Genomic DNA, 115,782 nt, shown 5'->3' with positions numbered 1-115,782 from the left:
TACGTGAGAGGTATAAGCTATGAACGTAAGAAGGAGTATCAAATTTCAAATAAAATTAAGTGAACCATTCTTCTTATCTATAATCTACTTCTTTCCATTTTGAAATATTATAATGCGTTAAAATAATTTAATTAACTTGGATAGAACTTAGGGGGAGCTTACAAACCTCACCTTAAAGACTATCTGACTCAGGGGGGTTAGAGCTTACAAACCTCAGAACCCCAAAGTCAACTTGTTAATTAGATTAACAACAATTGATCAAGTTTTAAATACTATTGTTTGTCATCATCAAAAAGGGGGAGATTGTTGGAACAAAATGTGTTTAACAATGAACCTTAAAGAGTTTTGATGATAACAAGGTATTAAAAATTGACAATTGGACTAGCTAATATTTGTTCAAGTGTACAGGACCATAGTTAAAAATTTACATCACTTGAAGGTTCTGAAGGACAAATGAGAGCTAAGGAATCAAGGAAAGGAAGCTTTAAAGCATCTGAAAAGAAGTGCTCTTGACGACCAAAAGTGCTCCTGAAGAATGATGACATCATCAGAAGCTGAAAGTCATTAGAAGCTGAAGTTCATCAGAAGCAAGTAGTTCAGAAGCAACTTCATCAGAAGCTGAAGCTCATCAGAAGCTGATAATCACCACAAACTGAAGATTCAAGAATTAACACTTCAAAAGCTGTCTATTGGATTCAAAAGAAATGCAGAAGACTAGCGGAACGTTGCAACAGTCATTTTGGTGAAGATTTGAAGGCATTGGAAGCTTATCTTCAAAGAGCGTTGACATTGTACTTTGTACGAACTGTACAATCACCTTCTCCACTACTCTATTTTGTGTCCACGCTACAAGACAAGAAAACAGCTCCAGAATAACAGCTATGACTGCAAAGATGTTCCTTCACAATGGGAATGGATTTCAAATTGGTTCTTCATAGGACAACAACCAAATCAGGCAAAAGATCATTGGTGATTGATCAAACTTCAACAACGACTCTCTTGATGTGCTGGCAATTTCACAACGTCTCTTTCACACCTCTATATAAAGGAGTGAAGACTTAGAGATTTTGCAATGCTGAACAAAAGACTCTCAACATTTTTACTAGTGTCAAACCTCTGCTGAAATTGTTCCGCATTCACTTAGAATTTCTGTTTCTCAAAGTCCTATTCTAGAAATTCTTAAGTCTTAGAGTCTTATCTGATTTGTATTGTGAGCACCTCTGATTGTATATCAAGTGTTCAACTTCAAACATTTTTCTCTGTAATCTTGTTTGTTTAGAAGTCTCTTTCAGTTGTGCTTGAGCATAGAAGTCTCTTGATTGTGTTCTTGAGCATAGGAAGACTCTTGCAAAGTGTGCTTGAGCAAAGGAAGTCTCTTGTTGTGTGCTTGAGCATTTGTAATCAGATATTACATTCTAGTGAACTCTCCTTGGAAGTGCAAGGGGGACAGGACTACTTCCGGTTTGTGGAAGGAACCTATATAATTGCTTTGTGTCTTTCTTCTCTCTCTCTCTCTGTTTTTATCCGCTGCATTCAGATTCTGATTATCACTTCAGAAGCTGTCTCACTTAGCTTCTGATCAGTGTGTTCAGTTTAGGAGAAACGAAGAATTTTTCAAAACACAATTCAACCCCCCTTCTTGTGTTTTTCTCACCTTCACCTACGTCTGGACTCTTCTATCCTCCCTCCCAAACCTTGCCTTATTCACCTTCAACCTACAGCCACCCATCCATACTTCCTCCAAACTTTTCTCCAACTCCTCCAAGTTCTCAACCTTTTTGAACTTGACGAAGCCAAAACGGCGACCCCTCCGATCAACCTTCAACGACACGTACACCTAAACCACTGAACCGAAAGCACCGAACACCCTATACATTTCCGACACAAAAACCTCCTCCGGGAAGTTCGTGAAGAAGAATGGTATAGTTGTTTTGTGAGTTTCCGCAGGTAAGCGCTACGCAGCTTCACACCCTCTGACCTCGCATTTTTGTCCCAGATCCCTTCCCCCCTCCCCTGTTTCTCTCTCTAGGTTCTCTCTCATCTCACTTTTTCTTTTCGCATGTATTTTAACTAAATATAAAAGAATGGTATAAACCAGCGAAAGTTGGATCTAGTCGAAGAGATTAAACTTACATGATATGATGAATCAAAGTTTCGTTCCATTACAATTGAGAGATATTCACAATCAATGTGTAAATACCACAAATAAGATTATGTTCATTGGTGAAAACGTACAGAAAAACCATAAAAGTGTATACAACATATCATTAGATGTATATGTAAAATAATTTTACACTGACGGAATATACTTATTATATTCTTTATAATATTATTATTAATAAAAAAAATTAGTTAAATTTTATTAAAATAAGAACTACTCAAAACAATATGAACAATATTCCCCTAAAATATCCTTCAAAAAAATATTCCCCTAAAATAAACAATAGTAACAATGTTAAACACTATAAAAAAAAAGCCTATTTTAATTTATGGTTTCTAAAAGATACCCTCCACAAGAAGAAGTCGCCATGTTAGATATGCACCATTAGTATTACATTTTATGCAATTCAATAATTGGGGCTGCCAAATGACTTCTTTGATTACACGTCCTTTTTGAGTGTTAATGTTGATGTTGAATTTTTTTCAAGATAATCAATCCTCTTACAGATGAGAAGGAGACTTTGGAAGTATATATATTGTCACCATAAAGGGCCACTGCAGAGATAATGGAGCTTATTGACGATTTCCCATTTTAACGCTTTGAATGGAACTATTTTTTACTGTCGGGTTTCATACCCCGATCTTACATATATTATGTATTGTTCCTACTAACTGAGTTAAACTCACGAGGACGAATGAAACTACTTTAGTATAGAACCATATTTAATTTAATAATAAGGGTTAATTAAGTTTTTACTCCCTATAAATATTCACAGTTTTGTTTTTAGTTTCTATAAAATAAAATCACACGTGTGTCAAAAAAAAAAATAACACTTTTTAGTCCCTATAAAATTTTCCATCAGCATTTATAGTCTCTATAAAATTTTCCATCAACATTTTTAGTCCCTGTCAAAAATTTTCATCAACATTTTTGGTCCCTAAAATGCTTAAGGAAAATGTCACAGAGACTAAAAAATATGATTTTATTTTGTAAGGACTAAAAACAAAACTGTGAATATTTATTGGGACTAAAAACTTAATTAACCTTAATAATAACTAGTTTAGAGACCCGGCGTTGCCCGGGTTTGATATTAAATAGTAAGTTTTATAAGTTTGTGTGCACGAATACACATGTAAATATATTAGATTGAATTTATTTAAAGTTACAATTATAATAATATCTTAAAAATATATATAAATGATGAGATGAATGTTCAATGCAAGAATAAAAAGTGTAACAAAATCAATAATGAATTAGTCCAAGTGGTAAGAGTTTTGGGTCCCTTTAAACATGTGGTCATGGGTTTGTTTCGTGGCCCATGCGTATGAGAGAAAAAAATTGATTGAAAGGGAATAAAATTGGTGTTTGGCAAACCTGAAAAAGGAAAAATGTTAGATGAAAAGAAGGTTTGGGGTTTCTGCTTGTGCTCAAAACATGTAAATATGTGATTAACAAAAATTTATTTATTTATAATTAACATTTGCATTACAATATGTTACTAAAAGATAATATAATAACTAATCGAACCTTTTTTTTATCAAAAATAAAAACTAATCGAACCCTTTTTTTCCTCAAACATAAAAACTAATTGAATGATACAGAGCTAAAAGATCAGTAATAACTAATTGAAGTTTCTTCCTAAAAACAAATTGAAGTTCTTTAATCATAAAATAAGATCATACATGTAAACTTTGTTGAAAGTATTATGTGTAGTTTGTTGATATATTTCTGCTACATAAAATATTAGAAATTCAAAAAAATTTAAAGAAAATATTGAGTTGATAAGATCAAAATGTTGTTGAGATATTTATGTTAAATAAAATATTGATTTTTAAAAATAGAAAAAATAATAGAAATATTGAGAATGAATGTGGAAGTGGCACGTGGCATAAAAAACCTTACTTTATATATATACTTTTTTTTGAAGGATTTATATATATACTATTGATTGATAATAATAATACATCCATATTTAATATAGGACCCTTTTTTAAAAATGGTTTTTAAAAAAAAATGCACTTCGGCAAGATTTTTTCGCTCTTTTTTTTAATTTTCAACTATATAAATTATTCTTCGTCAAAAAAAAAAACTCTTATAAAGAGCTTGTCATCCATTTGGGTCCCACAATACTAGAGGGATTAATCGCCGCAGTTGAACGTGGAGGTTACTTGGTTTAAAAAAAAAATAGAGTCTTAGATATAAAGAGAGGTAGTATTTGACCAAAATAAATAAAGAGAACTAGTATTATATTTGGATTTTTCTACAAACTTAAATAGAAAATTGGGTGAATAGTGTTTTTCACCCCTGTAATATAGGTCATTTCCGGTTTTCACCCTTATGATATTTTCGGTATGATTTACACCCTTGTAAAAAAAAAAAAATTCCGGAAAACACCCCTCCCCATCTAACTCACCAAAATCGCCTATGTGGCGCTGACTTGGTTTTTTTTTTTATTTTTTGCTTGCCACATCAGATATTATTATTAAAAAATTTCAAAAATAATAAAAATTAATTTAAAAATAAGAAAATAATTTAAAAAATTTGAAAATTAATTTTTGAAAATAAAAAAATTGTAATTTTTATTTATATTTTTGAAAAAAATTGTTAAATTTTTTTTATTATCAAAATTTTTACGATTTTTTCATTCTGGAATTTTTATTTTCAAAGTTTTAAAAATTAGAAAAAAATAGAAAATATAATCACATTTTTTCGAAATTAAAAATATTTTAAAAAAAATCTGGAATTTAAATTTCAAAATATAAAAAAGGTAAATTCTCAAAATTTTAAAAAAAAATTTCATTGAATTTTTTTTAAAAAAATTTCTTTTACAAAAAGATTTTAACGATTTTTTTATTACCAAAATTTTTATTTTTTGTATTAAAAAAACAAAATTTTTAATTTCGAAAGAAAAATCTGAACTTTTTCGAATCATTAGCCCCAAAATGGATTTTTGTTAGAATCTTTAGCCAAAATCGTAAAATCTTCATAATTTCGCAAAAAAAAAAAATTCTATTTCTGATTCGAAAAATTCCAGATTTTTAAAAAAGTTTTTCGAAAAGTTTTGGCTTTTCGAAAAAAAGTTCCAGATTCGAAAATTTTTTTTTAAAAAAAATTTCGTAAAATCATTTGCCTTTTTTGTATATTGAAATTTAAATTCCAGATTTTATTAAATATTTTAATTTCGAAAAAATGTGATTATATTTTCTGTTTTTATCTAATTTTTAAAATTTTGAAAATAAAAATTCCAGAATAAAAAAATCGTAAAAGTTTTGATAATAAAAAAAAATTTAAGAATTTTTTTCAAAAATATAAAAAAAAAATTAATTTTCAAAAATTACAATTTTTTATTTTCAAAAATTAATTTTCATATTTTTTAAATTATTTTTTTTATTTTTAAATTAATTTTTATTATTTTTTAAATTTTTTAATAATAATATCTGATGTGGCAAGAAAAAAATAAAAATAAAATAAAATAAAAGCCAACTCAGCGCCACATAGGCGATTTTGGTGAGCTGGATGGGGGAGGGGTGTTTTTCGGACTTTTTTTTTTTTTTACAAGGGTGCAAATCAGACCGAAAATTTCATAAGGGTGAAAACCGAAAATGATCTATATTACAGGGTGAAAAACACTATTCACCCTAGAAAATTTTAAGGTCAAAACGTGAAACATTCCAACTACACAATAATGACCAAGTCACTATCAATGTAGATGATAGTAGTTGGTAAGGATAACATTTTGGGAAACCCTTTTTTTTTGAGAGGATGGCATTTTGGGAAACTTATCTATAAGTATTTCTGATTTTTAGTATCTGGTAAGTGGTAAGGATAACATTTTGGGGAACTTATCTATAAGTATTTCTGATTTTTTTCCAAATATGCACACAATCTCTATCACAACCAAAGCAATTCAAAACTCCTTTCATTACCCCAAAAATTGATCATGCTTTCTTTTTTCTTTTTTTGCTTTCTTTCATATTTTGCAATCAAGATGATTCAGTTTTCTAAATCATGGTTAGGAGTTCAAAGACCAAAAAAGGAGATGGTAATAAGCATGGAGAATTTGCCACAAGAATCGGTATCCAACATCCTCTCAAGGTTGCCTGCAAAAGAGTTACTGAAATGCAAGTGTGTTTGCAAATCATGGTTCCATCTCATAGCTGATCCTCATTTTACAACCAATTACTATTCTTTCCACAACCAACTTTATAGCCAAGAGGAGCATCTCTTAGCCATTCAAAGACCCTTTTTTCCTAGCCTCAAAACTAATATTTCTCTTCTTTCTTTGACTTTCAATGATCCCAAAAACCATGTTAACTCTACTCTTTTGAACCCTCCAGAAGAATACAATTCTGACCACAAATATTGGTCTGAAATTATGGGGCCATGCAATGGCATATACTTCCTTCAAGGAAATCCAAATGTCTTGATGAACCCTTCTCTAAGACAGTTCAAGTCTTTACCTGAATCCCATTTGACAGATTCAAATGGTATTTATTCTCTCACTGATTATGCTAGTTTTGGTTTTGATCCAAAAACTAATGACTATAAAGTTGTTATGCTTAAAGATATTTGGTTAAAGCAAACAGATGAAAGACAAAAAGGGTTTTGGGCAGCTGAGTTATACAGTCTTAACTCCAACTCTTGGAGAAAACTTGATGCTAAAACTCTTCCTCTTCCCATTGAAATTTGTGGTTCATCTTTATCTAGGGTTTATACTTATGTGAACAATTGTTGTCACTGGTGGAGCTTTGTTAACAATGAATCAGCAGGTATAAAAGAAGATTTTATTTTGTCATTTGACATTGTCAATGAAGTTTTTAGAAAAATTAAAGTACCAAAAATATGTGACTCTTCAAAAGAAACTTTTGCAACATTAGCACCCTTTGAGGAATCTAGTACAATTGGTGTCATTGTTTACCCTATAAGAGGAAATGTGAAACACTTTGATGTTTGGGTGATGAGAGATTATTGGGATGAAGGGTCTTGGATTAAGCAATACAGTGTTTGGCCTATGGAATATGTGGTTGATAGGCTTATGGTGTTTAATGGGAGTAATCGTTTTCTTTGGAAATGCAATAATGATGAGTTGGTGTTGAATGAACATCAATCGTTTGTTTGTGATGACTTACAAAAAAGAAGGGATGTAAAAGTCAAATATTATGACAAGTTTGATGATTCATTTAGAGCTGTTGTATACAAGGAAAGCCTTGTTTCACTTCAAAGGGGGCATAACCATTTTTGAAATGGCCCACTCAAGGTGCAGGCACGGATCCACCCCATGTAAATTGGGGGCAGCTGACCCCATAAGCTTAATTACTTTTTAACCAATAATTGAATATTTTGATGTTTTGCCCCTACTTCAAAAATTGTATTGACCCCACACAACTCACAACTTGTGAAAACTTACTTCGACTTTGCCTCGGTAACCAAGACGTTTTCAACATTTTAAGATAAGCCATTATATTTTGTTAAAACAGAGATGCTTCAAAAGAGAAACCATAGGTTTCAGCTAATGAAATAAATAAATAATAACTACTTCTCCACATACTACTACCACACCCAAATTACAAAGAAAAGTGCAAGCTTTTTACTCATATATATTTTTTATCTCATGAACTTAAATGATAGGGCTAATTAATACAAGTAAAAAGGAGTTTCATAGCAATAAATCTTTCGAAATATCAACTTCTCATAGTTTATCTGGAGATAGATTTTTGAATGATCGTCTATAGTAGTAATTTATTTGATAGTGTTGAAAAAAAAACTATCTTAAATTTTTGTTTTGATATATAATGCTATAATTTTTGTTATATCCATTGTTTGTTTTAACGAGAATGATATCATTATTTTATCGCTTAAACATTTATATGATTTGTATGAGAACCGCTATGACCGCTCTCTAAATCGTTTTTTTTTTTTATTTTATAAAATTCATATGAGTTCACACTTTGGAAATGGATTACATATAAAGTGAAACTCATAAAAGAGTGAATATTTGAGAGAGTGTTCCCAACATTTCTCTTTTTGTATAAATATTCAAAATAAATAAGTTATCATGCCCCTACATATTAAATTTTCTGGATCCGTCACTGTCAAGGTGTATTTCATTTTTCAATTGTAATATATACATTTCAAAATTTCTACTCTATACAATTTGATAGTACCGGTATTTATTCTTTGAATTGATAGTTACATAGGTTTTTTATTCGAAAAAGAACTACACCATTCGGTTACTATTATAAGCAAAACTTTGTATTTTATATTCATTCATTAAATGATGTATGTGGTCGATAATAAATACCATACACATCATTAATTGAATTAATATAAAATGTAAAGTTTTGCTTATAATAGTGATCAAAGAATGTATTTTTGTATCATACTAATAAAAGTGACAATTAGTTTGGTTAATTTTTTAAGATAAAATTAAATATTTAATTAATTGATAAAAATATAAAATGACCTAAGAAGTATTTTTAATTAATACTTGAATTCTTGTAAAAAAATAATATTTAAATAATTTCACTTAAAATATCGAGTGTAAAGTGACACCTTATAAACTTAAACACTACTTGAAACAACATCTTTAAAAATGTTATAACTAGTTAAAAAATATCTAAACTCTAGAAGACTTTTATTGATTAACTATATTTTAATCCTAGGAACTTATATGATATTCGCAATATGACACAAGTCTCTTTTTTTTTTTTTTACATAAAAAAATAATATATGAACACTGACAAAGTAGTCTCCTTAGCATAAGACATATAAAAAAACACTAAAATTTATAAACAGCCGGTCAAAAGTTTCAAAATAAATTAGCATGTCCAAACATGCAAACAGACTCAACCACCAATGCTGAAATCCATAAACAAAATTGGCATTCTCTACTTTCAGCCACCAAAAGAAATAAAACTTAACTTTATCCAGCAACTATGGCATGGAACAATATAAATTCTAAAATAATTTATTATTACGTTCATTCCACATCACCCACACACGAAGGAGTCATATAAGCTGCAAGAACGAGCGCCGAACTTTCAAACTACCTATTGAATAAATAAATTGATTGAAGTTGAAAGAACCTGAGTATCCGCACCCAAGAAACCAATCCATGACCGCACTAACTGCCAAAGAGAACCAAAGGTGTTGCAAGTGAGAAACAAGTGCTAAGCAGAAATGATATCGCGAATCACCAAATTTGATTTTGTTCATAATGTGTCACAAAGCAATCTCCACGCAAAAATTAAGACTTTCAAAGACACCTAATTAATTATGTTAAACTAAATCTGTCACGGGTTCCACCTGTGGAGACTCTTGATAAGTTAAGAGTAAATTACACTCCCCTACCCTTAAAGATGCTTGAATTACCCTCCACTTCCCTCATATGTTAAAATATACACTCCCCTCCCCTCTTATTCAAAACATATTAGAATACTTTTCACTCTCATCCCTTCAGAGAAGCTTGAATTACATTCATCTCCCCTCTTATGTTAAAATCTACACTTTACTCCTTCAATATTTTTTTTCATTTCTAATAATCTAGCAAAAAAATAATAATTTAACGCACTTCGAAAAAAAATAGTATTTCGGGTCTATTATAATATAATAAAAAATTGAATACGTATTTTTCGCTATTTTTTATTCACAATTTCATTAACATGTAGTTTTAAAACTTATTATAAAATATGAAACAATCCAAAATAAAATTAAAATATGTGAAAAATTACTAAAGACAATAAAACATGGTTATTTAAAAGTTAATTTTATACTCTAAAATATAAAATCATTAGGAAAATATTTAAATTTAATTATCATTAAATTATAAAGAAATGAATTAATTTTTCATAAATGGTGGTTCAAAATTAATATATATCATAAAAATATTTATTTATGTTAAAATAGATTAAAGTGTAGTGCATATTTAATTATTAATGGAAGGGGGTTGTAATTCAAGCATCTTATATGGCAGATCCCTTCTCCGCTCATTGATTTTCCAAATGTGGCTGAAGCTATTTCGAATATTACTTTACCGGTTTCTCCGTTGCCCGATAAACTAATTTGGAAACACGCTTCCGATGGCGTCCTAACTTCCAAATTAGCGCATTTGTTCTTGCACCCTCCTCTAGCAAGACTTGATTGGCCGGCTGTTATATGGAGATCTTGTATTCCTCCTTCGCACTCATTTGTTTTTTGGCGTTTGATGCTGTCCAAGCTTCCGACAGATGAGAATCTTCGTTTCCGTGGCTGCACCTTAGTGTCGGTATGTGTTTTATGTTTCAGCCATGAAGAAACTTCATCCCATCTGTTTCTCCATTGTGAATTTGCAACAATTATTTGGAAATGGCTGAGTCTTCAACTTCGATGCAATATTTCCTTGGTTTCTTGTTCCTCAATTCTTGAGTGCATACCGAGGTCGTGCAGCTCCCAATTGCTGGATGTGTTTGCGGCTGCACTGGTTCACACGGTTCACACAATCTGGTTGGCTAGGAATGCGATTCGTTTCAGCTCCGCAAACGTCTCCATTCATGCTTCGATGGCTAAAATCTCGTCACTAGTTGCTTTGTCGGGTACCAACTCCAAAGGTAATTGTATTCTTGCGGATGGGGCTGTTCTAAATAATTTTTTAATCCCTCCTTCTTACAGGCGTGTTAAAGAGATTATAGCGGTAATTTGGAAACCTCCAACCATTTCTTGGGTTAAGTCGAACACTGATGGTTCGGTTCTTAATTTTAATTCTTCTTGTGGGGGAATTTTCAGAGACTTTCGTGGTACTTATTTGGGTAGTTTTGCTTGTAATCTTGGTCATGGAAATGTTTTAGAGGCTGAACTTGCAGGTATGATGTATGCTATGGAATTTGCTGCTTCTCACAATTGGTCTAGGTTGTGGCTTGAGAGTGATTCGTCTACTGCGGTTCAGGCTTTTCATAATCACTCTATTATTCCGTTGAAGTTAAGGAATCGTTGGCATAATTGCATGCAACTTGGATTAATGGTGATTTGTTCTCACATTTATAGAGAAGGTAATTGTTGTGCAGATGCTTTGGCTGTGTTGGGTCAAAATGTGACTTCTGATACTTGGTTCCAGTCTATGCCGGCTACTCTTTCGGTAGATTTTGCTAGAGACAGAAATGGCCTACCTAACTATAGATTTCCGTAGGCTTTTTTGTCTGTTCTTTTTTTTGCTCTTTTTTTCTTGAGGGTTTTGGCCTAGTCCCCCCTCTTTTGTACATATTTTTCCCCTTTTTTTAATAATATTATTTATTAGGTTGGCGGTAGAGGATGGGTGTCCTGTGGGGTGCCAACCTAGTTGGGATGCTTCAGCGACACCTTGATGCCTAACCTTCCTATTGGCCTTATCAAAAAAAAACATAAGAGAGGAGAAGAGTTTAATTCAAGCATCTTTGAGGGGAATGAAGTGTAATTTACTCGTAAGTAAATAATTGGTTCCGAAGGAGAGTCTATCTATATATGTTAAACTTAATTTAAGATAATGAAATGATCATTAGTATGGGTGTCTAAATTGATTGTGTCGCGTCATTTTTCGGAGATCAAAGGCTATGTGATTAGCTTATTGACTCACTAATTATTTCACGACTTTGAAAAAAATTTATTTAAATTGGGGGTCCGGGGGTTGGTTACATAAAGGGAAGGTGTTAGCACCCTTTATGTCCGTAGTACTCTACGGGAACCTTTTAGTTTTATTTAAATAATGTGCTATAACTTGCTTATTTTTGAAAAAAGATGAAATTTTGAATGATTAAAAGAAAGACCTAGTTATCTACATTTTATTGATTTGGAAGGACAGGGTCCTCTGCCTACGTACCCGTGAAGGATCAAAATCACGTAGTTCGTGGTAAAAAAAACTGACGTTTGATTGGTTGTGTGTTTTTTATTAGTTTGAAAAAAAGTTTTAAAATAAAAGAAAGCCAAAGTGGCAAATGATATTTGTTTGTATTTTTTAATATTGAAAGAAAATGGACTCGAAAATAAATTAGATTGATTGATATTTGATTAAGAAAAGAAAAACAAAAAGACGTCACTCGATTTAAGATCGAGGTTTATTTAAGAAAATATTTTTGTGATTTTTGGACTATTTGCATGTTTTTGTAGTTTTCAAATAATTAGAATAAAAGTTAACTAACGGAGCATAAAGAAATAAGAGCGTAGGGACCTCATGGTGGCGTTGGACCACCACAAAGGCCTTTTACCTAAACTAACAAGCATAAAAATAAACATACACCCACTCACGCACACATGCACCTAAGCTATTACAAAAAATACCTATTAATACATTCTATGGTCTGCAATAAAATAAATAAATTACATTAAACCTATATTTACATTCTAAAGGCTGCGGAAAAATAAATATGCATGATTAATTTACATTAAGCCTAAATATACATTCTAAATCCCATGCGATGTCAATAAATATGGACAAATAAATGAATGATGAATATGCAGCCTAATCTAAAAAACATAAGATAATAAAGATGCAAAGGAAATACAAATGTTTTACATCGACCTAATGTACATGCTAAATCCATGCGATAAAATATAAATGACATGAAATAAATATGGACAGATCAATGAATGATAAATATGCAAGAGAGCAGCCACGACAAACACAACAGAAGCACATCGAAGCACCACAACGGGGCAAGTTAATAAGAACGAAAGGGGCAGCAGGCAATTGGTAATTGGAATTGGAATTGAAACAGAGTGACTCAGCAACAAGTAATGTACTGGAATCAAAATATATATGTCATAGACGTAGCAATACGATGGGAACCCAATTATATATGTAGCGATGGAGAATAACTACAACTGAGAATCAAAGCAAGTAAACTCTATAGTCAATATATGGGTTGCTGGCAGCTCAAACATGATAAGTTAGATCTGCAAAGTGGTACCCCAAAAAATTCATTTTATGCACATATAATAAGGCCATTGATAACACTAATCTATTATAGAGCCTTTTTCTAAAATACCAACACAAAGCTAAAGGCTGGTCTTTAGTTTTCACCAATAATCTTATAAAGAAATGACAAAATTAAATTCTTGTTGTAAAGATGAGGTTACTGCATCATTGATAAAAGTCAAAGATGACATGAATTTGATTCATGATTAAGGCAGCAACATGAACTAGACAACAAATAAAAAGGAAAAGGAAAAGAAAAGAAAAACAAGGTAAACAAAAGGGTAAGGACCAATTGGATTTTGAATTGAAAAAAAAAAAATAGGAAAAGCAAACAAATTAAAAAAAGGAATGGATCATAAGGAAGTAATAAAAAAAAAATCATGTATATGAAGTATGAATGTAAGAAAAGAAAAAAGAGAGTGGAATATGTGCATGTTGAAATTCATAGCGTGAATAATAATGATAGGAAGTATTAAAAAAGCATGTATATGGAAGTAATAAAAAAGCATGTATATGGAATATGGATGAGTGAAATATGTTTGTGATGTGTTGGTTTCAACCTGTTGTTTGAAGGAAAAAACGAAAATGAATGTGCCAAAGAAAAGCTGCTCCCCCCCTTCCCGATGAATTATGTGATTCCTTTTATAGTACCAGTGTTAGTGAATTAGGGTTTGTTAAAGATGTAGAAAAGTCTGCCCTTTAGGATTGGAATGAAAGCTGGCTCCTGAATTTGGATGGAAGAGAACGTGTAATTGTTCCTGGAAATCTGCAGCGAGGCTTGTGACAGCTTGTAGCTTCGAACTTGGACTGTTTTTGGACTTTTATTGGACAAACATGAATAATAAAAATGGAATAAAAAAGATAAAGACTAACAATAATAATATGATTAAAAGAAAAATAGATAATAAAAATAAAGATTTTTTAAGAAGCCAAAATTAAAGTCAGTTTAAAAACAAAAATTAAAATAGAAGATGGAAATTAAAATTTAAATTAAAAAAAAATAAAATAATGAGAGAAAAGGGTCCAACTCGAAACCAAACATGAGGTATTTTAAAATACCTCTCTGTCGAATTTTTACTGAAAAGTCGAAGACTTATCAGGGTCAGGTGACACGTGTCGGTGTATGAATGCAGGATCCTTAGGTCAAAAATTGGGGTATGACAGATGCCCCTATTTAAGTTTCTTCGTCCGGAGATTTGAAGATGGAATCTTTGATTCGATCGGACCGAAGAGACTTAAATACAAAGTACACCAATTTTGGACCTAAGATGCTATGAATGCTCGTGAAATGCTAGTATGAATGCAGGACGACAAATATGACTTGACTGAGACGAGAAACAAAAACGGGATACCCAAATTCGTTGAAGAATGGGATCCGACTCCGCTAGCGGGAATGTAGTTTCACTGGGGAAAATAATTGTCTACTATCGTGTTGATGATATGAAGACAAATGAAAGGAAACAAAATCTTGAACAGACACTGGGAATTTTAAAATGTATTTGTAAACTGATGGTTTGTAGAAACTGACACTTGAAGTTAAATTTGATTGGTGACATCTCTGAACCAGACACACTAAGGATGATACTTTTGTCATTCCGTCATCCGACAAAACAGGGAACGACACTTGAGAGAACAGAAATTGAGTGGCGTCTCGTCATCCGACATACCAGGAGATGACATTGTTGACATTCCGTCATCCGATAAAACGGGGAATGATGACTTTGACCTTCCGTAATCCGACAAACCGGGGAATGAAACACTTGATATTCCGTGATCCGAAAAAACGGGGAATGATGATTTGATATTCCGTAATCCGTTAAACCGGGGAATGAAACACTTGATATTCCGTAATCCGACAAAACGGGGAATGATGATTTGATATTCCGTAATCCGTTAAACCGGGGAATGAAACCGACAAAACGGGGAATGATGATTTGATATTCCGTAATCCGTTAAACCGGGGAATGAAACACTTGATATTCCGTAATCCGACAAAACGGGGAATGATATTTGATATTCCGTAATCCGTTAAACCGGGGAATGAAACCGACAAAACGGGGAATGATGATTTGATATTCCGTAATCCGTTAAACTGGGGAATGAAACACTTGATATTCCGTAATCCGACAAAACGGGGAATGATATTTGATATTCCGTAATCCGACAAAACGGGGAATGGTGATTTGATATTCCGTAATCCGTTAAACCGGGGAATGAAACACTTGATATTCCGTAATCCGACAAAACGGGGAATGATATTTGATATTCCGTAATCCGACAAAACGGGGAATGGTGATTTGATATTCCGTAATCCGTTAAACCGGGGAATGGTTTTGATCTTCCGTAATCCGACAAACCGGGGAAAGACACATTTGATATTCCGTAATCCGACCATGCGGGGAATGAGATACTTGAGAAGATAAAGATTGAGTGACATCTCGTTTTCTGACAAAGCAGGGGACGTCACTTTTGTGAAAATAAAATGTGACCTCGAACTGTTCATTAGTTGGAACTGATCGCATGATGAAAGGTAAACTCAAGCGGTCCGTTGTTTGGAACTGGCAGCTTGAAACAAGACAAAAAGTAAACTCAAGCGGTCCGTTGTTTAGGACTGGCAGCTTGAAACAATTGAAGACTGAAACGAAAAGATATGACCAAACACTAGGTGACTGATGCAACCATGTATGAATTGATATTGTGTATATGTTGTGTATGAATATGTGAAAGTATTAATGTATGAATGTATAAATGTCTGAACGTAATTTGTATGACTGTACGAACTGTATATGACCGGTGAACTCGATGAGACATGACACGACAGGTAAGACGGGAGGCGGATTGACATCGCAGTACAAACACTCGACAAACTTCCTTGGAGATGATATTATTGTGAACCAATCGAGCCGTTGACGGTGTGAAACCTGGCACAAGGTAGCAACTGGTGAATAGCAACCGATGAATCTTGGGGAGAAAGCCCATTGTTTAACCAAAAGTCTGGAAGAAGTCACCATTCGTAAATCAGCGCGGAGTGTCTTTCCTCTGGCATGCTTCAACAGTCATGTTTTTTTTTTGTATATTTTTTTGTTTTGAAAATCCCTAACTTTTGCCTGGACCGCCCTTTCGGGTTTTCAGTCCACCGGGAATATATTCCTTTTTTTTGTGCCCCTAATTTTTGCCTGGGCTGCCCTTTCAGGTTTTCAGTCCACCGGGACGCTCTCTATTGCCTAAGCCGCCTTTTCAGGTTTTCAACTTAGCGAGCATTTATTTTTGTATTTCTTTTTGTTTTGTTTTTTTTTTTTTTTTTGACTGTGAAAGCATCTTGCTTGAAGCAGAGGTCCCCTCCATTGTGTTTAGACATGTTTCTCTTCCGGAATGTAACCGTTCTCGAGGCGGATGCTGATGTACGCTTCGACTACTCACAAGTTCAAAGAGAGTGCGTTTGTTGTTCACACTTTTCAAAAGATGTAAAAAAAGGTTTTTGTATTTTGAAAAAAATTTTGCTTCAAGTATTGCCATCAAAAATAGAAGAAATTTGCAAATAGAATAAATGAGAGTTCCAAATAAATGGGCACAGGCTCGAATTTGATGAATTGAGTGGTGGCCTACCAATGGCATGGCTCCACGGATCTTTGAAAAAAATTGGAAAATATTAAATATATGGGAAAGGTACATTGAACACAATAACCGTTATACTCCCTGACAACTTTGAATGCCCCAGTTCCGAGTCTTTGATCTGCAGATGCTTCGAATCAGAGGTCTTTTGACAGCTGGATGCCCCCAAGTGGATGGTGCTTGACTGGATGCAGTTACTTTGTCATGATCCTTAACTTTTGCATAGATCGCCCTTTTCGGGTTTCAATCTATCAGGATAATCATTTTTGTTCATGTCTCTAATTTTTGCCTGGACCGCCCTTTCGGGTTTTCAGTCCACCGAGACGCTCATTTTTGCCTAAGCCGCCTTTTCAGGTTTGCGACTTATCGAGCTTTCTATTTTTGACAGAGTATTTCTTGACTGCACCGGCATTCATATGACGTGTGTGTTTGTCATCATCCATAGTTGTAAAAGTTTTTGCACATGAACCTTCATAATTAGGCGTCCACTTGCCCCTGGAGTCTGGTTGGAAAGTATTACCTTTTTAGGCATGAAGTCTCCTTCTTGAAATTCATGGGGACGAACCTTTTTGTTAGAAGTTTGTTTCAAACCTCTTTTGATATGTTTGCACAAGGTCGTCATGTGTTTAAATTCGATCAAGCTTGGACTTTAGCAGAACTCCTATTGACGGGACTTCGACCTTCACGGAAAGCACGACCTCCATGTTGCATATTGGGGAAGGAGGGGGGTTGCCCCTGTTGAAATGTGTACTGAAGTACGATATCTGAGCAAAGCGAATGGTAACACCCCGAGCCAGTCTTTATCAGTCAATGCCAGTGAATGCCATCATCTGGACAATCTTCTTGATATTTTGTTTGCAGCTTCAATGGCTAAGATGCCCCAATATGTGAGAGATCTCGTCGAGAATCTCTTCATTTTCCTTCTTCAGCTTCGGACACAGGGAACTCAAAGTTGGAAGAGAGTACATGGTTAACGTGTTTAACGGGTTTATTAATGCATGATTTGATTATTGGTTTTGACAAGTGTAAGTTATGATTATGCAGATATTTGAGAATGATTATATTTTTTTGTATTACCATTTTTCCAGAACAAAGCACAAAATAAAAACAAAGTCGGGATCAAAACGACCTTTTTATTAATGATGAAAATACTTAAAGCAAAAGCCCTACACAAGTTCACAGTCGTCTCGGGCAGAACGAAAGGATATTTTTTGAAAAGCAGCAAACAACAAACCAACGCATTATTTGAACAGATAAGTAGTAGAAAGAACATCAAAAACGACCCAAATGTAGCTTGCAAGCCCGAATTCAATCTTCGAAGAGCAATATATTGGCTTCAATCAGCTTCTGGACTTCAATCTTCAAAGAGAGACAGTGCTCAATGTCATGGCCGGGTGCTCCTTGATGAAAGGTACAGGAGAGGTCAGATTGATACCCAACCGGCAACTCGTTGGGCACTCGAGGAGGCTTTCTAGTTTGGACAAGGTTCTTCATTAGCAAGATGGGAAGCAGCTCCGCATACGTCATTGGGATTGGGTCAAACTGCATCTTCGGAGCCTGTTGTCGAGGCTGTTGTTGATGTTGGCGATCGGGCCCTTGTTGGAACTACGGCTGATTTTGCGAAGCTACCAGTGAAACCACCAGCGTGCTCAGTCTCTCTGAATCGGCCTGGAGTGTTGTGATCTCTTGTTCAGACTGATATGTTCACTTTTTTTGTTTGCACGAGTGCTGTAGGTGCGAGTTGGTTTCAGACGAGGACGCCATGACACTTTTGAAGTGGGTTGACCTTTTATGGAGAAGGAAAACTTGTGAGACTCGGAATTGAGACTATGAAATGCATGATGTTATGCAAAAGTAGACACATTTTTATTTATCGAAGGACTTGTCAAGGTAATTGTAAACATCATAAGGAACGTTGTTTCATTTGATAATTTGAGATATTAAAAACGGTTCCCTTAAGAACAAAAGCAAAGCCAAAGACAAAGTCCCCAACAAAGCTAAGGTCTAGTTTAAGACTTTTGAAACTGTATTCCTTGGTATCCCTCTTATAAGGTCCACACCTCCGATGTTTACAAGAACTTATCTAAGTCTTTCGATGTTTTGATGAGAAAAAGTTTTTATGAATGAATGAATGCATGCATGTTTATGCTCAAAGTACATAGAATACATGGTGGTGAGGTCAAGTCCACATGTTGGAGTCAAGGGTAACAACGCCATTGGTAAGGACTATGGTTTTCAAATGTACCTGTATCACGGGTTCTACCAAGTTCCCAGAGTTATCAACCACTTCCGAACACTATCAGGTTACGGAAATACTTCCGTTCCAATAACATCTGTAAGGAAGTCTCGTCTGAGTGTAGTATCGCGTATCAACTAAACCAAGATTACTCATGATTAGCCACCGCACCACGTCCTAAAAGGCCAAGAGGGGTTAAAGGTAACTAAAGGTCCTCAACTTTCGACAGTCACTTGAAAATAACATGCCAAACACGAATACTCATGCCAACATAGTATACTTCCAAGATCCCTCAGTTGAGTGGGGTTATCACATGTGTCACAAACCAAAATTCACTCTTGGCAAGGCACTATGATTATACCACCGTCCTATCTTAAATTTCTCTCAAGTCCGGGTGTAGGACTTATCTCACCACTCACGTTAGAAGAAAGAAGAAGGAAGAACAAATATATACACGAATTTCCATCTTTTATTTTTTTTTATTTTTTTAAAAGCAAGTTATAGCACAATAGTTAAATAAAGCCAAGTTAGGCTCAACCCTCTTAAGGTGTCCCCAGCGGAGTCGCCATTTCTGTCGCGTCATTTTTCGGAGATCAAAGGCTATGTGATTAGCTTATTGACTCACTAATTATTTCACGACTTTGAAAAAAATTTATTTAAATTGGGGGTCCGGGGGTTGGTTACATAAAGGGAAGGTGTTAGCACCCTTTATGTCCGTAGTACTCTACGGGAACCTTTTAGTTTTATTTAAATAATGTGCTATAACTTGCTTATTTTTGAAAAAAGATGAAATTTTGAATGATTAAAAGAAAGACCTAGTTATCTACATTTTATTGATTTGGAAGGACAGGGTCCTCTGCCTACGTACCCGTGAAGGATCAAAATCACGTAGTTCGTGGTAAAAAAAACTGACGTTTGATTGGTTGTGTGTTTTTTATTAGTTTGAAAAAAAGTTTTAAAATAAAAGAAAGCCAAAGTGGCAAATGATATTTGTTTGTATTTTTTAATATTGAAAGAAAATGGACTCGAAAATAAATTAGATTGATTGATATTTGATTAAGAAAAGAAAAACAAAAAGACGTCACTCGATTTAAGATCGAGGTTTATTTAAGAAAATATTTTTGTGATTTTTGGACTATTTGCATGTTTTTGTAGTTTTCAAATAATTAGAATAAAAGTTAACTAACGGAGCATAAAGAAATAAGAGCGTAGGGACCTCATGGTGGCGTTGGACCACCACAAAGGCCTTTTACCTAAACTAACAAGCATAAAAATAAACATACACCCACTCACGCACACATGCACCTAAGCTATTACAAAAAATACCTATTAATACATTCTATGGTCTGCAATAAAATAAATAAATTACATTAAACCTATATTTACATTCTAAAGGCTGCGGAAAAATAAATATGCATGATTAATTTACATTAAGCCTAAATATACATTCTAAATCCCATGCGATGTCAATAAATATGGACAAATAAATGAATGATGAATATGCAGCCTAATCTAAAAAACATAAGATAATAAAGATGCAAAGGAAATACAAATGTTTTACATCGACCTAATGTACATGCTAAATCCATGCGATAAAATATAAATGACATGAAATAAATATGGACAGATCAATGAATGATAAATATGCAAGAGAGCAGCCACGACAAACACAACAGAAGCACATCGAAGCACCACAACGGGGCAAGTTAATAAGAACGAAAGGGGCAGCAGGCAATTGGTAATTGGAATTGGAATTGAAACAGAGTGACTCAGCAACAAGTAATGTACTGGAATCAAAATATATATGTCATAGACGTAGCAATACGATGGGAACCCAATTATATATGTAGCGATGGAGAATAACTACAACTGAGAATCAAAGCAAGTAAACTCTATAGTCAATATATGGGTTGCTGGCAGCTCAAACATGATAAGTTAGATCTGCAAAGTGGTACCCCAAAAAATTCATTTTATGCACATATAATAAGGCCATTGATAACACTAATCTATTATAGAGCCTTTTTCTAAAATACCAACACAAAGCTAAAGGCTGGTCTTTAGTTTTCACCAATAATCTTATAAAGAAATGACAAAATTAAATTCTTGTTGTAAAGATGAGGTTACTGCATCATTGATAAAAGTCAAAGATGACATGAATTTGATTCATGATTAAGGCAGCAACATGAACTAGACAACAAATAAAAAGGAAAAGGAAAAGAAAAGAAAAACAAGGTAAACAAAAGGGTAAGGACCAATTGGATTTTGAATTGAAAAAAAAAAAATAGGAAAAGCAAACAAATTAAAAAAAGGAATGGATCATAAGGAAGTAATAAAAAAAAAATCATGTATATGAAGTATGAATGTAAGAAAAGAAAAAAGAGAGTGGAATATGTGCATGTTGAAATTCATAGCGTGAATAATAATGATAGGAAGTATTAAAAAAGCATGTATATGGAAGTAATAAAAAAGCATGTATATGGAATATGGATGAGTGAAATATGTTTGTGATGTGTTGGTTTCAACCTGTTGTTTGAAGGAAAAAACGAAAATGAATGTGCCAAAGAAAAGCTGCTCCCCCCCTTCCCGATGAATTATGTGATTCCTTTTATAGTACCAGTGTTAGTGAATTAGGGTTTGTTAAAGATGTAGAAAAGTCTGCCCTTTAGGATTGGAATGAAAGCTGGCTCCTGAATTTGGATGGAAGAGAACGTGTAATTGTTCCTGGAAATCTGCAGCGAGGCTTGTGACAGCTTGTAGCTTCGAACTTGGACTGTTTTTGGACTTTTATTGGACAAACATGAATAATAAAAATGGAATAAAAAAGATAAAGACTAACAATAATAATATGATTAAAAGAAAAATAGATAATAAAAATAAAGATTTTTTAAGAAGCCAAAATTAAAGTCAGTTTAAAAACAAAAATTAAAATAGAAGATGGAAATTAAAATTTAAATTAAAAAAAAAATAAAATAATGAGAGAAAAGGGTCCAACTCGAAACCAAACATGAGGTATTTTAAAATACCTCTCTGTCGAATTTTTACTGAAAAGTCGAAGACTTATCAGGGTCAGGTGACACGTGTCGGTGTATGAATGCAGGATCCTTAGGTCAAAAATTGGGGTATGACAGATTGGATCCATGAGATTTTCTTGTTTGGTACGCTCTTAAAGATTGGGATTTCTAAACCACTAATCCATTTTGACTCAAACTGCATAGTAATTAGTAAGAGAGGAATGATATTTTGACATCCAATTTTCAACAACTTTTAGGGACAACCTTTTTCCTCTATTCTTATTGGACAATGACAATAGAGAGAGAAAAAGGAAGAGAGAGAATAAAAGTATAATGAGAGTATGAAAGAGAGTTGTTCCTAAAAGTTGTTGAAAATTGGATGTCAATATATCATTTCTCTTAGTAAGACACTTATATATAAGCAAGTCGTCCATGCAAAGACTTTTTGAAATAATTAATATAATTTTTATACTCTTATTTGTAGGAGAAAGAGGCTACCCCCAAGCTATGTCACTTTAAATTTAACTCACTTTTTATCCAAATCAATTAAGGCAAAATTAATTTTCGTCACCGCACAACCAATCACACACATTATCAAAGTTCAATGCAAAATTACTTATTAGTTTGTCAAAATACCCATAGTAAATGCCAAAAAAAACTACCCATGGTAATTTTTTTTTTCTTATACCCATAGTAATTTAAAGCATAGAGAAAATATATGATTTTTTTTTTAAAAAAACAAAAATGGAATTTATTAAAATCACAATGAATCTTAATCAGCTCAAGGAGTGCTAGGCTAGGAGTCTAAATAGCAACATACAAAGGATAGACGGGGAACCCCGAATGAAAAACACATACACCCGTAATTCAAAAAAAAAAAGACCAAAAAACCTATAGGAAACACTTCCTAACAAAGGGCTATCTCCGAAATCAATAAATAGAAACACCAAAAACAAAGCTAACACCACGATCAACGAATCAACATAAACAAAAGTTGTACCAAAATCCTCAAACAACGTCACAACTACCACAAAAACAACTTCCACCACCTACATTCTGCTTCTTGCACACAACCCCCCGAACAACAACGTAAAAACCTACACAACAACCAACAACCTTCGAAAAACAGCCGAGAATAGAACCCCAAACACCACCATTAGCTCTCCCAAGCACCTTCACCCAAAACACACCTCCCAAAGACCCGCAAAAGCCAACCAAAAACTATTGTACCATCATACATCAAGGATAAAACATAACCATCACTAACCACTGCCAAAAACCACCACTAGCCACCACAAGCACCACCACAAAAACCAACACCAGTACCACCACCGCCTTCAAAACTACCATTAACCACCATTAACCCTCACCAAAAAACAACACCAGCCACCATACGCAGCACCACCAAAAACCGCCACGAGCACCACCACCAAAAACCACCACGAGCCCCGCCACAAAAGACCCAAAAAATCAGCACCACCATGAAAACCACCATGAAGCACCACAAACCAACACAACCAAAGATCCATCGAAACCATAACAATTCATAAGCGCACCCAGATATGATCCATCACCACCATCGTGATCGATCCATCACCACCTATGTTGCAAGCAAACATAACCTCTATCCACAACCAAGAGAGAAAACGAATCAAATAGTCTGACACCCACGAAAACCAAACAACCACCGACAACCATCCAGCGACACACCACGAACACCACCAACGTCCCAACCAAACGAAACAACAAAACACCAAAACACAAACCAACTTTTACGACGATAGCAACGTGCTCCTTCACCACCGGTGCGGATGGAAAAGATTCTGAAAAAAGAGAGAAACTGATTCAAACACCAGATCTGCCTCAAATCAAACATAACCGCAAATCACCCTGCCAAAAACGAATCTCAGACAGCGAAAACCACCACATCCCTGTAAACGACGGCGATCCAAAGGAAAGTAAATGCGACGAGAGAGGGTTAAACGCCTAGAACTACTGCCATCGAAGGAGAGAGAGCAACCACACGTCGAAAAGGTACGGTGGTGCGAAGGACAGAGACCCTCCTCGCACCACCATCGATTTGATCTACATAATGGCGGCGGCCGATTTAGATTTTGGGTGAGGAAGAAAGGAGTACGGCGGTCCTAGTTTCGGGAAGAAAGTAGAGAAAATATATAATTAGATAATAAATGATTAATAGTATTTTAAAAGTGATAAATAATTATATCAATTAAATAAAAGTTCCTTTGGTATGTGTAAAGCCAAAAAAAAAAATACAAAATGTATTTTTTTTTTTTTGTCAAGTAGCCTTGTGGCTGGAGATTACACACTTTAAATGTGAAAAAGATGAGTGATTGGGGTTCGAACCCTGACTTCTACATATATTATGCAAAATCCCTAACAATGAGCTAAGCTCACGGAGACCTCATAAATTATGATATCGAAATTATGAAATCTAATTTCCCTTGGCCTGGTCTTTAAGCATAGTGGGCTGTTTTTGTGTTTGTGCTGTTTTTGGAACATTGAGGTGTTTGATTAGCAGTTGTACTGCCTTTTCCCTCTCGCCTCTGTGATTGCTTTCTGGTGTTGATTCTACAATTTTGTTCTGTTAGTGGAGGACTGTGATGTGGAAGTATTCATGTGTTGACCTTTTTGTTGCAGTGTTTTTGGTTAGGGATCTGTTGTATACCTTAGCATCATGCTTTAGCGTTGGCTAGTCTCTTTTTTATGGGGTTCCTTTGGTTTGTGTTTTTTATTTTTTTCCGGTGTTCCACCTATATACGGCACCTTGTGTTTGTTGCCTTGATGGCTTATTTACGAATGTCTTTTTTGCGCCTTGCACTCATTCGACGTGAATAATATTGGATGTTTCGAAGAAAAAAACATGCGCCACATGTGCAAGTTCACTTTCAACTAGCTATCAACTAATGGAAATAAAAGGATGAAAGCGTATAACGTCTGAAAAGATAATGACTAAAACCAATTTTGATAGATGGTTGAAGGACTTTCACATAAATAATGTAATTTTTGAACTTGATTCTAAAAAAGTAGTGGATAGCTACCATAGTAATCGTAGAGATGAATCTAATTTTGGAGCTATGATCATTAGAGAATGTCGTAGATCATTCTCGTCTTTTTTTACAAACTCCCAGGTTAAGTTTATGAGGAGACAAGCAAATGAGGTTGCACATATTTTAGCTAGGGCGGCCACATCTTTACCTAGCTTCCATCTGTTTATTGAGATGCCTGATTGTATCGAAAAGCTTATTGATAATGAAATGAGATAAAAAAATGAAGTTCTAAAATGAAACATACAAAACACGAAAACAAATAGAAAAATATATAAGAGCAATGAATAAATGAAGAAAAATATTTTAGCCCATTATAATATTACTCTTTCGACCTTTTTTATAAGGAAAAATTTATTTTTTTCAGACATATTATAAAATTAGTTGTATTAAATTTTATTAGGAACACGTTTTAATCCTACAAAAAGAGTTAATATTTTTTTATAGACAATTTATAAGAGATATAAGAACTAGTATTGCCAAAAAAAAACAAGAACTAATATTAAAAAAGAAAAGAATCTCTTAAAAAAAATCCTACAAAAAGAATTAAGGGTTAATTATGTTTTTGGTCCCTATAAATTAAAACAAATCACACTTTTTAGTCCCTACAAAATTTTCCGTTAGTGTTTTTAGTCCCTGTTAAATTAAAATTTGTTTAATTATGCTTAAAATTTTAAATTTTAATATTTTTTACATACTTGTTTAAAGCATTATAAAACGTTCCGCCGCAATAAGTTAGCTCAAAATTTTATTTTTGGGTCCAAATTTTCGTTAGTTTTATCTTGAATATTTGGCGTTTTAAAAAAATTATATTTAATTTTTTTTTTTTGATAAAGCTAGAAATGCAATATAAAATCAGGAGAGGCCTGAACCCAATACAAACAAAAGTCCCAAAATAAAAGAGACCAAAACAGAAAAACCTCCCAAAAACTAGGAGGGGGACAGAAATCAGACCATTACAATTCTAGTACAAGGTAATCCCTGCCTATCTCTAAGCAAAAGAGATGTGATAAAAGGAGGAGGAGCAGGCCACCACTGAGTGGAGTGTAATGAGAGCCCCTGGCCATTCTTAGCAAGAGTGTCTGCCACCATATTCCCCTCTCTATGAATATGAACACAAGAACTGGTAATACTTTTACAATATTACATGCAGTTATGCCATCTAGCTCGAAATTTCCATGGTATGCCAATATCTTTTGAAAAAGCAGCAACAACCTTTATGGAGTCAGTTTCCAAACAAATGCTCAGCAGGTGCATGCTTTTAGCTCTTTCTATGGCCACCATCACTGCACAGAATTCTGCTTCTAGAGGCGTGGCATGGCCAATGTTGCTGGAGATAGCACCAAGAATGGTAGAATTGGCATCTCTGATCACAACACCTATGGAACCACAAGGACTATTACCAAAGGAAGAACCATCACAGTTGAGCTTCACTGTGTCAGCATCAGGTGGCTTCCAAATAATCTCTTGAGAAGGAGTGGCTCTCTTAACTTTGAAAGGAATGGAGAAGAGTCTAGCAACTTTATAATCCTGCATAGAAGAGTTACCTGTAGCCAAACATAAACTATAGCTAACTTTGACCTCAACAAGAATGGTATTGAATAGCGTGGACATTGCTTGCTTCTTGTTGGAGTAGTATCTCGGGTTCCTCTCTATCCAAATAGCCCAAAGGGTATGGATAATAGCAGAGTTCATAAGTTTTTGGACCAGCTTGCTACCAGTACCTAATCTGCTTAACAAAAAAGTCAAACAACTAGAGCAGTCCAGAACCTGATCAGTGCCCTTCCCCAGCCAGTCCCACAACTTGAAAGTGACAGGGCAATGAAAAAATAGGTGTTGGGATGATTCAGCAGCCTGCATACAAAAGCAGCAGATGGAAACTATGAAGCAACCTCTTTTTCTTAAGTTGTCATCGGTTGGTAGCTTGTTGTGAATGAGTCTCCAATTGATGAATGATCTGGAGGGAGGTATATAGGAGTTCCATAAGAGCTTGGCCCAGAGCATCTTCTGACCAGAACCACACAAAGTGTTGAAAGCAAGCTTACTGGTGAGATCCCCATCCATAGAGGCAACCCACCAGAGCTTATCAGACACCTCATCTGAAGGCAGGGTGATTTTATAAATTTGATTGGCTAAAGCAGGGTCTCTATTAACTATGTACTCAGGAATGTACCATTTCCCTGCAACAATACAATCAGAGACAGTCATGCTGAGGGAAGAAGAGACCGTTTGAGGAATGTTCCAGTGTGTCACAATGGTTCTATCCAGCCACCTATCAGTCCAGAAGTGAATGGTTTTGCCATTGCCCACTGACCAGGAGGAGAGATCAAGGGTCATCTGAATATGGGGCTTCATACCAAGCCAGATGGAGGAAGCAATGTAGTGAATTTTGGTTGACCTTGCCTGAGAAATCTATTCCTGCAGATGTGGGCCCACTGCTCTTGCGAGGTCAATAACTTCCAAGTTAAAAAGAGTAATGCTGCTTGATTGATCTTAGCAGGGTCTCTGACTGACAACCCTCCTTCTTCCCTAGGCTTGCAGATGGTTGACCAAGCTACAGTAGATAGTTTCCTTTGATCAATAGTACCACTCCATAAAAAGTTCCTCATATTTCTAGCAATCTCATGAAGTAAGCTGTACTCTTCCCATGATAGTTAGGAGTCTCCCTTTCCAAGCACTAAGCTTGTGTTTAATTATATCAGCAATAGGTCTCAGATGTGAAGCCTTAGGCTTTCCTTTAAAAAGAGGAATGCCTAAGCAAGTGAATGGTAAGCTCCCATGGTTGAACTCTGTAATGGAGGCTATAGTGTGGATTCTAGATAAAGTAATACCACCAGTGTAGAACTTGCTTTTTTGAGCATTAACCAACTGACCTGAATATTCCCCATATTGCTCGAACAGATGCATAATGTTTCTAACATTGGTTAAAGAGCCTTTACAAAAGATAAGTATGTCATCAGCATACAGGCAATGGCTGGGAATGGAGAGGGTTCTGGAAGCATTGATTTGAGTTAACCTGCCTTCTAACACCACAGCTTCAATTCCCCTGCTTAAGACTTCCTCAGCTATGCAAAAAAGTAAAGGGGAGAGGGGGTCCTCCTGTCTGACTCCTCTGGAACAATTGAAGAAGCCAACTGCTTTCCCATTAATGTTGATGGAGATTTTTGCTGAGTTAAGAATGTTTAATATCCAATCACAGAAAAGCTGATTGAAACCAAAGCACTTGAGAACATGAATTAAAAACTTCCAGTTAATTGTATCAAAAGCCTTCTTTACATCAATCTTCAAGGCTATATTTCCCCCATATGATTTCTTGTGCAGTATGTTCACAGCCTCTGATGCAGTCATGATACAATCATATATGTGTCTTCCAGGGATGAATCCTCTCTGGTGGATAGAAATGTTTCTGGATGCTATGACTCCCAATCTATCATCCAGAAGTTTTGTGATGATTTTAAACTGAAAGTTGGCAAAGGCTATAGGCCTGAAGTTATCTGATTTGTTAGCACCAGCTATTTTGGGTATGAGAATGATCAGGTTAGAATTGAGATTAGGCATAATATAGTTGTGTGTAAAAAAATATTGAGTGGATTTAACCACATCATTGCCTATAATGTGCAAAAAATGATGATAGAAATGGCCTGGAAACCCATTTGGCCCTGGGGCAGAGTCACCACTTAAATCAAACACTGCAGTCTTGATTTCCTCTGCTAAGGGATTGGCAGTCAGCATGTCATTGTCTGCAGAGGTTACCTTAAGAGGTATGTACCTATCTGGTAGATCATTTTCCACATATTAAAAAATTCTAATTTTTTATAAAAGAGATTATTATAATGTTCTTAACTTGTCTGTTAAAAATCATTTAAAAATATAAAAGTTTAAGTAGAATTAAACAAATTTTAATTTAACAGGGACCAACACATACTTTTAGTGCTTGTAAAATTAAAATTTGCTTAATTGTGCTTAAACTTTTAAATTTTTAACATATTTTTTACATACTTATTTAGATCATTATACAAAGTTCTTCCGCAAAGAAGTAACTCAAAATTTTATTATTAGGTCCAAATTTTCATTAATATAATCTTGAAATTTTGGCTTTTAGAAAAATTCATATTTAATTCATTACATGTTAAAATACTAAAAGATTTTATAAAAGAGTGTCTTACGATATTATGAACATGTCTGTAAAAAAATCTTTCAAAAATTTAAAAATTTAAGCATAATTAAACAAATTTTAATTTAACAGGGACTAAAAACACAAACGAAAATTTTTGTAGGAACTAAAAAGTGTGATTTGTTTTTATAGGGACTAAAAACAAAATTGCAGATATTTATAAGGACTATAAACTTAATTAACCCAAGAATTAATAATAGATATTATTTTGATAAAGAATAAGAAATATTTTTGGACCAATAATATTAAAGGTATTATTAGCAAATGCTCTACGAACACAAGTTAAAAAACTAATAATAAAATTGTTATCTTAAAATTTGTGATGAAAATGACAATTTTCAAACTTTTAAAAAATAAATACACAACAACTTAAAATTTCTCTAGTTGATTTTCTATCTTTGCCCATAAGATACTTGATTTTCGTGACTTTGTTGAAGAGAAGCAATAAAATTGTTATCTTAACATTTTTTTTTGATGAGAAATGATATTTGTACAACCACTAGCAGCTCAACCAAACCCATCACTCAATCTTCCGCCATAACTCTCCCAAAAACCTTTAAGAAAACCAACTCTCATAAAATAGAAAATCTAATTGAATATTCTTATGTTCCTGAGGATGTTCAAGTAGCTGAAACTATACCTCCTCTTCTTAGCCCGTACAATATCTTTAAGAGACAAAAATCCTTAACCAGGACCATCAGAAATCTTATCTCTACAAACCGCCCAAACATGAAGGAATATATCCAATCTTCCAGGTTGGATCAATGCACTCTTAAAGCCACAAACCAGGAACAATATGTTGATTTGGAGATCCCTCAGGATCTGATAGATCACTGGAAAACAGAAGGATACACAACGCTCCACTTTGGGGCCGTAAGGTTGATTTTTTCCCTCCATGGAAGAAAAAACCAACCAATCTTCTGTAAGGTAGCCCTGCTTGATTCAAGCTACCTTCATTATGAAAATGCTGTCATAGGAACTGTTTTGACCTCGCTGCATGCTGGGAGCGTCGTCCTTACTATCTTTCCTAATTACAACGTGAGTCTCAAAGACACCACGTTATCCACCAGGCTAAAAGTACAGATCCAGATCACCGGATCTGACCAGGTACCAGAAGCCTTGACAGCCACCCTGCACCACCAGATAATCTACCGCCTTCAGAACCATTCCATAGATCTGCCTCTAACAGGATGCGGATCAGACTCCCTGTTAGTTCTTGCTAGCAGAGAAGATGAAATTTCCTCCATAGTCCAGATCTCGAGAAAAATCTCTAGAGAAGAATTGATCCAGCTAATTCCATTAGAATGGATCACAAATTATGAAAAGATGCAAGAAGACAGGAGACCGTTACAAACACAAGAAGCCAATTTCAGAAGATCATCTGTTGACAAGTCAGTCAAGACCATCTTCAAACCCATAGAAGAGAAACCAAGTTCATCATCTTCCATTTTTCAATCCATGATGATTGAACCAATTCTCAAAGAAGACTAGTGCCCTATCTATGCAGTAACAGCCAAGGGAGATCCCATCTATACAGACAAAATAGATGGACACTTCATTTGGGATGTCAATCCTGACATGTGCGATCCAGAATGTGACTGTTGGATGCACGATGATGATATGGACCAAAATATCATTACCCCAAAGAAAAGTAAAAAGAAAGGCAGGTGCAAACCACCAATCACTCCTCAAAGGAGATCTGACCCAGACAATGGTCCATGGGTAGGAATTCATAAAAAGGCTCCACCTCTTCCAATCTATGAAGAGGCTCTAAGAATCCTTAGAGAAGAAAAATTGATACCACCCGATGATCCTGATTTAGTTACTTGGTCTCCTCATGACCATTGTAAGCCTTACAAAACTACTGAAAACCTTGAACCTATCCCCTGTTTCATGTATACATCTTCGTCCTCTCAATATGAACAACAATTTCCTGCTTTAGAAAGGAAAATTGATCCTGTGACTAGGGGTGTTCGCGGTGCGGTTTGGTTCGGTTTTGAGCATAAAAGTCATCCAAACCGCGAGATAAAAAAGCATGCGGTTTGGTTTGGTTCGGTTGATTTTTAAAAAGTCATCCAAACCAAACCAAACCAAACCAATGCGGATTGGATTGGTTCGGTTTGTGCGGTTTATCATGAGATAAAAAAAAATATTACATTAACTATAATATTGCCAACTTTTTACAAAATAAACATAGGACATTTTATTTGTTGTTTACATGATAAAATATTAGGTAAAACTTATATTAAAATAGGTAAAATTAAGAAGAAACATAAGCATGAATCAAATTATTGGGAAGAAAAGGAATCAAATTCATCACTGGAAATGAATTGAATAAGATGGAAAGGAATTAGAATAAAATCTGATGGTGCAACAATGGAAAAATCGAATCAAAAGAGATTATTCTTGGGCTATGTAATTGAGATATTACATGTTTAAGTAATATTCATTATTCTTGCGGTTTGGTTTGGTTTGGTTCGGTTGCTGAGATGCAAACCGCAAACCAAACCGAACCGCGCGGTTCATTGCAAAAGTCATTCGAATTCATCCGAACCAAGTGCGGTTTTTTGCGGTTTCGGTTTGGATTGGTTTGGTTGGCGGTTTTTCTATTGGGTTGGTTCGGTTTTGAACACCCCTACCTGTGACAAACAGAGCTTCCAAACCTTTCATACAACCCAATAAAGTCCATCCCGATGGAAAGTTCAAGCCTTTGTCTCGGGCAGAGGAAGTTCTCAACTGGCAATCAGAAAATATAATTGCTCAGAATGAAAGTCTCCAAACCATGGGAGAGAAGTTAGAAAAAGTCACAGAAAAGATGGAGGAAACAGATCAAGATCTTAAAGTCCTATCTCATAAAATGCAAAGGCATTATAAGGAGCTCAAAGAAGAAGTAGCAAAGCTAGATCGTGATCTAAGGACCATGCTGGATGAAAGAATGTTTGGTAAAGCTTTTGACCAAAAGGAAAGAGAGATTAGGACGCTGCAAAAACAACTGAAGGAGATGGATGACTTCATACAAGCATCCAAAGAACACAAGGCAGAACCAGTAAGAAGTCGCTTTTCCAGCACTCCGGCATTCTCCACTGTCCCTGCTTTCTCTCCTAGTTTTACTCAGCCCAAAAGACCTTCTTAGTATTATGCCAACTTTGTTTTACCAGATTATAATCATCAAGAACCTGTTACTCATGAGACAAGAAAACCCAAGGTGACAACCTCAACCTCTAGAGGAAAAGAAACACTCATAACACTCTACAAACATGACTCCTCTTCAGATTCTCAAGAAATCACTGAACCACCTCCATCAAGACAAAGAAAAGCAGATCTACCAGACCCAGAATCACAGCCTCCTAGTCAGCCTTTTCAGTCCTTAGCCATAACAACTAGACAAAAGGAAGAAGCACCAGACACCCCTTCTGAAGACTCTGCCTCAGAAGCATCAGACACCCATTCTGAAGACTTTGCCTCAGAATCATCTCAACAAGAGTCCCTCCCCGGTACAGAACAACACATGAATGATTTTTCAGAAGCCTTTATGGTAAACTTCAAAAACGAAGAATACTTTTATGAAGAACCAATAGATGAAGAATCTACATCTGAAAAACCAAAGATTCATAGTGGACCATGGTTCAATCTAGATGGTCTATCCATGGAGCAAAGAAGGAAGAAACTTCTAGAGTTCGGAGCTTGGCTGGACACTCAACTCCTGAAGCCAGGATCAGACTTTTCGCGTCATTTTTCGGAGATCAAGGCTATTTGATTAGCTTTTGACTCACTAATTATTTCACGACTGAACATTTTATTTTTTAATGAAAAGGGGAAAAAAGTTCAAACACCCCATTTTGAAAAGATTTAGGGTTCGGGGGTTAGTTGCATAAAGGAAAGGTATTAGCACCCTTTATGTCCGTAGTACTCTACGGGAACCTCTTGGTTTCACTTAATTAATGTGCTATAACTTGCTTGTTTTTTGAAGAAAAAAAAAATAGAATTTGAAATGATAAAAGAAAGGAGACCTAGTTATCTACATTTTATTGATTTGGAAGAACAAAGTCCTCTGCCTACGTACCCGTGAGGGATCAAAGTCACGTAGTTCGTGGTTAAAAAACTGACGTTTGATTGGTTGTGTGTTTTTTTTATTAGTTTGAAAAAGGTTTTAAAATGGAAAAGCCAAATGGCAAAATGAATATGTTTGTATTTTTTATATTAAAGAAAAATGACTTGAAATATGATTAAATTGATTGAAGTTTGATTAAGGAAAGAAAATAAAAAAAGACGTCACTTGATTTAAGATCAAGGTTTATTTTAGGAAAAATATTTTTGTGTTTTAGTTATTTGCTATGTTTTTGTTGTTTTCAAATAATTGGAATAGGAATTAAACTAACGGAGCATAAAATAAAACGCGTAGGTACCTTATGGTGGCGTCGGACCACCACTAGAACCTTTAACCTAAGCTAGCAAGCATGAAAGATAGAGGCATACACACACGCACGCACACATGCACCTAAGCTATTACAAAAACCCTATTAATACATTCTATGGTCTGCAAAAAAAAAAAAGTTACATTAAAGCCTATTTTTACATTCTAAATTGTGTGCAAAAGATAAATATGCATGATAATAAACCTAAACTAATAATGCATGAACAATTTTACATTAGTCCTAAGAACATTCTAATGCTTCAATGATGCATATGGTATAAAATAAATAAATATGCTAAAAATAAAATAAAGGACAAAACGAAACAAAAAAAGGTCAAAATGCATGAGGTGATGTTACACCTAAATAAACTAGAAGAAAGAAATAGATACTAAGAAGTATTAAACACTAAATAAATTAAATAATAAATAAAAAAAATGTATAATCTTTCCATTTCCAGAACAAAACAAACGAGGCAAAAAAAATAATAAAAAAAAATTTAACATACGTGATTCAAACCAAGTGAAATAGCATATAAACAAAACAAATGAAATCTATCCTAATTCATCAGCAATACAAATTCATAAGACAAAAGAACAGATTAATGTTGTAGCTCTCAATTGTAATATGATATTTGTTCATGATTTGAATCAGAACAGCATACTGCAACAAAAGCAAAATATCACAGAGCCAAACAAACACGATAAGCAAAAAGAATAGCAATAAATTAGTAAAAAATAGAAATTGTTTGAAAGATCAGGATTTGGTAAAGGCTGTAGAAACATGGACAAACGTAACATCATCAAATCACGTTTCTTTTGTTTCAAACCAAACGAAAAATAAATAAAATTATGAAACAAAAAGATGGACCATAAACAAATATCGAAAGAAAAAATAAATAAATAAACATGAAGAAACAAAATGAAAAAAAAATCATCAGAGACCTAAATTAATAGGAATCATGGAATGATTCCATCATATTGTTTCAGTCTTTCTCATCACATGATTGATTCAATAATACAAACTTTCACCGAAGAAAAAAACAGTTAAGATTAAAAGAAAGAACAATTGCAAGAGATAAATTAACCATAACAAAAAAGTTTAGAAGTGAGAGGCTGAGAGATCTTTGAACCTTTGATTGAAAGGAAAAAAATGGAAATGAAAAGGGGAAAAGAAAGCTGCGCTGCTCCAAAAATTCCCTCCTCTCTGCAGGTTTATGTGTGTGGTTTTATAGTACCGGCGTTAGGGTTTTAAGGTTTGTTAAAAGAGGAGAAAAAATGGTGGTTTGGATTGGAATACAAGGATACGTGTGACAGATTGCATTGTTGGATATGGGGCTGTTTTTTTGGAATAAAAATAAATAAAAGGATAAATATACATATTTTTTTGGATTGGGACATTCTTTGGACTTATCATCTAAATATATAAAATAAAAATAAAAATAAATAAAAAGGATAAATGCTAAAATTAAAACAAAAGAGTAAAATAAAAATATAGGTAATGAATAATAATAATAAAAAAAATGAAAAATAAAAGATGGAAATGAATTAAAATTAAAAAAAAAAGACTAATGAAAATAATAAAAATGTGAGAAGAGGGCCCGACTCGGAACCAAATATGAGGTATTTTAAAATACCTCTCTGCCGAATTTTTCACTGAAAATCGGGGATTGATCAGGGTTAGGTGACATGTGTCGGTGTATGAATGTAGGGTCCTTAGGTCAAAAATTGGGGTATGACAAGACTCTTACAAAGTTATAGAAGAATTTTGTTGCCGAATGACAGGAACTCTGAAGGATTGGTACATGTATTTGAGTCCTCTCAGACAGGATGAGCTCCACAGGCTTGAAGATTCCAAGAAAGTTCTTGGAGTACTACATCAAGAGTTCATTGGAGATATAGATATTCTTGCTAGAAAAAGTAGACAAGAATATTATGAAATGAGATGCTATTCATTGAAGATCAAGGACTTGGAAAAACATTTTCAAAGAATGTCCCAAAGATTCTATCAGCTCAATGGTTTCAATGACCCTAGCCTCAAACATACATATGTTTCCTCTTTACCTCAAGAGCTTCAACCCAAAATTCACAGAATAACAGGAACAGCTGGCAGAGAAATTGATTCTATGACCTTTGGGCAAATTCATCAAACGACTCTAGAAGCCTTGGAAGAATTATGCAGCTTACATCAACACTTTTCAGAAATGTTGGAGCAAAAGTCCAAATTTGGGAAAGCTTGCAAGAAAAACTATCTAGAGATTGGATGCAAGAAAGAAAAATGCCATTGCCCACCAAAGCGAAAGAAAGACCATAAATCAAAGTCTTCAAACTTGTCCAAATCAAAAAAGAAGACAAAGTTTTTCAAGCCAAAGCAAGCCAGAGGAAAGAAGACGGGTCAGAGATGTTTCGCTTGTGGAAAGAAGGGACACTATTCAAAAAATTGTCCCAATAAACCAGAAAAAGCTGCAAAGATGATAGACTCTCTCAACCCTGAAGAAGCAGACCTTGAGTTCTTATACTCAGAACAGAGCTCTGCAGATGAAAAACCGCCTTTGCCCTCCAAGAAGACTCTGAAGAAGAAAGCAACTCTGACTCAGAAGAAAAGAATGAAGTACCAGTCTACTTCCTAAAACAAGTAGCCAGCTCTTTACCTACTCATCCACTTCCTTGTGTTGAGATTCAAGTACTTGCTTCCAAGTTTGCCCATCCAAAAAAGGCTATCGCCTATATTGGTACAGGTGCCCAAGTTACCATGATGAATCCCAGTGTGCTTCCTCCAGAAGCATGGACTACTCATGCGGCATTCTTCATGGCTGCTGATGGAAAGATCTTCAAAACAGACTTGATAACAAAAGAAAAGATAGGCATCAAGTTTTTCCAGGAATGTGTAGTCTGGACTAAAGTAATTGGAAGCAGGCTCCCTAACAAAGACATTGTTATCGGATTTGATGTCTACTCAGCAGCTGACAGACTTCAGATACTTCCCAGGGGAGTAAAATTCAAAAGGGAATTCAAGCCATACTCCACCACAGTGAAGATGTACTCTCTCTCCAAAACTCCTGTCGGATATGAAGAAATAAAAGCCAAGTTACTCAAATTGTGTGCAGACTCTCATGAAGAGTTTCATCATCCCAATCCTTTATGGAAAAACAAAGATTTCTTTGTAGAACTTCCATTCAAACTCAATGAAGATATAAATCCGACCAAAGCCACTCACCCAGGGATGATTCCTTCTGACTATACCCTTGCCCGAGAAGAATGTAATCAACTACTTCAACAAGGCCTTATAGAACCAACCAAGTCTGAATGGGCTTGCCAAGCTTTTTATGTGGACAAAAGATCTGAGAAAATCAGGGGAAAAAAGAGATTGGTCATAGATTACAAACCTCTTAACCATTTTCTCAAGGATGACAAATTCCCTATCCCAAAGATTGCCACCCTAAATTCCTTCATAAAAGATGCCTAGATCTTTTCCAAGTTTGATCTCAAGTCAGGCTTTTGGCAGCTAGGCATTGATCCAAAAGATCGCCACAAGACAGCATTCTGCATCCCCAATGCCCAATACCAATGGAAAGTTGTGCCTTTTGGACTCAAAGTAGCTCCATCCCTATTTTAAAAGGCCATGACTCGAATCTTTGAGCCCATCCTTGACAATGCACTCATCTATATTGATGATATCCTTCTATTCTCAAAAGATGAATAAGCCCACAAAGCCTTGTTGGCCCAATTCTATCAGATAGCCCAAACCTATGGCATCATGCTCTCAGAAAAGAAAAGCCAAATAGCCCAAACCGAAATAGACTTCCTAGGGATGCATTTTTCTCAAGGGAAGTACCAACCTCAGCCTCACATTGTTCAAGAACTCTTAAACTTTCCAGATGAAAACCTCACCATCAAACAAATCCAGCAGTTTCTGGGAATAATCAACTATATCAAAAACCTCATACCCAAACTTGCCAAATACACCAGCCAACTTTCCTTGTTGCTCAAGAAAAATCCCCCGTCCAGGGGAGTGAAACAAACCAAAGGAGTCAAAGCCCTAAAAAGAGTAGCACAAAACCCTCCTGCTTTAAAAATACCCGGCAATGGCAAGAGAATTCTTCAAACAGACGCCAGTGATCATTACTGGGGAGCTGTTTTGATAGAAGAAACTAACAACAGAAAGTATTACTGTGGTCATGCCAGTGGACAGTTCAAAGAAGCAGAAAAACACTACCATACCACCTACAAGGAAGCCTTGGCAGTAAAGCTTGGGATACAAAAGTTTGATTTCCATCTCAGAGGCCACCATTTTGAAGTTCATATGGATAACTCCTCTTTTCCTAAAATCCTAGAGTTCAAAAACAAGATGCCACCAGACCCTCAAACCCTTCGCCTCAAAGATTGGTTTTCCAGATATGACTTTACAGTAAAACACATCAAAGGAAAACAAAACATTGTCCCAGATCTTCTATCCAGACCCAACAAACCAATCCAACTCTTCACCCGTAACCATTCCTTCCCTCTGATTATGATGATCAGGTCTCTACCATCTGGAGCAACCACCTTCAAAGACTTTCCCCCAGGATTAAATCCATCCTGTCCACTTTCTGAGATTCAAGATTATGCCAGAAGGAACATTTTTAAAATCATGAGAACCATTAAAACCATACCAGACATCTCCCCTGTCAATCCTGATACCCCATTTTATTTACCTTTTTAATAAATCCTAAGGTCCAATTCACTAATGATCACTTGTGGTATTTATGGTGTACTACTTGTCTATATGTTATGCCAGTTCTCATTCCTACCGAAGCAATGTACCATTATCTGATGGAACCCAACAATCATGGATCATTAATCTGGACAGCCCTTCAATGGTATTCTCCTCTTGAAAAATGGAGAAAAGAACTTGAAAAAGCCTTGCACGAGTTATACAAATTCAAATTTAAAGGAGATTTGTTCAAGTTTAAAACAGTTTTCATTTTGCACAAACCATATGAAACAGATCCAAGAACAAATTTCTTGGTCAGCAAACCTCAATGTACATTATGGGAAACTGTTAATGATTGTCCGTTAGATCCAAAGATAAGTCAGGAATTAAGAAGTTTCATGGGACTTATGAATTTTCATAATCCTAAGAAAACCACCATTAGTACTACTTGCATTAGCCATGGTAATCTTCCTCCTCAACTCCAACCAGTGGAGTTAGGTGAAAGCTCTACTCAGACTAAGGATGATCAGATGGTGATTGACGAATATGAAGCCCAATGGATTAAAGATCATCCTCAAGCTAGTTCAAGCAAACCCACAGTAGGAGATCTAGAATATGAAGCACTATTCCCTTATCAGAAAGAAGATTCTCCAGACCAAAATATGTCACCAAGTCATGAGCCCATCATAAAGCACTACTAACGTGGCACGAAGATTAGAAAGCCTACAATTTCGTTCAAGATTCCATCCGGATTTTCGAGCTTTCTTTAAAGTTAATTATTTTATGTCGGCCATTTGTATAAATGTGTGGGCCACTCTTTTGTTTGTTTCTGTTTGTTTGTTTGTGTCGGCAGCCGTATATTAGCTGTCCTCTAGATAAGAAGGAATCTCTTCTTTTTTGACTCATGTCGATGGGGCCCAATGAGCACCCGATGATCAAATTATTGAGGTTCTCTTCCTTACCTGGTTCCTCTATATAAGGACCATTTGTATCTCTTAGGAAGGCATCGAAAAATAAATAAAACCTCCTATGTTTTCTACAATCATGTTCTTCTAATTTCCTCTTTCTTTCTGAAAATCTTATCTAATATATTCATATCATGATAACCTCCTATGTTTTATCTCTGATACCACTACTGGCCGGGAGCCTCATACCCTTAGACAAACTGCCAACCCCTGTGGACTTACAAGTCTCCAGGTACCGAGGACCGTAGCATGGATCATTGATCATAGAGTTCATTATGTATGACTCTACTGGAGGGTTATCATGATATGAATATATTAGATAAGATTTTCAGAAAGAAAGAGGAAATTAGAAGAACATGATTGTAGAAAACATATAGGAGGTTTTATTTATTTTTCGATGCCTTCCTAAGAGATACAAATGGTCCTTATATATAGGAACCAGGTAAGGAAGAGAACCTCAATAATTTGATCACCGGGTGCTCATTGGGCCCCATCGACATGAGTCAAAAAAGAAGAGATTCCTTCTTATCTAGAGGACAGCTAATATACGGCTGCCGACACAAACAAACACACAGAAACAAACAAAAGAGTGGCCCACACATTTATACAAATGGCCGACATAAAATAATTAACTTTAAAGAAAGCCCGAAAATCCGGATGGAATCTTGAACGAAATTGTAGGCTTTCTAATCTTCGTGCCACGTTAGTAGTGCTTTATGATGGGCTCATGACTTGGTGACATATTTTGGTCTGGAGAATCTTCTTTCTGATAAGGGAATAGTGCTTCATATTCTAGATCTCCTACCGTGGGTTTGCTTGAACTAGCTTGAGGATGATCTTTAATCCATTGGGCTTCATATTCGTCAATCACCATCTGATCATCCTTAGTCTGGGTAGAGCTTTCACCTAACTCCACTGGTTGGAGTTGAGGAGGAAGATTACCATGGCTAATGCAAGTAGTACTAATGGTAGTTTTCTTAGGATTATGAAAATTCATAAGTCCCATGAAACTTCTTAATTCCTAACTTATCTTTGGATCTAACGGACAATCATTAACAGTTTCCCATAGTGTACATTGAGGTTTGCTGACCAAGAAATTTGTTCTTGGATCTGTTTCATATGGTTTGTGCAAAATGAAAACTGTTTTAAACTTGAACAAATCTCCTTTAAATTTGAATTTGTATAACTCGTGCAAGGCTTTTTCAAGTTCTTTTCTCCATTTTTCAAGAGGAGAATACCATTGAAGGGCTGTCCAGATTAATGATCCATGATTGTTGGGTTCCATCAGATAATGGTACATTGCTTCGGTAGGAATGAGAACTGGCATAACATACAGACAAGTAGTACACCATAAATACCACAAGTGATCATTAGTGAATTGGACCTTAGGATTTATTAAAAAAGGTAAATAAAATGGGGTATCAGGATTGACAGGGGAGATGTCTGGTATGGTTTTAATGGTTATCATGATTTTAAAAATGTTCCTTCTGGCATAATCTTGAATCTCAGAAAGTGGACAGGATGGATTTAATCCTGGGGGAAAGTCTTTGAAGGTGGTTGCTCCAGATGGTAGAGACCTGATCATCATAATCAGAGGGAAGGAATGGTTACGGGTGAAGAGTTGGATTGGTTTGTTGGGTCTGGATAGAAGATCTGGGACAATGTTTTGTTTTCCTTTGATGTGTTTTACTGTAAAGTCATATCTGGAAAACCAATCTTTGAGGCGAAGGGTTTGAGGGTCTGGTGGCATCTTGTTTTTGAACTCTAGGATTTTAGGAAAAGAGGAGTTATCCATATGAACTTCAAAATGGTGGCCTCTGAGATGGAAATCAAACTTTTGTATCCCAAGCTTTACTGCCAAGGCTTCCTTGTAGGTGGTATGGTAGTGTTTTTCTGCTTCTTTGAACTGTCCACTGGCATGACCACAGTAATACTTTCTGTTGTTAGTTTCTTCTATCAAAACAGCTCCCCAGTAATGATCACTGGCGCCTGTTTGAAGAATTCTCTTGCCATTGCCGGGTATTTTTAAAGCAGGAGGGTTTTGTGCTACTCTTTTTAGGGCTTTGACTCCTTTGGTTTGTTTCACTCCCCAGGACGGGGGATTTTTCTTGAGCAACAAGGAAAGTTGGCTGGTGTATTTGGCAAGTTTGGGTATGAAGTTTTTGATATAGTTGATTATTCCCAGAAACTGCTGGATTTGTTTGATGGTGAGGTTTTCATCTGGAAAGTTTAAGAGTTCTTGAACAATGTGAGGCTGAGGTTGGTACTTCCCTTGAGAAAAATGCATCCCTAGGAAGTCTATTTCGGTTTGGGCTATTTGGCTTTTCTTTTCTGAGAGCATGATGCCATAGGTTTGGGCTATCTGATAGAATTGGGCCAACAAGGCTTTGTGGGCTTATTCATCTTTTGAGAATAGAAGGATATCATCAATATAGATGAGTGCATTGTCAAGGATGGGCTCAAAGATTCGAGTCATGGGATAGGGAATTTAGGGTGGCAATCTTTTATGAAGGAATTTAGGGTGGCAATCTTTGGGATAGGGAATTTGTCATCCTTGAGAAAATGGTTAAGAGGTTTGTAATCTATGACCAATCTCTTTTTTCCCCTGATTTTCTCAGATCTTTTGTCCACATAAAAAGCTTGGCAAGCCCATACAGACTTGGTTGGTTCTATAAGGCCTTGTTGAAGTTGTTGATTACATTCTTCTCGGGCAAGGGTATAGTCAGAAGGAATCATCCCTGGGTGAGTGGCTTTGGTCGGATTTATATCTTCATTGAGTTTGAATGGAAGTTCAACAAAGAAATCTTTGTTTTTCCATAAAGGATTGGGATGATGAAACTCTTCATGAGAGTCTGCACACAATCTGAGTAACTTGGCTTTTATTTCTTCATATCCGACAGGAGTTTTGGAGAGAGAGTACATCTTCACTGTGGTGGAGTATGGCTTGAATTCCCTTTTGAATTTTACTCCCCTGGGAAGTATCTGAAGTCTGTCAGCTGCTGAGTAGACATCAAATCCGATAACAATGTCTTTGTTAGGGAGCCTTCTTCCAATTACTTTACTCCAGACTACACATTCCTGGAAAAACTTGATGCCTATCTTTTCTTTTGTTATCAAGTCTGTTCTGAAGATCTTTCCATCAGCAGCCATGAAGAATGCCGCATGAGTAGTCCATGCTTCTGGAGGAAGCACACTGGGATTCATCATGGTAACTTGGGAACCTGTATCCATATAGGCGATAGCCTTTTTTGGATGGGCAAACTTGGAAGCAAGTACTTGAATCTCAACACAAGGAAGTGGAGGAGTAGGTAAAGAGCTGGCTACTTGTTTTAGGAAGTAGACTGGTACTTCATTCTTTTCTTCTGAGTCAGAGTTGCTTTCCTCTTCAGAGTCTTCTCGGAGGGCAAAGGCGGTTTTTTCATCTGCAGAGCTCTGTTCTGAGTATAAGGACTCAAGGTCTGCTTCTTCAGGGTTGAGAGAGTCTATCATCTTTGCAGCTTTTTCTGGTTTATTGGGACAATTTTTTGAATAGTGTCCCTTATTTCCACAAGCGAAACATCTCTGACCCGTCTTCTTTCCTCTGGCTTGCTTTGGCTTGAAAAACTTTGTCTTCTTTTTTGATTTGGACAAGTTTGAAGACTTTGATTTATGGTCTTTCTTTCGCTTTGGTGGGCAATGGCATTTTTCTTTCTTGCATCCAATCTCTAGATAGTTTTTCTTGCAAGCTTTCCCAAATTTGGACTTTTGCTCCAACATTTCTGAAAAGTGTTGATGTAAGCTGCATAATTCTTCCAAGGCTTCTAGAGTCGTTTGATGAATTTTCCCGAAGGTCATAGAATCAATTTCTCTGCCAGCTGTTCCTATTATTCTGTGAATTTTGGGTTGAAGCTCTTGAGGTAAAGAGGAAACATATGTATGTTTGATGCTAGGGTCATTGAAACCATTGAGCTGATAGAATCTTTGGGACATTCTTTGAAAATGTTTTTCCAAGTCCTTGATCTTCAATGAACAGCATCTCATTTCATTATATTCTTGTCTACTTTTTCTAGCAAGAATATCTATATCTCCAATGAACTCTTGATGTAGTACTCCAAGAACTTTCTTGGAATCTTCAAGCCTGTGGAGCTCATCCTGTCTGAGAGGACTCAAATACATGTACCAATCCTTCAGAGTTCCTGTCATTCGGCAACAAAATTCTTCTATAACTTTGTAAGAGTCTGATTCTGGCTTCAGGAGTTGAGTGTCCAGCCAAGCTCCGAACTCTAGAAGTTTCTTCCTTCTTTGCTCCATGGATAGACCATCTAGATTGAACCATGGTCCACTATGAATCTTTGGTTTTTCAGATGTAAATTCTTCATCTATTGGTTCTTCATAAAAGTATTCTTCATTTTTGAAGTTTACCATAAAGGCTTCTGAAAAATCATTCATGTGTTGTTCTGTACCGGGGAGGGACTCCTGTTGAGATGATTCTGAGGCAAAGTCTTCAGAATGGGTGTCTGATGCTTCTGAGGCAGAGTCTTCAGAAGGGGTGTTTGGTGCTTCTTCCTTTTGTCTAGTTGTTATGGCTAAGGACTGAAAAGGCTGACTAGGAGGCTGTGATTCTGGGTCTGGTAGATCTGCTTTTCTTTGTCTTGATGGAGGTGGTTCAGTGATTTCTTGAGAATCTGAAGAGGAGTCATGTTTGTAGAGTGTTTCTTTTCCTCTAGAGGTTGAGGTTGTCACCTTGGGTTTTCTTGTCTCATGAGTAACAGGTTCTTGACGATTATAATCTGGTAAAGCAAAGTTGGCATAATACTGAGAAGGTCTTTTGGGCTGAGTAAAACTAGGAGAGAAAGCAGGGATAGTGGAGAATGCCGGAGTGCTGGAAAAGCGACTTCTTACTGGTTCTGCCTTGTGTTCTTTGGATGCTTGTATGAAGTCATCCATCTCCTTCAGTTGTTTTTGCAGCGTCCTAATCTCTCTTTCCTTTTGGTCAAAAGCTTTACCAAACATTCTTTCATCCAGCATGGTCCTTAGATCACGATCTAACTTTGCTACTTCTTCTTTGAGCTCCTTATAATGCCTTTGCATTTTTTGAGATAGGACTTTAAGATCTTGATCTGTTTCCTCCATCTTTTCTGTGACTTTTTCTAACTTCTCTCCCATGGTTTGGAGACTTTCATTCTGAGCAATTATATTTTCTGATTGCCAGTTCAGAACTTCCTCTGCCTGAGACAAAGGCTTGAACTTTCCATCGGGATGGACTTCATTGGGTTGTATGAAGGTTTGGAAGCTCTGTTTGTCACAGGATCAATTTTCCTTTTTAAAGCAGGAAATTGTTGTTCATATTGAGAGGACGAAGATGTATACATGAAACAGGGGATAGGTTCAAGGTTTTCAGTAGTTTTGTAAGGCTTACAATGGTCATGAGGAGACCAAGTAACTAAATCAGCATCATCGGGTGGTATCAATTTTTCTTCTCTAAGGATTCTTAGAGCCTCTTCATAGATTGGAAGAGGTGGAGCCTTTTTTTGAATTCCTACCCATGGACCATTGTCTGGGTCAGATCTCCTTTGAGGAGTGATTGGTGGTTTGCACCTGCCTTTCTTTTTACTTTTCTTTGAGGTAATGATATTTTGGTCCATATCATCATCGTGCATCCAACAGTCACATTCTGGATCGCACATGTCAGGATTGACATCCCAAATGAAGTGTCCATCTATTTTGTCTGTATAGATGGGATCTCCCTTGGCTGTTACTGCATAGATAGGGCACCAGTCTTCTTTGAGAATTGGTTCAATCATCATGGATTGAAAAATGGAAGATGATGAACTTGGTTTCTCTTCTATGGGTTTGAAGATGGTCTTGACTGACTTGTCAACAGATGATAGAAAAAAAAGTTGTCACCAAAAGTTGTATGAAATGGTTGTTCAAATATCATCAGGGACTGACCCATGTTGCCACTAGTGTAGGCCTGGGCCCTCACTATATTTGTGTTTGTAGGCACCCTATACATGTAACTTCTTCACTAGCTAGCACAGTTCTATAACATTACGAGTGTAGTATTACATGCGGAAGAACTAGTATACCAGCACATGCGACGAGTTCATGAAAAATTAAAGGGTTAATTATGTTTCTAGTCCCTATAAAATAGCGACCTTGTAAGTTTAGTCCCTACTTAATTTTAATAGCATTTTTAGTCCCTAATTTTGTTTTTCTGCACTGGGTATTAGTCCCTACTCAATTCAAATTTGTTTAATTTATGCTTAAACTCTTAAATTTTTGAACAATTTTTTGCAGACATGTTTAGAACATTACTAAAAGTTCATCCGCAAAAAATTATTGCAAAATTTGATTTCTACATCCAGATTTTATTACTTTTTATCTTTAACTTTTGTCGTTTTAAAAAATTCATATTTAATTCATTTCATGTCAGAAAATTCTAAATTTTAGTAAACGAACCTTTCATAGTGTTCTAATCTTGTCTCAAAAAAATCGTTCAAAAATTTAAGAGTTTAAGGATAATTAATCAAACTTTGTTTTAGCAGGGACTTAAATTATAAGTAAATTTTTTTTTATAGGGACTAAAAATGCTATTAAAATTAAGTAGGGACTAAACTTACAAGGTCGCTATTTTATAGGGACTAGAAACATAATTAACCCAAAATTGAAAACATTCTAAATATATAATAATGTATGCCCAATCAAAAAACATATAATAATATATGTACGCCATTTTAAAGTAATTTCCCTTCTATTTCTTGTTTTTGTTTTGTTTTCCTTTAGGAGAAAGCATACCGTAAATAATAATATGTGTTTTAAAGATTGTTTGTCTTCGGTGTTTACCCCCGGTTCCTTGAAGAATAAGACATTGATAATCTGGAGTTGAGGCTAAAGTTAAGTAAAATCTAGCCAAAATTTATTTTTTATTAAAAATGAATTTGGGTTAACAAATATAGAAGTTATAGTTAATATATTACTTGAAACACTTATTTTTTTTTCATAACTTTTAGTAGAAAAAAAAAATAGTATTTCATATATTGACATGGCCCTCACTATACAAAATTTCTGGGTCCGTCCCTGAATATCATTACTCTTTTTTGATGGTGGTCGGGGCTTGCATATTTTATGCATTGTCTATACCGACTGAGTTAAGCTCACAAGGACAAGTTATCTTAAAAATTTTATATGAAAATGACAATTTTCAAACTTTTAAAAAATAAATACACAACAATTTAAAATTTCTCTCGTTGATTTTTTATCTTTGCCCATAAGATACTTGATTTTTTGACGACTTTTGTTTCTAAATAAAGAAATGTACAGTTAGATATTTTGCAATCCCGATGGCTACATGAATGGCTCGCAATTGCTTATTTTGGTAACGTAATGCATGACCGCTAGAAGAAGAAAACACGTGCAGTTAGAGATTGTAACTTGCAAGGAATTGCTTTTGGGATTTTGATAATGCATGACCGCTAGAAGAAGAAAACACGTGCAGTTAGAGATTGCAACTTGCAAGGAATTGCTTTTGGGATTTTGAAATTGTCAATAGAGATATAACTCATAAATCATATTCAACTTAGAACCAAATTCAACCAGAAAGAAATTCAATGATTGGAACCACCACGACATAGAATCCTAGTCCTAATAACAGAACCTGACTAGACTTTGCTCTATTTATTTATTTATTTATTATTCATTTATTTTTTGAAGAAACTTTTTATTTATTTTTTTTGAAAGAGACTAACTTGCTTTATTGTGAAGTGATAGTTCTGATTAATTTAAAGAATCAAATTTCATCCTTAACTTTTTTCCATTTTTTTTCTTTCAAATTTTCAAGTTGGTCCGTTAACTTTAAAAAGGATTAATTTGGTCTCTTAACTTATTTTAAAGGTTCGGTTTGGTCGCTTAACTTTAAAACCAGTCGCTTTTGTCATTTAACTTATGTAAGTTAGGGCAATTTACACAAAAAAATTGATCTATTTTAAAGTTAAGGGATCAAATTGAACTTTTTAAAACCCTAGATGATGATCAAATTTACTTATTTATTCGATCAAATTTACTTCTTTACTTTAAATCCAAGTACTTAGGGTGGACACAAACTTGAAAACTGGCCCAAGCCGTTAAAAATCGCATGCAAAAAACTAAAATTGTTGTTCACACATGTGTTTAAGCTGAAACACACTAGTAAAAGACCAACATGCCCCTCGGCAGTTAACTGCCGCTGGTTTCAATTTCCTCGGCAGTTAACTGCCACCGGTTCCAATTTCCTCGGCACTTAAGTGCCGATGCGTCATGATGCCTCTACAGAACCAAAATTTTGCGGTTATAACTTGTTTCAACATTGGTTTTTAGCAGAATCATCAACATTCAACACAAACAAGTCAAAATACGAGACCATATTTCACATGAACATTAAACAATTACCACAATACGTTATAAAGGTACCAACATAGTTAAAGCCAATGTACGAGAACATGTCATCAAAATACAAACACATGCTACTTAAAACTCATTCAAACGACATTCACAACAACTACATTCATTTATAAACTACATGCAATCATCAAAATGTCAATTCTTACATCAACCCTAACCACATGCAAACTACCATAATTAACCCAAAAAAAACCTACACAAACTAACATTATGATTAAAAATGAGTCAAACTACTTGCTTGTGATAAAATGGAGATGATTCACATGATTTTACTCCAAAATCGAATTGAAGGAATTGGAGAAGTTTGAGAAAATAAAATGAAAAACTGATGCTTATGTTTCTGCATATGTTCAGGACGCATCAATAGTTAACTGCTGATGGAACTGGCGATAGTTAACTGTCGAGGAAAATATCGGTAGTTAACTACCGATGGTATAAACCTGTGGCAGTTAACTATCGAGGCGGTATTTGCGTATTTTACTGGTGTTTTTCAGCCTTCTTTAATGTGTTAACAACAAATTTCGCAAAAAAACCGAATTGGACCGATTTTAAACAGACCAGCGAGTCATCGAGCCCAATAGCACGACCTTAAACAGTTTAGACTATTACTTTTCCCAGCACCCTGTGTTCTCCTGCGCCTTACAAAAATTCAAAAAATACCCCTGGTTCGGAAAATAAATTCCAAACCAGATTGTTAGTGTTTACGGAAAATACAATCGGGAAAAAAGGATATAAATTTGGGTCTTTCTTTGTTGTCAAGGGTCTCTGTTGACCGTCATATAACCCCCACATAAGCTGCAATGCAATTGCAGGGGTCGTATGAACGGTTAACAATGAGCATGACAACACAGACACAACTAAAAACTACCTAAAAAACTAATTTTTTTTTGAAGAAAATGTAAGAAAGGAGGTGAAGTGATGAATGAAGGAAATTGTTGAAAATCCAAGCCTTTTTATAGCCTTAAATCTGTCATATGTCATAAGTACAGTCAAATAAAATGTGTTCCACAATCAAAACCGTCCAAAAATGCATTAAAACTTCACTAACCGGTCAAACCTGTGGTGAAACGCCACAATCCAAAATAAACTGAGGGGTTACGAATTTTATATTCCGAAATGCATGTAGTTTGTCCGGATTATAAAATTCAAACTGCATAAGACCCTGTATTTGAAGCGTTTTCATGGCGAATGACTTGGAAAAAAATAAAACAAAGGTACATAACATAAATAAAAACAACATAAGACAAATAAACAGTTAAAAAAACAATAATAACAGAAATGATGAATCTTTTGGGAAGCTGTTTGAAGATGATCTTTTGAACTCGGTCACGCTAGCCTACCAACTGACATGTTACGATCGGCATGCCGACATGATCGAGTTCATAAGAGCCTCTTCTCTGGAGTTAGATCTGCAACATAATGAAGAAAGGCAAGGTGTTTCAAGAGGATTTCTTTGAGTTAGATCCTGCTGCCTTTGCATATGACTTATTCATCTGGCAGGCAGCAAGATTTAACTCATTGAAACCTCTTGATGTTCATATCTATACATCAAGTTATAAAGTTTTGTATCTATCTATCAAGGAGGCAGCAAGGAGTATCTATATACTTTTGAAAGCATGCTGAGGATCTTCATCACGCTGTCACATAGATAGCAATATATTTGTCACATGGAGTGCAATCTATTTTGCGGCTGCATGACAAAGATCCTCAGCACAACGACAAACATATTCATGGTTTCTTTGGTGTGTTTGTGTGAAAACCGAAAATAATTATTTATAGGGGTTTATGGATGTTGTGGACCACAAAAACTATCTGTGAAATGTGGTCCTCACAAAATAATCATATGTTGAAGCAGTTTGAATTTTATAGTCTGAATTCCTCTAGTGTAATTCAGATTATATAATCTGTATTGTACTTACACCCTAAAAAAATGAGTTGAATTCGAACTATTTTAGTGTTTAAATGAATATCTTTGACGTAAATTAAAACATAATGAAATAACAAAGATAGAGAACATGGTTCTCACGTCGTCTTCGTTTGTGAGTTTCATCCGGCTGAACCAAAGAGATCCGGCTGAGTCGGACAATGGACATCGATATTCAACACCGACCACACTCCTTGTGTCTTTGTGGTTGAGTTAATGGTTGATTTGATCCAGCTGATCCTTCAGTCCGGAAACGATGACATCGTTGCGAATCCGAAATAGATGGGGTGGTTTTCCCTCGTTGTAGTAGACTGCCCCTAGCTTGGTGTTCGGATCAAAGCTAGGGAATTCCATTTTTTTTCCTGGTGTAGTTTACTTGTAATGAAAACAGGGACCCTTATTTATAGAGGTATCTGGGCGTTGTAGACCACATAATTTGTCGGTGCATTGTGGATCACACAAAAGAATCTTATGCTGAAGCAATCCGGATTATATAATCCGAACCATCATTCACCCTACAGAAAGAGTCGAAGCTAAGTTTCAATTTGTTTCACCAGGATCATATTTATTAGGATTACAAAATCCGAAAATTAATGGTTCAGTTTCGATTATATAATCCGAACTGCATCAGACTCCTTTGGACGGTGGTTTACACCACATAGAAAACGTTTTTCAATTGTTGTGGGCGGTGGTCAGGTCAAAAAACACTGTTTTTGACCCACTATTAATGTATTTTTGATCCTCCTTCCTATAAATACCATCCATCTCCCACCATTTCTCACACAAACATCTCCCACCCTCTCATCCTCTTCCTTCTACAACCATGTGTTTTCATCGTTGGTCTTTCATAGAAAGAGGCATCTTTGGAAATTTCCAGGGATTGTATGAACGGTCAATGGGGATGGAACCGCGCTGCAAAGAAGTGCGGTTCATCTGGAGTCATGTTGGTCAGTCTGGGTCTGAGGTTGGTCTGTCTGGGTGCAAGGTTGACCATCATGGTCTCTTGTTCCCTAGAGGCCCTTGTGCGCTCACCAGCATTGTTTTCTTCTTCCCCTCCCTCCTCTTTCCTCCCCCCTCTTTCCACTCCACCAGTGGTTGGAGCCATTGATATAGCTTACCCCCTTCCCCTTTCTTAGGCTCTTAGGAGATTAGAAATAGTTTTAGGTTCTTATATACTACCTCCGTTTCAAAATGAGTGTCACTTTAGCCAAAAAAATTTATTTCAAAATGAATGTCACTTTACATTTCCAATACAACTTTAATTTTTTTTTCCAACTTTACCCTCAATAAATTTAACTTTTCTCTCACAATTTTCAATGCAACTTTAAGTTTGTTTTTTTCTTAAAAAGTAAGGGCAATTTAGTAAAAGTATTATGTCTAATGATTATTTCATTCCATTCCTTAATATGTGTGCAATTGGCTAAAGCGACACTTATTTTGAAACGGGGAGAGTATTAAGCTTAAAAAGCTTCAACACTATTGTAATTATTATTCATATATTAATAAAATGAGTTATTTTTATCTTTGTGTTGTTTTTAATTCTTTTTTTATGTTTATTTGCATTTTAGTTTACGAATTTGAAAGGTTAAAATAAAAAAAATTCTGGAAAAAGAGCATTCCGGATTTTACAATTTGGAAAACACTAACAATCTAATTCGAAAAATATAATCCAGACATGGGTATTTTTGAAAAAAAAAATAGGACGCATGAGTAATCCATAATATGAGAAAAATAATAGTCAACAATTTATAATGGGTAGGTTCGGTCCACAAAAATACTATTGTCGGTAACCGAATCAACCTAAACCCAATACCCATAAGTCATTTGTAGAAGTTTTTGTTTACATTTATAGGGTCATGTTAACTTGTGCCCTTAGGGCACAAGCTAAGAAGTTTAAAATAGAAATAAAAAATAATTTTTATATTGAAAATATAACTTTTGAAACTTTTAAGACATTGAATGCACAATTTCCAAACAAAAACTTCTACATTTGATTTCTTAACTTATACCTCAAGGGCACAAGTTAACATTTCCCACATTTATATACTTTGCTCTCTCTCATCAAAAGTTGTTACACTACAATATTTGTCGGCTGTCTCATCAAATCCATTGTTGTTCACTCTTTCTCTTTCTTTATTATGTCTAGGAAGTTGAAATGAAATGCTACTTTGAAAGGATTTGCGTACTCCACTCTTTTCAACACAAGTAAAATCATCCTCTCAAAAAAAAAACGCAAGTAAAATCATGACTCTACCATTACCTCCCTTCCTTTTTAATTGTCACTTTTTGATGTTTTACACAAACCAAGACAATCAATAAATGTTACTACTTTTAATACAATTGTTTTTGCTTTTACTATAATGGCTTTATTAATTTAATATTTCATTTCATATGTTTCTCTCTCCACAATAAATATATAGGGGTAATATTGGTAAAAACAACATTTAATGTTGCATTGAACTTTGAAAGTGATAGTTAAATAGGAACAAAAATTTTCACTAATAGTGACAGTTAAAAAGGAACGGAGGGAGTATTATCTAAGATCGACTCTATTCCGGCTACATGATGCACATCGGATGGTCAGATTTAAGCAAGTGTATCTAATCGTTTACTAAGTAATACTCCCTCCGTTTTAAAATGAGTGTCGTTTTAGCAACAAAAAAATTGTTTCAAAATGAATGTCACTTTAAGTTTTCAATGCAATAATAACTTTTTCTTTCCAATTGTACCCTTCAATTAATACTATGTTACATTACTTCCAAAATATTTTTTTTTTTTCTTTAATGAAAAACAAACTAATAGTTGATTAGGATAATTTGGTAAAATTGCTATGACATTTGACTACTTTATTCCATTCCTTAATATGTGTGCAATTGGCTAAAACTACACTCATTTTGAAACGGATGGAGTAATAAAGTGTAAGTAAAGTATCATATCCATAGAGATTGTCGTTTCAACTAGGCAATTCACGTTACTTATTTGGGAACAAGAAATTAAATAAATTAAATAATTGATAAATGGGTTTTGCAATTTAGTCTGTTTGCAGCTGAGCAAGAGTTTAGAAGTAACCTGTTTTGATTACAGAATGTTAGCGGTGGTTAATTAGGACTATTCGAATTCCCTCTATTTGTTTTTTGGAATAAATTAACAGTCAAGCATTATTCAGGGATATTAAGCATTATTCAGGCAAAGTCTTACGAATAGTGAAATTAAATATGATTCCCAAAATAAATAAATAAATAAAAACTTTAAATTAAAATATCCAAAAAGATTTAGAGTGAGGACAGAGACTCCTCCCTTTAAATTAAAATAGCCTAAAAAGATTTAGTTACTTATGGTAACTAAAGACAAATCACAAAAGAAATAAAACATACCCTAAAAACTTAGAGTGAGGACAGAGACTCCTCCCTTGAAGCTCATAGTACTTGTCTTCCTCTTGAACCACTTTGTTCTGGATGAAAAATTATGAATGAGAGGTGTGATATTTATAGGGAGAGTTTCCACCTAAAGTTGGATTTAAAAACTGAGTTTCTTCCACTTAAAAGTAGCAAAAAGCAGTTATGGGCCGCTCATCCCACACTTGGGGCGCATGATTGGTACCCACGTGTATTTTTGCCACACTTGGGACGCCTGGCTCACACTTGGGGTGCATGGTCCATGCTTAAGGCGCCTCGATGTATTTTCATGCGCGTAAATGCTTGTTTCTTCGTCTTCTTCCATTTACATGATTTCTCACTATAAATAGTCAAAACACCTATGGAGTTGCATGATTTAGGATAAAAGTGAATTACAACAACTCAAATCAAAACAATACAAAACGTTCCTAAAAATATTGACTACTCCTCTAATTGACTTCTAATTTGCCTTCCAATTCAAATAAAATAACTAAAAAAAATAGCTAAAAACATCATGTTATTTCATCATCAGTTACTTATAAGTTTGGTTGCCTTCATGGATCTCGGTGGTGCATCAAGGATCTAAAACAAACAGATGTATTTTTCACCTCCAAAGGTAATTGCGGGGGTTGTTACTCAAACATTCAAGATTCAAAGGGAACTAAGCGAAGACATGGCAAAGAAGGTTTTTTGGAGTAAAAGGCTGAAGAATTGCATGCAAGCTTGAGGTTCGAATACCTTGTCGATTGTCCAATTTCAAGAGAGCTTGAAGATTTGATCTTGTATGATTGCTTAGCATAAAATATTAGCAATGGAAGTAATCTTTGCAATCATACAGTTATAAACATTTTCATCATAGTGGAAGCCCGTAGAAGAGTCGTTTTCTTCTACGAAGAGAAGACGTGCCTCTAGTGAGGACGAAAAGGGGGAACCTCTACAAATCCGTTAATTTTCTTTCCCTTATCCTTTTAATTTAAAAAATTTACCTTGATATATAATGCTTATTGATTAGCTTAGTTACCATAAGACTGTGATTGATTATTGTACATAAATCTAATTTCAATTGTCATTGATTGAGATCAATACACATTCATTTCAATCACATTACATCATGGAAATTAACATGTCAATAATTCTTTTCATATATCAGTGTTATTATTCTCTTGTGTAGTGATTTTCTATTTATCATTAGGTTTGATTTGACATAGCTGTAGGTTTCATGGATTGAAAAGAGTAGTGACATTTGATTGATTATACCACAATTCATAGGATAATATCTCTCATTCATAATGAATTGTTGTTTCAACATTGTATAACTCTTATCATTTGTGAATTGTGCATGAATTTGAATAGTCATACAATTTAAAAGGGAATTATTAAAACCACGCTTTCACAAATATTTTTAATCTGAAAATGTTATTCAACCCCTATCTTCCTTTTGTTATCGACATAGCTGCCAAAAATAACTTTAAAGTGGCTAGCCATAAGATTATGACTAGCCATCAAGGCACTGTGAGTGTCAAGCTCAAATATTCCTTTCGTTTTTGTTCCAAGATTATTCTGATTCATGTATTCATTATGCCCCACGTTTTCAACCAGATCTTTCGCTTCAGCATCTAACTTAGTCTTCATTGTTCCCCCAACTAAGGAATTGAGTAACATCATTGTCTGCACTTTCAACCCTTGTTTGAAGATTTGCATATGATTGAATTCATCTATTTCATGACATGGGCACCACTTGAGTAATAGCTTGAAGTGTTCGCATGCATCACAAAGAGATTCATTATCTCCTTGTTTAAAGTTTGTAATTTTTCCACACTTTTTCATGAACTTCATGATAGTAAAGAAAAGTTCCGGAAATTTTTCTTGAAGTTAGTAAAGAAAAGTTCCGGAAATTTTTCTTGAAGTTCATCCCAGGCTTGAGTTGTTCCAATTGGTACTTAGCTCTTCACAAAGACCTAGAATTGATTTTGATGAGACATATTCACATGTAGTGGATGCATGTACTTTTCGTTACTTAATTATCTTTGTAGCACATGGAGGGCTTAAATTGCACATGATGGATGCTGTTACAGCTTATTTATATGGATCACTTGATAGTGACATTTACATGAAACTCATGTAAGGATTCCATTTGCCTAAGACACATTGTCTTAGTTCTCGAGAAGCCTATTCCATCAAATTGAATAAGTATTTATACAGACTAAAACAATCTGGCTGCATGTGGTATAATCTCCTTAATGATTATTTAATAAAAAAGGGATATACATACGACTTCATTTGTCCATGTATTTTTATAAAAATGTTTGAAAATAATTTTTTATAATTTTTGTGTATGTTGATGATATAAATATTATTGGAACTCCTGAAGAGCTTCCAAGAGCTATAGATTGCTTAAAGAAAAAATTTGAGGTGCAGGACCTGGGAAAGAGAAAGTTTTTTTCGGGATTAGAAATTGAGCATTTGAAAAATGAAATATTCATGCTTCAAAAAGCCTATGTTGCAAAAGTATTAAAAACTTTCAATATGAACAAATCTCAATTATTGTCTACTCAAATGGTTGTTCGATCATAGCATGTGGAGAAAGATCCTTTCAGACCTCGAGAAGAGGATGAAGAAATACTTGGTCCTGAAGTACCATATCTTAGTGCAATCAGAGCACTAATGTACCTTACTAATTATACACGTCTAGATATTTCATTTTATGTCGGTCTATTAGCAAGATATAGTTCTTCACCTACACAGAGACATTGTAACAGAGTCAGGAATATATTTTGTTACCTTAGAGGTACAATGGACATGGGTTTGTTTTTATTCAAAAGTATTAAAATTAGAATCAACATATTATGAAGTTGCAGGAGGTACAACCATTTCATGGAGATCTGTGAAGCAGGCCATAACAGCAGCATCATCGAATCATGTTGAACTCTAAGCACTACATGTGGCAAGTCGAGAATGTGTTTGGTTGAAGTCTCTAATTCAACACGAACAAGAGAGTTGTGGTTTATCTAGCGGAAGAATAAATGCAACAATTATCTTTGAGGATAATATTGCATAAAAGGAGATCGAACAAAACATTTGACCTAAATTTTTTTTCAGTCACGATCTTCATAAGAATGGTGATATAAGCATTCAAGAAATTCGTTCTTGTAATAATCTTGCAGACATTTTCACAAAGTTACTCCCAAACAGAGTTTTTGAACAACTAATAAAAAAGATTGGTCTACGTCGTCCCATAGATGATTGTATTGTTGAGGGAGAGAAATAAATATATTATGTAAAAGGATATTGTACTTTTTTTTTCCTTCATTAGAGTTTATTTTCATCAAATATTTTTCTTCTAGTAATGTTTAAACGAGGCATATCCTAATGGATATCAAAGGAGAGTGTTATGAAAATATGAATAAGAATATCATTGGATGTCCATCCTTGATCTTCCACCTTCCTACAACCCCCATTAGTGAATGGATGGTTAATGGTCCTTAATTTCTTTAATCATTCACTTGCTTATATATGTCTCATAAACATGCTCGTATTTTAGTATAAAGATACACTTATAAAGAGAATAATACACAAAATTTTCATCTACTTCATCTTTAATTTTGTCCTTTTATCTTCTTTTATAACAATTTTCTTTTAATTCAACCCCATTTTTTCATCTATATATATCTATACATTGACAGTACTACATTCCATTAATAATCCAGTCCCTTTATATCCTTGTGCATGAAAAATTGACATTTATCAACCGATACAGTTTCTTTTTTTAATATTAATTACCTTTGATATGTATTGTTGCCTAAAAAATTATATGGTACTTTTAATTTATAAGAAAAAAATAAATAACTGCACCTCTTCGATGAATTATTTATATATATAGTTTTTTAAATCTTTAATTACTTATGTTACTCTTTCGGAGTTTGGCCCTTGTATATTTTGAAAGTCATAAATATAAATAAAAAATACAATGAAGTTCAATGAGACTAAAAATATATTGAACTTTAATGATCGTCAAAATTAGTACGTGAATTCTTTACAAAAGTTAAGTGGTCAAATAGTTATATACTATATAGTTTTCTATATTTAACATTAATTATAATTTTATTAATGGCCTTTTGCAACTCCAAAATTCTAAAAAATATTAAATTGATGTTAACAAAGCATGACATTTTTACTTATAAAGTTACTAAAATGATTTTGTTTATTACATTCAAACAATAATATGGCAAAAATTTTCATGTTTGTTTATGTTTTGATCATCTTTCTTTCTCTATTTATGGTTGAAGCAAGTATACGTATGTCATTTTCACAACATTTCCAAATCATCTTATTTATATTAGACACAATATTTTATCACCTTCGATTAACATTTTTTTTTCTTATTTGATAATATAGCTGGTGCCCGTTGCGCTACTGACGAAGATTGTCCTGTTGGTGAAAAGTGCATTGATGGTTCTTGTGTTGAGTAATAATTAAGTTTAAAAATTCCCTAAAAAAATAATAATTATGTTTAAAAATAAGTATGTACCTCTAAAAAAATAATTTAATAAATAAAGAGTAATAATTAAGTATAATATGCATGTATTATTGCCTTCTTATATTCAAGATATCGCAAACAACGACATCGATGCATAATTATAATACTAATAATACATTTCAATAAATAAATGCAATTAAATGGATTTTTCTTAGGGCGAGTTTGGTTGCAAGAAGCAATTAAGAAGAGAGAAATAGGTAAACGAGAGTATGAAAAGAGAGAAAAAGATGAAAAATAGAGTAGATTGATGGTATTGTTTGGTTTAAAAGAAAGACAAGAGAGATAGAAGAGAGAGAAGTGTGTTTAATTCTTAAAAAGACCAAAATATCTTTGTAATAAATAATAAAAATTATAGTTTACAATTTATTTCTTTCAAAATTAAATTCATGTAATTTGTACCAGAAAATAATTAATGTAGTTTTTATATTACATCATATTACGTTTTGTTTCTTTATTAAATATTCATTTGCAAACATGCAAATCTCAATCCCTTTCCAGCTTCTTTCTTCCCTACCCGTGTTTATCTTCTCCTACTACTTTTCCAATTCTTCATCTTCTTATACCCACATCACATTTCTCCTCCCAAAGAAAAGGCACCTACAGAGGTAAAAGTTGTAGGACCCACCTATTTCATCTCTCTCACCTTAATTTCTCTCATGAACCAAACGCGGTGGGTGTGCTCTTTCTCTCTTTCTCTCGCTGGAATCTCTAACAAAATCTCTCATTCCAAACACAGTGTATGTTTTTGTCTGCTACAGTTTGTATGTTATTCTACTCTTTTTTACATTACATGTGTTTATCTCATTTTTCTCAATATTCCATTGGCTATTTTGCCTAGTCACCCCTAAGTTGTACTATCTTTTTAATGCTCAGATGATTGATGGTTGATGGTGAGACTGGGGCCGAACATAGTTAGGATTCTTTTCGTACCATATGATACGTTTCGTACCAGATGATTTAGTATGGATTAAAAAAATTGTCAAAAGGATCTAAACTAAAACATTTTTATGTCAAAAGTTTTTAAAATATTTATTATACTAACGTAAAAAATACAAATAATTCTTGTCATTTAGATATTTAATATATTTTTCTTTGGTTATTGTTGGTTGGTTGTCCGTGGTGGTTGGAAAATGTTGTTTACTTCCCATAAATTTTTTGGACGGTTTGGCCAATCGGAATTGAAATTGTTGGAATAAGGATTCCTTTGTTTCCCGGTAAAAGCATCAATGTATTTTACTTGCACCGCTAATTTTCTAGAAGGCATGCACCGCTTTCATGAGCTTTATGACAAAAGTCACAACTTACACCGTTGATTGATAAATTTACTACTTATTGCGCTTCCAAGTTATTAGCTAATGCTTCAAATTACCGCAAAGAATTTTGTTGCTTGCTAGCAACGCGTCATGTGTTTACAAACTTAGAACTCCCTAATTCTTAATAACAATCATATTCTCGCTTTGGGGGCGATACTAGTTCAAGGACATGATATCTATGAGCTCTTAGATTTCTACAGCTGTTTTGTTCTTCATGGTACCTCCGACTGATGCGTCTAAGAGCATGCTGGTTGTTGACTTCATACCATTTGTGAAAATCAATGCAATCTCCATTTCAGAAAACTTGTGCCCCACACATAAGTAGTAGCTTGTATCTCTCTCATGCATCATACAAATTTTCTACGTCTTCTTGCTGAAAACCAAAAATTTCCTTTCTACTCTATGTACTTTGATCTAAGGAAAAAGCGATAGAGGAATGCTTTCTTCAAATCATCACAAGTACTTATGGTGTCACTCAGAAGTGTGATGAGCCAATCCTCCGCCCGTTCACTTAGAGAATAAAGAAACAAACATAGTCTTTTCTCGAACTCTGAAACTCCAGGTAAGTTGATGGTGTTCCATGCTTTTGAGAAAATGTGTTAGATGAGCATTACATTCTTCCGATTCCTTACCTGATAATTGGTTCTCCCTTAGAGCGGCGAGAACTACATTTTTTATGTCAAAGAGAACTGGATTTTCCAGTTGGTACCCTTGGGCAACTTCATCAATGTCACTAAGTCTTCCACAATCTCATAGTGTTACATGTTCCATGTCTCCCATCTCTTCGTCGGATTAGAAATAATTAAATCAAGAAGTGGAAGAACTGCTGCTTCTCTTGCTTCCATGATGGATTTCTGAATAGCTATCTCGATTTTCTCAATGTCAGAGTCGAATAACAAGGTACCTGAATCTGCACATGCATAAAACAACTCAGAAGGAATTTAATAAGAGCTTGCGAAAGAGAATTAGTCTATGTAACAAAAAAGAAAATATTATACATACATACATACATAGGAGGGGTCCATTGACTCTAAGAGTAACTCTTTGGAGTTACTCCTAATCCTGACCCTTGATCTTAATTTTAATTAAGGCGAGGCCTACATTACCCCCTCTTGATTAGGGGGTAATTTACTCCCTCATAATATCAACCAATCAATATGTAATATACGTAGACAACATTAAATACTTTTAATTTTCATTTAATTATATTACATATTGATTTAATCATATTGAATAATATTTAATCATAGAAAAATGTTTCAAATAAATGAGTCAATTTTTTCTAAAAAAGAAAGAGAGAATCAATTTTAATCCTAAAATAACTTTTAATACTTTTAATTTTTATTTAATCATATTTAAGTGTTCAATCTTAATTAATTTACACTATAGAACTTATAACAATTAAAATACTTAAGATTATCATTTACCTGTTCCTTGCTTGTTATTTGCCAGTGTTCGAAAACATTTTTTTTATAGGCCAGTGTTCTAAAACATGTTTATTTTAACATTTTCACCGTTACTTATTCTTATTATTATTTTGCTGAAATTGCTTTTTTTTTTTTGAGGAAAAATATTTTTTTTGAGTTTGCTGAAATTGCTTAGCTAGACAAAGAGGTTAAATTTTTATTTATGTTACCCGTTATATTGAGCTGGACAAATTAACAATTCATCTACTAGTTTTTTTTTAAAGAATTCATATACTAGTTTATAAAGTTTTCTTTTATACTAAATATAATTAAATAAAAATTAAAAGTATTATAAGTTACATTAAGATTAAAATTGACTCATTTATTTTACATTTAATGTTGTCTATGCATATTACATTTTAATTGGTTGATATCATGAGAAATAAATTATCCCCTAATCAAGAGAGGGTAATATAGAAAAAAACCTTTAATTAATGGTTGTCATTAATTACTAATGATGTCTAGTGTAAGATTACTATACCCCTCCTTCCTTCCTTCCTTCACAACCTGGGAGCACTGAACATATTTTGAAAGACGAGGTCCACACCATGAAATTATCAATGATACCTTTCACCATAAAAGTATCAATCATACCTACAAACCTATCAAAGTCTTCAATCTCGAAAAATTAACGTTAAATTAACATGTAATTATTTTAGGTTAACAAATATGTTGCAATTGAAGGCAGCCTTCTTGGTGTCAATTATAGGATTCAATGTTATACCTTCCAATTATTTGAAGGCATTTACAGACATGGCAAACATTAAATGAAGACATAATGAGTCAGGATCCGTTGACACCAGGTGTAAGTGCTTGTTTGGCTCCACGTTTGGGAGCCTCAAACGCTCGTTTGCTTTTTCAAACGTGGTTTCACCATACTTTTTGTTGTTTGGATAACTTCAGAAGCGATTCAACAAAACGTGAAAACGGTCTCAAACCCACGTTTATGTGAAGCCACAATTCGGAGCTTTTGCGGCGAGTAAACGCGGTTTTGGAATTAATTTGTGGTGACAATTTCGTTTTCCCTAATTACCCATGATTTCTTTTTCTTTTTCCTACAGAGTTATAAATCGTATCTTCCAATCCAACAACACAGGCTGTGATGATTTTGGTTTCACTGATCAATTTTGGTTTCACGCCACTGCTTCAAGCATTGCACAGCTGCAACCTTCAGCACTCTCTCTCTTTCTCTAGGTTAGAGAAGAGGTTGAAATTGGGCTTCAAAAGCCCATTGCTTTCTTATTTTTACAAAAGCCTGTTAGTATTTTGATTAATCCTTTAAAGTTTAAATAAAATGTTTGACATAATTTGTTAATTAAAATGGGGAAAAAAATAAATATAATATATCTTACGAATTTTTTTTTTTGGTAGATAGACGAAATGGCAAAGCCATTATAAACTCACACACACAAGTGGAGGTACCGGGGTTCGAACCCCGGTCATGGCATCCGGCCTAACAATTTCGGCATTTTGCCAGTTGAGCTAGGACTTCTGGATTATCTTACGAAAATTATACTATTTATATTTATACAAAATGTTTTTATGGAATATGCTTTTTATTTAAATTAATAATGCAACAAAATTTGAATAACTATATGTATTTGCTATAAAAAAAAAAGAATAACTATATATATAAAATAGAAATGAAATCTAATCTTCAATAAATATTAATACCCATTTTGGTAATTAAGCATTCAAAATCAATTTTGATCCAAGCTATCCAAACAACATAAATTTATAAGAATCACTTTTGACTTAATGTATCCAAACATAATCAATTCTCATTCAACTCACTTTTAACCAAAATCAATTCTAACCAAATCAATTCTATCAAAATCAATTCTCTCCACCGCTCTACCAAACACACACTAAGTCTTTTTACTTATACCAAATCTTAACCGTTATAATTAATTGATCCAATGGCTCATATTATTTCCCAAAAAAAACTTGTAATGAGCACACATGAAACAAAGTAGCGAAGTTTCTTTTCTATCCTTTGACCCTTTATTGACATTAATGGGTTCAGATTGTTGTATGATGTGAAATCAATTGATATCAGTTTGTGGTTAAATCTTCAATTGTTTAGAAGACATTGGACAATCATGGTGCAACAATATCACATTATAGCAATCCTGTTTGTAATTTTTGGGATCAGATTTATTTTTAAAAAGCTAACAATTGATATTTCCCTTGTAATCATGATTGCCGATGACGATGGTTGTGTACTTTTGTTATTCCATCACATACATGTCTCTCCTATTTGCAGAGACGTTTTTTTCTCACCATAACCATGATTCCCAGTTTTTTTATTGTGAATTATGGGACATATGTTAAAAGATACATATTCTTCTTTTTCAATTTTTTGTTTTAATGTAATATAGAGGACATAGCCATAGGAAGAAGCATCATTGTCAATTTTGCAGGAAAACTAATTAGGAAGGACGAGGGAGAAACAAATTAGGAAGGCCGAAATCTAATGTGCTACTTTTAGTGAGTACTTTTAATGAATAAATCTAAACCATTAGATCAAAGTAAATCAATGGATGTTATTTGGTGTAAGTGAAAAGACTTACACCTGGTGTCAACGGATCCTGTCTATGTATATATATATATATATATATACATAGGTTTTGCTAGAAGACACATTTTATGAAGGTGTCTTTTAATAAAGTTATAATCAAAAATTGAAAATCACACATTGAAATGTTAGTTGCTAAAAATCACCTTCATGGATGGCTTCTAGTATGCTTATTTGATGGGAACTAAGAAAGAGAAAGTTGTTCAAATATGCTTAAAAGCACGAAGTCAATTGTCGTGGAATCAGCACGACATGTATTCTACCTCATGCAGCTTCAGATTTTTTTTCTTTTATTTCAATAAAAAATTATTTAAATAATGGACGAGATGCCACGTTAATTGTCGTGCGGGTTGTGGGGATGCATTTGTGGCGATTATCATGGGAACTAATGATGAACAGCTTCCATTTTTCACACAGTTCCTCCAGTTTCATGCTCGATGGAATCAATTTCCTATGTCCCAGTATGTATGTCCTATAATATCTTCTATAGTATAGAATTACTAATTAACTGAATCCATAAAATTCTCATGATAAGACAATTTGAATGTGAAATTAAAATGTTATCCTTGAATTGAAAAATCTTTGGTTTCTTCCAATATTTTCATCTGTATTATGGCACATGTGACATAATATATATATATATATATATATATATATATATATATATATATATATATATATATATATATATATATATATTATGGCACAAGTTAACATTTCCCATATATGGGTTGTGTTAACTTGTGCCCTAAGGGCACAAGTTAAGAAGCTAAAAATGGAAGTAAAACATAATTTCTGTCTTGAAAACATAAGATTTTAAATTTCTAAAACATAGAATGCACAATTTCCAATAAAATGTTTCTATATTTAATCTCTTAACTTGTGCCTTAAGGGCACAAGTTAACATTTCCCATATATATATATATATATATATATATATATATATATATATATATATATATATATATATATATATATATATATATATATATATATAGATAGAGTAAAACTTTGTTCTCTTAAAAAAAAAAAAAAAGCTTAATTGCACTTTTCCTCCCTATCTTTTGTCAATTGTGTGATTTTGCACTCTATGTTTTTAATTGAGCTATTTTGCACCCTATAATTTTTCCCCTTTCAGGTTTGAAGGCCCCTCGTATATTTTAGTGATGACATGTCTGATTTTGATGATGTGTCTTCATTTAATGTTTGTCATGTGTGTAAATTATATTTTATAAAGACAAAAAATGGAATTTTCAAATTATTGGAAAACATCAAATCCCCTTCGGCATCCCTTCCTCTTCTTCGCATCATCATTATCCTCAACCATCAAATCCCCTTCTACATCCCTGTGACCTAAAACAAAAAAGGCTTATACTTAACACCACCATAAACCTTCTTCAAACATAAAATCGTCGCTGTTAAATCCTTACACGCAACAACAAGCAAATAATTAGAATCACTAGTGCAATCAAAAAAGCAGTAACTTTTGCATGAAAATCAGCAAAAATACAAATCAATTCAAACGGAAAAATACTCTTTACGGAAAGCAGGCGACCTCCATATCTGAACAAGCTTCCCGTCGGCGACAGCGATGAGTTTCATGTCGGCCTTGAATTTCACCGCTCCGACACGGTGTTTGAACGTGATAAGATGGAGAAGAGGCCGCAATTATTTTTGTTGATGGCGAGAAGGAATGTGCCGCCAGGGGTGACGGCGATGCGGGAATGTTGGAGGAGAATTGAATAGGGAGAGTTGTGGTTTGGGATTTGCAGAGGTCGGTGACGGAGACACGGTTGCCCCGACGGGAGAGAGGAGTAGCTTGTGCGATTTTTTTTCCATATGTATTCATTTTTTGAATTTTGAAAATTTTCCATGTGTTTAATTTGAAAATTCCATTTTTTGTTTTTTTTTTAAAATATAATTTACACACATGGCAAACATTAAATGAAGACACATCATCAAAATTAGACATGTCATCACTAAAATATATGAGGGGCCTTCAAACCTGAAAGGGGGAAAATTATAGGGTGCAAAATAGCTCAATTAAAAACATAGGTTGCAAAATCACACAATTGACAAAAGATAGGGAGGAAAAGTGCAATTAAGCCAAAAAAAAAAACTATGTTCTCTTAAAGAGTTACATAAACAAAATATTAAATGAAAAACAGAAGACATCTAGATAGCATTTTGAAAGCATACATTTAATGAAAAGACCTACCAATAATTTTTTTTTAAAGGAAGACCTACCAATATTATTGTCACGGACAAGTTTAATTTATAAACAACCTTGTGAAACTATATATTAATATAATTGAAGGGAAATTGAATTGATATGTTGGAACGTAAATTAGGTGATGATGGGCATAATCACAATTGCTGCTTCATCTGCTGCTGCAATTGTGTACTTAGGTCATAATGGGAGTCAAGATGCAAATTGGATGGCTTTCTGTGAGGGGTTCACCAATTTCTGTCAAGCTTGTGCTGAGGCTGTTGTGGCATCATTTGTTGTAATAATTTTCTTCATGTTTTTGGTATCGTTGTCAGCTTTGGCTCTCAAAATGAATTAATGTATAGTTGTCCATTAAGGAAGATGTTGCATTAAGGTTAGACATATAGAAGAATAAAGTGAGAGCGTAATTGAAAATTCAAGAAGTAGAACTTGGAAACTTATTAGCACTTAGCTATTATAGCGCCTTGAGCTTTATTGCATTCCACGTCTTCTTTCGGGGCGCTCTTCCTTGGCGGTGACTGTACTCGAATACTCATTGTTTTGGGGCGGCTCCTTGCCCCCACGGTCCCTTTCAAAATGGAGGCGGACTCGAGCTTTTGAAAGGCTTTGTAGCACATTTGGGGTTGGCCTAGTGGTTGGCTTAGGATCTTTGAATGTGCTCCTTTCAAGGTCTCAGGTTCGATTCCCTCTGGTGCCAATTTCGGTGGGCAAGTCGATACAGAGCTTTGCTATGACTTAGAACAGAGCCCCCGCAAGTGGGCAGTGGGATTAGTCCAATCGGATTAGTCGGTCCTTGAATCGGATACCGAATTTAAAAAAAAGAGCTTTGCTATGACTTAGAACAGAGCCCCCGCAAGTGGGCAGTGGGATTAGTCCAATCGGATTAGTCGGTCCTTGAATCGGATACCGAATTTAAAAAAAAAATTGTACAGTATTACAACAATCTCTAAAAAATAGAATTTTAAAAAAAAAAACATGAATTAAATATGAATTTTTAAGCGTTAAAAACATAAAAATTCATATTTAATTGATGTTTTGTTAAAAAATTCTATTTTTTTTCCGGAAGAGGTTCTTATAATATTTTTAACATTTATACAAAATTTCATACAAAAATATGAAGTCTGCATGTGAGTTGCCTTAAAATAAGGGATCAAAAGTGGCGATGTAAAACTTTTAGAAGACTAAGCGTCTGTTTGGTTCGAGAGTTTTGGAGGGGAGGAGAGGAAATATTTTTAACTTGAAGTGTTTAGTTCAATTTTTAGGAGGGCAGTGGAGGGAGAGGTGGGAGCAAATTTTATTGCATTGCCAAAATCAGTCTTAAATTAATTTAAAATCTCAATATTATCCTTATAACAACATTTATTATTATTAATTAGGTTATGTTATCCTTGAAACAATTTTTATTATTATCATTAGGTTATATGTTATATTATCTTGTAACAACTTTTATTATTATTGATGGGTGCCACAAATACATGCACAATTATCCTAAGAAAATGTCAAAAGAATATTAGTTTGAAATATTCTCAAAAAAGGAGAGATTGAGTGGCGGCAACCCTAGGGCAAACCTAAGGCAACCGCGCTGGAGCTATTCGTCGGTAGAGAGACACTGGGGGGGGGGGGGGATAGGGGTGCAGCCAGGGTGGCAGCATTTGGGGGGGGGGGGGTAGGGAAAATTGGACTGTAGTGAGGTCTAGAAAGAGGAAAACAACGGAACCGGACCACAGAGGACGGGACAGGTCAAGAGGTTCAAACGAGCAACGAAGAGTGGCGACAGGTTATGGACAGGTTCGATTTCAGGTTTTTGACAGGGTTTCCAAGGGTGGCTTTCGCCATAGGCAGGAGGAAGAGGTTAGGGTTGACGACAGATTTTCCAATTAAATGGGAGGTCGTGTTGCTTAAGCGGGATGGCATGGGTCTGGTGGTAATTACGGGTATAAGGCTTCTTTTTATGTTACTAATTTCCCGGACAACATGCCATTGTTTCGTTTACGTCAAGCTTTTGAAGTGTGCGGCTTCATATCTGATGTGTATGTAGCATGACACAGGAATGCACGAGGTCAGGAATTCAGTTTTTTTAGGTATGTTAACGTGAAGAACAAAGATAAACATTCACAAGCTTTGAATAATGTTTGGATTGGGGAATGCCGAGTTTGGGCTCGTGAGGCTCGGTATGATCAGTTTGCTCATTATGATTTTGTTGTTATTGCTTCGAATGTTGTTGTGAGGAAGGTGGGGAGGTTAGGTCGATGGTGTCTAAGAAGGGTGAAGGAGTAAAAAATGCGAGGTTGTGAATTTTGGAGGTGGAGAAGCGGGTTGAGGGAAAAAAATGATGATAGTCGAGAAGGTCATGGTACTGGTTGGGGGATTGGGGAGGAAGCAGAATGTTCGGAGGGTAAACGAGGGAGTGAGTGGCTGTTATACCCTAATTTTGGACCTAAAAATACTAGCTCAATTCTTCTTTTCTTGCATTTCAAGTCATTCAAAAAATTTTCTGATCAATTGCATCTTTCTCTGCGTCTTATTTCAATGTTATTTGCAAAATTCATGGAAAAGGGTATTTTAGTCATTTCCTGCATTCAAATTCATTTTAGTCCTTGAAAATTGTTTGTGTCTTTTCATTTGATTTGTATAAGTCCTTGTTTCACTCTCATGTTAAAATCCATTTCAAAAAATTACGTTTAAAGTCATTTTGGGTCAGTTTAACCCCTAGGGGCATTTTAGTCATTTCCTGTGTTAAGATTCCTTTTAATTCCTAAAAAAAATTGTCTCTGAGTCTTTTAATTTGCTTATATAAACTCTTGCTTTAATTCCTTGTTAAAAATCATTTTAAAATTGCATTTGAGTCGTTTTGAGTCGTTTTAGTCCCTAGGGGCGTTTTGGTCATTTCACACAAAATTTCGACAGAAAGAGGTTACTTTAAAGTACATCATTTAAGTAATTGGTTCATTTTAGTCCGTTTTGTTATTTTTATCGTTTCACTTTACGTTATTTTCCAGTTACCAATTTTAATTCATTTTTATTTTTAATTTTCATTTTAGTCCTCAAACTTCCTAATAATTGCATTTTAGTCCCTAGAGTCTTTTTGTTTGCATTTTGGTCCTTTTTTTTTCCTTTCCATCCTTTAAATCTTTTTAATTTACAATTAAGTCCTTTTAGTCCAAAAGTTTGCAGTCCAGTCCATTTTCTTCAAATTGCAGATTGGTCCCCAAAGTTTCTAAAATTGCAAAAGGGCCCTCAAGTCACAAACCCAGCAAGGCCGAAGCCAACCAAGTCCAAGTCCACATGTCAGCAATTCGTTGGTCCAACATCACACATGGCAGCCTATAAATACAGCCACATCACCAATTACAGGGAAGAATAAATCACAATTTGCCAACTCAACAAACACGTTCAACCAATTCTCTCTCCTCTAACATAATCAAAACCACATTTCATCAAAGAACATGATGAAGCTTACGAAGAACTTCATCATCACAAAACCCTAACCGTTTCAGTTTTCTACCAAAATTCATCAAAATCAACAGAGGCTTTCAGAAAACCAAAATTAACACCGTTTCAATTCAAAAGACCTTCATCAAATTCGGTTTAATTCACATTTGTTCTCAGTGATTCCTTACGGAAATCATCATCATCGAACCATACCTTTCGTCTTCTTGCAATTCAAGTCGAGGACGATCACAGGAAGAAGGTTTGAGGAAGAGGAGAAGAGAAATCGAAGAGGAATTGAACCAGTGACAGAGAAGAAGAGAGATTACCGGTTTATTTTTGGATCTACGCTTACCAGAGGCTCAGAGAGGATTCGCAAGATCTCTTTTCATCGTCTCACGCAAATTTCCGTTTAAATTCAGGTAAGACTCTTGAAACCTTCTCGTTCTTGCTTTTAATCTTCATCGAAGGCTTATGTGAAAGATTGAACGATGAATCGAAATAGATCTAAGGATTTGAAGCCTTTTCCTTCAAAAAACTTTAAAAAACGTTAAAGCGAAGCTTGAATATAAAGATCTGCTAAGATTCATCGTTCATATGTTAAATCTGAGCTCATATTCGAAATCAGTATGAAAAGTAGTATAGGTTAGGGTTTCGTTTCATGTAAAACGGTGAGGGTTGGACCTCGCCGGAATCTGGAGGTCACGGCGGGTCAGATGAAGATTCCGGCGGAATCATGAAGATTCCAACCAGCCTTCATCTTCTCCGACCAGTTTTCCTCCAGAAACCGGCAGGAAGAAGAGAGTGACGAAGTGTTAGAGAGAGAGGGAGGGACTTAGAGAGAGAAGGGAAGTTGGAAAATGAATTGAACCGGTCCACGGACTCTTATATAAGCGATTGAACCGGACCGGTTCAATCTTGGTTCACTTATGCGTTGTTCCTAGCCCTTAGATTTAGGTTAAGTGTGATCTGGATCAATCCAACGCTCCTGGAGCGTTTGGATGATCCAGAATCCATCTCTTCTTTGGGCCTGGGTCTGAGTGGGTTGTGGATTTCGTTCCTGCAGGATTTTTTACTATTTGAGTACTGTATTTTAATTTTTACACCCCCTGCCATGTCTTAAATTCTTGCAAAAATTCCATAAAAATTCCTAGATATTTCTTGGTGTATTTGTGATGTTTTTTGTGATGATTTTGCATGATAAAAATTGATAAAAATGTGTGTAATATTTTCTTGCTTATGTGATGTGTTTGTGTTAAATTTGTGAAAGTTTTGCACGTTATTGGGTCTAAAATCTTTTAAAATCTCTAAAAATTTTCATGTATGTTTCTTGTTGATTTTGTGGTATTTTTGTGATGATTTTTGCATATTAAAACTTGATGAAAAATAATGTGTTAATTTTCTTGCTATTTTGTGATGTTTTGAATTAAAGGCTTGTGAAAATTGCTTGATTCTAATTCCAATTTCTTGATAAATGTTTGTGACCTATACCATATGATTTTGTGAAGCTTTAGCTACTATTTGTATGTGCTTTTGCTACATGTGTGTGAATTTTGCTTAAACGCTTAGTTTGCAAGTTATGTTTGTAAAAAATAATGCAAATATGCCTAAGCTTACTTTGAAAAATGTCAAGTTCATCATATTGCTTTAATTCACATTCTAAAGCTTGATTCTAAACCTTTGGAAGATGTGTTGGAATGTAAGAATTCTAGGTTATATGGTTCTTGTATTTTATGAGTAATTTTAGTCATGTTTTGCATTCATTTAGGCTTTATTTTGGGTTATCTTCTATGCTTTTGTTATAACATTGTTCTTGCTTATTTTCTCTTGATATTACCATGTGCCACTAACCATTTCCTTGTGTTTCATGTCTCATACACTCCATAAGCATACTTCATTCTTCCATTTTAGTTCCATTTCTTGCACTTTAATTCCTATACTAATACTTAGAATGTATAGACTTAGGAATTTTGTATTTTTTTTTTCCTTGTGCTTTTAAATTCTTGCAAGACCATAGAATGTATCTAGGCCAATGATGTAACGGACAATGGACTCTAATGATGTACACCGACACAAGCACCGACACATACACACACATCACATAGATATTTTTTAGATGTATGGCTAGGATATGCATGTTTAGACGTATGTTTAGGATGGAATGTTTAGATGAATGCCTAGGATTTACACTTAGGAAAAATCATTTTCCAAGAAAACCTGAACAACATCACTTGAAAACCTTTTCCAAAAAATATAGGAGTCAAAACTCCTTTGCATTTTCTCTTTATTTTCTCAATCAATTTTCAATGAAAATTAATCATACTTTGACTTTCTTTTGCAAAATAACTAATTCAACCTCACAATTTCACAATCTTATGCTCATGAAGCCTCTCAATCTCCATTCATTCAAATTCCATTTTCAAACTTAAAATCAACCAACAAAAAACAAAAACATTTTTTGGAAGAGAACTACGGTGGATTTGATCCCTTACACGGGTACGTAGGCAAGGAATCAAAATTCCTTCAATTCAACTAAAAAAAAAAATCAAACATTCTTCTCCCTCCAATTCTTCACTTAGCAAACTTTAGGTGTAAATATCATTTTTTAAATAGCATTTAAAAATAAAGCGCGCGCGTAGAAAGTAAAGACGGTTCCTATAGGATACTATAGTCGTTATGGGTGCCTAACACCTTCCCGTAGCGAAAACAACTCCCGGACCTCGATTCTCAAGGGTTTTGCTTATTTTTTTCCCTTCCCAAGAAAAAATGAGATATCAAAGGTTGAAAAGGTTCAAACGTAATCAATGTTTGATACCCGAAAACCAAGATAACAGTGGCGAGGTGGGGGTTTCGAGCGAGGAGAGGGTAGGGTGTACCGAGAAGAAAAGGGTGGTGGCAGTTGATGGTAGAGGTAAGGGTAAAGATCGGTTGGATGAGGGAAAGAAAGAGGCAGCGTCCACAACGGTTCATGCACAAAAGAGTCAGCCAAGTATCCAATTCATTCCTGTGTATACTTCGTGTGTGGAGGATCGTATATGGGCCAGTTCAGGTATGGTTGCATCGGTGATTGCAGAGGATTCGGCATTGGGGCTTCAGCAACGGGTAGAAAATGCCGGTTTCTCTAATGTGGTTGTTACTCCTTTGGGGGGTGATAGAGTGTTCCTCAATTGTAACGGAGAGGAGGATATTTGGCAAGTATTCAATGGGGCAATCAACTTTTTTGGTATGTTATTCTCTAATATTCATAACTAGTCGGCGTCGTAGGTTAGGTATGAACGTGGGACATGGTTGCGTGCTTATGGTGTTCCCGTTCATGCCTGGTATGACGTATTCTTCAAATTATGTGTTTTTGGAATTGGTAGATTTATTCATGCTGACGAATGCACGATAGATAAGGCACAGTTGGACTTTGCACGTATTATTATCTCGACGTCTCAAATTGAGATAGTGAATATGTCTTCTGAGTTTCTTATAGATGGGAGCAAATATGTTATTAAGTTGGTGGAGGAATGGGGATGTAACTTGGGGGAGGATGCCTTTATGACAAAGGTTGATTCCGATTCTAGGCCGGAAGCGTAATCACAACCAAATATTGTTTCGGGATGGATGAGGTTCAAGTGGAGTGGGAATTGGATGATTTAGTTAATGACTTGCACAAAGAATGGAGTCAACATGAAGGGAAAAAGGATGTGACTCAAAATTCTCATGAATTTATGTCGACTAAACATGATGGTATGGAAGACGGGACATATTTTTTTGAGGTGCAGCTATCTCCGGTGTTACAACCTTTGTCGAAGCCAAAAGGTGACGTTGTAATTACTTTAGGTGCGGACAATCAGCATAAGCAAGCAATAAGGTCGATGGAAATTAATAATTCGGGGCCTTGGAGCATTGATTGGCTCTCGAACCAACAGACTATTCCGGAAGGTGGTGTTATTTTCTCATCCACTTGCAATAACACTCAAAATAATGACTTGAATTCCGAAGCAGCACAACTAAATTCTTCACCATCCAATATGTTACCAAAGAAAAAGAAGGGTGGACTTGTTAAACATTCAGTTGGTTTTATGAAAAGAATTGCTCGAATGCCGGCCAAAGATCGAAAACAGATTTTACATATTTTGAAGAAGCAAAAGCGTAAAAGAAAGGAATGTGTTGTGAACCATAAATCAAAGGCATCATCCGATTCTACTTCAGATTCTTCAAAAAATTCAACTTCTTTTGTTAACAATGGTTGGGAGATCTGGGTGAAGCTACATTGTAAAGCGGATGTGGTTGCGGCGGATGTTACGGAACTAGGTAAGGCAGTGGGGGTGAAGTATCAATGTAACACTTTGAATAGTTTTAATTTACTATCGAGGGAGGGGAGGAGAGAGTGGAGGGCAGCCAAAGGCGGTGAGGTGGTGCGTGCGGAAGTTGGGGGGAAACGGGATGGCGTGGGTGCATGTTGAGGTCGGAGGTGTGTGGGAGTGTAAGGATGGAGGGAGGTTTCAATAAAGATTCTTTCTTATAATGCGAGGGGGATAGGAGGTGGTGAGAAGAGGGTGGAGGTTCGGAGGTTAGTTACTGAGAAACATCCTATGGTGTTGTGTATCCAAGAGACTAAGTTGAATGCGATGAATGATTTGATGATTAAATCAGTTTGGGGAGAGGCTCCTTATAGCTATTCTTACCAACCGTTGATCAAGGCTTCTGGTGGTTTGGTGACTATGTGGGATGCTTCTCGTGTTGATGTTTGGTCCTTTATGAGTTTCGAATATATTTTGATTATTAAGGGAAAGGTTATTATTACTGCTGAAGAATTTGTTATCTGTAATGTGTATGCGCCTTGTGACTCGGTGGGTAAAAAGGAGTTGTGGGATCGGTTGAATCAACTTGTTCTTAATAACAACGGTTTGTGCTTATGTGTGTGCGGGGATTTTAATTCAGTTCAAAGTGCAGATGAGAGGAAAGGAAGGGGCGTGGTTTCCTGGCAGGCGAATGCGGGCATGTTTAATGAATTCATTCATGATAGTTTGCTTACTGATTTGCTTATTTGTGGTCGGTAATTTACTTGGTATCGAGGCGATGGAGTTTCAATGAGTAGATTAGATCGGTTTTTGTTGTCTAATAAGATGTGTGAGAAGTGGCCAAATTGTATTCAGGTTGCTTATCAGCTGGGATCTTTGATCATGTTCATGTGATGTTACATCTCGATGATGCTAAGTGGGGGCCTCGTCCGCTACAGATGCTTAAATGTTGGTCTAATTATCCTGGTTATGCAGATTTTGTCTGTGCAAAATGGGGTACTTTTAATTGTCAAAGATGGGGTGGTTTTGTGTTGAAACGAAAGCTGAAAATGATGAAAGCTAGTTTGAAGGAATGGCATTATCAACAGCTTCAGAATATGGATGGTAGGATGACGGAGGTAAAAAATAAAATTTCACTTTTAGATTCAAAAGGAGAGATGTCTGTGTTAATAGATGATGGCGTCAATGACCTCCATGATTTATCAGTTAATTTAAGGCTCGGATTCAGAATAGTGTTAATTGGCAGAAATCGCGAATGAACTGGTTACATGAAGGGGATTCAAACTCTAAATTTTTTCATGGTGTTATGTCCAATCGTTGGTGTCAAAATGATATTAATGTGGTGTATGTCAATGGAGTTAGTGTGGAAGGGGTGCATAATATTCGTGCGACTGTCTATAATCATTATTCTACTCATTTTAAGTCTATTGGGGCAGCTCGGCCGGGAGTAGAGGGTCTCCAGTTTCGCAAATTATCTTATGTTGAGGCAGGAAATTTAACGAAACCTTTTTCTCTTGCGGAAGAGAAGCATGCAGTCTGGGATTGTGACAATTATAAGAGCCCGGGTCCTGACGGTATTATCTTTGGCTTCATCAAATATTTAAGGGATTTATTACAGGATGATTTCTTTAGATTTTTGGTGAAATTTCATCGGACCGGGAAGCTGACAAAAGGTTTAAATTCTATTTTTATCGCTTTAATTCTGAAGGTGAATAATCCGCAGTGGCATAATGATTTCCGGACGATCTCTTTGGTAGGGTGTTTGTATAAGGTCCTTGCTAAAGTTCTTGCTAATAGACTCCGTTCAGTTATGGGTAATGTGGTTTCTGAGTCCCAATCAACTTTTGTCAAGGGGAAGCAAATTTTGGATGGAATTTTGATAGCTAATGAAGTGGTAGATGAAGCAAGGTGCATGCATAAGGAGTTGCTTTAGTTCAAAGTTGATTTTGAAAAGGTGTATGACTCGGTAAATTTAAAGTATCTGGATTCTGTGATGGCAAACATGAATTTTCCAACAATTTGGCGGAAGTGGATATCTGAATGTATTGGAATGGAAACAGCGCCTGTTTTAGTGAATGGTTGTCCGACGGAGGAGTTTCATATTGAACGGGGTCTTCGTCAAGGTGATCCTTTGTCGTCGTTCTTACTTTTTTTTGGTTGCAGAAGGGTTCAATGTGCTAATGAACATTGTGGTGGGGGCGCATCTTTTTAGTGGGTTTGGAGTTGGTCAAGTTGGTGAGGTTCAGTTAACTCACCTTCAGTTTGCGGATGACACTATTATTATTGGTGAAAAGATCTGGCTGAATGTGCGTACCATGCGGGAGGTGTTGCTTTTGTTCGAGGAGATTTCGGGACTAAAAGTTAATTTCAACAAAAGCATGTTGACAGGTGTAAACATATCTGAATCTTGGTTGTCGGAGGCTACTTTGGTGATGAACTGTCGTAGGGGAACCATTCCTTTTGTCTATTTTGGTCTTCCTATCGGAGGTGATTCTATGAAACTTAGCTTTTGGAGACCTGTTATCGATCGTATTGTCTCTCGCTTGTCGACGTAGAACCTTAAGTTTCTTTCTTTCGACGGTCGTTTGGTACTTCTGAAGTCTGTCTTCTCTTCTCTTCCGATTTACTTTCTTTCCTTTTTCAAAGACCATGCAGGTATAATTTCTTCTATTGAATCTATTTTTAAAAAGACTTTTTTTTTGGGGTGGGTGTAGTGAGGATAATAGGAAAATAGCTTGGATAAATTGGGAGTCGATTTGTACTCCAAAGGAGGATGGAGGGTTGAAAGTTAGGATGGCAGGAGCTTTTAATTTATCTTTGTTGGGGAAGTAATGTTGGAGGATGTTGATTGATAAGGCGGGGTTGTGGTACCGAGTTCTGAAAGCTCGATACGGTGAGGTGTGGGGCTGTTGAAGGAGGGAGGCAGCCATTGTTCAGCTTGGTGGCAGTCGTTGAGTAGGATCGATGAGGGGATTGGTGAGGGTGTCGGGAGTTGGTTTGAAAATAACACTCGTCAGGTAGTCGGTGACGGAAGGGATGCTTTATTTTGGCATGACAGTTGGGTAGGGGAAATTTCGTTGAGACTAAGCATTGCACTGGGGCGGGGTGGGAATAGGTTTTATGTAACATCCCAGACTGCTTTCAGGATTGCCGACTAACCCCACAAACCAACACGAGTCTTTTCAAAGTGTTTTGTCCTCACTCGCACGCTGTAACATCCCAGACTGCTTTCAGGATTGCCGACTAACCCCACAAACTTACACGAGTCTTTTCAGCGTGTTTTGTCCTCACTCGCAAGCTTACCGAAAAACTTCCCGGTAGGTCACCCATCCCGAAATTGCTCCAAGTCAAGCACGCTTAACTTTGGAGTTCTTATGGAATGAGCTACCAAAAAGAAGATGCATCATGTTGATATAGGTAGTACCAAACAATTCTTATAAGCCTTCCTTCAACCATGTAGTCCCATACCTACACGGCCTCTGAATCCCTCTCATTTCAATGTGATTCGGTTCCTCTTGAAGCTTGTCAGGAGCCGCACATTGTCATGCCTTGTGCACCGGCGACCACTCCCCGCCCTCGTCAGCCTTGGGTATTACATGCCCACCAGCTTCCGCTTGGTTCATCCCCGAACCACACCGTACTGGGAGAGGTCTGCTATGATACCATTTGTAACATCCCAGACTTCTTTCAGGATTACCGACTAATCCTACAAACCAACACGAGTCTTTTCAGCGTGTTTTGTCCTCACTCGCACGCTTACCGGGAAACTTCCCGGTAGGTCACCCATCCCAAAATTGCTCCAAGTCAAGCACGCTTAACTTTGGATTTCTTATGGAATGAGCTACCAAAAACAAGATGCATCTTCTTTTCGGTAGCCCATTCCATAAGAACTCCACAGTGAAGCGTGCCTGACTTGGAGTAGTCTTTGGATGGGTGACCTACCGGGAAGTTTCCCGGTAAGTGTGCGAGTGAGGACAAAACACGCTGAAAAGACTCGTGTTGGTTTGTAGGGTCAGTCGGCAATCCTAAAAGCAGTCTGGGATGTTACATTTTACATTCCCCGTTCCCATACTTGATTCTTATATACTTACCCGTTACCCTACCCATACCCAACAGGGATAAGAAGTTGATCCCCATCCCCGTCCCCGACATATTCGGGTTCCCCTCCCCATCCCCGTCCCCACATTGAATAATATTTTTGCAACCTCTAAAGAAATGTTGTAATGCATTATCCAGCAATATGTTCACTTTAACATTTGTTAGACCGATTGATTTAGTTGCTCCTTTAAATATCAATGGTAGTTTTTATAACATGACAATTATCAAACAAAATAACATGGCATATTAACATAAAGTAATTTTTTGCATTCGAGACGGGTTTGTGTATGGGTTCAGGGTGGGTACCTATATACCCGTTACCCGTCCTATACCCGTGTTTTAAAAACGGGGAAGACCCAAACCCATACCCAAACTTAGTTAAAACGGGGAAAACCCGTCAAACTGGGTTTGGTTTGGGCGGGTAACCACAGGTATGGGTATTGTTGCCATACCTAGTTGAGACTTAAATTTCCCCGATTTTTTGATTTGGCTATGACTAAGGAGTGTTCGGTGGAGGAGATGCGGAGGTTAGGGGTGCGGATAGGGGTTGGGCGTGGGCGTGGCGTCGCCATTTATTAGCTTGGGAGGAGGAGAGTGTGAGGTGTAACGCCCTATTTTATTATTTATTTATTTGATTGAGTTTAGAGTCTTTTTATAATTTAATTAATATATTTGATAAGTGATATTTTTATTATGTGTTAATATTTATTAGTAGCCCCGATTTTATATATTTAGTGGGAGAATATATTTAGTGGAAGAATATATTTAGTGGGAGAATATATTTAGTGGAAGAATATATTTAGTGGAGAAATATAATTATTTAGAATAATGAGGCTTTGTGGCAGAATTGGAATTAAGAGAAAATATATAGGTTAAGGTTTATATAAAAGGAGAGCTAGAATTAGAAAATATATTACGTGCAAAACTGTTTTGGAGAAAGAGAAGAAACCTAGAGAAAGAGGAGAAACGAAGAGAAGAGAAGAGTCAGAGAAGGAGAAGTCTGTAGAACCTTGCTGTCAATTAATCTAAGGTAAGGGTGAGACTAACATTCAGTATTATTAAGTCTGTAATTCTGATAATTAGATTTATTATGTTGTAGGTTGAGTTTGTGAGAATTTGAGAATTAGGGTTGAAGTCGTTATAGGTTGTTAGTTGAATAGGAGTCTATCAAATTCATGTCCAGTTGATGTTCATTTCATAGAATAATCATAGGTAGAGTTTTCTATAAATTTTGGAATTTGGGTTGATGAAAATTGGTATTTAAGAGTGATTCTTAAGTGAAAAACGCATTGTTAAACTGATTTTTGAACTGCTGAGAAGCCCAAAATCGGCCACCGAATTGTCAAAATTGGCCACCAATTTCTGATCTAAATTTCCAGTTTTAGTTCTACAAAAATCGGCCCCCGATTTGTCAAAATCGGCCACCGATTTTCTGTCAGGCCAATCTAGAAAACATTCATATTTTTCACCCTTTTCCGTTTTGAATTTGCCTTCAGTGTAAACATGAAAGTTTTAGATAATTGTGTTAGCTTTCTAATGGTCTTGGTTTGGCTCAAAAATGATTTTTAGATTTTGAGTTATGATGAAAATACTCCAAGTGGGTCTTAGTAAAACTTTATGAAAATTCGGTATAACTATTTCTAAGTTAAACCAAAACTTATGGATTGTCTCCAAACTTCAAAGCTTGTGTACTATGAGTTCAATTAAGGTGTTTAAGAGTACTTAACCTATGCTGTGATGAGTCTAACTAGTGGTAGGCTGCCTTGAATTGTTGCCTTGCGAACCTTTCGCACGTGTAGTCATGAGACGACCTTGGGGTAGGAATGAAAGTTATTTATGATGTTAGAAGCTGTCTAGAAAGCCAGAATTAAGATGATTAATATTATTAGTAATGTGATGTTGTTAAATATGTACTATATGTATTATTTATGATGTTTATGTTGATGTGGTTCATTCTTTAATGATGATATGATATATAAGAGCTGTTTATATGCTGCATATGTTGCCGTTTTGCTGTTGTTGACCATTAATGTCATAAAGTTGTAAATGTCGGTCTAAGTTGTAAAGTTGTAAGATGTTGTCCAAATTATTGGAGTCATATAAGATGTTCATGATGTTCAAGATGTTTAAGATGTAAGATGTTGAGTCCATGCATACTCATTCATGTTTGGGGCTTGATGCCCTGGAGCTTTTGCTCAACTACGTTGGGGGCTTGATGCCCTGGAGCTTTTGCTCAACTACGTTGGGGGCTACATGCCCTAGAGCATTTTTACGCTCAATTATGTTGGGGGCTTGATGCCCTGATTGGTACCACATGCATTTGCATTGTCAAGATGATTTAAGATGTTAAGAGTTGCATAGTCGAGTTGAAGTTGCATAGTCGAGTCAAAGTCATCAAGTTGTTAAAGATTAATTTATGAAGTTGATTATGAAGTTGATGTTGATGATTGATTATGAAGTTGATGTCGATGATTAATATGAAGTTGTTTGTGATGATGATATGATGTTACATGATTATTATTATGATATGTTCATGATGTTTATCTTGTTAAATGTAATTGATGAATTATATGCTTAATATTGTTGTTTGTGAAATCTCACCCCTTCTGCTTGAAAATGTTACTCTTCGTATGGGTAACTTGCAGGTAACCAAGATTAGTTGCGGTTGTGAGTGGACTCTCTCACAAGTGTGTGTCTTAGGTGCTCTGATACGTAACGGGATGAGAATTTTGTTGTTGCTTTCTGTTCCTTACGTATTATTTTTGAAGTTTTCAAGAATTATTGTTGAACTAAGATTTTATGAGATTTTATGTTGAGGTCCTTGTGCCAAAGATTATTTAAGATGTTGAAATAATTCCGCTGTGAAGTTTTAAATATTAAGTTGTTGGATTTTGAAGGATTAATATTTATTATTCCGTTTATGATTTTATGAAAAGATATGTGACATTCCGTTTACGTTGAGAAAACTCTGATTTATTTTACGAAATTTTTATGCTGGGAAAACGGGGTGTTACATGAGGGAGTGTTCTGTTTTACTACATAACATTGTTTTGCAATAAAATGTTCATGATACTTGGAGGTGGTTGTTAGATCCTATTCATGGTTACTCTGTGCGGGGAGCATATCGCTTTCTTACTGATTCCGGTCAGCCATTGGATATGACTCTTGTTGACGACGTCTGACATAAGCATAATCCTTCAAAGGTGTCTCTATTTGTGTGGCGCCTCCTTCGCAACAGACTTCCCACTAAAGACTATTTGGTGCGGCGGCGTGTACTTCACCATAGTGACGCGGCGTGTGTGTCAGGATGTGGAAATTCAGAAACGACAACACATCTATTCTTAGGATGTGAAATATTCAGTTCTCTTTGGTCTCATGTGTGGCACTGGTTGGGTATTTCTTCGGTTTCTTCTGGTGGCCTTCGACAACATTTCCTTCAGTTTACTAATATTGCGGGTATGCCTAGATTCACTCATTTATTTATGAGAATAATTTGGGTTGCTTCTGTTTGGGTGCTATGGAAGGAAAGGAATAACCGTGTCTTCCAAAATACGGCTTTTAATTCTTCTATCCTCGTTGAAAAGCTTAAACTGAATTCATTCTTCTGGCTGAAATCAAAACAGGTGACATTTAGCTATAGTTATCATGACTAGTGGAAACATCTGTTCTTTTGCATGGGTGTCCACTTGTAATTTTTTTCCCTGTTTTGTTGGTGCTTTCATATTGTCGGCACACCTTGACCTTGTAAATATTTTTGGGTGGTTTTCCTTTTGCACGACTTGTGCGGGGTGAATCACAGTTGTTTATAATATATCTCATTTTAGTTTGTTAAAAAAAAACTTTTATTAATATTAGTTTATATTATCCTTCCAACAACTTTTATTCCATATCATTAACAACTTTTCCTTGTAAAAACTTTTATTACTATTTGTATCAATCATATTACTAATCCATTATTACATCGTTTACACCGTGTTGTTATCGATTACATCATTATTATTTCGTCATTTTATTATCCTTATTTAATTAAGTTTAAAGGTAAAACAATAAAATAATTTTAAAATTCCTTCTCCCCCCTTGCGAACCAATTCAAACACATTTTTAATTAAAATATCTCCCCTCCCTCACCTCCCCTACGTTAAAATCCCTCTCCTCCCCTCCTAATTCTCAAACCAAACGGACCCTAAACTTCAAAGAAATTTATTAAACGGGCCAAAATGAAAAGTTGAAATATTATTCATTTATGTTTTTGGTGGAGAAGACGGAGCTTGGTGCAAAACTTTTTTCACAAAATTCATTTTAGAATAACAATATAATATTCATTTTCACGTCAAAAAAGTACAATATTCTTTTTTCTTCAGTAATATATTATTTATTGACCTTTCAAAAAAAATATAATTTCATTAATATTTTACTTTATTGACCCTTCATTAATATATTATTAATTTTTCATTTTATTTTATTATAATTTTATTAATTTGAACTTTTTTTGCCTAAAACAAACATTTTTTGACAAATTATTAATTTTAACATTTTTTTTTGAAAGGAAATTATTAATTTTAACATTGAAATCTATGAAACAAATTATTTTGTTAAAAAATAAATAAATATGCACGTTAAAATTCGACATTTAATTTGATACCATGAAATAATGAAAATCTCGATCCCCCCACAGCCCTCTCCAGTCTCCACAGCAACCCGCAATTACAATGCAAGGAAAGGAAAAGGAAGGGTATAGGTAAATTAATTTATGATCGAATATGACCCGATTTATTTATTCTCTTTCTTGTTTTGAACTTAAAATAAAATAAACCTTATCTTAATTCACAGTACATACATTATATGAGACAACTAATAAAGTACTCCCTCCGTCCTGTATGAAACGACTTTATATGAGACGACTTTGACTTGAGCACTTTCAGCGATGTTTCGCTCCACCTGTATGAAACTACTAATAAAGTAGAATAATATCTGGTAAGCCACACAATTAATTACTCTAAATTTGTAGAACTGGTCATTGAGATTATGTATATTTTAATACTCCTTCCGTCTCACAATATTAGTCGTTTAAGGTTTGCACACGATTATTAAGGAAATGATTTAATTGTGTTGATTTCAAAGGTAAAATTAATAACATTTACTAAAATACCCTTATTAATTTAGTTAGTGGAGTACACCCTCCGGTCACTATTATAAGCAAAAATTCAATTTTTAGATACATTCAATTAATGATGTATGTGGTCTTTATTATATGTCACATACATCATTAATTGAATGTATCTAAAAAGTGGATTTTTGCTTATATTAGTGACCGGAGGGTGTATGTAAGTTGGATCAAATTCAATAAATAATGGTATAGTAATTGAAAAAAAATAATAAATGTTTCATTGGTATTGCAAAGAGACAATTATTTTGAGAAAAAGAAAAAATGTTAAAGAGACAAATAATTGTGAGATGGAGGAAGTAATTCTATTTTTATTTTTTATTTTTAAAAAAAAATCTTGTTTAACTCTATTAAACTATCAAGTTGGTCTCTATATTTTAATCCTTGCTATTAATTTAAGTCATTAACATTACTAAAAAGCTAATATGAGTAAAATTTAAAAGAGTTAGAGACGTTTTTTTTGTTGAAATATTCATAATCTCAAAGAACTATTTGAGAGTCTACTAGAATGGTTGGTGGTAACCCACTTGGGTTGGTCTGATGATATTGGCTTGTAACCTGGGAGTGTGCTCCTTCTCGAGGTCTCAGGTTCGATTCTCTTCAGTACCAATTTAGGTGGGCTAATTTAGCTTCTTAAAAAAAATAAAAAATGGTTGGTGGTTTAGTCAATAATTGATGAGGTAATAAAGCAAGCAGGACTTTGTTGTTCATATTCAGATGACTTATACTCACATAAATCTGAACTTGCTATTGAAAGAGAGTTTTTCTTCATCATTTCATTTCACTTGATTTCTTCTTATGCAGTTTAAGATTCACTAATAAATTTCACATAATTTTCATCTATTCCATACTTCCATCCATGTTTTCTTTCACTTCCTCCTCGAAAAGGCGCGGCAAACTTAAATCCACACCTTCTATTACAACTACTACTAATCCAAAGAAGGCGAGGTACGATGTGTACTTGAGTTTCTGCGACGAAGACAAAGACGTGCATTCTTTTGTTTTGAGTATCTATAATGCTCTTAGTAGAAAAGCTGGAGTTGATGTTTTCCGGGAGAATGAGAGGAATGGCTATCGAGATCGAGAAAAACCAACCTCTGTGCTCAATGTTATAAGAGATTGCAAAGTTGTTGTAATTGTATTTTCAAGAGACTATTTCAATTCAAGGTCGTGTCTTCATGAATTTAAAAAAATAACCGAGTGTTGCCGAAAGAAAGATGATCTTATGGTTTTACCTGTGTTCTATGATGGTGTTGATCTCTCGTTCGGAAGTTGGGAGAGAGGTATGTTTGGAGGAGAGACTTTTCATGATTGTGTGGATAGAATCTTGATGAAGAAAACCTCTAAAGAGGAAGATGAATTCATGACTTGGGTAGCATCAATCAGCAAAGCTACCATATATACGGGACTAAGTGATCTCGAAGATAGGTAATATTAAAGTTGAAACTTGCTTGATATGAAATTATAATATTACTCCATCTTTAGACAAATCTAATCTTCTCTTATTCATATGTTATACAGGAACAGTAGTATATATATTGACGATGTAGTCGAATGTGTTACTAATGTGATACGCCACTGGAAAGACTTCTCCCGTGCTTTCTGTCCAGTGAGCATAAAATCGGGCGTGCAAGATGTGATTCAACTATTGAAACAATCAAAATCTCCTCTTCTAATAGGGATATGGGGGATGGGAGGGATTGGTAAATCAACCATTGCCCAAGCTATTTATGATCAAGTTGGTCCGTATTTTGAACACAAGTGTTTGCTCAAAAACGTCAGAACATTTTGGGAACAAAATGGAGGTCAAGTTTCTTTACAAAAGAAACTTCTTATGGCTGTCAACAAAACAACCGAAAAAAAGATACTTCATATTGAATCAGGGAAGGTGATTTTAAAAGAAAGACTCCGACAGAAAAGTGTACTTCTTATACTTGACGATGTTAATAAATTGGAGCAGCTGAAGTCTTTGTGTGAAAATCGGGATTGGTTTGGTCCAGGTAGCAAAATAATCATCACGACCAGAGATAGAAATCTACTTATGGAGCATGGAGTTGACCATATATATAAAGTGAACCAATTGGAAGAAAGTGAATCGATTAAGCTTTTTAATTGGGGTGCATTCAGCCAAGCAACATCTCCTCAAGGTTTTAGTGAACTTTCTAGGCAATTAGTTGCTTATTCTAAGGGATTGCCTCTTGCTCTTAAAGCCCTTGGGGGGGTTTTGCATGGAAAGAACGCACTCGAGTGGAAAGGTGTGTTGAAGAGTCTTGAAAGATTTTCCTTTCCCGACCAAGAAGTACTAGAAGCTCTAGAGACGAGTTTTGATGATTTGAAGGATGAAGAAAAACATATATTCCTTGATATAGCATCTTTCTTTAACGGGATGGACCAAAATGATGTACTCCGTACATTAAATAGGTCAACACAATGCACCAGTCTTCAAATAAGTCTCCTTGAAGACAAGAGCCTTTTAACCATTGGTGAGAATAACAAGATTGAAATGCATGGTTTGCTACAGGCGATGGCAAGGGATATCATTAAGAGGGAATCAAGCAATAAGACTGATCAGGTGAGTGGCAGTGTATATAATATTACTGCATGCATTGCATTGCATTTTATCAGTGGCAGTGTATTAATGATGCATCAGTGGCCTTAAGAATTTCAGGAACGATATATCTAAGCTATGTTGTCTTTTTCTTTTTTCTTTTCTTTTCTTTGATGTTTTAGCCAAAGATGTACGATGTGTTCTTGAGTTTCAGAGGGGAAGACAGTCGTGCAAAGTTCATTTCACATCTCTATTCATCTCTTCAAAATGCCGGGATTTATGTTTTCAAAGACGATGATGAAATTCAACGAGGCGATCAGATCTCAATCTCACTATTGCGAGCAATCGGACACTCTAGAATTTTTATTGTGGTTTTATCTACAAACTATGCTAATTCAAGATGGTGTATGCTAGAGTTGGAGAAGATAATGGAAATTGGCAGAACCGGGGGTCTGGTTGTTGTACCTGTGTTCTATGAGGTAGATCCCTCAGAAGTACGTCATCGGGAAGGTCAGTTTGGAAAAGCTTTTGAAAAACTCATACCAACAATCTCAGTGGATGAATCCACAAAGAGTAAATGGAAAAGAGAACTCTTCGATATTGGTAGCATAGCAGGTTTTGTACTCATAGATTCCAGGTTATTTTTTTCTCTCTCTTAGAATATTGTTTGTGATGCTTTGAAATTCTTCCGACTTAGCTGTGAAATAATATGAGAGTGCATTTTAAAAATGTGCAATGTATACGAGCACACAATGCTCCCTTTTCTATTGATTGATGCATATATTCAAGAATAATTATACCTACAATCTTATGTACACCTTATCATTGGTTCATGTTTTATAGGAATGAGAGTGCTGATATCAAGAATATTGTTAAACACGTGACCCGTTTGCTAGATAGGACAGAATTATTCGTTGCTGAACATCCCGTGGGTGTAGAATCTCGTGTGGAAGCTGTAACTAAGCTACTCAAAATCCAAAACTCAGAAGATGTTTTACTTTTAGGGATGTGGGGAATGGGGGGTATGGGTAAAACAACCATTGCCAAAGCGATTTATAATCAAATTGGGAGAAAATTTGACGGACGGAGCTTTCTTTTGAATATAAGAGAATTTTGTGAGACAGATGCCAATCATGTTTCGCTGCAACAACAAATACTCTGCGATGTTTACAAAACAACGGCATTCAAGATACGTGATATTGAATCAGGGAAAAATATACTGAAGGAAAGACTTGCCCAGAATAGGGTACTTCTTGTGCTTGATGATGTGAATGAATTGGACCAACTAAAGGCTTTGTGTGGAAGTCGTGAATGGTTTGGTCCAGGAAGTAGAATAATAATCACAACAAGAGATATGCATCTTCTTAGGTCATGTAGAGTTGACCAAGTGTATACAATAGAAGAAATGGATGAGAGTGAATCTCTTGAGCTTTTCAGTTGGCATGCATTCAAGCAACGAAGTCCAGCAGAAGGTTTTGCTACACATTCAACAGAGGTGATCGCTTATTCTGGGAGATTGCCACTAGCACTTGAAGTTCTTGGGTGCTATTTGTCTGACTGTGAAATAACCGAGTGGCAGAAAGTTCTGGAGAAACTCAAATGTATTCCCCATGATGAAGTACAGAAGAAGCTAAAAGTAAGCTTCGATGGTTTGAAAGGTGTTACAGAGCAACAAATATTCCTTGATATAGCATGTTTCTTGATTGGAATGGATAAAAGTGATGCAATAAAAATATTAAATGGGTGTGGGTTTTTTGCTGATATTGGAATTAAAGTCCTTGTAGAGCGAAGCCTTGTAACTGTTGACAATAGGAACAAGCTTAGAATGCATGATTTGTTGAGAGATATGGGAAGGCAAATAATCTATGAAGAATCACCATTTGATCCTGAGAACCGCAGTAGGTTGTGGCGCCGTGAGGAAGTGCATGATGTATTATTAAAGCAGAAGGTAATTTTGTATGGTTTATACAACAGTGAAGGAAGAGAACTAAAAATTGTTATAGACTAGTACATTACAAAATGTTTAGCGAGCGGATATCTAAGCTATACGTTTTCTGTTTTTTTTTTTTTTTGTTTTCCAATTTCAGGGAACAGAAGCTGTCAAGGGACTGGCTTTGGTGTTTCCAAGAAAAAATAAAGTTTGTCTGAATACCAAAGCATTTAAGAAGATGAATAAACTCAGATTGCTTCAACTTTCTGGGGTTCAGCTTAATGGAGATTTTAAATACCTTTCCGGAGAACTTAGGTGGCTGTACTGGCATGGATTTCCATTAACTTACACTCCTGCAGAATTTCAACAAGGAAGTCTAATTGTCATCCAATTAAAATATAGCAATCTCAAACAGATATGGAAGGAGGGCCAGGTACAGATTCTGTTTCGATATTTTGCTTATGATTCTTTTTTCCACTCATCGTATTTAATTTCCTATCCAAGTAGCTTTAAATTTTCACCGAGTTTCTTTCTATGTCGGGGATGTCCCAACATGCGATGGGATGGGAGGTGTGGAGGGACCTCCTTCACCTCATGCTGTGGGATCTCTGGTAGCCTCGGAGGTTTTGGAGGTGCCCCCCGCTTCCCGGGCTTCGAGGAGTTGAAAATAGGTCAACCTTTCAACCTGATGCTACATTCACGAGCAGGCAAGAGACAACCTGGCCAATTGAAACATCTTAGTTGGCAGAAGAAAAAGAAATCACGAGATCAAAGAAAACTACCACTCCACTTTAGGCTTGCCTTACCAGCACATGTTTTCTTTCTTGAAATGAGCTAGCTTAACTTTGATTGGGAAAAGGTGACAGGCACCGATTTTCAAGCCTCAGAGAAAGCTGAATAAATCCGTCCTTCTATCCAGATTTAAGCTATGGCTTCGATTAATACATTATCGTCCCCGCTGTAAATAAAGTCTTAGGCCCTCCCCTTACTATAAGGTTAAAGTCTTTACCGTAAAAAACAACAAATTTAAATTTATTGTCTCAAACGTTTAATAACTTTTAGATTGAAGAGCTAGATGTTACAATTCTTTGTCTCTGTGCTACAATGTGTCTGATGTTTGTGTTCAGTAAACATGTAACAAATAGTAGGCATAACATGTTAACTGCGGATCATGTAATACTTCTGTTACACACGTGCAAAATGTGTCGTGTCTATAACTAACAGCGGTTAAAAATTTAGACAAATGAGGAAATGATTTGTATACAGTATACACAAACGATTCAAAAAATTATAAATTAGCTCCTAAATTAAATATTCAAAAAATTATAATCATTAACCAGCCTTTAGGGATCAACAAAACCAACAAACACTAAACAAATAACTGATTGATACATCCCTTACTATTTGTATTTGTTTTTCTATGCTTCTCTTACTATTCTCTTGTGGTTTTATTTTCTTGCAGATGCTAAAGAATCTAAAAATTCTTAATCTTAGTCATTCTTTGGATTTGACCGAAACCCCAGATTTTTCATACATGCCTAATCTCGAAAAGCTAGTGCTCAAAGACTGTCCAAGTTTGTCTACAGTCTCCCATAGCATTGGATCTCTCCATAAACTTCTTCTAATAAATTTGACAGACTGCATACGTCTTCGTAAACTTCCGAGAAGCATCTATAAATTAAAATTTCTAGAAACTTTAATTCTTTCAGGATGTTCCATGATTGACAAATTGGAGGAGGACTTGGAACAGATGGAATCATTGACAACCTTGATTGCGGATAAGACTGCTATAACAAAAGTGCCCTTTTCAATAGTAAGATCTAAAAGCATTGGATATATTTCTTTATGTGGATTTGAAGGATTTTCACGTGATATATTTCCTTCACTTATTCGCTCTTGGATGTCACCATCAAATAATGAGATATCACTAGCTCAAACATCTTCATCCATGTCATCTCTTAGTACTTTCAAGGACATTCTAAAGCTTCGAAGTCTTTGTGTGGAATGTGGCTCAAATCTACAGCTAATTCAAAATGTAGCAAGAGTTTTGGATGTATTAAAATCCAAAAATTGTCAGAAAATGGAAGCAAGTGCAACTACATCACGGATCTCTGATATGTATGCTTCTCCTTTGATTGATGATTGCCTAGGTCAAGTTCGCACGTCAGGGTCAAACAATTACTTGAAATCTGTCTTAATTCAAATGGGAACAAAACACCAAGTCCCGAGTCTTTCCAAAGATCGCATTTTACAGGTTTGCATATCTCTTCCACGTATTTAAACTTGTAAAAGTGCATTGAAATAACTTACGTAAATATAATGAATTTCTTTTCGTTTGATCTTCTAAACTTTTTAATTTGAGTCATTTAAACACTATTCATTGTTCAGACTGCAAATGGGACTTGGGAATCGTTTTTGCTCAATAGTTCTGAGTGGACAACCTTTAGTTGCCAAGGATGTTCCATTATATTTGATATCCCAACAATGAAGGGGCGTAACCTGAAGAGTATGATGTTGTCCGTCATCTATTACTCTTCACAAGAGAACGTAACATCAGAAGGTTGCCAGGGTGTGTTGATCATTAATCACACAAAGACAAACATTCAGGCCTATAAAAGAGATACACTAACCTCTTTTGAGGATGAAGACTGGAAGATCTTAACATCAAATCTACAACCTGGTAACAAAGTGGAGGTTATGGCTGTTTTTCGGGAGGGAATCAATGTAGAGAAGACAACATTATCTCTCTTATATGATGAACCAATTGACGAAGAAATGGAACAGTGCAATGCAGGAGATGAGGAGGATGTTACTGTTTCTGGAGATGTCAATAAGAATGTTAATTTTCTTATAGACGATGTTACAAATTGTATTGTTTCTAGTGATGATGAGTCAACCGACAAAGAAACTGAACACTGCAATGGAGGAGATGAGGAGGATGTTACTGTTTCTGATGATGAGTATTTCGATGCGCCGTGCGATAAGAATTTTATTGGTCCTGGTGAAGATAAACACTCACGTGCAGTTAATAAAAATTCTATTGTTTCTAGTGATGATGACCTGGCAGAAAATCAGAATTATGCTGTCTCTTTTGGCGGTGATATTCCAGCAGATAAAAATAATGTTATTGTTTCTGGAGAAGATGAAAATGTGAGTGGTAATAGAATATATTTATTCTCTTTTTCTTTAAATAATTTTTTTTTTCTTGGTTTATAATGCAAGCAGGATTTAACAACTGAAGCTGTTGGACATAATGAATTGCTCCAACTGCTATATGCAGGATTTAAGCAACATGCATTTGAATTTAATATATATAACATATACTTTTCAAGCACATTTTTTGGTCCTGAGTTCCTTTTGGTTATGTGTATATTAGAGATTTCATAGACTATTCACCAAGCTTCTTTCCCTTGTTCGTGCTGTTCTGACCTCTCGCCATTTCTGGTTGGGTCTGTTTGCCATTCTGGTTTGGATCGCTTGCCGCGGTTTTAAGAAGTGAAGTAGTCTAAACCTCTGTAAAAGGTAAGAACATATCTAGTATGTGTCAAAACATGTGTGTTGAATGTAAAAGTCTGTGTCGAAACATGTGTGTTGAATGTAAAAGATACCTTTGTCGTCAAATTTTCAGAAGCTTTTAGAAACAAATTATTTTAACCATACAATTTTATTTGTTCACATACCTCAATGTTTACATGTTTTAATTTTTGTTTGTAATTTTAATCATGCATATATGGCACGAAGTAGAGGGATTGATTTTAAACTCTAATGATGGACAACTTCAACACACGGACAACATGATGCGGCCGAGCCGAGTACTTGCGTATAAGGTTTAGGAACTTCAAGAGGAGGAGATCCCTATGCCGCCAGTTATGTTTGGTACATGAAACCATTATACATCAGGGTTAGGTCATTTTTTTTGGGAGGGGGTGGGGTGGGGGTGTCCTTAAGATACGTTTGTCCTAAGGTCGTTTCAGGACGAAGTTGCAGCTGAGCTGTGAATTAGAGATGTAATAGAATTTTATTTTGTTTATTGTTACAATAACTTCTTATGACTAACGTAACAAAACTTCTATGGTTGCAGGAACTTGGTTCTCTAAAAGTGGTGATCGATAGACGGAAAATGAAAAAAGATGGACATAGGTCACGAGTACATACAGAACATGGTAGACAAGGGTCTGATGTATGAGTTTGTTGAGAGGTGGCATAGAGAGATTGACAATTTCGACCTACTGCCTATGGAGATGAAGATCATGCTGGATGATTTTTCATGCTTACTATGTCTACCAAACACTAGTCCCTTCATATCATATCTCGTATCCAGAAACATGGTGTGACCTTATTTGATAACCACAGGGGTCAAAACTCGTACAGGAAATCATTGAAATCGAAGCCACAAGAGGTTGACATGTTTGCTTTAGTTGGTTGCGTGATGTATACCAGGAGTAGTCAGATGATGAGCATTTGGACTATGCAACAATAGCATTTTTACTGCACGTTGCAGGTACTACCATTTATTGTGATTTGAGTGCAACGTCTGTGAACGTTGAACTATATTTGGTGTCCTTACTAGTTGTTTAGGTATGCACGATTGTCACTTCGTTGCATACTTGTACATGTATATCAGTGTGCATTGGACATTGGAAGTGTGGCATGTGTAGATCCTGTGGAGTGTGCATGATAATTCCGCTAGAGGACTTTATGTGATATGCAAAAAAGTTCCTTGATGGATAGATCACTTGCTTCCACAGGATTTCACACCTTTGCCTCGAACAGTGATACCACCTCATACAGTCTGTCAGGATATTAGGGTCTAGTTCTAGTGGAACTTATCCTTTTGTGTTGGGTACTTAATAGTATATTATATTGTTACTAGTCCTTGCACCCGTGCTGCCGCACGGGTCATACAAATTGCATATGTGTAAATCCTAAAAGCAAATTTTAATAGTAATTATCAAACCTTGAAAGTACATCTTAGTGATCACACCTCTCTCTGTTGTTATGGATAAAATATGAAAATAAAATTGTATTAGTCTAAGAAAATAATGTGTTTTCTATGTATAATCTTATATGCTATATGTGTGGGATATATGAACTTCTTTTTGAGAAAACATATCAACCAATTTACGGACCTTCCTTAAAAAAAAAAAACCAATTTATGGACCGAAAATGTATACCCAAACACAAAAAATAAGGAAAGGAAAGCAAAAGGAGAACCACATCACCTTAACAAAGCAGAAAAGCATAAATGATCATGGTAGTAGAGTTGGGCAATCATGCATATATAAGATAAGTTGGGGCAAGATTTTATTGAAAAAATTAAAACGTTCATTTTTAGAGTTTCCAATCTAATGAATGGAACTTTTTTTGGATATCATAATCATTTTAATCTTCTTATCATGTTAGGACTGACTTTTCCTAAATTTTCTGACAATTTGATTAGTGTATACGTTTTTTATTTATTTTATGTGGACATATGGATTTAATTATTTAATAATTGTATCATACATATTTTTCTTTGAGGTATATAGTACTAACTGTCAAGTAAGTCTTTGTTTTCTCCTTTCATTTTGTGTGACATGCAGAATGGGAAGTTCCTTTTTTTTCAATAGTGGAGGAAACTATTCAATTTGATAATTAAATAATTCTTTAATTCTTCAAAGATGATTGGAAAGTCAAGTTGTTAATTAATAGTGTAAATTTTTTTTTAGATGTACAAATTCAAAGATATATAAATATATAGAAGATAGAGAGATAGATGTGTAACTTGGATCATATCTTTTAACCTTCTCTATATATTGTTTTTAGAGGCACTATTCTTTATTCATCTCAATTTTATCTATCTTTATCTTAATTACACATACACAATGTTTATCCCTATCATTATACTTGGAGTAATATGTTTATTATTATTTTTATACGAAAAAATGGTAGACACTTGTCTTCACCTTTATAAAAAAAACAGTATTATTTATAAATATACCCCTTATTTATATTACCAATTTGTATTAATTAATAGCCAAAAAATAAAGAGTAAAAAAGAGAAGAAAAACTATAACACCAAATTGAAGAGGAATCACCCAATAGTTTCATGGAGAAAGTGACAATAAACAATCGTTTTTAATAAGCTTCTTCCTCACCATCAATGATGCAACAAAATGAAAAATAGAAGCATCATTTATCCTAACTCACAAAAAAAAAAATCAAAATTCCACATACACATTAAGGAATAAAAAAATATATAAAAGAAAGTTCGAAAAATAGACTAATAAACATTTGAAGCTTAACTATTTGATCAATCTAAGAGTAACTTGACTCCCTATCAATTATCATATCATAGAAACCAGTTAATACACCCCAATTATCATATCATAGTTGTACCTACACTAATGAATAAATCGTCATATAATTAATACCAAGAAATATTGAAAAATGGATTCAAATCCAAATCCAACACCAAAACTCACTGGTTTCTAGCTTTCATCTTTTGCAGCGAATCAAGACTACTACCACCACATAGTATTATTAGAATTGTGAATATTGTTATTTCCTTTCATATTTGAAGCTCTATGTCTCCTCATGTAGCCACCTAAAGCTTGTCCTATTGCAAACTCCAATCCACAAATAGAACACTCTTGTTTTAGACTTTGATAATCAAAAGATGAAGAGTAAAAGTGAGTGGAAAAACAACAATACAAAATTGAAGATAAACTATCCAATTGTTACTTGAAAGTGATGATGAACAAGACCCAAAATATGATGCACAAAATCACATATTTATACACAATGTTTTCAATGTAGAAACTAAAAATATTGAGATCATATTAGTGGTTGTATATATAATGAGTGAGTGTATGGTCATAATTAAAAAATGAGTTACGGAATAAAAAAAAAGCAGTTCAAAGGTTGTGATAGAAATGAATCCATCCATCCATAATCCATAATAAACATGTAAAGAATGTGTGAAGGATGTATAACGTAAAATGAAACAAAAAGCGTAACGTCAAATTAAAAGTTAATTGTGCCTTGTATTATTTGACCTTGTGTATTCTTTTCAATTGTTGATATCAACTGCTGTATTAATTCATTGTTGGTTTGTTCATGATATGCTATTCATTCATTTCAATCATAATGTATTAGTGGAAACGATATTATAACACCAAAACAGCTATTGGTCAAGTGGTTAAAGTGTTTGGATGGAGGCTATGGGTTGCAAGTTCAACTCCCTGCAGAGACTTTTTTCAGAAAGATTTTTCAAACCTCTCAAAAAAGGCAGGATTAGGTTTAGGTTTAGGGTTTCACATTGGACATGCATTGTGAACCTTAGTATTATATATTAAGATTTGCAGGAAAATTCAAAAAGGATTACTAAGCTACTTCAGTCTATGCTTGACCCGTTCTCGTGAGCTTAGCCCAGTTGGTAAGGACAATGCATAATATATGCAAGGTCCGGGGTTCGAACCCCGACCACCACAAAAAAAAAAATCTATGCTTGACCCATTGACAGGCACAGATCTAGTGTGGGGGCAATGGGGTCAAGCGACCCCACTTGCCTCCACACGTGTATTGTCTTTATACTCTATTTATTACATATAAAATATTACAAAACTAAGAAGGATCCTAACGAGTGTTCTAAGAGGACTAGTTAATAAATCAGAATAAGTTGTTTTTTTTTTAAAAAAATTGTTATAATTATTATATCAATACAAATAATGCTTATTTTTAAGATAAAATTTTCTTTTATGAAATCTTTAACAAATTATCTCAGAGCATATCGTTAGCAAGACCATACAACTATTATTATAATATAAACTATTCTTATATTTGTTGAAAAAGATTGTGACTGACGCTACGTTGGTGGTGAAAAAATAATTAATTATGGCTATATTTTAATACCCTGCTAGAAATGGACAAATATTTTAAAAAAATCAACATTTTAGGGCAATTATAAATATAACTTGTATAATTTTTGCACGCTTACGCGTTTATAAATTTTTTATGATATAACTTGACCCCACTTATTAAAATTTCTAGATCCGTCACTGCCCATTGATGGTAACAAAAGACATTGAGTTTTGGAAATCTACTTGAAGCATTGGCAATGAGTTTTGTCTCGTGCTATTAGAGAAGACAGAACACTTGATTTCACCAGTCGATTTGTATTATTTTTGTTGTATGTACATCCTATCTTATATAGCTTATATTTTAGGAAATGATACAGGGTAGTGTTATTTGAACATCTATTTACTTGACAACCATATAGACAACCATGTTTTTACAAAGAAAATTATGTATTGGCACGAAAATCAAAGTAATAGAGAGAGAAAGTAAAAATATAATGTGAGTATGAGAGAGAAAGTTGTCACAAAAGTTGTTATAAAATGGTTGTACAAATATCATTTCTTAATGATATATGGTACTACGATCATACATTGGAAAGCTAAGCAATCAATGAAGGAGAGAGACAATATTGAAAAAAAAATGTGAACGTGATCCAACATTGATCCACCATAATGCAACTGTCAAAATGGTTTTGTGAAAATTCGTCATGTGATGTTTCGTACTAAACAATTTCTCATATTTTACGATTTTATGAGTCTTCTTGTTCCCCCAAGCTAAGGCCTTTATTCAGATCGTGGGTCATTGTGCGCGAGGGTCTTCAATCTCTGGAGCACGAGTACTTGCTTTAGCAGTTGCATGTTGGCAACTTGATGATATTGCCATTGATTTAAATCCAATAAGATTATCACTAGTTCGTGTCAATTGTGATGTTTGCGCAAAATTTTCAATATAAACCACTGGAAGACCTTTTTTTTTTTTTTTGAAACGTTTAAACTTTATTAATGAAAAAAGCCAGCCTGCGCAAGACGCACAATGCAAGCGAAAAACACATACAAAAGGCACCGGAAATACATGGCTAACCTCAAGACAATCACCAAAAGAATAAGCCCCCTGTCAATACACAGACCCCCTTCCAATTGCAGCTGCCTACCCAAAAAACCAGCATCACAGCAGTAAGAAAAACAGAGCAACAACTATAACAAACCACAGGGAAACACCAACAGTGAGGTTCCTGAAAAAACAGAACAGCTGGTTTCACAGAAAAGAGAAAACAGCCCAGCAAATCAGAGGCCGGTTGCCAAATACCGATCCCGACCCAAACTCCATTAGTTATCTTAGCAAGCAATCCTTTGGATTTCAACACCACGCATAAAATAAAGATGAATGAATCTTGACTCTATGTAAACACCATACCCACGACATCAACTTAATCTCCTCAACCATCTCGAACGCCCCTTTGGTATCATTATTAAAAATCACATTGTTTCTTGATTTCCAAATCACCCGTACTATCGAATGCCAAATTAAACACCACCCTTTCGTAACCTTCTTGTTCCTTGCCTCCTCATTTGAAACCCAATGCTCTAATATATTCAACGGTGTAACTAACTCAAAACTTAGCCACCTCATAATAATTACCCATGTTAAGAATACAGATACAAAATATATTCTGCGGTGTAACTAACTCAAAACTTAGCCACCTCATAATAATTACCCATGTTAAGAATACAGATACAAAATAGAGAAAGAGAGAAAACAACAAAGACGGCTAGAGTTTCATTCGAATAACAATAGCTTGATACTACATAAGGTTATAAGAGAATATATAATAAAAACTTGCTAACATAAAGCCCAATAACGTAAGCTCAATACTTTATTATTTAACATCTACCCTCAAACTCACAATGAGTTAGCGGCCAACACTCGGTGGGATTTAGTCCCACATCGGATGGATAGGATTCTTGGGAAGAGTTTATAAAGAGGAGGCACTCCTCACCGTACAAGCCGGTTTTGTAAGGATGAGTAAGGCCTCGATATTCGTTTCATGGTATCAGAGCCTATCGGGTCCATCGTTGGGCTTCCTGCATCGTCCACGCTTTAGGCAAATTGGGCCGGGCTGAAGCGTGACGGGGTGTGTTAGCGGCCAACACTCGGTGGGATTTAGTCCCACATCGGATAGATAAGATTCTTGAGAAGAAAGAGTTTATGAGAAGAGTTTATAAAGAGGAGGCACTCCTCCCCGTACAAGCCGGTTTTGTAAGGATGAGTTAGACACCGATATTCGTGACAACCCAAACAGCCTCCGTTATGAGAAGAGTTTATAAAGAGGAGGCACTCCTCCCCGTACAAGCCGGTTTTGTAAGGATGAGTTAGACACCGATATTCGTGACAACCCAAACAGCCTCCGTTGGAATATTATTACGCTTTGCTATCCGGTCGAGAAGCAACTGCCAAGAATAAGCCACCACTTTCAATTTCAAAGGGGCCAAACTTTTCCTAATCGATTGAAACACTCCCTTCTCTAGAACACTCAAATTCCTTTCTAGAACAAACCTTCTTTCAAGTGACTTATCCCTTCTCTAGAACACACAAATTCATTTCTAGAACAAACCTTCTTTCAAGTGACTTCAAAGGGGCCAGACTTTTCCTAATCGATTGAAACACTCCCTTCTCTAGAACACTCAAATTCCTTTCTAGAACAAACCTTCTTTCAAGTGACTTATCCCTTCTCTAGGACACTCAAATTCATTTCTAGAACAAACCTTCTTTCAAGTGACTTATAAGCGGACTTAACTGTAAAAAGGCCCTCCTCCACTGCTTTCCGTTCCCACCTATCTTCGCCAAGAGCTGCTCTCCTCCTCTGCTCTCCATTCCCACCTATCTTCGCCAAGAGCCCACTGATACTTGTTCAACACTGCTATAAATGAATTCAGCGCCTCTCCCTCCCAAACAAACAACTTCCGACGCCACTCAAAGTTTCGCACCAACCCCCTTCCTCCTCATACCATATATCCTTTACCTTGGCTTCTTTTTGGTTTGACAACAAGAAAAGCCGTGGAAATCGATGACAAAGAGGCATTTCCCCCACCCAACAATCTTTCCAAAATTTTGTGAACCCTTCATCCCCCACTCTAAGCCAAATCACCCCTCCTAAATCCACCACACCGCTAATAATGTTACTGTATTTTGCTATAAGCACCTCTTTCCGAAAAGCGTTCTTACAAGTAAGCAATCTCAATCTCCATTTAGCTAAAAGACTCACATTCAATATGCGGATATCCCTCACCCCTAAACCTCAATTTTCTTTTGGTTGACAAACTGTCTTCCACTTCACCCGACACACTTTTCTTTCTCCCATGACTCCTCCACAAAGGAACTCTCTTTGAATTCTCACTATCATCTTCCTTATTTATAAAAAATACTACAAGACCTTTCATTCATTCTTAACACACACGCACACTTTTTTTGGGTACAATATTAACACACTAACAAGTTCTTCTCTCTGTTTTTTTTTAAATGAACTAACATTCTTCTCAACAAATGCTATATAATTGATTGAAATTTAAAAGAGTCTCACTAAATCCTGTATGCTCTAAATTTAGAGAGACTAATTTCCGAAATTTAATATGTATGCTTATATATATGAGTATTACTTTTCCCACCTTGCTGCCTTCTCACGCGCCCTGCAAAAAATTTCAAAAATACCCCTGGTTCGGATTATAATTTCCGAACCAGATTATTAGTAGTTTTCGGATTTTAAAATCAAGACAAAATCGATATAAATTTTTTGAAGCAATCCGGATTATAAAATCCGAACCAACCCTCACCCTACAAAAAGTCCCAAGTTTCCCTTTGTTTCACGCAGTATCGTATTTATTTGGATTATATACTCCGGAACCCATGTACAATCCGGATTATATAATCCGGACTGCATCAAACTCAGTTGGCCGGTGGTCTGCACCACAAAGAAAATGTTTTGGGCGGTGATCAGCTTACAAAACGTGTTTTTACACGTTTTTTGACCCGATTAATGGTAGATGCTCCCTATGTTGACACTCCCTTCCTATAAATACCCTTTAAACCCCACCATTTCTCACACCATTCTCTCCCACCCTCTCCTCCTCTTCCTTCTACAACCATGGTTTTCCATTGTTGGCCTTTCATAGAAAGAGGCATCTTTGGAAATTTTCAGGGATTGTATGAACGGTCAATGGGGATTGAACAAGCCCCCTCCCCTGTCAGCAACATTGTTTTCTTCTTCCCGCCCTCCTCTTTCCTCCTCCCCTGTTTCCCCTCCAACGGTGAAGCTACAGGTATGTCCTATGGCTTCCCTCTTCTTGGGCTCTTAGGAGATTAGATATAGCTTTAGGTTCTTATGTAATAAGATTAGAAATAGTTTTATGTTTTTATGTAATAAGAATAGAAATAGTTTAGGTTCTTATGTAATAAGCTTAAAAAGCTTCAACATTATTATAATGTATTATTCATATATCAATAAAATGAGTTGTTTTTATCTTTTTGTCTTTTTTATTTCCGTGTTATATTTTTATTTGCATTAATTTTATGAATTTGAAAGCTAAAAATGAAAAAATTATGGAGAAAGAGCATTCCGGATTTTAAAATCCGAAAATCACTAACAATACAATTCGGAATATAAAATCCGGATAGGGGTATTTTTGGAAGAAAAACAATAGGGCGCGCGAGAAATCTATAGGGTGGGAAAAGTAATACTCTATATATTTATAAATAAGTCAAATGTGGCTTGTGGTTTGGGCTTGCCCAACCAATTTGTTCAAACATACCTAGGCCCAAGCCCGTGTCACTAACCCTAAATACTCGTCTTATTTTTTGTCACATGTTCTATATAATCGTCGGCGCCTCATGTTTTCTTCTTCAACTTTTCTTCTCCTCTAGAGTGATTCTTCTTTATTTCTTAGTCACTTATTTTTTCTTACACATTTTCATGATATATTTTTCCTTTCTAATGTTCTCCTAAAGATTCCTTATTTACTAATAATTTTTTCTAACATCTCAATACCTCTTTGAGTCAATCGATGATTGCTTATGTGATTCATCCAACAACTTCGATTGTGATGTTTCAATCTAGTTTAATTCAGTGAGACAAATGCTCATCTAATAAATTTTTAGATCTGATAGCTTGATCAACTTGAATCTCGATGTTTGGTAACTGTTTGACCAACCGATCTGATGTAGGTTATATAGTACTGGATAAAGGTGAGTGTGAAGATCGCGATGAAGATGTTCTTATAAACCTAATCATATATCTCCATCAAATCAATGAATTACCCAAGGTATGTCAATGAGGTATCAATGAAGGATACCAATATGAATATCTTATTTTACCGATAGTAAAAATCATTTATGTTAGAACAATATACTTTTGTTTTTGTTGATATATGAATATATATTTCTTAGATCTAAGCTATTAGTTTAATTTATTTTTAGAGATTCAATTTTATCTTCTAGGACATTTACTTTAGATGGATTTCAAACCATTAGTTTCATTTATTTTAAGAGATTAATTTTATTTTCTAGGACATCTATTTACTTTAGATGGATTTAATTAGTTCTTCTGCATTTAGTCACACTTTTCCTCACTCTCTTTCCCTCCCCAAAATTATTGATATTTTCAGTATGTGCATTACATATAAGGATGGTGATAAACATAAACATAAACATAAACATATACATATACATATACATATACATATACATATATATATATATATATATATATATATATATATATATATATATATATATATATATATATCATTCTTACGATATTATAATTTATATCTTCTCTATTTTGTAGGACGCTAAATCTGAAATGATTAGTGCTACCGCTAAATTGAAACCATCTAGGGTTGGAATACAAAGGGCGATGAGGTCAAGGAGAGGCCTTGAATCCAAGTCTTATTCTTTTAATTTCTTCCATTTGTAAGTCCTGCAAGAATATCCTTGAGAGGAAAATCACTAACAACTTTCACATATCTCATGCAGATCACATTGTTAAACATACCCCAAATATTGCAATAAAGTCTTAGAAACACAATGGTGAACCTAAGAGTTTTGTGCAATATACTCAATGGTTGGGAAAAGTTGGAAGGTGGTAAACATTTATCGTTGTGTCTCGTTTGGGATAAAATAGGTCTAGGTGTTGTGTACAATACTATTAATACGCAAAACCAAATGAAACTTGTAAAATGGGCTTGAATCTCATCCTAAAAGGTTACTTAAAGGATAAGGGTACTCAAATATATTTATACACTCAACAGCCTGAGAGTTGAGCAATGTGAGACTAGAAACAAACTACAAAAAACTTCAAAACTAATTTCAACACCCACCCTCACACCTAGCATGGGCCTGAGTCCAATTTCCACATTGCAATCCTTAAACCGGCTTTAATACCATGTAAAATGGGATTAGATCTCAATGCAAAAGATATCTCAAAAGATGAGGGTAATCATCAAGCATATTTATACTTAATAGCTCGGAAACCCTAGCAATCTGCGGCTAGAAACAAGCTACAATTATCTTGAAAACCAACTTCAACACACGCCCTCACGCCTAGCGTGGGACTGGGTCCAATTCCCACATTGAAATCCAACTTCAAAAGATAAAGATTGCAATGAGAGAATTGAACTCAGTCCCACGCTAGGCGTGAAGGTGTGTCTATAAGTTGGTTCTCAAGATAATTGTAGCTTGTTTCTAGCTTCACATTGCTCAGGTTTCCGGATTGTTGAGTATATAAATATGTTTGAGTACTCTTATCCTTTGAGCTAGATTTTAGGATGAGATCGAAGCCTGTTTTACATGGTATCAGGGACAGGTAATGATAGCAACGTGGAAATTTGACCCAGACCCACGCTAGGCAGGTGGGTGTTGAAGTTGGTTTTGAAGTTGTTTGTAGTTTGTTTCTAGTCTGACATTGCTCAGATTCTTGGGTTGTTGAGTGTATTTATATGTTTGAGTACCCTCATCCTTTCAAACTACCTTTTAAAATGAGATCCAACAAGATACCATACCACCAACTGGTCGTGAGGATGAGATTTGATATCTGTCCCATTAGTTCTTATGAATATATCTTCATGTGTGCCTAAACTTTAATGATACCATATCACAGTTATGGGAACAAGATTTGATACGTGTTGGTGATAATTTAGCTTATGTTTACATGGGTGTTAATTAGAATAGTATAAGAAAATAGCTTTTCCAAGTTATTGAGTATATTGCACAAAGTTCTTGTATTTACCAGTGTTTATAACAGTTAGGTACAACAATATTTGGGGTGTATTTAACAATGAGAATTGCATGGCATGTGCCAAATCGCTATTCGCTAGTAATTTTCATCTCAAGAATGTTCTTGCAATACTATGAATGGTGGACAAAAATGAGACTTGTCTTAAAAATGGAGGTATAGTGAATAGTAATGGATTCAAAGCCTCTCCATCTTTCCTTGTCATTCTCTATTGGAGACACCGCAGAGTTTTTGTATGGTGACGAAAGGGATATTGACAAGGCAAATAAAGTTCTTTTGGAATCTGGAGATGTTTTGATCTTTGGTTGCAAGTCTAAAAACATCTTTCATGGCATCACTGCTATTCATCCAGATACTTCACCTAGCCGTTTGGTCGAAGAAACTAATCTCCGTGAACCTGGCAGATTGAATATTACTTTCAATCAGTTGCTTCTCGGTCGTGGTCAAGGTCCTCAATTCAACCACCATCCTCCCACTCAACCAACACCGCTCATTCCACCGGTAATATTCAATTTAATTTTCATATCATCGCAAAATTCGAGTTAGTTTTTATTTTATTTTATTTTATATTTTCACCTTTTTATATTTGCAATTTGTTAAATTATTCTCACAATGCTACAAGGTGGATTTCTTGGCACCCTTCTAAAGAGAATTGTTTTGTCCCTAACGTGGATGGGAGCTGCCTTGGTGATTCGGGCCATGCTGGAGCGGGAGGCCTAACTAGAAGAGGTGATGGTAGTTGGGTGATTGGTTTCAATTGCTTCCTTGGGATAGCCAATAGCGCCTACGCAAGACTCATGGCTGTTTATCATGGCTTAAATCTTGCTAAGAACAATGGTTGCACCTATATCTGTTGTTATTCAGATTCCAAAGCTGTTATCGATCTCATTTATAAGCCTTTCGATAAGTTTCATTCTTATGCTTCAATGATAGCAAACATTAAAGAGTTGATGATTATGGATTGGGAGGTGAATTTATCTCACACTCTTAAAGAAAGGAACACGAGTGCTGATTATCTAGCAAAATTGGGTTCAAATAATGACAATAAGATGGAGATTTGGAACTCCCCACCTGAGGATTTGAAGTCCTTGCTTCTGTCTGATTCGACGAGGGTGTTGCATCCTCGGCCTTAGTTTTTCTCCTTTTTTTTTTTTAATATTTATTTGTAAAATTCAGAGGAAAAAAAGGAAGGAAATGAAACAAACCAACAAACCATGATAAGATAGTCAAGGGATAAATCCGATGAATTTGTTCACTTGGTTAACTCTGCCATGCATGATTCACATTCTATTAATATTATATTAAACTCTGCCTGTGGTGTCATTCTCTATTGAGGAATTTGCAGAGTTTTTGTATGGTGATGTTAGGGATGTTGACAAGGCAAAGGAAGTTCTTCTAGAAGAGTTTTTCACGGTGTTGCTGCTATTTGTCCAAATACTGCCCCTAGTCTCTTGCTCAAACAAACTAATACTCGTAAACCTGGCCGGTTGAAACTTACTTTGACTATTATAGATTATATTCATACCTATTTTGTCGATTTTAAGAGGCAAGTCTTATAATGCTATGCTATGCTAATTTTGTATCTCTTTAGGATTCTCTTCTTGTATAGTTTCACATATTTGAAAAAAAAAAATTCAGTGACTGTGATTGTCTACTTGCATATCATCTCTCTTATTACTGGAATTAAGATAAGTCAGTCTGTCAATCTAAGGAAAGTTATTTTGCTGAATTCTTTAAGGATTGTTTAAATACCGCTGATCAAAGATAACCGTAGATCCAAGTATTTATGATTATCACATTTGATTAAACATTGTCCAGATACCACCGTTCACGATTAAAACATGTAGCGATCTGAAAATCATATTGCATCGAATGAAGCACTCACACAGACCTCATGGACTCCGATAATAATTTGATAAATAGAAGTCTGATAGTATGTAATCACAAGTGTTGTGTCGGTGTCATGCGTTGGATTCTCAGCCATGGCATGATTTTTAAGGTGAAATGTAATTTTGCATCACACACATATCATTTTGCATTATAAATAGAGTAAGCCAAACTTTCACTAAAAATGTTTGGCTCAACCACATAATTTTAACTGTAAAATAGCATTACAGTATGTTTTTCTGAAACAGTTTCCTGTTCAAGAATCAAACTCGGTTTTCCAAAGCTACGGCAGCAGAATCAATATGTACAAGCAAAGAAGAATAAATTTTTTGCTTCAGTCTGTCAATAGTCTCGACCAGTCCTTCACTTTCCGAGTTTAAAGTTCTTCTCAGTTTTTCTAGCCACTCATTTGCATTCTTAAGGTGGGACAATGTCACCGCTATGTGGTTGGCGTGCGACATTTCTCTTTCTGCAATAACCTTACTTTCCTTACCCTTCTCTTGGAAAACCCTAGAAAATCCAGCATCCAATGTCTTTTCCAAGTACTTAATGAACCATAATCTTGTTTCATTCAAAAAGACATCTTTGAGATCATCGATCTGTTTTATACCATTCTCTTTCGCCCATTCTTGTTTTTCGTTTCCTGATAATTCAGGTAACGATTTTGCAGTCTTTATTGTGTTTTTAGCATGTACTATACCTGTTTTTTTGCCATATTTATGTTTTTCTGCAGGAGATTGAATGTTATGTGATTCAAGAGATTCGGCTTTCAACTGAGTAGTACCATTCGGCTGGTCCATGAGCTGTTGGAGTGCAAAAAACTTGTCCAATATGACATGAGGGTTCTCTGATGCTGCAGAAGAACATATATTTGCAAATATACTGAAACACAAAGATTGATGTAAGTATTAACTTATTTCAGTCTCTAATAACCAATGTCATATTTTTTTATTCTTATTTCTGTGATAAGGTTTTGATTACAACTTTACATACCTTAAGCACTTGGCTATCTTTGCTGCTTCAGATGCTTCTTTTTGAGCTTCAATTGCCACTTTAGACGCTAATTGTTTCCTTCTTAGAATTCCCTATAAAATGAAAGTTAGACGGTCAAGTAAGAATGAGAGTCTATTTTACCTAATTTGAGTTTGCTAATCGACAAAATTAAGACGGAGAAATGAAAAATTTGTTCACCTTTCCTGGCTTTAACAGATTAGCTGGCAAAGTGGACCATGAAATTGTCTCAGGACAATTGCTTTTATCTTGACTATGTGACAAAAAATTCAAGTTCAAATTTTCCTGTTTAGTAGAACTCCGCTTGGTAGAAGTTCTTTTAGAAGGTTGTATGATTGTATCCTGGATGTTTGTTTGAGAAACGTCTTGCTTCGTTGAAAGTCCTTCAAATCGAGTACGAGTTGAGGTTGTTGGGGGTACCTGTTGTGCTTAAATCAATCAGTTGACGTTGTTGAGATCCTTATTTGCGATAACATGCAACTTTACATTTTTGTTGATTGATAAAAGAAAAGAAAAGACAAAACTCGAATGGTTGTATCTAAAAATATTCTATGTTAATTGAAATTCTTTATATTTTTACTTTAAGAGACTAGTCATATTTGTTCCAATAATGCTTTTTCATTTTCTAACTATTTCATAGCCACGTTCAGGACGAATCGTTCAAGAGAATCCGAGTTTGAATTCTTCCTAAAACAATTATTGGTTAGACTCTACATACCTGGCCAAACTCCGGGTTACCAAGGCCCCTTCCCCTGGAACCGACCGAAGAGTTAAGGCCGAATATTATTCCATAGCCACAATAGAGAGGTTTCGTTTTTCAACTATACACATACTTGAGCCTTCAAAAATTGAAATTCCGGATCAAGAATCATACCTGACCTTTAATCTCTAGCTCCTTTCCTTTGGTAGATCCCACTTTCTTACCATCTACACCATTCTCTAAATCATTTCCTTTGCTTCCTACATTCGTATCCGACACATTCACTTTTGAGTTTGGATTTAGAACGCCCTTCATGTACCTTGATTCAACACAAACCTTTTCTTCTTTAATAACAATCGTCTGCCTTGAACTTCTGTTCTCTTTAGCTTCTATTATATCGGTCGATTTTGAACCATCAACTCCATTGTTTTCAGGATGCATTCGACTCTCCGATGAGTCCATCATCTGCATTAAATCCTTAGGGTTACCTTCAAAAGGGTGTCTTCCAGGAACAGGCCTAACCCCTACAAGAACTGGAACAGGTGTACCGGCTTCCATCTTATCGATATAAAAGAATTGTCCAAGCTGCAACTTATTATTCAGAATAAGCTCATTGTCTTCTTTGGAAAGCGAGACATAGGTTGAATGAGAAGAATCTGAGACTTTTATGAAGAAACCGTGGTTAGGCCATAATTCCGAACCGGATAATGCAGGTACGATGCTTATCACTTGCAGAAGGACTGAGCGGTGTTCACCGCGAACTTTCACATTAGAGTTCATTGTTTGGAGAAGCTTCAGTAGAACTCCAGGTATGAGAGATGCCATTCTTCTTTCCCTTTTGTCTAATTATATTTAAATTTGTGACTGTTTGATGCACCATAATTCAAGAGTTTAAAAATTAATATTAATTTAAATAAGTAAGTAAAGTTTAAAAATAACATGTTTTTTGTATTAAAGCAAACTATACATAATCATGTATGTAGAAGAATGTAAATAAATATAAAGGCCTTTATGATAGAAAACAATTATATAAAGACATTTGATATTATAGCTTTATCTTTGATATTTTTTTAGTTTGTTGTACTTGAACTTGGGTGGTTCAGGCATTTTGTTTTCCTTACATTATTCTTGTTAATGTTTTGTAGGAATAAAAATTATGATTTGTATATAACTCATGTCATTGGCCTCTTGGAAAAAAGTATGATTTGCAGAAAAAATTTTAGAAATAAATATTAGGCATTTTGTTTATGTTCAAGGACAAAACATTCAAATTTTATTGGAAAATTTGCCTCATCAATTTTTGCTATAAGAACCAATTTAATTTTATTATGGTTAAATCAGAAAAAGGGCATTTCATAGTCAAATCTGTTTTTCAGGAGCTGGAAATGAAAAAAAAAAAAAATTATTTACACTACTCAGAATGACATTTTCATTTGATCTATGTAGCATGTACAGGGACAACGACACATTTGATAACGTTCACTAATTGCATTTTCTCAAATTATTATATGTGTCATATGTAATTCAACTATAAAATAAATGCTTCTGCAATAAATTTGAATCCTAATTTTTTCTTTCATGAAAATATCTTAGTTTGAAATTAGGTAAGATGAAGAATTGCAACATGGTAAGAAATAATAAAGAAAAATATGACATGTCAATGTACCAAACCTCAATCCCACGTTAACCAACATTGTATATAGTTGGAATTTTCAGAAAGTGCAAGCTTTGTTTTAATAAACCCAGAATTTTCAGAGTTGAAGCAATTACACTTATATAAAAGTTGTATTGTTTAATCTTTGCTACATGAAAATGCAAGGAATACTCAAAATTTTAACAAAATTCTTATGGAAATCCAAAAACAATATATTTATAAGCAAAGAATTAAGATCTTACCGTAGCACTTTATAGACAGAATCTATGCTCCTCAATTGTCCAAATTAAACCAACTTCATATCATATATTTCTTCAATCGATTCAATCCTATACAAAGAATGTGGTTTAGAAATAGATATCAAGAATATCAAATGCATAAGCAATTGAAACAAAATTTTGAGAAATATTTAAGATCAGATAATTAAAAGTAACAAATAAATTGAGTTAGTATTGTAACATACTCAGAAAAAATGAGGGGATATATGTTAATTTCTGCAAAAAAGATGATAGAATTAAAAACCAAGAACATGAGAAAAATGAGCTTAACAAGAACGTGTAAAGCTTTGCATGCCAGACAAGTAACCATCGAATTCTACTTGGCTTCAAAGCTAAGTGAACTTTATATTACTTTACTTAAGTGTGACATTAAATATGAAACACTTTTGTGAGACACGAATTAACATATTAATTAGCTCCTTTGTGTGTGTTGTTTGGTGCAAAAAGCAATTTTATGAAAATTATGGTCTCTAACTCCGTGGGTGTGGGATCAATTTGGTAATATTTCACTTTAAGTTAGTGGGAAAGTAACCATTAAAAAAAGTAAGGATATTCACATGTCAATTTCATGTGATTATTATATGTTCTTGTTTATATTTTAGAATGTATTAAAATTTTTTGTGAACATAACCTAGTTGGTGTAGATAATATATATATATTGTAATATGTAGGGGTTGATGTTCAGACCCTGGAGCTTCACCTAGTTGTCTTAAAAGACGAATTTTACTTATTATGTTACTTGAAGAAAGGAAAAAAAAGGTCTACAAACAACAAAGTCCTTATCCACGAAATGAATGTATTAAAGTGAATTTTTTTTTTTTTTGAATAAGTGTTAAAGTGAATATTAAAACTACTACCAAAGAAAAGTGCAAGTTAATTTAAAAGAATTTCTTTTTTCTTATTTTGCATTAAAGCAATACTAAGGTTATTATTACTATTATTATTACAATTATTATTATTATTATTATTATTATTATTATTATTATTATTATTATTATTATTATTATTATATTTATTATTATTATTATATTTATTATTATTATTATTATTATATTTATTATTATTTAATATATATAATATATGAATTTTGTTACAATATACCCACTTATTTTTGTAAAAATCTAAGTTAACAACTAGCTTTATCCCATTGAATAAATATACATGGAGTTGTAGATTCCCCAATTAAAATTTGAAGAATCATTTTGACCTTGTACGACAATAAAGTACTAATCAAAACCAAAATAAATTAATGAAGGAAAACAAGAGGACCAAGAATGTTCAAGCTTACGGTGACGTGAATCTGTGCAACTTGCTGTAACTATTAAGAAACTATATTGAAAATTTTGAAAGAGAAAATAGAGAGCATTGTGAATGAAATTATGCTATTTCTTAACAAATACATACCATAATTTTAATAAAATTGAATCTGAATTGCAATTGTCGAAACGGAAACTTTATCGTAAACTTATTCTAGTAAAACAAAAAACGGGAAGTACATCTAAAATTTTAACATGAAATAGAAAAAACCAGAGGTAGCTTGCGTATTTAAAGTGACCGAATCCGACAAAACCATAGGAACGATAAACATATTGCCACATAAGCGCATCATATGCATATCGCAAGGACGATACATCATACGCATACCACAAGAACGATAAACATAAACCGAGGAATCAAAAGTAAATAATTAACAATAATGATACAGGATAACCGAAACTGAATTTGTTGAGAATTAAAATCGATAGCGTGATTGGGAAAAATTGATAGCTCCATTCCATTGAAACAGACGATGGTTTGGTCCTCGCCGGCCATTCTTTTCGAGATCGCCGGGAGGGTTTTAGGTTTAGGGTTACCAATCGCGATTTACGATTCAGAAACGTGGTCAAGGTTAGCGCCAACAGTACTTGCAAAAAGTACAATAAGAGAATCTAGGGTTATACTGATTATTGGATCTCAAGGGCTGCTATGGGCTTGGGTTTCGGTTGCTTGGCTCCCAAGCAACAGGGGTATTTATGTACTTTAGGCGATTTCTGGAAGCTTCTGGAAGCTAAGGAAGGCGGCGTCCTAAGCAGGACGCGCCTGGATCTCAATAGCCCTTCTGGAGGGCGTCTGAGCCCTTCTAGAGGGAGTCCAAACCCTTCTGGAGGGCTTCTAAGCCTTTAGGAATATTATGACGGTTCACTACTTTTTTCCTCCTCTTGAACCTTTTAATCACTCATTCCATTAACCCATGGATCCACCAACAGCCATGCCGAAAATCTTTCAAAAACACTTCAAGAGTACCTCAACAAGACCAAAAACCCTCACTCTGAAATTCAATTTACGAAAATTTATTTTCTCTAGCTACAAAGACGATGATGAAATAGAAAACAACTACACCAGATTGTGGTTCACCGCCATTCTTTGCAAAAAGTGAGTTTCAGGATATGATTGAATCAAAAGAAGAAACCTGAAAATAGAAGAAATGGAACCAGGAAACCCATAAATAACACTTTCTATTAATTTTTTGATAAAGTAAAGAATCAGAATATAAAATTTCAATATTGCATAAATTGTTAAGACCAATTAGTTTAGTTAAATGTTTAATTATTTTTTGATGAATTTCTGGGAGAATTATTTTTGATGAAATTGAAATGATGAATTTTTGAAAGAAAAAAAATTGGATTTTAAAAAAAAATTGGATTTTTTTCTATGAAGGTTCTATGAAGATGAAGAGGGAAGAAGATGACAATAGAAATTATCATATGTTGTGAGTCCACGGTATTCCATGTGTGCTTTTTAAATCCAACCGTTGATCACCAATTTTAAATGTTATGTGTCAATGAGTTAACAGATGTTGCAAAATACTAACGGAGAGGACCAAAATAATAAACGACATGAGATTTATGGGACCAAATTGAGACGCTTTATAGTTAGGGGACCAAATTGAAAATGAAAAATAAGTTAAGGGACCAAACGATGTATTAAGCCTCTCTATTCAAAAACCACCCAATTCACATATCCATCCGGCCGTTTTGCATGGTTCGTACTATCTCTCCACAACCTAGATTTCTCATCCCTAGTAGTCAGAGCTATAACCCTACCTGTTTCATCACACTCCCTAATTAAAACCATGTCTAAAACGAATGAACTCGAAATGACACGAAAAATGAAAAATGGAGTGAAGAAACATGGAAATATCTGGGTAGAAGTAACTTAAGCTTCGCAAGCAAATAATCAAACCCCGCAACAACCAGAGCAAGTAAACCCTAAAAGAAAGAGAGAATGAAACGAGGAAGAAGGAGCGAAAAGAAGAGAAATGAAGAGACAAGGCACCTTTTTATAACTTAAACATTTAAGGCCAACTCGAGAATCGCGTTAACTTTTTCAACGATTGGAGACACGTGTCCAAAAATGCCACGATTAGAACACGTCAACATTAACGAAGAGTCTCTCAAAAGGACCAGCTCGCCAGAAGGAAAGAGAGATCGCCCCGACCTGAAAACAATCCTAATCACTTCGCTTAATATTAACACTCGTGCTTGGGGGACATGTAGAACACCATTCTGTCCTTTCAAGTACAGTTCCTTCATAAAAAGGTTTTCTCATGCTAAGTACGAACCCCTTTTCAGGGACATCACACCACGATGACTATGTAACAAAACAACACACAGCGTAGCCTCTAAGACAGATAAATTCATCACTTCGTCTTGTCCCAAGACTTGTGCTTGGGGGCTGTGGACCGTTAATATCTCTCTAAGGGAATAAACCCCCTTCTTAAGGGATCAGACGCCCTTCACAAGGGCCAAAACGCCCTCGTGAGAGCTCCTGAGGCCTAGGCGCGTCCCTCCTAAGGGCGCCGCCTCAACAGCTTCTTAGAAGCTTCTAGGTGAAGGTGAGAAAAACACAAGAAGGGGGGTTGAATTGTGTTTTTAAAAATTCTTCATTTCTCCTAAAAACTGAACACATTGATCAGAAGCTAAGTGATACTGCTTCTGAAGTGATAATCAGAATCTGAACGCAACGGAATAAAACAGAGAGAGAGAGAGAGAAGAAGAAAGACACAAAGCAATTATACTAGTTCCTTCCACAAACCGGAAGTAGTCCAGTCCCCCTTGCACTTCCAAGGAGATTTCACTAAGAGTAATATCTGATTACAATTGCTCAAGCACACCTGCAAGAGACTTCCTTTGCTCAAGCACACTTTGCAAGAGTCTTCATATGCTCAAGAACACAATCAAGAGACTTCCCTGCTCAAGCACAACTGCAAGAGACTTCTAGCTAGACAATATTACACATAAAATTGTTTAAGGTTGAATACTTGATATACAATCAGAGGTGCTCACAATACAAATCAGATACAGACTCTAAGACTTAGGAATTTCTAAAATATGACTTTGAGACACAGAAATTCTAAGTGAATGCAGAACAATTTCAGCAGAGGTTTGGCACTTGTAAAAATGTTGAGAGTCTTTCGTTAAGCATTACCAAATCTCTAAGTCTTCACTCCTTTATATAGAGGTGTGAAAGAGACGTTGTGAAATTGCCAGCACATCAAAAGAGTCGTTGTTGAAGCTTGATCTTTCACCAATGATCTTTTGCCTGATTTGGTTGTTGTCCTATGAAGAACCAATTTGAAATCCATTCCCATTGTGAAGGAACATCTTTGCAGGCATAGCTGTTATTCTGGAGCTGTTATCTTGTCCTGTAGCGTAGACACAAAACAGAGTAGTGGAGAAGGTGGTTGTACAGTTCGTACATAGTACAATGTCAACGCTTTTTGAAGATAAGCTTCCAAGGCCTTCAAATCTTCACCAAAATGACCGTTGCAACCATCCACTAGTCTTCTGTAGTGTTTTCGAATCCAATAGACAGCTTTTGAAGTGTTGATCTTTGAATCTTCAGCTTGTGGTGATAATCAGCTTCTAATGAGCTTCAGCTTCTGATAAAGTTGCTTCTGAACTATCCGCTTCTGATGACTTTCAGCTTCTGATGAAGTTTCAGCTTCTGATGACTTTCACCTTCTGATGAGGTTCAGCTTCTGATGACGTCATCATTCTCCAGGAGCACACTTGTCTTCAGATGCACTTTTGTGTTCAGATGCACTTTTCTTCAGATGCTTTCAAGCTTCCTTTTCTTGATTCCTTAGCTCTCTTTTTGTTCTTCAGAACCTTTACATGATGTAAATTTTTAACTATGGTTCTGTACACTTGGACAAATATTAGCTAGTCCAATTTACAATTTTTAATACCTTGTTATCATCAAAACTCTTTAAGGTTCATAGTTAAACACATTTTGTTCCAACACTAGGAACCTATGAAAAGATTCCAAGTCCCCTCTTGCTTGGGGGTTAAGTCATGCGAAATCAGACCCGTGAAAGGTTATAAATACCACTCTTGAGATCACTCTCAAAGCATCTCATAAACAATCTAAACCCTAGTTTTCTAGTATTATACTCACTGCAAGTACAAGAAGTTTATAGTAAAATGGTTAGTAAGCACAAAACACACTAAAAAGGTTTGGATTGGTTTAATCGCCAAGACTTAAAATTGTCAGGGATATTATATCTCACTAATTTCAATATGTCCAATTGTAATTCTATTAGATGGATAATCTTGAATTTTGGTGGCTAATAAGACTTTTTATAGTAGTGGATGGCAATACTAGTAAATGTATAACTGTCAAATTATAATTTGGAAAGCGCAACCTTGAATTAACTTTTTAGGTTATGTTTGGTAAGACCAGGAAACGAGCTTATAACTTATAGCGGATAGTTTATAAGTTCTTCTGATAAAAAAAAGCGTCGTTTGATAACGGTCTTCTCAGAAAGAGTTTATAGCTTATTTTTCAGACGATATTCCAAGTAGCGTTTGAGCTTATAGATTATAAGTTATAACTTATCATCTTTTATTCCAGTTTTACCCTTATTAGTCTAACTAAATTTCATTTTCACCCTTTATCATTTACTATATTATAAAGTAAAATAAGTATGTTTTAAATAGGCATATATGAAAGATTTTTTTTTTAATGAAAGATCTTTATAATACTTATTTTTTTAAAAACAATTTATTCCATTTTTTTTAACTGGAACTTATAATAAAAAAAAATTCAGTTCTAGCCTAGTAATTTTCTCAAAATTAGTTTTACACAAAAAGTGACCTAAATTTAAACCCCATTTTTTTCCATTTATGTCGATACAATAAAAATACTACGTCCCAAAACTAGTTAATTATCTGTATTTCCTTGTGCATGATAAATAAACATTTGATCAACTCATATTATTTCTATAGTTAAAATTTATTACTTTGATATAAAATGTTGTCTAAAAAATTCCTATGGTACCTTTAATTTAAAAAATAAATAAATGTTTTCACCTCTTTGATATATATATATATATATATATATATATATATATATATATATATATATTGATTACTTCTGTTTTTCGTTTTGGATTTGGCCCTTATGCATTTTGAAAATCTAAAATATAAATAAAAATCATTTTGATGATCATCAAGATTTTTATGTACAACCTTTACAAAACTTAATTGATCGATTTAGTGATCTAAAGGGATACACAAGACATATTGATTATAGACATTTAACATTAATTACAATTTTTTAAATGATCCCTTCCAAGTCCTAAGTTCCAAAAACTACTTAATTGAATTTAACAAAGCATGGAATTTTCAACTATAAAGTGACCAAAACAATTTTGTTTATAACACTCAAAAGGGGGAAACATGTCTCAAATTTTCATGTTTACTTATGTTTTGATCATTTTTCTTTCTCTATTTCTACTTGAAACAAGTATACGTATGTTACTTTTCACAACATTTTTTAATTTTCTAATTTATATTATACACAATATTGTATCACCTTTAAGTAACATTCTTTTTTCCTCATTTGACAATACAGATAAAATCGGCTGCAAAACTAGTGAAGATTGTCCTTATCTTGGAAAGTGCATTAATGATTTTTGTGTGTTCAAATAAATAATAAAATTTTAAAATAATTATGTACCTAAGCGTATAAATTTATTACAAGGTCAAAAGTGCATTAGTATAGTACTATACAAGTATTATTACCTTCTCCTTAAAAAAAAAGTATTATTACCTTCGTTACCTATTCAAGATATTATGCATAACAATGATAAAATAACTTCAATAAATAAATGTAATTAATGATTATCATGTAGAGCTGTCAAAACGGGCCGGGCCGTTTAGCCTGATTAATTATAGGGTTTGGGCCTTAAATATTGAGCCGAATTTTAATAGGGCTTTTTATCCCAGCCCTAAAAATCCCGGTACCCATTAGGGCTAGCCCGAACGGGCCGCGGGTAGCCCGTTAGCCCGCATAACAAAAAAATCCTATAAATTATATATATTTTTCAAGTAATTCTTTACTTAGTTGATTATCAAAGTAAAAAAATAAAAGTGAAAATTCAATGAATTAACACATAAATGTAATATAAAATTATATTTACTCGTTTCGTTATTTATAATTTTAAAGATCGAATATATAAATATCTATAACCATAACGTATCTAATTTATTTAAAATTGTTTTCTTCGCCGTTTTAGTTTACGACTAGTGTACGAAAATGTTTACAATTTATTTTTGTGCTAGACATTATTTAAACATATTAAAAATATTATTTATAAAATAATTTATGGGAGTATTTTATAGTACTTTTTTATATTAAAAAAATGTAATTTTTAATACGGGCCGGCCCATTAGCCCGTGGCCCGTGTAGGCCGTTTTTCCAACCGGTTTTTTTGGCCCGGCCCGATAAAGCCTGAAGCCCATTAGGGCCGGCCCGTTTAGGGCCGGACCCCCCGTTTTGATAGATATCATGTTTATTATTACAACATTTTTGTTTCTGTTGTTTTCTGTCATCGGCCTCGTTTTATTCCATTTTTAGGTAAGGTTTTCAATGAGACATTTGCATCTTATGTATATTTTTGAGTTTTGTCCTAGCTGACCAAAGTTATACTCTCTTTTTAATGTTGCATATGATTCATGGTGCGACTACAGTGTCAACATAGTTGAGATGTCTTTTTTATATTTAATTCTTTTTATCTATAATCTTGTTTAAAAAAAACATTATGGAGATTATTTTTCATTCATCTTCCACATTTAGTGTATTTTTAAAAAATTGTTGAAACAAAAAACAAAAAAAAAATGTCAAAAGTTCAGACAAATATTTGTTATACTCGTTAAATAACATTGAATAACAGAACAATATACTGTATTGTTTTTTTTTTTTTTAAAAAAAAAGAACGGTATACTGTATGTAATTTTGCTCTTTAATATATTTATAATACATTATGGTTACGACAAAAATGACCATTTTAAAAAAAAAAAACTATTGAGGCATGTTACTGTATTTTGAGAGTGCATATAGGATATAAATGCTTACATTTCGAAAATAGGGGGTATTAATATAAAAAATAAAAATAAAACTATAATAATAGAGATAACCATGCGGTTTTTTAAGAAATGGAGAAGATCTCTACACCCAATAAACAAGGATAGGCAATATACAAGACAGGGACTTTAAATTTACACTTAATCATTTT

At 34.9% G+C, this 115,782-nt stretch overlaps 4 protein-coding genes, 7 long non-coding RNA genes, 1 other non-coding gene and 2 pseudogenes across 17 annotated transcripts; 8 read left to right on the top strand and 6 right to left on the bottom strand.

Moving 5' to 3' along the window:
* The first annotated feature begins 5,971 nt into the window (after nt 1-5,971).
* On the top strand, nt 5,972-8,343 carry LOC146916624 (F-box/kelch-repeat protein At3g23880-like). Its single transcript, XM_085718639.1, has 2 exons — nt 5,972-7,418; nt 8,259-8,343. The coding sequence occupies exon 1, from the start codon at nt 6,102-6,104 to the stop codon at nt 7,401-7,403; it is 1,302 nt and encodes a 433-aa protein (XP_085574765.1). The 5' UTR covers nt 5,972-6,101; the 3' UTR covers nt 7,404-7,418; nt 8,259-8,343.
* A 2,021-nt stretch (nt 8,344-10,364) lies between these two features.
* On the top strand, nt 10,365-11,321 carry LOC146916623 (uncharacterized). Its single transcript, XM_085721684.1, has one exon. It carries the CDS (start codon nt 10,365-10,367, stop codon nt 11,319-11,321), a length of 957 nt encoding a protein of 318 aa, XP_085577810.1.
* A 999-nt stretch (nt 11,322-12,320) lies between these two features.
* Nucleotides 12,321-13,909, bottom strand: LOC146916622 (uncharacterized). Its single transcript, XR_015015175.1, has 2 exons — nt 13,643-13,909; nt 12,321-13,060 (listed from the first exon to the last, which is right to left on the bottom strand). It is a non-coding gene; the product is annotated as an uncharacterized LOC146916622 (long non-coding RNA).
* A 3,898-nt stretch (nt 13,910-17,807) lies between these two features.
* On the bottom strand, nt 17,808-21,720 carry LOC146916621 (uncharacterized). 2 transcript variants are annotated; one of them, XR_015015173.1, is made up of 2 exons: nt 21,454-21,720; nt 17,808-20,871 (listed from the first exon to the last, which is right to left on the bottom strand). It is a non-coding gene; the product is annotated as an uncharacterized LOC146916621 (long non-coding RNA). The 2 variants fall into 2 exon arrangements; XR_015015174.1 differs by having other exon boundaries at nt 17,808-20,717.
* A 12,264-nt stretch (nt 21,721-33,984) lies between these two features.
* On the bottom strand, nt 33,985-35,263 carry LOC146916619 (uncharacterized). Its single transcript, XR_015015172.1, has 2 exons — nt 34,728-35,263; nt 33,985-34,258 (listed from the first exon to the last, which is right to left on the bottom strand). It is a non-coding gene; the product is annotated as an uncharacterized LOC146916619 (long non-coding RNA).
* Nucleotides 34,527-34,603, bottom strand: LOC146916620 (small nucleolar RNA Z199). Its single transcript, XR_015016905.1, has one exon. It is a non-coding gene; the product is annotated as a small nucleolar RNA Z199 (small nucleolar RNA).
* A 21,840-nt stretch (nt 35,264-57,103) lies between the features above and the next one.
* LOC146916618 (uncharacterized) lies at nt 57,104-62,483 on the top strand. 3 transcript variants are annotated; one of them, XR_015015169.1, is made up of 3 exons: nt 57,104-57,284; nt 57,385-58,263; nt 61,367-62,483. It is a non-coding gene; the product is annotated as an uncharacterized LOC146916618 (long non-coding RNA). The 3 variants fall into 3 exon arrangements; XR_015015168.1 differs by lacking the exon at nt 61,367-62,483 and adding an exon at nt 58,400-60,050; XR_015015167.1 differs by lacking the exon at nt 61,367-62,483 and adding an exon at nt 59,494-60,050 and having other exon boundaries at nt 57,385-59,401.
* Nucleotides 62,484-62,982: 499 nt separating this feature from the next.
* LOC146916617 (casparian strip membrane protein 4 pseudogene) lies at nt 62,983-65,541 on the top strand (annotated as a pseudogene).
* Nucleotides 65,542-66,893: 1,352 nt separating this feature from the next.
* LOC146916616 (uncharacterized) lies at nt 66,894-72,121 on the top strand. Its single transcript, XM_085721683.1, has 4 exons — nt 66,894-66,964; nt 67,162-67,353; nt 71,377-71,737; nt 71,807-72,121. Exons 1-4 carry the CDS (start codon nt 66,894-66,896, stop codon nt 72,119-72,121), a joined length of 939 nt encoding a protein of 312 aa, XP_085577809.1.
* A 10,535-nt stretch (nt 72,122-82,656) lies between these two features.
* Nucleotides 82,657-94,066, top strand: LOC146916614 (disease resistance protein RPP2A-like; annotated as a pseudogene). Its single transcript, XR_015015165.1, has 12 exons — nt 82,657-83,521; nt 83,615-84,665; nt 84,824-85,278; nt 85,485-86,589; nt 86,729-87,003; nt 87,113-87,221; nt 88,034-88,825; nt 88,960-89,721; nt 89,948-90,042; nt 90,293-90,447; nt 90,653-91,072; nt 93,918-94,066. The product of XR_015015165.1 is annotated as a disease resistance protein RPP2A-like (transcript).
* On the bottom strand, nt 92,536-93,299 carry LOC146916615 (uncharacterized). Its single transcript, XR_015015166.1, has 2 exons — nt 92,950-93,299; nt 92,536-92,751 (listed from the first exon to the last, which is right to left on the bottom strand). It is a non-coding gene; the product is annotated as an uncharacterized LOC146916615 (long non-coding RNA).
* A 7,990-nt stretch (nt 94,067-102,056) lies between the features above and the next one.
* LOC146916613 (uncharacterized) lies at nt 102,057-102,573 on the top strand. The gene is made up of 2 exons (XR_015015164.1): nt 102,057-102,193; nt 102,315-102,573. It is a non-coding gene; the product is annotated as an uncharacterized LOC146916613 (long non-coding RNA).
* A 1,129-nt stretch (nt 102,574-103,702) lies between these two features.
* LOC146916612 (protein CORTICAL MICROTUBULE DISORDERING 1) lies at nt 103,703-107,490 on the bottom strand. 2 transcript variants are annotated; one of them, XM_085718637.1, is made up of 6 exons: nt 107,408-107,490; nt 107,187-107,273; nt 105,465-106,154; nt 104,771-105,010; nt 104,573-104,664; nt 103,703-104,461 (listed from the first exon to the last, which is right to left on the bottom strand). In XM_085718637.1, the coding sequence occupies exons 3-6, from the start codon at nt 106,113-106,115 to the stop codon at nt 103,843-103,845; spliced, it is 1,602 nt and encodes a 533-aa protein (XP_085574763.1). In that variant the 5' UTR covers nt 106,116-106,154; nt 107,187-107,273; nt 107,408-107,490; the 3' UTR covers nt 103,703-103,842. The 2 variants fall into 2 exon arrangements, with proteins under 2 accessions (XP_085574763.1, XP_085574764.1); XM_085718638.1 differs by lacking the exon at nt 104,771-105,010.
* A 6,399-nt stretch (nt 107,491-113,889) lies between these two features.
* Nucleotides 113,890-114,247, top strand: LOC146916611 (uncharacterized). Its single transcript, XR_015013955.1, has 2 exons — nt 113,890-114,017; nt 114,120-114,247. It is a non-coding gene; the product is annotated as an uncharacterized LOC146916611 (long non-coding RNA).
* The last annotated feature ends 1,535 nt before the right edge of the window (nt 114,248-115,782 follow it).

Source organism: Medicago sativa, chromosome 6 (assembly GCF_051527215.1).
Source record: "Medicago sativa cultivar Bolivia chromosome 6, Bolivia_mono, whole genome shotgun sequence".
In the NCBI taxonomy this organism is placed as follows: domain Eukaryota; kingdom Viridiplantae; phylum Streptophyta; class Magnoliopsida; order Fabales; family Fabaceae; genus Medicago; species Medicago sativa.
This window is presented reverse-complemented; position numbering and strand designations above follow the sequence as displayed.

Excerpts from the sequence above, each read along its gene's own strand:
- LOC146916612 (XM_085718637.1), bottom strand. The coding sequence starts at position 106,115 with ATGGCATCTCTCATACCTGGAGTTCTACTGAAGCTTCTCCAAACAATG. Across the intron at positions 104,665-104,770 it reads ATCTGTTAAAGCCAGGAAAG|GGAATTCTAAGAAGGAAACA; the intron begins GTGAACAAATTT and ends TTCATTTTATAG. Across the intron at positions 104,462-104,572 it reads AAGATAGCCAAGTGCTTAAG|TATATTTGCAAATATATGTT; the intron begins GTATGTAAAGTT and ends TTTGTGTTTCAG.
- LOC146916616 (XM_085721683.1), top strand. The coding sequence starts at position 66,894 with ATGGACAGGTTCGATTTCAGGTTTTTGACAGGGTTTCCAAGGGTGGCT. Across the intron at positions 66,965-67,161 it reads GCCATAGGCAGGAGGAAGAG|GAATGCACGAGGTCAGGAAT; the intron begins GTTAGGGTTGAC and ends AGCATGACACAG. Across the intron at positions 71,738-71,806 it reads GAGAGGAGGATATTTGGCAA|GTTAGGTATGAACGTGGGAC; the intron begins GTATTCAATGGG and ends TCGGCGTCGTAG.
- LOC146916623 (XM_085721684.1), top strand. The coding sequence starts at position 10,365 with ATGCTGTCCAAGCTTCCGACAGATGAGAATCTTCGTTTCCGTGGCTGC.
- LOC146916624 (XM_085718639.1), top strand. The coding sequence starts at position 6,102 with ATGCTTTCTTTTTTCTTTTTTTGCTTTCTTTCATATTTTGCAATCAAG.